We start from the raw sequence: 137,572 nt of genomic DNA, 5'->3' as shown, positions 1-137,572 counted from the left end.
CCGAGTTTGCTTCAGAGAACAGCGCGAGAGGCTGGGTCAAAAGCCGACCTAAAGCCCAGAACGACGACCGCTCCAGCTCATGCGTGGTGGGGGCTCCAGCCACCTTGGCCAGCCGCTGTGTGTGGAGTTGGGCGACCTCAGAGCACACCCGCTGGCTGGGCCCATTTGTGGCTCACGCTGGGGCTTGGGCAGCAGCGAGGCGCAGGGCACGGGCCCAGAGCCAAGAACTCAGGCACCCAGGGGCGTTCACAGTCAGAACTGAGGCACCAACATCCATTTGTGGACCTGGGCCTCTCGCCTGGCTGTGTGGGTGGGAACCAAGGTGCAGCGAGCCCAGGGGACTCGCCCAAGGGCACACCCGGTGTCTGCGGCAGAACTGGGAAGGGAACCCAGGTGTCCCGCATGCTAGGCCAGCGCCTTGATCCCACCTGCCCCGTGCGCAGCGCTGCCTGCTGCTGCTGGGCCTGGCCGTGCCATGAGCCCCTGTTGGCAGGACGAGCTGCGGTGTAAAGACAAGCCCAGCCCTGGGGTCTGGCAGGATGGGTCTGAGTCTGAACCCCCGGCAGCCAGAATCACACACTGACCGCCATGGGCCCTTTGTCATTGCTCAGTGGGGTCTGGCTCCACGTTGGCTGGGCCGGCCGTGGGTGTCCCCTCATCACCATCTCTCTGGAGCCCTCATACCTGGGCCGTTGGATGAGACACTTCCCCAGGCGGGTGGCCTAGGGGTGAGAGGGGTTTGTGTGCCTGGGCATGTGTTCCCCTGCCGGCTGGCACAGGACCTGCTCTGTGTGTGTAATTAAACCTCATGCGTGTGACCTGCCCTATTCTCACATGCACGTGCCCAGCTGCCCTATGCAGAGGGGAAAGACATGCAAAGCCCCTGGGCTTCACTGGCTGCCATCAGCCCTCTCTGCTGCTGTAGATCGGGGCAGGCGCACAAAGGCCACGATCCCAGCCCAGCTGCCATAGATGGGGATCACCAGCGCTGGGCTCATTCCCCATGGCTGCGCCATGGGCCCCTGCCAGGGATCAGCAGCGCTGGGCCCGTTCCCCATGGCCGTGCCGCGGGCCCCTGCCAGGGATCACCAGCGCTGGGCCCGTTCCCCATGGCCGTGCCGCGGGCCCCAGCCAGGGATCACCAGCGCTGGGCCCGTTCCCCATGGCCGTGCCGCGGGCCCCTGCCAGGGATCACCAGTGCTGGGCCCGTTCCCCATGGCTGTGCCGCAGGCCCCTGCCAGGGATCACCAGCGCTGGGGCCATTCCCCATGGCTGCGCCATGGGCCCCTGCCAGGGATCACCAGTGCTGGGCCCATTCCCCATGGCCGTGCTGCAGGCCCCTGCCAGGGATCACCAGCGCTGGGCCCGTTCCCCATGGCCATGCCGCAGGCCCCTGCCAGGGATCACCAGTGCTGGGCCCGTTCCCCGTGGCCGTGCCGCAGGCCTGTTACCAGGGAACACCCCAGCAGTGCTGCGATGAGCCCCGCAGAGCCCAGGCATTTTAGAAGCTTCCTCTGGTCCCAGGGGGCTGAGTTGCACTTTGGGCACCGGCAGGCTTTCAGCCGGTGTCTGTCCTGCAGGGTCCTGCTGGCCCCATTCAGACTCCTGCACGAAGCTTGTGCAGCACGTCACTGCCATGCAAGGCCGGGGGTGTATCACATCTCCATGTGCACCACGTCCCAGCGATTCCTGTGATGGCAGCATCACACCCAGGCTCACTCCCGCCGCCCCCAGGGCCTGCCGCAGCCAAGCACCTCCGGCTCACTGAACAGAAGCCGCCCGAGCGGCTCCCACTCACGGCCGGGGCAGGGCTGGGAAACCCAGGTGTCCTGTGGCCCAAGGGCACTCGAGAGGGATGGGCATGGATGTGGCACCGCATGGATCTCCTGCCATGTGTGCGTGGGGCAGGAAGGGGGCTGGATGTGAGCAGAGCCAGGGATCTGACCCCCGCCTCCCTATGCTGCAGCCTGGGAAGCTCTGCCCCAGGCATCCCGCCCCACCAGGATCCAGAGGTCCAGCTCGGACCGGGTTAAACCCTGGGGCTGGCTCTAAGCGCCCAGTACAGACTTGGTGGCTATAGCAGGACACAGCCACCAGAGGGTGCCACGTCATCACAAATATACAGCGAGTCCCAGATCCCCGCCCCCAGGGAACGGAGGGGGGGGGGCGGGGGGATGCTCTTCTCCAGGGACAAGCTATCCCAGCCCTGCGCCCCCCCCAGCTCTGCCGGTGCCCCTCAATCCTGACCCGCAGCCCCTGCTATCCCAGCCCTGCGCCCCCCCCAGCTCTGCCGGTGCCCCTCAATCCCGACCCGCAGCCCCTGCTATCCCAGCCCTGCGCCCCCCCCAGCTCTGCCGGTGCCCCTCAATCCCGACCCGCAGCCCCTGCTATCCCAACCCTGCCCCCCAGCTCTGCCAGTGCCCCTCAATCCCGACCCGCAGCCCCTGCTATCCCAGCCCTGCCCCCCAGCTCTGCCGGTGCCCCTCAATCCTTACCCGCAGCTATCCCAGCCCTGGCGCCCTGCAGGAGAGGGGCCTATCTCAGTGCACCAGGGTCTCCAAGCTTCCTGGCCAGGGGCAGCGAGTGGCCCCCCCCACAGCCTGGCCTCCCCCCACCCCCAATGGGCCAGGCTCCTGCCCCCATGCCCAGGGGCGCTGCTGCAAGGTGGATCCTGGCCCAGCAGGTGAACGCTAACACCGCCCACCCGGCAGCTTCCCCTGCCAAATCCCCCAGCTGCCAGCCCCACTGCAGCCCTGGATGTTCTGGCTCAGCAGGGAGAGACATTCCCCATCTAGAGCCACCGCCCTGCCACAGCCCATAGGGCAGGATCTCCGTGCAAAAGAGCCCAGTGGGGTGGGGGTGGAGCTGCTGCCCCCCCGCATTAGTGCTACTGGCTGCATTCACCAGGCTCACTCACCCCGCCCCCCCCCTCCCCTAGGAGGGTGAGACCTGGCAGGCACATCAGCCTACAGGCCCTGCCCCCTCCGACCTTGGCATGGGTGCAGTGCTGAGTGACTGCTGACCCGTGTGGGCATGGCTGCACGCGCCCTCTGACCCCACATGGCAGCGGTTCCTTGTGCTCAGGCAGGCGATGACACGTCTCTCTTCGTCACTCCCTGCACGTCCAGCCAGAGACTGGGTTTTTCCTTCACTTCCTGTTCTGAATGTTTGTGCCGGGTTGCTGGGCACCCTGCCCGGGCGATGGCTGCAGCTCAGTACTGGGTGACTGATCCCTGCATAGCACGGCTTTGGGAGTGTTACACACAGCTGTGCCCTGCCCCAGAGGTGGCTGCAACAGGGTGGTAGGTGGTAGCTGTGGGAGCCTTCATCAGTGGGGTGCTGTTGAGGTGGGAAGGGACCGCTATGTCTCAGCTGGCATTGTGGGTGTTTGCAACCAGCAGGGTGGGTGACGGGTGTCTGTCAGGGTTGTCAGGTGTCTGGTTTTTTTACCAAAATGCCTGGTCAAAAAGGGATCCTAGCGGCTCCAGTCAGCACCGCTGACTGGGCCTTTAAAAGGCTGGTTGGTAGCGCAGAGGGGCTAAGGCAGGCTCCCTGCCGGCTGTGGCTCTGTGCGGCTCCCCGGAAGCGGCCAGCACATCTGGTCCCTAGGCGCAAGAGTGATCAGGGAAGCTCTGTGTGCTGCCCCCGCCCCCAGCGCCAGCTCCACAGCTCCCATTGGCCGCGAAGCACCAATGGGGCCAATGGGAGCTGCGAGGGCGGTGCCTGCAGCGCACAGAGCCCCCCGGCCGTTCCACCTTAGCCCTGCTGCACCGCCAACTGGGAGCCGCCTGACGTAAGCACTGCCTGGCTGGAGCCTGCACCTCTCACCCCCTCCCACACCCTAACCCCCTGCCCCAGGTCAGAACCCCCTCCTGCACCCTAACTCCCTCCCACAGCCCTGAGCCCCCACCCACACCCAAACTCCCTCCCAAAGCTCGCACTCCCTCCCACACTCCAAACCCCTCCGTCCCAGCCTGGAGCCCTCTCCTACATCTCAATCCTCTCATCTCCAGCCCCACCCCTGATCCTGCACCCCCAGCTGCAGCCCTCAGCCCCTCCTGCACCCCAACCCCCTGCCCCAGCCTGACCCCCACTCCCACACCCTGAACTCCTCATTTCTGGCCCCACCCTGGAACCCACAACCCCAGCTGGTGCCTTTACCCCCCACCCCTGCCCCAGCCCAGTGAAAGTGAGTGAGGGTGGGGGAGAGTGAGTGATGGAAAGGGGGGGGGGCTGGTGCAAGGGGGCGGGGCCTCAGAGAAGGGGCGTGGCCTCGTGCCAGGGGGCCAGGCAAGGGGGTTTGGTTTTGTGCCATTAGAAAGTTGGCGACCCCAGCGCCTGTGCCCCTCGCGCTCAGTGTGACCAGGCGACAGTGGCATGAACTCATATTCCTGCTCTCCAGCGCTGGCCCCAAACCCGCCCTCCTCCAGCCTGACCCCGCAGCCCTGGCCCTGGCACCTGGGTGTGATGGAAGGGGGGCCTGGCGTGAGGGTGCAGGCCTGGTGCTCCGGAGACCCTCTCCCCACCCAGGTGTGTGTCCTCGGGCAAGTTGTTCAGCGTCTCTGTGCCGAGCTCGGTCCCCCAATGCCCAGTGGGGATGACAGCACGGCCCTGCTGCGTGGAGGGGGAGGGGAACCCTGATACTAGGGGGATGGGCACCAGGGCGCTGCCTGAGCTACCGACTGTGTGTTGTTAGGGCTCCGCGCCATGGCTGGATTTGGCTCATGAGCCCGCTGTGAGCTGGATGGGGGGGGCGGCTCGGTGCTGGGGGTGGACAATGGGGGAGGTGGGTGCAGTGGGCAGGAGGCTGTGCCACCAGCCTGGTGCCCTTGGGGAATAACGGGAGCTTCCTGGATCCCCTGGCCTGGGCCGGAGGGGGCGCTGGGGTGAGATCTCAGGCACAGGGGAGGTGCGCGGAGGGGAAGGGGGTGTCAGTGCAAGCAGTTAACGCCCCTAGCGCTGAGGCCAGGTGAGCTGCAGAGGAGAGCTGGGGGGGGGGGTCCCACGGCCCCAAGCAACCGCCGCACAGTGCATCAGCCACTTCTTTAGTCCGTGAACTTTGCCTCTTTGGGGGAAGCTCCAGGCCCCGAAGGCTGTGGCCAGTTTCCTTTGCAGCACCGCATGGGAGCGACGCCCCTCTGTGATTGGTCACCTCAGTACACCTGGCTTTGGCTCTGTGTCCTGATTGGAGGGATGTGATGTTTCTGATCAAGGTTCTGGTGTGAATGATCAGAGGAAGGAAATTCCCAATTTGACCTACACGAGGATCTGGGTGCGAGAACTGAGAACTCGCGTTCCATGAGGATCCAGGCCTAAGAGCTCAGAACTCGTGTTTGTCACAGAGTGTGGGGGAGACAAGGCCCTGCACCCCCAGCTTCCTGCGAGTCACCGTGACTCTCAGCCAGCCTGTAAAACAGAAGGTTTATTTAGATGACAGGAACACAGTCCAAGACAGGTCTTGCAGGGCCCATCTCAGTTAGGTCCATGGCAGGGCAGGGAGGCCAGAGCCCCATTGGGAGGCCAGAGGCCCATCTGAGCTCCCCTCCATTTCCCCAGCCAGCTCCAAACTGAAACTCCCTCCAGCCGTCTCCCCCAGCCTCACCCCGGCTCCTCCCCCAGCCTTTGTCCAGTTTCCTGGGCAGAGGTGTCACCTGGCCTCCAACCCCCTTCCTGGGTTCTCATGTTACATGCTCGGGTATGCTCCCTCAAGGAAAGTCTCCCACCCCCCAATGCAGACAGTCCCAGCAAAACTCCCCTGAAACCTTCCCAGGTCAATACGCCCCACTCAGAATTCAAAGAACACATTAAGGACATTCTCACTTGGTCACAGTGTTTCACAAGGATCCGGGCCTGAGAGCTCAGAACTTGCATTCCATGAGGATCTGGGTGCAAGAGCTCAGAACTCATGTTCTGCAAGAATTAGGCCTAAGAGCTGAGAACTTGTGTCCCACGAGGATCCAGGCGTGAGAGCTCAGAACTCGTGTCCCATGAGGATCCAGGCACGAGAGTTCAGAACCCGCGTTCCACGAGGATACAGGTGTGAAAGCTCAGAACTCGCATTCCACAAGGATCCAGGCGCGAGAGCTCAGAACTTGTGTTCCACGAGGATCCAGGTGAGAGAGCTCAGAACTCGCATTCCATGAGGAGCTAGGTGTGAGAACTCAGTACACATGTTCCACGTGAATCTGGGCTTAAGAGCTGAGAACTCGTGTTCCATGAGGATCCAGGCACGAGAGCTCAGAACTCGTGTTCCAAAATGGTCCGGGCATGAGAGCTCAGAACTCATGTTCCACAAGGATATGGGCTGGACAACTCAGAACTTGCGTTCCACAAGGATCTGGGTGCAAGAGCTCAGAACTCATGTTCCAAGAGAATCTGGGTGCGAGGGCTCAGAACTTGTGTTCCGCCAGGATCCAGGTGCGAGGATCGGGAAATTCAGTTCCACAAATGTTTCCAGGAAGTGGGACAAGGGGAGCATCACTGCGGCTGACGTGACTCTGCTGAAACATTTATTGCTCACCCACAGTCCCTCTCTGCAAGGTTCCACGTGGCCATTGTGCCCCCGGCTCTGTCCATGAAACATGGGCCATCAGCCGGGTGAGCGTAAGCTCCTCGTTCTGACCCTGCAGTCCCCTCCCGGGATGGCGCTGATCCCTGCATCCTAGACGTGCTAGTGCCGACTTTCCTGACATGCTCCTGGTGAGCAGGGGCTGCGTCTGGCATCCTCCTTTCATCTGGGAGCGAGCGCTTCCCCTCCTCCCTCCAGAACTCCCTGACACTAGAAATGGGGGATCTTCAGCAGCTCTGACGCCTTTGAAGTCAAGATGAGACGTTGCTGCCTGGCATTCACCTGCCACTTTGCCTCTTGATTGCTGTATTGCCGAGTTTCTTGCAGCTAGTGAATGATGGCAGCGAAACTTTCCTCTTGCGCCAGCGCCTGTCAAGTGGGGCACCCAGCTCCTTAGTGAAACGAGGTCAGCTCCGCCCGGGAGACGCCCTGGGGCACCGTGGCAGGGGTGGCTCAGCAAGATGCACTGGGGCAGGGCAGGTGGCCCAGCAGGGGACCCCGTGGCAAGGTGGGTGGCTCAGCAGGAGGCGCCGTCCCCTGGGTGGGAGGGACACCCAGGGCCAGAGTCTTGACAACGCTTTTCCTAAGAGGAGGGGCCTGCCCGGTAAGTGGGGTGAATCCCAACAGGGTGAGTCCATCACTGCCCCCAGCTCCCACCTTCCTGCTGCCCCAGGATCATGTACCACACGGTGCCTGGTGCTGCAGCCTCCACCCCCAGAGCATTTCCTGCGCTGCTCCGAGATAATGGAGTTCTGACCAGTGCCCCTCCCCCACATGCACAGACCGACCCCTCCAATGACCAATCCCCTCCCGGAGGCCCCCCAGGCAGTGCTGTCCCCCTTCCCCATAGCAGGCCTGAGGTGCTGCTCCCCCAGCATCACAGCCCCCTGGGACATTCCACACCAGGGAGCCTCTGGCTGCCCGCGGCTCCCGCCCCCATCCTCACCCTGGTGCCAGATTCCTGCCAAGCAGCCAGGAGCCCAGGTGCACCGTGCTCCGGGGAGGTGAACGGGCCCAGTGGAGAGGGGGCAGGCTCCAGGGGCTCCCTGCTGTCCTTGTGCTGCGCTGCCTAGGAAGGGGCCAGGGCGCCGGGTGCCTGCAACCTCTGCCCACAGAATGCTCCCAGCTTCGATGTGGGGAACTCCCACAGGTGTGTGGGGGGTGGGGGAAGCGCCTAAATCTGCCGGCAAATGCCAGGGAGGAGGGTCCTTCTGGAGACCCCTGGGGCTTTCTGCCATTGTCAAAGGCTGGAATGCAGAGAGAGTCCTGGGACTCTGGGGCCTTGTGGTGGGTGCGTGTGCATGAGTGTGAGTGTTGTGCGCTGTGCGTGTGTGTGCTGTGCGTGTGTGCGCGCACGCGTCACCCCCAGAGGCTGGTTTCACTCTCCAATGGGGCGTGCAAATCACCTGCATTTCTGCCCAGTGCCTGCTGCCCCGGACCCGCTGGGAGGGGGGAAGGAGGGGGAGAGGATCAGCAGAACCCTCCGAGCAGGTTCCCTGGGAGTGGGGGGGCCCAGCTGGGCGGCGTTGGCTGCAGGGGGACCCCGGCAGGGCACTCAAGGCTGCTCCCCAGGCCACGCCTGGCACTGGCAGTGTGAGGGGCCCCCTACGGCCTCCAGCTAACGCGCAGGGAGCAGGGGAGTTGTTTGTCTGGGCCGGGCAAGGCACTGCCACCACCTGCTGAGGATAGCGGGGTCCTGAGAGAGAGATACTCCCACACCACCCTGCCCGCCCCCCTGATCACCGTGCGCCCCCTTTCCCTCGGTGCACAGCTAGCCCCATACCACTCTGTGCCGACCCTGCCCCATAGCTCCCTGCCCCCCACACCACCCTGCCCACCCCCACCCCCCAGAGCACCGTGCGCCCCCTTCCCCTCTGTGCACAGCTAGCCCCATACCACTCTGTGCCGACCCTGCCCCATAGCTCCCTGCCCGCCCCACCCCCCCAGATCACCGTGCGCCCCCTTCCCCTCTGTGCACAGCTTGCCCCATACCACTCTAAGCCGACCCTGCCCCATAGCTCCCTGCCCCCCACATCCACCCTGCCCCCATATCACCCTATGCCTACCCTGCCCCCATATCATGCTGCCCGTGCCACCCCCCCAGATCATCGTGTGCCCCCTTCCCCTCTGTGCACAGCTTGCCCCATACCACTCTGTGCCGACCCTGCCCCATAGCTCCCTGCCCCCATATCACCCTGCCCCCCGCACCCACCCTGCCCTGGCCCTGCGGCGGTCCGGGTCTTCAGCAGCATTTTGGCAGCGGGGGGCCCTTCAGTGCTGCCGAAGACGCGGAGCAACCGAAGGGCCCCCCACTGCTGCAATGCTGCCGAAGACCCAGACCGCCGCCGGCTGAGTACAAGCACCGCAGCTCCCCCGCTCTGCCCCAGGCCCCCTGAATCCTCTGGGCGGCCCTGGGGCTGAGCTGCAGCCAAGTGAGGGTTGGGGTCAGGCATGTTCTCTGGTGCGGCCCAGCCTGGAGCAGCCAGGAATCGCTGGCCCTGGGGGAAGCAGCTACTGTGACTTTTAAATAGCACAGGGAGACTAGCATGGGGGGGGGAGGGGGGGCCTCTCCTGCTGCCCCTGCCCCCCACATCAGGTGCAATCAGTGGCCTCCTCCTCCAAATTACTGAGAAAGGCCCAGACAAAACCTGCCTGGCCCGCGGCCCCTGGGGCAGCTCCAGGCACCGGGGGGAACCTCCCTGCCGTGGGCGTAGCTCGGCCAGGGGTGGGGGGCAGGGCCTGGGGCAGCTCAGTGGGTTTGGGCAGTTGGGGAGGGGGGCTGTGCCACTCCTTTGGGGCGGAGTGAGGAGGGGGCTGGCTGTGTTGTGGGCGGGCAGCGACCAAACAGATTTATAACCCAAAGGGAATCTCAGCTGACACCAAGGGTGAGAGCGCCCCCGCCACACTGAACCCCTGCCCCACTCCCTGCAGCACAGCGCCCCCTGCTGAGCCCCCCACTCCCTGCAGCACAGCGCCCCCTGCTGAGCCCCTGCCCCACTCCCTGCAGCACAGCTCCCCCTGCTGAGCCCCCACTCCCTGCAGCACAGCGCCCCCTGCTGAGAGTCCCGCTGCCAGCAGCACAGCGCCCCCTGCTGAGCCCCCGCTCCCTGCAGCACAGCGCCCCCTGCTGAGCCCGCCCCGCTGCCAGCAGCCCAGCGCCCCCTAGCATCACGATGGGGCATTGGGGTGAGCACTGGTTGAGTGAGCTGCATACCCCCTACTGCCCCTCTACCCCACCTGGCTTGAGAGCACCGACGAGACGTTTGTCCAGCTGCAGAGTCTACGTTACACTCTCTCCCACTGGGGGGTCCTCCTGGGCGGGGGACATGCATTTTGGGGGGCTCACCTGCTTGCCAGGTGCAGGACACCATGTGCCAGGGCTGCCAGCCAAACCCTTCCTGGCTCATGAAAAGAGACGCCAGGTATCGGAACAGGAGCTAGCAAGGGACCAATGAGCTGACGGGCTGGATGGAGGCCGGGACACGGGGCTGGCATGACACAGGGGGCTCCTGGCAGAGCTGTGCCTCCTTGCATGGGGGGCTGGCAGTGCTGGACGAGGTGCTTGTGGGCTGAGCACAGTGTTAGCGCCTGCTGAGCAGCTCTGGGGCTAGCAGGGCAAAGCAAGCAGCACTCCCCTCCGCCCACCTCTCTGGCCGCCCGCTCGCGGCTTTGCTGCTCTCCCTGGTGCCTACAGAGAGGCAGGCTTGGGAGCCGGCCTGAGCCCGCTGGGGAGCAGTCACTGCTCTGAGGGTGGTTGCTCTTGTGCTTAAGGACCAGGGCTGGAAGCCAGGACTCCTGGGTTCTCTTTGCCGCCCGGAGAGGGAAAGTCATCCTATGGTTAGTGGTATTGGGGACTCAGTGTCTGGACTCCTGGGTTCTATCCCCAGCTCCGGGAGGGGAGGGGAGTGGGGACTAGGGGTTAGAGTGGGAGGCCTGGGAGGCCGGAGTCCTGGGTTCTATCCCTGGCTCTGGGATGGGAGTGGGGGCTAGTTGTTACAGTGGCGGGGGAGGGGAGTCCGGACTCCTGGGTTCTGGCTCTGGGAGGGGTGTGGGGCCTAGTGGCTAGAGCGTAGCGCTGCCTGGGGTTGGAGTGAGGACTCCTGGGTTCTAGTCCCAGCTTTGGGTGGGAGGCAGGGGGACTTGGCAGCACACTCTGCACCGGTGTCTCCTTGCTTTTCCATCACTTCCTCCCACCCCACCCTCTGCCAGCTGCACTGGGCTCCTTGCCAGTTCCCCACTGGGCCTGGAGCAGGAGCAGGCAGGTTCTTCTGGGGCGGGAGCAGGCACCGCCCTACAGGGTGAGGCTGTTTCCATGGGGACCTCATCACCCGTTGGGTTCAGAACTGGGTGGGGGCAGTGAGTGCGCGTCCCTGGTGCTGGGGGGGGGGGTTGGCCTAGCCCCTGGCTAAAGTCAGAGCTGCCCTGTCTTCGTCTCCTCCAATCCTGATGCCTCTGGCCTAGATGCGGGATTACCCCCCGCCCCATGCAGGGCAGAGAATGTGTTCTGCTCGGGGGGGGCTAGCGGTGGCTTTGGGGGCAGGGAGCCTAGGGCACGGAGAGGCTGCTGAATGGGGAGGGGCAGGCCCGTGGGTGCTCTCTGTCTGGCCACAGGATCCACCTGATCTAATCTGCAGCACTGCAGATCTACCACAGTTTCAGCAAGGCCTCACAAGGAGGCAGAAACACCAGCCACGGGGTGATTTGGGGGACGAAGATGCACGTAAGAGAGGCCATGAGTTCTAGGCCCAGCTGTATCCTCTACAACCCTTTTATGAGCCCAGGTTTCCTTGGGGCTGGCTGTTAATAAAGCAACTTCTCCAGGTGGCACCGTGACACGTGGTGTTCCAAGTTCCTTTTCTTAAGCGTGCAAGCAAGTTTTCAGTGCTTGGAGAAATGCTGCGTTGCTAGACTGCGGCTGTGGTTTCTTGGGAGAGCTTGCTCTCTGCCTTTTTCTTGACTCCATTATGGTTCTCTAGTTCAATGGTCGAGGGCTCCGCAGCTCCATTCAAAGGTCTCAGATGCAGTCACAGCAGGGGACCCACACAGGGGTATCATTATATTGGGCTGAGCTCTCCAGAACCACCACGCTCTGCTCCGAGGGCTGTTGCTTTAAGAACGGGGTGTGGCTGACAGAGAGTGTTTTTTGGAGACTGAGAGCTAGTGCGCGTGTGAGCAGAAACGGGAGGCCGGGCCTAGGTCAGCGCCATGATGGGCAGAACTGAGTTGAATAAACACGTCTTTCCTGAAAGCCAGATCGGTGACGATGGAACATCAGCACCGACAGGACTGGCTGCCTTGTTGTGTCGCTAACGAGCCCCTGGCCTGCATGTCACTGACTCAGCCCAGCTCAGCAGGGATTACAAACCGTGCCTGTCAAGGGGTGCTTGCTGGCTTCACCGTGAGCTGAGCTGGGTGGTCTCAGCTGCGGCGCCCACCTTTCAAACTCATCCTGTGGATCCTGTGGCTTTCCCTGGATGGAGCACTGTGAGGCAGAGCCTGTCTCGCCTTGCGTCTGTGCAGCGCCCAGCACAACGGGGCCCCGAACTCACGCACACCCCATAGCAAGAGCTACAAAATACAATCCCGTCGTTTGAATTTTTTTTAAATTTCATGATTTTGGGGGGCTGACTCGTGATTCCTGCACTTTCCCATCAGTCTAGAGTCTGAGGTCAACACCCATCGCGGCAGCATCTGGCACCTCCCAGGTGTTTAACAAACAAGAATAGCAACAATTGGTGTCTCAGCCTCCCGGCCTTCCCAGCCCCCGCAAGGGCGTGCTCCATAATTTGTAGTTGTTGGTTTGATGGTTTTGTGTGTGTCTGGATGTGTAAGTGGACGTGTTGTGTGGGTACTGTGTGCTGGCTGTGTGCATTGTGTGGGCTGGGCCTGGGTGAGTAGATGGGTTGTGTGGCTGTTGTCATGTTGGCTGTGTGGGTCTGTGCTGTGTGTGTGTGTTTACATAGATGTGTGGGATGTATTGTCTGAGGGTCTGTGTGTGTTTCTGTGCATGTGTGTACATGGATGTGTTGTGTATGAGGTGTGCTTTGTGCCTGTGATGAACTCATGAAGCTCACTGAGTTAAGGTTTGCGATTTGCGCTGGGTGCAGAGACACTGCCTGCTGTCCAGTGGCATGGAGTTCCAGAGTCTGGCCCAGTGCCCAGGCCAGTTCTGTCTCCTGTGCTCTCTACTGTTCTCTGGGGCTAGTGGGGCATTGGGCCATGGCTGCCGCAGGAAAGGTGCCCCCCAGAGACAGGCCAGGGCCATGGAGGGCCCTGAGCTGGGCTCTGTATTGGGGGGAGTGGGGAGCTGCGGGGCAGTCCCTGGTGATCTGAGGGCTGGGCCACAGCTCCTCCTCATCCAGGAGACACTCCAGAGCCAGGCACATGGGCTAGGGCTGTGCTGTCCCCTCTGCCCAGCCCCACCTCCCTGAGCCCTACCAGCAGCCTGGAGGACACATCCCAGGAATCCTCTGGAGCATCCTCACCAAAGAGCCACTAATGCCTCTGGCAAAGCCGCCTGTATGCAGCCGCGCTGGCCGCGTCCCCGTCCTTTCCGGCCCCTGACTGGTGACTGTGCAGGCACAGGGCTGGAGCCCGCAGCTTTGGTGGCTCCTATTGTTTACTTCCCTGGCGGAGGTCATGGGCCCAGGTTTGTGATGTCCCAGGCAACGCCATGGCAGCTGAGTGCGATGTCATGGAGGCAGGACTCTGACCTTGTCTCAGGGAATAATAATGGGGGAGGGCAGGAGAAATCTTAGAGCCGGGCCTGGCAGCCAGGACTCCTGGGTTCCTTTCCCTGCTCCGGGAGACAGTATGTTAGTGGTTAGAGCAGGGGCCTGGCAGCCAGGACTCCTGGGTGCTGGGAGTGTCAGCTCCTGGTTAGAGCAGAGGGGACGGGGCACCAGGACTCCCGGCATGTACTTTTGGGAGCTATTCCACAGTCTGATCACTCAGCAGCTCACAGACCAACCTCAGGTGGGTAAAATCTCAGAGGAGCAGCTGGGCCGGGCCAGGTCCCAGACAGGCTTGGGGTGGGAGGAGCAGGTGGGAAATAGGAATCCCAGCAAGAAGTGGAGTTGACAAACACCAGTCACCGGTGCCTGAGGGGTCACGGGCTGGGGAGAGGGGCAGGGACACACACACACCCCGAGGTAAATCACTGAGTCACCCTGCTGGGAGTGGGGGTTCAGGCCCTGGCAGACCAATGGCTCCTGCATTGCCCCATTCACAGTGCACGATGCTGTCAGGACATAAGTCCTCTGAGGGGGGCGATGGGGTCTCTCGGCCCCCCAGCCCTGGCGGGCACCACAGGGTAAATGGGGAAGGAGCCACATCTGAGTTTTTCTTTTGTTTTCTGATAGGGCAAAACCCAAACACCCGGAAATGGGGAGGAGAAACCCTGGGCAGGCGCGCTTGGCGGATACTGCCCCTTGGCATCAGGAACACAACATGCCAGCCTCACCTGTCCCTGGGCTGAGCCCAAACTCCAGAGCCAATTCCCTAACTGGTGGGACAACAGGATCCAGAGCCAAACTGGACTTAACACAAGAACTAGGGGTCATCAAATGAAATTACTGGGCAGCAGGTTTAAACCAAACAAAAGGAAGTATTTTTTCACACAATGCACAGTCAACCTGTGGAACTCCTCGCCAGAGGATATTGTGAAGCCCAAGACTATAACAGGGTTCAAAAAAGAACTAGATAAGTTCATGGAGGACAGGTCCATCAATGGCTATTAGCCAGGATGGGCAGGAACGGTATCCCTAGCCTCTGTTAGCCAGAAGCTGGGAATGGATGACAGAGGATGGATCACTTGGTGATTCCCTGTTCTGTTCATTCCCTCTGGGGCACCTGGCACTGGCCGCTACTGGAAGACGGGATCCTGGGCTAGATGGACCTTTGGTCTGACCCAGTATTGGCCATTCTCACATTCTTATGACTTCTCATAGCCCAGCTGATGAGACAGGAGCTGGCACCCTGCTCTAACCCTAGGGCACACAGACTGAGGGGCTGGTACCAGCCAGGGCAGCTCAGGAAAGGGTTAATCCAGCAGTGCCTCTGGCTGCCTCGCCCCCTTTTCATCCCATTTTTCTAAGAAAAAAACGATGTGTTTCCATAAAGACCCCAGGACCGAAAAACAAAGTGAGGTCCCTTTAAATGGCACAATAGCCCCACCTCCTGATGGGTGGGGTCTGAATCTCCTCCCACTGTGGGCAGAACCTGTAGTATAGTATAGCTCCGCCCCTTATTGGTGGAGTCTGTATATAAAGCTTACCCTAGGAGCTATATGTCACTCTATTTACTGTAGGGCCTTCAATATTATTATTGGAGCTAGGCCAGAGCTGTGGGGTGGGAAGTTTGTGCCTCTTTGGATACAGGTTTCCAGCTCGGATTCAAGGCCCGGCGTCCCTTGGGCGGCTCAGGGGGACTGGGGGCTGCCTTCCCCTCTCAGGCTGGGATCCCTTAGGCCACACAGGGACCCTCCAGTGCCAACAAGAGCCTGGGGTGTGCAGGGGAGAGGCTGGGCCCAGCCTTGCCCCACTTCCCCTCCCAGCCCCTCAGGGCTCTCCAGTTACCAACTCCGACATCCACTGATCTGCAGCAGTAGCAGGGGGAACCAGGTACCAGGCAGGCCACACTCAGTGTGAGCCTGACCCCTCAGCCCAGCAGCACTGGCTGCCCATCGGCCTCATCCTAGGTCTGAGCCCCTCTGGTTCTGGACTCCCGGGTAAAGGGGCAGCTCCCCCAGCCCTGCGTGTGGAAACGCACACACGCAAACATACAGATGCACACATGGGAGCTAGCACATGCATGCACAGAGATAGTCAAACAGCCCCTCAGAGCCAGGGTCTCTCCTCCACCTGGGACCAGCACAAAGCGCCTGTGGGAGGGACAGGAACAGAGCAGGGAGGGTGTGAAGGGGGATTGGGGTGGGAAGGACGGGGTCCTCAAATTTCCCTGATCCCGTGGAAACCCAAGGAAGCCCTGATGGCAGCTCCGATAGGGCTGCTGGGGAAGGCTGAGCTGTGCAGCTGGCTCTCAGGTTTCCCCCTCTCATCCTTACATCCATTAAAGTCCTGTTCGCCCCGTGCACAAAGGGTGAGAACAGCAAATTAGCAGAAAGCCACAGAGCACAACACAGCCTGGCCTGCATTATTAATACCCGCTGGCTAATGAGTAAGATGAGCCTGCGCCCGCTGGGGATCACATCACCATCCAAGGTCAGGAGCCAGCGCCCAGCCCCGGGACCAGGCCAGCCCCAGGGACTTGACGCGTGTCCCCGGTTTGGCTTGGAAATCTAGGGGTTTCATGGGGGAGGCCGGGCCGGGCCTGGCCTGTAAATTTGGACACTGCGGCTCCTGCTGGCCCAGAGCTCCTGGGCCTGCCCCTGTGATGTGGGGTGGGAATCACTCCGGCAGACCCAATGAGGCACCCCTGTGTGAGTGACAGCACAGCCAGGCCCCAGCCCGGTGCTCCACCCTGAACCAAGCAGAGCCGTGGGTTCGAATCCCTGCTGTGTCCCCGTAGGTCTCCCATATGCGAGGTGCATGCTCTAGCCATGGGGCCTTGGGAGAAGGGAGCACCTCCTCCTCCAGGGAGATTCCCATCAGGGCTTAGGTGCGAGCTCAGCACCAGGACTTTAGGCCATTCTGTGCCTGCGCGTGGCAGAGATGTAGGCACCCAAACGATGTTACCGGCGGCAATTAGGGAATTCAGGCACCTTCAGAGTCAGGCGCCAGCTGAGCGGGGCTTTGGGGGCTCTACATTTTGGAGCGAGGCACCTGAAGTGGCAGTGGGGGAGGGGGGCCCCTGAATCCCTGTGTGGATCCTCAGGGACCAACGCTGCCCAGGGAGAGCAGCGCTGCTTCGGCACAGCTGGGTGGCAGCAGCAATAGGCCGCAGGTGCAAGGCTGCCGTGGCCTCTCTCCAAGGCCAGCTCGGCCTCGCCACTCGCCACAGCCTGTTGGCAGAGCTGGTTATGAGCAGTGTAAACAGTGGCTGCTCCCTGTGGTTGGGCCGTGCCAGGGCTGGCATGGGTGGACTATAATCAGCTAATTACACCAGCTCCCGCCACTGCGGGCCGTGGGCTGTGCCGCCCTCGTGCCCGCTCCATAAACAAATGGCTCTGGCTTTAAACAGCAGGCGGATGGAAGGCAGACCAAGGAGAGGGAAGGTGGGCACGCTGAGGGAAGGGACTTAGGGCTAGCTGGCTACCACCTTTGAAATGCAAGAAAACCTGGCCCCCACCCGCCCCCACCCACAAGGCAAGCCCACTGCAACCCCAACCGCAGGGCAACTCCGCCAAGCCACCCGCTTCAGCCGCCACTTCCAGTATCTAGCGAGATAACAGGCCCAGAGAAGATTGATAGCATCATTCCCTTACCTTGGCCGCGTTGCTCCAAGCTGCTTTGTCTCTGTCCGTCCTCGCTGAGATTATTTCTTCCCAAACTGCCTTGACTCTATATTTTAACTATATCCTCGCATGGGAATGTTTTGGAACTTTAGCCATAAAGAAAATCCTTGCCTTTCCCAACAATTCCTTATTTTTGATAGCAACGTCGTGAATGCCAGACAGGAGCAGCTGAGGTGGCAGCTAAGGCAAAGCTCCCTTTTGACCACTTGAACGCGTGGGCAATTCCTCTTGTCAGCCCCGGGTTTGGGGGTGGGCAGACAGCTGCTGCCTTTTCAACAGTTTTGAGCTATCGCTTAAACTGCGGAGGTGGGATGGGAACACTGCAGCATCTTGGGCTGGACACAGACACTTTTACCATTAGCTAGCCCAGTGCACGGTGAGAATAATGCAAATCTTTAGACCCATGTGAAAAAACTGGCAGATTAAATTATTTTTCGGGCAATTGGCACATCCATAAAACAACCCAACCAGGCTGGTCAAATACCAGCCAGGTGGTAACTGGTAACCTAGCTGGGGTGCTTCCCAGAACACTGTGGCACTGAGGACCACGTTAGGTGGATTTCGGGGGAGGGGGTGTCCAAACACCCTTTTGGAAGGATTTGTGAGGTGGGGCACTCGGGTGGATTTGTGAGGGAGGCTCCCACATGCCAGCTTGGGTGGATTTCTGGGCGGGGGGTGCCCAGACGTCAGGTGGGGTGGATTTCTGAGCGGGGTGCCCAGGTACCGGATTGGGTGGATTTCTGAGAGGGGTACCCAGGTGCCAGATTGGGTGGATTTCTGAGGGGGGTACCCAGGTGCCAGATTGGGGTTGCCTGGTGCCCTGGCATGGTCCGTAGTCCAGGGGCACAGCCCTCCCAGCTAGCATCAACTGAGGAGCTGCGCCGAGTGCCCCAGGTTGTGCAGTGTCCGTTGTGCTCTTGGCCTCTGGCAGGAGCTCTCAGCAGCTCGTTGTGCCAGTCGTGCCAGCTGCAGCCGCTGCTGGCTCTGGCAGCCGGAAATCAAGTTCTCTTTTAGCAGATCAATAGGGACGAATGCTGGAGCTGGGCTATTTGTGTACTGGGGCGGGGGGAGGGAGGATTTACAGGTGGGGCAGGGCAGGGACCGTGCTCAAGCCTTGATGTGAGGGTGGGTTTGCTTCAGAACCCCAGGGGCACTGATGGGATTGGTGCCAGGGGCTCAGCAGGGGGTGCTCAGGAGACACGGTTTTATGACCAGCTGGTGCTCCATCCCCCTCCCCTCCCTCCAGGTGCCACAGAATCAAACACATCCCCGGACCTTGGCCGATGGGCTAAGAATCCTATGTCTGCCCCATAGCATAGCTGGGTCCTATGTCCTTGGGTATCCTGCCCTCCCTTCTGTATCTGTTCTCCGCAAACCTCCTAGCCTCAGCGGGGCAGCACGGGATGCCCAGTAGGGCTGGAGGGCACTAGGTGATTGGCAAAAGAATCTGCCCCCAAGCCAGGGGACCCCTGGCTCTGGGAGGCTGCAGAGTCTGTAGCCTCTAGCAGGCTACAGCCCAGGTAGGGGGTGACTTCTCACGCTCACTAGGGGCACATCCAGAGGCCACCCCTTGCCTGAGCCCCCCACTCCCACCTGGAGCAGCCTTGCACAAAGGCTGAGGCAGGGCCAGTAGGTCCCTGCTCTGGTGCCCCTCAGGCTGGAGTCTGCAGGAGGCCGAGCTTGGGCCCACGCTGCCGGAGGAGCTAGCCCTGTGCAGGGAGCCGGGACCCTGTCATCCCACCAGGAGCCCAGGCATGGGGCACCTATTGACTCCCTGGAGCAATGCAGGCAGCCCCTGGGAAGCCTGAACACCAGCTCCCCGTCTCCGCCCCGGCGCCTGGGGCTGAGGCTGCGGCAGCTTCCCCCTGCCGTCTGCCCGGGTCTGTAACCGAATCCACAGCTGTAACCGAACCTCCCGCTGCAGCGGGCGGGAAGGTGCCTCAAAGTCACAGGACACACTGGGGATTTCACAGGAAAGGAAGCCAGCGAAGAGCAGAAGGGCTGGCAGGGCCTGGAGGCCCCAGAGAGCCAGTCCCGCGTGTGCTACCCTGGGGCATCGCCCTGTTGATGGCAAGGAGGGATTCAGGCAAGGGCAGCGCTGTGTCTGGAAAGCGCCGCTCCCCCCCCAGCAGCGGTTGCCCCGGGGAATCGGGAGGGCAGGTCAAGTGGCCCAGGGGCTCATTGCTGAGGTTCAGTCAGACCCTCTGGTTCTCCTCCAGGCCCTCGTGCCTAGCGCCTGAGCCTCGCACCCTCTAACGCGTTCACCAGGGGAGGGGCAGGGCTGTTACCCCACGGGGCAGACAGGAGCAGGGGCCCAGCAATGCCACGTGACACGCCCCAGGTCTGCAGCCTGTGGCAGGGAGGGAATCGAACCCGGCTCACCTGAGTCCCAGGCCAGCACCCTGCCTCCTGTGCCCTGGTCTGCACCACGCAGCCATGGCAGGGCAGCTGGCTACACGCTACTGGCACGTTACCAGACACAGCTCAGGCCTAGCCACCCTGCAGCTTAGTTGCCTCCCCCCCACCGGATTGCTAGCCCTGAAGTATGTCAGGAGACATCAGGGGCCCATCACACCTGCCCAGAATACCCGGGGCGCTGTCCTGCCTAGCCTGTCTGGAGCGGGGTCAGGGCACCGCCTAGGACACCAGGCTCCGGAGCAGCTCCTGGGAGTTTCACACCCACTTTGCCTGGGGTAACTGACCAACAGGCGATGCAGGGCTCAGGGAGCAGCCTTGGGGGATGGCACGCGGCGCCCACCTGGGGGTTAGTCCCAGGCCCAAAGCCAGGACACCTGGGTTCTGTTCCTGACACTAACTCTCTGTGTGGCCTTGAGGGAGCCCCTTCTCCACTGCGTGCCCCCCATGGCCAGAGAATGGAATCCCGAAATCCGGGGGTTGGGGGAGGGGGGGCACAGCCTGTTGGCTCGTGTCCCCGGCCCTTCCCCTCAGACGCTCCCTGCCCGTCTCATGAGTCTCACCGGCCTGGCGGGGGCAGGGGGCTCAGCTTTCCTCAAACAAGGTTGAGCCAAGAGCATTGTCTTGCCCTCCGCCCCCCCAACCCTGCCCGGGGCAGGGGGAGGGGACCCTGCGTGGATGGAGGCCTCAGCAGCACAGCTGGGCAGAATCCCCTCCCCCGCCCTTTCCCTGGCTCGGGCAGGTCGGGGCGCGTTTGGGGCGGGAAGAGGCGCCGGAGAGGAGACTGTCTGGCACCAGGTGCTTTATGAATCCTTCTCCATCTGCTCCCACCCGGGGGCTCCCAGCAGCAACAGCCCAGCCTCTGCTGCAGCCCCCAGGGGCCACCGCGCCCCTCCCTTGCTGGGCGCCAGAGCTCAGGCCTTGCATGGGGAGCAGCCCCCAAAGCTGGGGAGGAGGGGACAGTCTCAGCCCCCAGCTGGCAGGCCTGGGAGGGATCCCTGTGGCATGGCGGCCCAGGACTGTCACCCACGGCAGCCATGATCACCCGCGCAAAGGACCAGACCAGCTCAGGTCCCGCTGTCAGCAGAGTAGTGACACATGCAGCGTGTGTCCGGCCTGTGCGCTGGTGAGGGCTGGAGCCTGGTGCCCGCAGCGGAGGCAATTAATCTCTCACCCCAGTCCCAGGTATTGGAAATGAGGGAGTGAGATAAGGTAGCAGGGCGGGGGGAGGCTGGGAGTCAGGACTCCTGGGTTCTACCCTGCCTCTGGGAGGGGAGTGGGGTCTATTGGGTTGTGTGGTGGGGGGACTGTCAGGATTCCAGGCCCTGGGAGGGAAGGTGTTGTTTACTGATTAGAGCAGGGGATGGGAGGCAGGACTCCTGGATTCTATTCCTTGCTCTGTCACAGATTGGCTGTGTGGCCTTGAGTGAGTCTGTGTGCCTCAGTTTCCCCTCCCCTCCCCTCTGAACTCCAGATTCAGACCTAACTCCCAGGAACTGGGCCGATTCATTAGCCTGTAAATTTCATTGAGATCCTTGACTATCTTGTGCTGAATGGCTGCAGGGACCCTCCGCCCCCTATACGGGCGGGGGGGGGGGGTGTGGATTCAGCTCACAGCTGCGCTGACTCACCGCCTGTTACTCATTCCATGGGATGCCAACAGGTCCTGCATGTAATGCGCCCGTCTACAAAGCAGCAGAGAGCTGCCGGGAACGGACCTGACCTAGGTTAACAAGGAAGGCGGCTTCTGCTGAAAGCTCAGCTCTGCTGCCATTCAAGCTGCCGAGAGACACCCAGCCCGGCCCACGTGGTCCCTTCCTGCCATGCGGCGCCTCTCCGAGCCAGGGCATCTTTAAGTGGGGGCACAAACAACCCCTGGTAGCGCTGCAGCGACTGGCCCAGCTGTGTGGGAGTGAGATGGATCCTTGCCTCACAACCCGCCCTCCGACTCCAGACAATGTTCCGACATGCTGACATGCCGGCCCCTGGCAATGGCTTTTCCTCCTCTTCCCGCTGCCTATGGCTTTGGATGGGCTAAGGTCCGATCCCACAGCCCCAGAAGTCAATGGCAAGCAGCTGCCTCCTTTGCAGTACCAGTCAGCCCAGCGGATGAGAGATCTGGCGACACAGCCAGTCTGGAGACCGGCCTAGCCCGAGCCTGCTGTCCCTCCCACGCCCACTTGACTCTAAGCACCCCCCCCACCCCCTTGTCTTTGTTGTCACATGAAGCACGTGCCTCAGTCTTTGTGGGATTGGGGCCCTAGGTGACCTGAATATGTCAGCACATTTTCCCTCTTCCCCAGTGATGTTGCATGTGGCAGGAGGAGCAGCCGCCACCGCAGTGAGTGACTTGTGCTGTTTGCTGCACAGCCCACCCAGCTCCAGCCGGGCCCAGGAGACGGCCGCCGAGGTGAGATGAGTTTGCTAGGTCTCGTGTCCCCATCACTGGTGAGGACATGCCCTGCTGCAGGGGCTCTGAGTCGGGCAAGAATGAGCTGAGGTCTGAAAAAGCTCCCACATGGCAAGAGATTGAGAAGGCTGGGATTATTCCCCCCATCAGGGAAAGAAAGAAACAGGGCTGCAGTGCAGGCAGTAATGACAAGCCGAGGGAGGGGAGCTTCCGTCCTCCCTGACTCCCAGCATAAGAAGGAGAGCACACGCGATGAAACATAAAGAACTGATCCAGGGAAAAACTTTCCTCCCAAGGTGGGATTAATCTGTGGAACTCACTGCCTCAGGGAGACTCAGAGGTCAAGAATTGAGCAAGATTCACGGAGAGACTGGCCCTTTCTGTGGATATGACTTGGAAGACGAGCTCTGTGTAGTGCGAAAGCTGGTCTCTCTCACCAACAGAAGCTGCTCCAGGGGTAGATATTACCTCCCCCACCTTGTCGCTCAGAGTTAGACTAGCTGATCCTAGCAAAACTTTGGGAAGGGATATTAAACCTCACGCTGGGCTCCTGGTGCTTAAGGTGTGGTGAGGTTCTCCGAGCGTCTCTCCTTTCTCAGGACCTGCATTTTGTTCTATTTACTCCTTAGCGCTAAGAGATGGGGATGGGGAGGAGGTTAGCACAGACGGTCCCCCCCAAACCCGCAGGGACCCAGCGATACCAGGATGGCTCCTTAGTGACCGGGTAAATGTGACTATGTGGCTGGAGACGGGTGTGTGATGGACATGTGGGACTGAATCTTGGGAGAACTGGGAGGGGCTGTGTCTCCAGGGGCTAGGGTGGGCTGAGGCTCGGGGAGTGGGGGTGTGGAATCCAGCGCCTTCTTCCAGTGCTAAGATTAAAAAAACAAACCAACCAAAGAAACCTAAATCAAATCTGGCCTGGATGTGCAAAAGAGGGTGGGGGAAGGGGGGAGAGAATGGGCAGGTGGCTGGGTGGGGGGCGGGTGGAATGACTCAGTGAGTGCTGGACCCAGGAGCTACTTTATAAAGGGGGAGGGAGGTGAGCTCACACACACACACACACACACACAGGTATATGTGCACACACAGACAGTTACACATGCACAACCATTTGCAACTCCCTTCCCTGCATGTACACACAAAACCTTAAACAGGCACAGAAAGAATCACACAGACAGCTGTCTGCATACAGGTGCACGCACACTTGTCTGATTGTACCCCGTTAATTAAGAACCACTGAGACACATACGGGTGTGCAAGCTCACACCCACTCATGTGTTTTAACACAATTACAGTCATGACCATAAACATGCAAATGCATATGCACACATACACACTCAACCGTACAAACACAACACAAGGGTGTGTATGTGTATGTTTAAACACCCAACTGTCTACACACATGGCTATGACACACATACAGAGTCCTTCCTAAACACAGGACAACATAAACACTTGTGTGTGCACACAGGCACTGACAAATCTGCACACACGGTCTCTAGCCATGCACACCAATTTACACAGACACACACCCTGCACACACACACACACACCCCTTACCTCTCCATGACCCCCGTGCGTCTCCAGCCCAGCCATGCCAGTGGCTGCGGCCCCCCCGAGGCCCAGCCCCACGCCTCCCAGGGCTGCTATTGATTTCCCAGGACAGCTGCCGCATGAAGCTCGCTCGCCTCCAATGTGCTGAGACAGACCAGAGCTGGCGGCTGCTGTTAGTATTCCAGGCACTCAGCACTGGCTTGGGTGTGGAGGGAAGGCCCGGCTATGGGGGAGGGACACCCCAGGTTACCCTTGCTCTGCGTACCCCACCCCCCCACAGTCCTCACATCCCAACCCCCAACACACACACACACACACACACTCCTCATACCCCAACTGTCCCCTGCTCCTCATACCCCAACCCCCAACACACACACCCATTCCTCATACCTCAACCCCCCACACTCCTCACACCTGAACCCCCAACACACACACACTCCTCATACCCCAACCGTCCACTGCTCCTCATACCCCAACCCCCAACACACACACCTCATACCCCAACCCTCCCCTGCTCCTCAGACCCTAACACACATCCCCCCACTCTGCGTACCCCAACCCCAACATACCCAACCCGCTCCTCGTACCACAAATCCAATACCACCCCCAACCCGCTCTGCATACCCCACCCCCCGCACTCCTCATACCCCAACACACACAGACACATACACACTCCTCATACCCCAACACACATCCCCCCACTCCACATACCTGAAGCCCCCAACCTGCTCCTTGTACCGCAACCCCAACACTACCCCCAACCCGCTCTGCATACCCCAACCCTCCCCCACTCCTCATACCCCAACCTGCTCCTGATATCCCAACTCCCAACACACACACCCTCACTCCACGTACCCCAACACCCCACACTCCTCACACCCCAACTCCCAACACACACACCCTCACTCCACGTACCCCAACACCCCACACTCCTCACACCCCAACTCCCAACACTCTCCCACTCCTTATTCCCACAACCCCCCACTCTGCATACCCCAACCCTCCCCCACTCCTCATACCCCAACCCCAACCTGCTCCTGATATCCCAACTCCCAACACACACACCCTCACTCCACGTACCCCAACACCCCACACTCCTCACACCCCAACTCCCAACACTCTCCCACTCCTTATTCCCCCAATCCCCCCCGCTCTGCATACCCCAACCCTCCCTCATTCCTCAGACCCCAACTTGCTCCTCGTACCCCAATGCCCAACACCTCCCCACTCCTCATACCACAACCCCAATACACACACCCTCGCTCTGCATACCCCAACCCCCCGCACTCCTCACACCCCAACCCCCAACACACCCACCCCCCACTCCGCCACTCCTCATACTCCCACCACCAACACACACACACATGCTCCACATACGCCAACAAACCCACACCCACAATCCACTCCTCATACCCCCAACCCACACACACACTCCACATACCCCAGCCCCAACACACTCACCCCCAACCCTCTCCCCATACCCCAACCCCCAACACGCACACACCACCCCACTCCTCAGACCCCAACTCCCCAACCTGCTCTGTGTACCCCAACCCCCCATCCCTCATACCCCAACCCACCAACTCGCTCCTCACACCGCAACCCCCAACACACAACCCCACGCCTCATACCCCAACCCGTCAACCCCCAACCTCCTCCTCATACCGCAACCCCCAACACGCACCCCCACTCCTCATACTCCAACAATGTGAGCCCCACCATCCCACGCCTGCCTCCAACTCCCCAATCTACTCTGCATACCTCAACCCCCAGCCCGCTCCTCATACCGCAAACCCCAACACACACACATACACACACACTCCTCATACTCCGACTCCCAACCCTCCCCCACTCCTCATATTCCAACCCCCAACCCCTCAACTTCACCTCATACCTCATCCTCCACCCAACACACCAACCCCCCTCATGCATCCCCCCCTCAATACACCACCCCACTGCATACGCCAGACACTCCAGTTCAGGGACTTGGGTATCTGGGGCCTCTGTCCTGCTCTAGGAGATGGATCAGGCAGGGGCAAACACAGCATGAAGCTTTTTGTATGTGCCTGAAAGGTGGGGGCAAACCGGGCAGCCTGACTGATAGTGTGTGTGTCTATCTGTCTCTCAGCAGGGGGGTGTGTGTGTGTAGCTGGATGTCCCGCAGTGTGTGTGTGGTGGTGGTGGGGGGTTGTCTTTGAATGTGTGCCTGTGTAACTGGCTGTCCCACAGTGTGTGTCTGGCTGTCCCTCGGTGTGTGTGTGTCTGGCTGTCCCGTAGCTCTTTGTCTGTCCCACAGTATGTGTGTCTGTCCCACAGTGTGTGTGGCTGTCTGTCGGGTGGTGTGTGTGTGGCTGTCCCTCTTCTCCCACAGTGTATGTGTGGTGTCTGTCTGTCCTGCTTCTCCCACAGTGTCTGTCTGTCCTGCAGCGTGTGTGTCTCTGTCCTGCTGCTCCCCGTGTGTGTGTTCCACCGTGTGTGTGTGTCTGTCCCGCTGTTCATACAGTATGTGTAACTGTCTGTCCCGCAGCGTGTGTCTCTGTCCCACTGCTCCCTCAGTGTGTGTGTCTGTGTGTCCCGCAGTGTGTGTGTGTATGTGTGGCTGTCCAGCTGCTCCCCCAGTGTGTGTGTGACTGTCTGTCCCGCAGTGTACGTGTGTGTCTGTCTATCCTGCAGTGTGTGTGTATATGTGTGGCTGTCCTGCTGCTCCCCCAGTGTGTGTGTGTGTGTGTCTGTCTGTAACCCAGTGTACGTGTGTGTCTGTCTGTCCCGCAGTGTGTGTGTGTGTGTGTGGCTGTCCCGCTGCTCCCCCAGTGTGTGTGTCTGTCTGTCCCCCAGTGTACGTGTGTGTATGTCTGTCTGTCCCCCAGTGTACGTATGTGTCTGTCTATCCCGCAGTGTGTGTGTGTGTATGTGTGGCTGTCCCGCTGCTCCCCCAGTGTGTGTGTGTCTGTCTGTCCCCCAGTGTACGTGTGTGTCTGTCTATCCCGCAGTGTGTGTGTGTGTGGCTGTCCCGCTGCTCCCCCAGTGTGTGTGTCTGTCTGTCCCCCAGTGTACGTGTGTGTCTGTCTGTCCCGCAGTGTGTGTGTGTGTGTGTATGTGTGGCTGTCCCGCTGCTCCCCCAGTGTGTGTGTGTGTGTGTCTGTCTATCCTGCAGTGTGTGTGTGTATGTGTGGCTGTCCCGCTGCTCCCCCAGTGTGTGTGTGTCTGTCTGTCCCGCAGTGGGTGTCAGTCGGCGGGCGGGGGCCATGTCTCCGCCCGCCCGGCGCGGCCCGGCGCGGCAAGGTGCGCTCGCCTCGCTCACCTGGGCCCTGCCGGGTAACGCAGCCCTGGGCGGCCCGGCCCGACCCCCGCCGCTCGCTGGCTGCTCCTTGCGCTCCGGCCGCTGCCATTGGCTCCGGAGTTGGCAGCGCAGCCAATCGCGGGCCGGGCAGGCGAGTCGCCCCGGGGGTCCCTGCCCAGGAGCCGCGCTGCCTGCTCCGGGCTCACATTGTTGGTGCTGCGGCTTCGGCTCCTCTGTGCACGGACCCTGCTGCCCATCTCCGCGCCCGGCCCGGCCCGGCCCGGGGAGCCCTTCACCGCCCCCCCGACCGCTGGGGCTGCCCGCCCCCACCACCCTGGATCGCTGGGCCGCCCGCCCCCCTCCTCTTGATCGCTGGGGCTGCCTGACCCCCCCCACCTGGATCGCTGGAGCTGCCTGACCCCCCCCAAAACTGGATCGCTGGGGCTGCCTGACTCCCCCCACACACCTGGATCGCTGGGGCTGCCTGACCCCCCCCACACACCTGGATCGCTGGGGCTGCCTGACCCCCCCCCCCACACACCTGGATCGCTGGGGCTGCCTGACCCCCCCCACACACCTGGATCGCTGGGGTTGCCTGACCCCCCCCAAAACTGGATCGCTGGGGCTGCCTGACCCCCCCACCTGGATCGCTGGGGCTGCCTGACCCCCCCCCACACCTGGATCGCTGGGGCTGCCTGACCCCCCCACACACACCTGGATCGCTGGGGCTGCCTGACCCCTCCCCCTCACCTGGATCGCTGGGGCTGCCTGACCCCCCCCCACACACCTGGATCGCTGGGGCTGCCTGACTCCCCCCCACACACACCTGGATTGCTGGGGCTGCCTGACTCCCCCCACACACACCTGGATCGCTGGGGCTGCCTGACCCCTCCCACACACACCTGGATCGCTGGGGCTGCCTGACCACCCCCACACACCTGGATCGCTGGGGCTGCCTGACCCCTCCCACACACACCTGGATCTCTGGGGCTGCCTGACCACCCCCACACACCTGGATCTCTGGGGCTGCCTGACCCCCACACACACACCTGGATCTCTGGGGCTGCCTGACCCCCACACACACACCTGGATCGCTGGGGCTGCGCCTGGAGCCCGCGGGATGATTCTGGGTGAGTGGATGCTGTGTCCGTGTGACCCCCTCCCCAGCTCTTTGATTCGGCCCAATCCGTGACTCCCCAGCCCCGGGGGTTGGACCCGCTGCGCCTGTCGGATCTTATGTGTGCTGGGGTGGGGGTGGGGGGCAGTATCGTCTCCGGGATGGCGCTAATCGGACGCGCCTGAAACTTCCCCGGGATGCGGGGGGAGAGGGGCAGCTTACACAGAGCTGGGGGGCGGGGGACAGTTGTGCGGAATTCGCCCGGACGCCCCCTCCTCTGCCCCCACTCCAAACCGCTCCTCCCCCGGACCCCTACTCTGCCGCCTACCCCATCTCCCCTGCTCCATCCCCCTCCCCTTGCCCCCTCCTCTCCATCCCCCCCCCCGCGCCTTAGACCCCCGGGGCACAATATGGAACTTTTTGTCATTTCAGACCAGTGCTGCTTCCAGCCTTGGTCTGGGGTGTGTGGCGGGGGGGAGGGGTGTGATCAGGGCTGGGGGGGGGGAGGCTGGAGGAGTGGGGAGCGTGGGGGGGCGCACAAGGGGATGGCGGGGACAGAACGATCTGATCTCCGCGGCTATTACTTAGCTCGGTCCTGCCTGTTCTCCCCTGGGCCTGACTCCGGCAGCTGGGCGAGGGCGGGGGTGGGGGGTGCCGCCGGGGGCTGCTGGTTCTGCGGGAGCGCGGGGGGGTGCTGGGCGGGATGTGCCCCTCATGGCTGAAGCTTCATCTCTGACCTAGATCCTGGCTCCATCCTCCCTGTCCCTGCACAGCCCTGCCCCCTCCGTGACCCCAGGATCGGGGTCCCCAGGCAGCCTCTGCCCAGCGACGCTGTCACCCCTGGAGGGAGGTGGGGGAGGGGTGGGAGATGCTCTGCTCCAGCCTTGTGGGTGGCTGGGCGACAGGCTCCATTGCTCCCTAGTCCTGGGGGGGGGGGGAAGCTGGGGGGACCAGGCCTGGAGCTTGGCCTGGGGGAGGCGGCGCCCCAGATGGAGTTCACAGCAGCCAGGAATGAGAAGCAAAGGAGTCTGAAGTGTGGGGCTGCTGACTCTGTCCCGTTCCCCTGCTCCCCGGTACTCCCATCCCTGCCCCCTGCCCCCGTCCCGTCCCTCTGCCCCATGATACCCCCATCCCTGCCCCCTGCCCCCGTCCCGCCCTCTGCCCTGTCCCGTCCCTCTGCCCCATCCCGTCCCTCTGCCCCGTCCCTCTGCCTCATGGTACCCCCATCGCATCCCTCTGCCCCCGTCCCTTCCCTCTGCCCTGTCCCATTCATCTGCCCCGTCCCGTCCCTTTGCCCCATGATACCCCTGTCCCGTCCCTCTGCCCCTGCCCCGTCCCTCTGGCGCCCCCCGTCCCATCCTTCTGCCCTCCATCCTCTCCCTCTGCCCCCCGGTACTCCCGTCCCATCCCTCTGCCCTGTCCCGTCCCTCTGCCCCTGCCCCGTCCCTCTGGTGCCCCCCGTCCCATCCTTCTGCCCTCCATCCTGTCCCTCTGCCCCCCGGTACTCCCGTCCCATCCCTCTGCCCCCATCCCTCTGCCCTGTCCCATCCCTCTGCCCCCGTCCCATCCCTCTGCCCTGTCCCATTCCTCTGCCCTCGTCCCATCCCTGTGCCCCCTGGCATCCCCCGTCCCGTCCCTCTGCCCCTGTCCCTTCCCTCTGCCCTGTCCCATTCCTCTGCCCTGTCCTGTTCCTCTGCCCCACCTTACCCACGTCCTGTCCCTCTGCCCCGTCCTGTCCCTCTGCCCCATGATACCCCCATCCCCGCCCCCTGCCCCCATCCCGCCCCCTGCCCCCATCCCGTCCCTCTGCCCTGTCCCATTCCTCTGCCCTGCCCCGTCCCTCTGCCCCTGCCCCGTCCCTCTGGTGCCCCCCGTCCCATCCTTCTGCCCTCCATCCTGTCCCTCTGCCCCCCGGTACTCCCGTCCCATCCCTCTGCCCCCATCCCTCTGCCCTGTCCCATCCCTCTGCCCCCGTCCCATCCCTCTGCCCCATGATACCCCTGTCCCGTCCCTCTGCCCTGTCCCATTCCTCTGCCCCGTCCCGTCCCTCTGCCCCATGATACCACTGTCCCGTCCCTCTGCCCTGTCCTATTCCTCTGCCCCACCTTACCCACGTCCCGTCCCTCTGCCCCATGGTACCCCTGTCCCGTCCCTCTGCCCCTGCCCCGTCCCTCTGCTGCCCCCCATCCCGTCCTTCTGCCCTCCATCCTGTCCCTCTGCCCCCCGGTACTCCCGTCCCATCCCTCTGCCCCCGTCCCTCTGCCCCGTCCCATTCCTCTGCCCCCGTCCTGTCCCTCCCCGTCCCGTCCCTTTGCCCCATGGTACCCCCATTGCGTCCCTCTGCCCCCATCCCTCTGCCCTCTGGCATGTCCCGTCCCTCTGCCCCCTGGCATCCACTGTCATGTCCCTCTGCCCGCGTCCCATCTCTCTGCCCCCTGGCACCTCCCATTGTGTCCCTCTGACCCTGTCTGGTCCCTCTGCCCCCCAGCACTCCCTGTCCCATCCCTCTGCCCCCCCGAACCCACCATCCCATCCCTGTGTCCCCCAGCACCCCTGTCCCTCTGCCCCCGTCCTGCCCTCTGCCCCCCGTCATCCTCCTCTCCCCATAAGCTCAGTCAGAACGGGGGCCAGAGCAGGCAGATGACAAACCAGTGTCACCCACCCACCCAGCTCTGCTGGTGCCCCCACTCCTGAACTGCAGCCCCCTGTTATCCCAGCCCTGCCCCCCCAGCTCTGCCAGTGTCCCTCAGTTCCAATCCCCAGCCCCCTGCTAGCCCAACCCTGGGCTCCCCCCATCCCCCGAGCTCAGTCCTGCTGTATCTCACATCAGTTGCGGGAGGTTTGGGAGAGGGTGGATGACAAAGCCCCCCTGACTCCTTTGCCGGGGGTTGGGTCACTGGTCTCTAGAGGTTATGGGGGCTGCAGGAAGTGGGGCATTAGGGCGTCTGTAACCTCCAACCCCGGAAGCAGGCGCTGCCCTCGCTGCTGAGTCTGTGGCCACCCCTGCCCTGGCTGTGCCACAAGCTGTTATTCGTGAGGAGTTGGGGGTGGGAGGCAATGCCCCCTGGCTCCCTAAGACTGTGGGACACCTTAGCTCAGCCCCGCTGACCTGCGGCTCTATTGGGCCCCAGCCGACATCTTCCCCTATGCTCTAATGGTGGCAGTGGGTTCCCTGCTCTGGATGGCTGAGGTGGCCATGCCGGGAGAAAGGCCCTGTGCTGGGCATGTTGGCAGCTCTGGTCTTGGCTGGAACCAGCCCAGAAAGAATGTGGTGGGGAGGGGACCAGGGCCCCCCAACATGGGGGTGGGGCAGGGCCACAGCATCTGATCCAGCTGGGATGGGTCCCTGGGCCGAGACTTCCCACAGCTCACTCTGAGAGCCCTGCAGTAGCTCTTGGGCTGGGACTGGGTCTGTGCGTGTCCGGGGCTGCCCGTGTGTCCGGGGCTGCCCGTGTGTCCGGGGCTGCCCGTGTGTCTGGGGCTGTCTGTGTCCGGGGCTGCCCGTGTGTCTGGGGCTGTCTGTGTCCGGGGCTCTGTCTGTCTGTCTGGGCTCATCTCTCGCTCGCTCCCTCTCTCCCCGCTCCTGTCACCCTCCCTCTCTTTCAGTGCTTGGTCTCATGCCTCTGACTCCCTTGTGTGTGTGACATGGACTCAGGCCAGAGCCCCAGATATTTCCCATGTAGGTGCCACTCCCAGGATCCCATCCGGCAGCAGCGCCTGGGGGGTCCTGTCATGGGGCGGCGCTCAGCGGCAGCGCCAGGAGGTCCCATCGCAGGGTGGCAGGGGGTCCTGTCATGGAGAGCGGGGGGCTCGGTGGCACTGCCTTGGGGGGTCCTGCCTCGGGGCAGCGATCGGCGGCAGCACCGGGGCATCCCGTTGTGGTGGTTGTGCTGGGGGTTCACATCGCAGGGCAGTGCTTGGCAGCAGTGCCAGGGGGTCCCGTTGCGGGGTGGCAATTGGTGGCATCACCGGGGTACCCTCCTGGGGCGGTGCTTGGCAGCAGTGCCGGGGGGTCCCGTTGCGGGGCAGCGCTTGGTGGCAGCACCTGGGGCGGGGGCACAGCAGTGGGCCTGGTGAGAGAACCAGCTTTCTGATGAAGTGAGATACTCGGGCGTCCATGTCCTGTGCCGCTCCCTCAGCGCCTTGCCAAGCGCTGGCGTTCCCGGCGTGTGCTGGCCTGTCCTGGGAGCGCTCTGCCCCCTGCCATGCCAGCCTTTCTGCTGTTGGACATGGGGGTCTCCTTCACTTCCTGTACTAAACTGCAGCGTCCCCCAAGGTGGGTGCTGACTATGGTGGGCAACCCGGTTCCAGCCCCAAGCCCATTGGCAAAGGGTCGCTAGGGAAGCCTAGAGGATCACTCCTGTGTGTGGGGGGGGGAGTGTCTCTGTCTGAGGCTGAGCATAGTAACAGAACCAGGGCTGGCGGACGAGGCGCCTGCAGGAGCTGGAAGAAGGGCCAGTGCCCTGTCCTTCAGCTGCCCTGTGCCAGGGCAGGAGACCCCCCGCCCCAGCACATGGCAGGGCCCATCCCACAACCAGTGAGGGCACTGGGCCCCGGGCGAGGAGCTGGGCATGCAGCAGGTCATGGAGTGACACCCCCACCCCCAGCTCCCACTGCTGGGCAGGCTGGGGGGTAAATGCCCCTGCTGTCCCGGGACCCCGCCTGCACCAGGGTCTCAGGGATCCCGGCCTGATTCCCAGGCCGCGCTGCCCTGGCTGCACCAAAACACCCTCCCTCCACTCCACTATCCTCAGGGTCCCATAACGGGGGGGGCAGCCCAAGGCTCGCAGGGCTGTGTTCGTCTGATCAGCATGGGGGATTGACAGCACGGGGCAGAGGGGAGCTACCGAAGGAATTACCCGCACGCAGACACCCAGCCGGGCAGAGAACGGTGACTGAGCCAGGCAGGAGGATCTGGGCAAGGCAGGGTCGGGATTGAGGGGCACTGGCAGACCTGGGGGCTATTGGGGGAGCCCAGGGCTGGGCTAGCAGGGGGCTGCGGCTCAGGATTAAGGGGCTGAGGCCGTATTAGACTGTCTAGCAAAGAGTATTGAATATGTCAGTTGGTGTGGAAAAGCTCAGTGTGAATTAGCAGTGTGTGTCTGCATGTCGGTGTGTGTGTGTGTCAGCATGTGTATGTGTGTCAGTGTATCCACAGTGTGTGTGTGTGAGTGTATGTCTGTGTGTGAGCAGGGTCCCCCCCATGGGGGGCGAGGGGGCAGCTTGGCTAGCGGGGAGGAGAACTGGTACATTGTTGGCAGGGGGGACACAGGAGGGAGTGAATTTGGGGGGATGTAGAGTATTGGGGTGAGACCCAAACAAAGCTGGGGGGGGCAGAAGGCGGGAACCCCAGCAGGTTAGAACAAGAACAAACAACTGTGCTCTTTCCTGCCTGTCTGGTGACTGGGGGCGTTGGCGGCAGGGCGGGGTGCGGAGAGCTCCCTGTGGAGTGCTGGAGCCGGGGCCGTGGCGGGGAGGACACCCCTGGGGGAGGGTGGGGACCTGCACCGAACTCTGCTCCGCCCCACTTGAGTGCCTCCCCAGGCTGCCTGCCATTGCCCATCGTGGTGCCGGCCGAGCAGGGACCGCGGGAGCCCTTGCTCAGCAGGTGTCATGGTCGCTTCAGTGCTGAATGGGCAGAGCAGGAGCGGGGAGCTACAGGGCATGTGAGCGGCAGGAGACAGGCCCTGGGCTGGTTTGGGAGGCTGACTACAGTCAGCGTCCTGGGGGCAAGTCTCTGCTCCAAGGGTGCGGCAGGGCAGGACGGGGCACTTCAGTGGTACTATGTGGTGTGGGGAGACCATGAGTGAGTAAGTGGGTGGCCTTGGCAGAGCCACTTTGGGAAGGCCCAGAACCGGCACGTTATGGGGGCTGTGGGTCGGGACTGAGGGGCACCAGCAGAGCTCTGTGCAGGAGCTGGGGGAAGGAGGGAGCCCACAGCTGGGCTAGCAGGCGGCTGCAGCTGGGGAGTGAGGGACACTGGCAGAGCTCTGTGGTGGGGAAAGGGAGAGCCCTGGGCTCTCCTGGCAGGGGGCTGCGGGCCAGGGAGCTGGAGGGAGCTGGGCCTGGTTACTTTGCCTCTGCCCACTTTCCCATCTCTGCGGTTCCACGGCGTGGTGGCTCTGGGGCGTTACATGGGCACTTGGGGTTTGCAACCTCCCGACAAACCCGTCTTGTCCCCCTGGACAGCACGAAATCTCCCTGCCGGGCAGCGCTGTGCTCCATGTATTCTGTCCGGCCCAGGGCTGCATCCCCTCACCAGGCTCTGCATGGCAGGCAAGACTGATCTAGGCTACCCTCACTGGACACTTGAGTGGATGTCACACCCTGTATTGTTTTGGTAGGGTGCTCAGTGGGTGTGACACACTGGATTGTTTTGGTAGGGTGCTCAGTGGGTGTGTCAGGCAGGATTCTTAGCGTGCAGGGTTGTGTCACACACTGCATTGTTTTGTGTGACACACATTGAACAATTCTGGTAGAGTGCTCAGTGAGTATCACACACTGGATTGTTGTGGTAGGGTGCTCAGTGTGTATCACACACTGGATTGTTGTGGCAGGGCCCTGCCTTGGTTTCATATACTGGATTGTTTTGGTGAGTGCTCAGGGGGTGTCACACACTGGATTGTTATTGTAGGGTGCTGAGTGGGTGTCACACACTGGATTGTTTGGTTAGGGTTCTCAATGGGTGTCATGCCGTGGATTGTTTTGTTACGGTTCTGAGTGGGTGTCACATACCAGATTGTTTTGGTAGGGTGCTGAGTGGGTGTCAATCACTGGATTATTACGGTAGGGTGCTGAGTGAGTGACACACACTGGATTGTTTTGGTAAGGTGCTTAGTGGGTGTCACACTCTGGATTGTTTTGGTAGGGTGCTGTGTGGGTGTCTCACACTGGATTGTTACGGTAGGGTGCTCAGTGCATATCACACATTGGGTTATCTCGGTAGGTTGCTCAGTGGGTTGCACACACTAGATTGTTAGGGTAGGGTTTTCAGTGTGTGTCACACCCTGGATTGTTTTGATAGGGTGCTCAGTTTATGTCACACCCTGGATTGTTTTGGTAGGGTACTCAGGGCATGCCACAAACTGGATAGTTTTAGTAGGGTGCTCAGTGGGCCGTGTGCACTGCAATGTTATTGTAGGGTTCCTATATATTTGGTGTGGCGTTGAAGCCGGTAAGCAGTGCTGTGGGCAGTGGGAACTGAGGGACCTTGGCTTGGTTGATGTGTCTGTTCTCTCCCCCTTCTTCCCACCGCCGACTGGAGGCCGGTCGCTCTTGGCTGTATCGCGGCACCAGCCGGCCTTTATATAAGCAGGTTGTTGTGGCTTAACGGGTTATTTTTATCCCTGAGCAGAGTCGTGCTGATGGGTTCCCTTTTCAGTTACTTCCTCCACTGTCAGCAGCCAGAAGGCCAACCCGGCTGGGCTGAGCCGAGCACACCTTGGTCCTTCGGGAGAGCTCGGTTCCCGCTGGCTGACTGCGGTGCCCTCCCGTCCTCACTTGCACTGAATCACCCGGGCCGTGCCAGGGCCACGACCTGGAGCCTGGCAGTTCGCCCTGCAGCACGGCTGTCCCTTTGCCACAATGCCTGCGGCCCGGGGCCAGGCCAGTCCTGCCACTTCCAGCAGAGATGGCACCGAACCCCAGATCCCTCCTCCCCGTGTGGCTGGGCCTGGGGAGCAGTCAGCATGGAGGCTCCCGTCCCCGGGTGCCAGCCCCCTGCGCTCAGGACCCGCCCTGCACTGCAGATCCCTAGCTTCTGTTAGTGCCCTCAATGGCTTGATGCCCCCGAATCCCTCACCGCGAGGGTGACCCAGCCTCTCTCTCGGGGCACCCCCATCTCACCACAAACAATGCCAGCGAAAGCGCTGGCAAGGAGGACCTGACAGAGGAGAAGGGAGCGTCACGTCCCTGCAGGCAGCAGCTCAGGGCCTGCGCCCCAGGGTCTAGGCTGGACTGGGCCATTCGGCCTTGCCTGCCCAGGGAGGGGGTGAATCTGAATGAATGGCCCCGGCTGGTGTCTGTGGGGCCTGAGGCAGGAGGGCCAGGAGCCACCAGCTGCCCCCGCAGCAGAGCCGCTCGCCAGGGGCCACCAGTGAGACACGCCCCACCCGGCAAGGGGGTGCCTGGCTCAGCTCTGCCCCGGCTTTGTGGGCAGCAGCTCAGCCACGGCCCATCGGGGGGCACCACGCTCCTTAGCCAGGTGACCCCGTACTGCGTGCGGCCAGCCCCTCTCCCATGGGACGAGCTGGGAGCACGTCTCTCCGGCGCAGGGGTCCTGGCATTGGGGCCCAGGAGGGCTGGGGACTGGATGGGTCAGGGCACCAGGCCCCATCACAAGGTGGTCAGCACAGCTCCATGCCAGGCCACCTGGGAAGGCTGCTTGTGATCTGGGCAGCAGAGTGCCCCCTGCAGGGGATGCGTGGTGCTGCTTGTTACCCACCTGGGGTTCCCAAGCATCTCAGCATCACTAATGCCCATGGCAGAAAGAGAGAAACTGAGTCACACGGTGGTAGGAGTCTTCCCAGGGCACGCAGTGAGCAGGGCTTGGGATAGAACCCAGGAGTCCTGGCTCCCAACCCCAGTTGTTGCTGCCTCTCACCCCACCCCCGTTCTTGCTCCCTCCGCCCCCTGGGCGTAGTGCTGCCATCTGGTGGATGCTGACTCCCCACCCCAGAGTGGGGCCTTTGTGGTGAGGGGCTGGTTTGGGTGGCAGGTGAGGCAGGGCCCTCCCTGGGCCAGGTATGTTTGTGTGTGTGTGGAAAGGGCGGGGGGGACAGGACAGGACCTGAGGGCAGCTGGAGGGGCTGATCTGGGGAGTGGAACTACTGGGGGACTGTGTGCCTTGGGGGCCACATGGCTATGCGGTGACCTGGAGGGGGTGGGATGGCTGGGGATGGGGGTTGTGCGGGCAGTGGGGGAATTGTTGGGGGAGGGAGGTGCTGAGATCTGCAGAGGGGGCTCGAGAGTGGCTGGGGGGGTGGGAGTCATTGGGGTCTTCCGGGGTGTGTGTGTTAATCCTGCTTGTTCTGGGGGGAGCCTGGCCGTGGGGCAGGGAAGTGGCTCTGCCTCCAGCAATGCCAGGACTGTATTGGGCACTAGGCCCTGCCCCAGGGCAGCTCTGCCTGACGGGTCCTGCTGATTCCTTATGGTGCCACTGCCTGGGCCATTGGCACCATTCCGGGGATCCTGGCTAGACAGAGGCCAAGCTCATGTGTGTCCCCGAGCTGCTGCCTGGCACCCGCACCACGGGGAACATGAACCTGCCACCCCCCGGCTTCCTGTGCCACCCCTCAGGCTACAGGAGCGACTCCACTGGCTGGCAGCAGTAGTGGGCAGTTATCTTCTAGTGGGTCAGAAGGGAGGTGGCATGTGGTTTGCTAGAAAGTTACGCTAGTATCTGCAGGGGCTCCAGGGGGCACTGGAGATATTGTGGCATCGGCAGGGGTGCTGGGAATTTGGGGGGCACAGGGTGGGAAGGGACATGGCTGTACTGGAGCTGGTGGGGGAAAGCGGGGTGTAGGAGGAGGCTGGGTTCTGGAGGGGCGTGATTTGCATTGTCCCAGAGCAGAATCCCTTTTCCATCCCCACAGGATGGGGTGCCCAGTGCTCACCCTGTGCTGGCGCTGCAGGACACAGTTCCAGGCAGGCTGATGGCATAGCCAGTATCAGTGCCAGCCTGGGGGTACGGAGCAGGCCCAGCTGGGCGAGGGTCACCTTCCCTCCAGGCGCTTGGCATTATCTGCTGCCTTGGCCACCCTTCTGAGACCTTCCCAATTAGCGCCTGGCTCAGATGGGTTTGGTCCCTCTGGGCCTCGCGGTGTGGCGGATCCAGGAGGGGATTAGGGACTCGAGCACCGGTCAAACCCCTGCTCTGGGATTGTGGCCCTGCTGGGATCCTGAGGAAATCAGACCGGACCCCGCCCCCCACAGCCCTCAAGAGCCCAGGCCCCCCAAGGACTCCAGCCCCCCAAGAGCCCCAGCCCCTGCCCTCCACCCCCAGCCTGGCTCAGGGCCTGAGGGAGTTGCAGGAGCTTAGCTGGGAACTTTCTCTTTTGCGGGATCTTCTGCACCGTGTTGCTTCCCCCTCCCCCCAGCGGGCAGTGCCAGATGCCCCAGTGGGTGAGTCTCTCACCGGGCCCTGGGGGCTCCGGCCCTGGCCGGGCAGGTGTCTGATCTAGGAAGTTGCCCAGCTGCCAGTGGCTGGGCCTGACTGTCGGGGTGGGGGAGACCCGTGGCCCTGTGGCAGAGACGCAGGGTGAGGGCTTGCTGGGGAAGGGCAGGGCAGGGCAGTCCCTGTCATGGCTCTGCTGCAGCGACTGCTCCGAGCCGCACTGCTGCAGGGTCGGACACCCATCCGCCAGGGCCTCATTGTCCTGGGCACTGGCCAGGGGCGATTCAAAACGTGGGAGTCCCCTGGCACCTTCCCCTGAATTCACAGGCAGGGATATCAATAGCCACCAAGGGGCAGCTGGATATCACCCCACAGTCGAGAGGAGAAACTGAGGCGCAGAGTGGGGAAGAATGCACCCAAGTTCACAGAGCCATGAATAGAACCCAGGAGTCCTGACACCCAGCCCCCATGCTCTGACCACTAGACCCCACTCCCCTCCCCAAGTGGGGACAGAACCCAGGGGTCCAAGGGCTGCTCCCTGGGGTAGCCCCGCAGCTCCTCGGGCAGAGGGGTGGTCAGACTCCAGCAGGCGACTGTGAGATGAGTTTGCCGGTTCTCAGGCCTGTCCGTTGTGAGCGAGGGGGGATGATACTGAGCCCCCCAGGATGGATAGCCAGGGGCCTGCTCCCCCACTGGCCTCCACTGCCCCCTCCCTGGTGTCTGGGCACCAAGCAGAGCCCTGGCTGCGGGTGGGGGGGTGGGGGGGATTCTCCCTCCTGCTCCAAGCAGGGACAGAGCTGAGGCTGCCACTCCTGGGACTAGCCCTGATGGGGATTTGCACTGGGAGCAGGATTCCCGGGTCCCCTTGCTGGCTTGGGGAGAGGAGCAGTAGTCAGGACTCCTGGGTTCAGTATCCCCTGGGCCTTGCCTGGGCTCCACGTGCCCTGGCAGATCGCAGGTCTCTCTGGCTGTGTGGGGCTGGGGGGCGGTGGCGCCCGAGTGGTGGCGTGGGTGGGTAACGAGGCCTTGCCGTGCCAGCGAGCCCTGCCCTGGGCAGAGCAGGCGAGGGAGGGGCGAGCATTGTGTTCCCAGGGTATCGCCGGGGCTCGGCCTGGGGAGGGGGAGCCGTCAGCACCGGCCTGGGGAAGGCATTCGCTCTGGGCCCAGCACCGGAACCAGCCTGGGGCCTGCGATCCCACCGTGGCACACGCCCCCTCACCCAGGGCCTACGAGACCCCACGGAGCCTGGCTGGGGGGTTGCCCCAATGCTGACACTCAGGTGGGGCAGGGGGGAGGTGCCAAGGAGAGGGCTTGTCAGGGGGAAGGTGGGGGGGCTCACATGGGGGGCTGGGCAGCAGGCTTCTCTGGGGGAGTCTCCGATTCTAGCAGCTCCCCCAGCCCATCCCGCTGCCCGCTCGGTGCCCACTCAGCCCCTCACGGTGACGGAGCCGCTCCTGCTCCTCTCAGCCACGCTCCCAGCCCCCGCCAGCTGCCGCGCTGGCAGCGGAGAAATGGGGCCAGTTTGTCAGGAACAATCAGGGTCTTTTCCGCCCGGCTGCTCCCAGGCTGCGCAGAGACGGGCCTAGCTGGATGGGCGAGGGGCCCCCCGGGCTCTCCGCAGCCAGCGCACAAGGGCCGGGGGGTTGGGGGAGGGTTGCACCACCGCCCACCCTGCTATGTGGAAGGGCCGGGGGTTCACGGAGCCAGGGCCAAACCTGCTGGCATGCTGGGGGGGGGGGGGGAGCGTGAGCGAGCTGGGGCATCATGCCCCGCCAGGCAGCCCTGGGCCCTGCCACACGTCAGTCAATCCAGACTGGGCGCCCTCAGACCGCAGGGGTAGGAGCCCCACTCCCAGCCCCCAGAGGCTGCGGGTTAGGGGAGGGGGCGTCGCGTGTGGGCAGCCAGCGGGCGCGTAATTAACCTGAATCCAGGCTGGGCTTGGGCCCACTTGGTGTGAACGTTTCCCTCACTAAAAATAGCTGCGGAGATGCCAGTCGGCAGGCGGGGCACCGCTCCCGCGTCCCCCCGTGCTCCCCGCCTCCCCTTGGCATCTGGGCAGGCAGCAGGGCTGGCCTCGGGCTGGCACATAAGGGACGGCAGGGCCAGGCCGGTCCTCACTCCACCCCACCCCACTGGGCACTAGTTCCCACCCTGCACTGTGTGCCACCGAGTGCCTGGGCTGGCTCGGGGGGGGGGGTGCCTGGTCCTTCCCCACACGCCCCTTGTGCCCGTCAGCCAGCCACAGGGCTGTTCTCCCAGCCCTAAATGCAGTGATGTGCCCAAGGCCAGGGCATGTGCTGGGTGGGTGCTGAGACCCCCCCCCCTCCACCTGCCTGGCTCCTAGGGGTGCAGTGGGTCAGGCCCAGAGATTGGATCGGAACCAATGCGGGAGGGGGCTGGACCCAGGGATTTCTTCTGGGCCTCTCCAGTGACTCCGCAGCCCCCCTCCCCTGGCTCTTAATTTGCATGGTGCCGTGTTGCATCCTGGGACTTCAGTTTCTGACTGGCAGTGGGGCCCTGACAGCCCCTCCCCCTGTCATGGGAGTTCTGGTTGGGGTGTGGGGGAGAGCCACAGGCACTGGCCCCTCACTCAGCACCTTTTGCCAGCCCGGGAGAGACCGGGTGGCAGGGGAGTGAAGTGGCACTGCCAGCCTTGGCGTGTGACCGGTGCACACGGCTGCACTGCCATGTGGAGGGTCTTGGAGGAGAGTGGCAAAAAGGGGAATGTGATAGTCCGGGGTTAGACCAGGGGGCTGGGAGTCAGGATGCCTGGGTTCTGCCCTTGGGAGGGAGCAGAGCAGAGTCTAGTGGTTAGAGCAGGACACCTGGGTTCTGGCCCTGGGCGGGGAGCAGGGTCTAGTGGTTAGAGCAGGGGCCTGGGAGCCAGGACGCCTGGGTTCTTTCTAAGCTCCAATGGCAGGAAGTTTATCAGACAGGAAGTGAGGTGCAAGTTTCCCCCAGGGAGGGCAGTTTCCCCTGGGCTGTGAAGGAGTTGCTGGTGCTGGCAATGCTCCCATGCAGCCGGGATGTTTTTTTCTAAGATCTGCTGTGGGTGCAGCAGGAATCCCCTGGAGGCAGCCCTGGGGCCTTTGCCAGCAGGGCCCTTGGGCTAGGAGCCTCAGGCTCCCCCACCCGGTGACCGGTGTGGCCCTGCCCCTTGGGTCCCGGCTGAGGGAGGCTCCAGCTGTTGCCCCAGGCTGTCGTGCTCTGCCCCTGGGCGTCGGGTCCCACTCCCCGTGTCCCTGGCACCTCTCTGGCCGGAGCTGTTCCAGGTGCACACCCCGGGCTGGGCCCTACGCTGGGTCGCAGCACCTCAGGGAGCCGAGAGGGCGCTGGGCCTGGGCTGCACTGGCCTGGTTGGTGGGTGGGGGCCTGGCAAAGGCAGGGTAGGGGGTTCTCCCATAGTCAGGGCAGCATCACTCAGGTTGGGGGGTCCTGCCAGCTCTGGAGCAGGGGCGGGAGAAGTTGGGGACACAGGAGCTGTACGCAGCCCCCCAGGGCACAAGGACAGGCTGAACGCAGGACCCTGACTCTGGGTGGGTCTGGGGGGTGAACGGGCCTTTCTCCCTGCTGCGGAGCCTTTCATCTCCACCTCGCTGCCCCCATAGCAGGGTCTGCGCCGACCCCCTCCATCCGCTCCAGGGTGCGTGAAGCATAGGAGACCTGGCGCCTCGGCTGCTCAGAGAGGCTGCCCCGAAAGCAGGTTCTGCTCTAGCCGGGCTGGGAGATGAGTTTCAAGCCCCCCTCTGTATTTGGGGAGGGGAACGTGGGGGGCTCAGTTGGGGAGGGGCCAGTCCCCCTGGAGCCCGTGGGAATCTGGCCTTTAAGTTCCATGAGATCAGGGACCAGAGTGTGACCCTGCTGGCAAGTGTCCCAGAGACAGCGTGCTGCGAGCACTGGGCTGGGGGCCAGGACGTCTGGGTTCCATGCCCAGCTCTGGGAGAGGAGTGGGATCTGGTGGGTTAGAATGGGAGGTGGGGGGCTGGGGGCCAGGACTCCTGGGTTCTGTTCCTGACTCGCTATTATCGTGGATAAACTCACATCCCCTCCATGCCTCAGTATCCCCAGCCATGTGATGGACCTGCCTCCTGGGGAGGGGTGTCTGGAGAGCTCCTGTGGTGGGCAGCCGCCGGTGCTGTGCAGAGTCCCCAGACTCATATCGCTCCGCCTGCCCCCTGCCGGCTGTGCCCTGGAGGGTGCGTGGGTGCCCCTGGTGGGCTCTGTCCCTGCCCCCAGACCTGGCCCTGAATGGGTCTCCTCTTTGCTGGAGCAGTCTGTGCGGGCAGGGCCCCAAATGCCCACCCCAGAGACTCTCCCAGGGGTAGGGTCAGGGGTGACTCCACCCTAAACCCCTGTTGCTTGGACCAAAAGAGCTGGGACAGCAGGGCCTGCGGGGCGGGATTGAGGAGCCCTGGCAGAGGTGTGGTGGGGAGCTCAGGGGGCTGCGGGTCGGGATTGAGGAGCGTTGGCAGAGCTGGGGGGGAGCCCTGGGGGCTGCGGGTCGGGATTGAGGAGCATTGGCAGAGCTGGGGGGAGCCCTGGGGGCTGCGGGTCAGGATTGAGGAGCATTGGCAGAGCTGGGGGGAGCCCTGGGGGCTGCGGGTCGGGATTGAGGAGCATTGGCAGAGCTGGGGGGGAGCCCTGGGGGCTGCGGATCGGGATTGAGGAGCCCTGGCAGAGGTGTGGTGGGGAGCTCAGGGGGCTGCGGGTCGGGATTGAGGAGCATTGGCAGAGCTGGGGGGAGCCCTGGGGGCTGCGGGTCGGGATTGAGGAGCATTGGCAGAGCTTGGGGGGAGCCCTGGGGGCTGCGGGTCGGGATTGAGGAGCATTGGCAGAGCTGGGGGGAGCCCTGGGGGCTGCGGGTCGGGATTGAGGAGCGTTGGCAGAGCTGGGGGGGAGCCCTGGGGGCTGCGGGTCGGGATTGAGGAGCATTGGCAGAGCTTGGGGGGAGCCCTGGGGGCTGCGGGTCGGGATTGTGGAGCATTGGCAGAGCTTGGGGGGAGCCCTGGGGGCTGCGGGTTGGGATTGAGGAGCATTGGCAGAGCTGGGGGGAGCCCTGGGGGCTGCGGGTCGGGATTGAGGAGCATTGGCAGAGCTGGGGGGAGCCCTGGGGGCTGCGGGTTGGGATTGAGGAGCATTGGCAGAGCTGGGGGGAGCCCTGGGGGCTGCGGGTCGGGATTGAGGAGCATTGGCAGAGCTGGAGGGGAGCCCTGGGGGCTGCGGGTCGGGATTGAGGAGCATTGGCAGAGCTGGAGGGGAGCCCTGGGGGCTGCGGGTCAGGATTGAGGAGCATTGGCAGAGCTTGGGGGGAGCCCTGGGGGCTGCGGGTCGGGATTGAGGAGCGTTGGCAGAGCTGTTGGGAGCCCTGGGGGCTGCGGGTCGGGATTGAGGAGCGGAGCTGAGCAGTTCCGGAGCTGTTTGCCGCTCCAGCACCTCATCCATCCTCCCCCCAGGCCCCGCGTCCCAGCAGGCGTCACACCCAGCAGCCTGGCCTGGTGCCCGCGTCCTCCTCACCCCACCCTGGGCGCACCCTGCGTTCCCCCACCAGCCGCCCCACCCAGAGACACGCAGGTCATGGGTGAGCTGGGGGGGGGGCAGGACTGAGGTGAGCTGGGGCCAGCTTCACAGGCTCCTCTGCGCAAGGCCACGCAGGTCGCCATGGTGACTATTCCCTAGGATGTCCCCTACCCTTGGAAGTAAAATTACAACCAGGGTGTGTCCAGGAGCTCCACTGCCCCCTGCTGGCAGGATTCACACCTGCCACGTGTCATAGGCCCTGTACACTCAGTAGCAATTGTGATTCATCAGTCGCCTGGTTTGTGGGAGCAGGAGAATCCTGGCTCCGACCTGCCTGTCACCGGGAAGCTCCAAGGTGCGGTGAGGGGCATAAGATACAAACGTGAGGGCCCGAATGAGCCCACATGTGTTACAGACAGTCCCATTTCCTTGCCCCCAAAGGATCCCGAAGCAGTTACTGGATAAGGCACAAACATGCTGGCAAACTGCAGCCACCTCTGGGGTGATGTAGAGCAGCTCACAACATCTCTGAACAGCTGCTTAGGACAGGACAGGGCGGAGCCCTTCGCCTCTTGAGAGAATGCAGCAAACTAAGGGGGGCTGTGGGTCGGGATTGAGGAGCGCCGGCAGAGCTGGGGGCGGGGGGGAGCTCACAGCTTGGGTAATGGGAGGCTGCAGGTTGGGATTGAGGAGCGCTGGCAGAGCTGGGGGGCGGGGAGCCCAGGGCTGGGGTAACAGGAGGCTGTGGGTCAGGACTGAGAAGTATCGGCAGAGCTGGGGGAGAAGCCCAGGCTTGGGGTAAGGAGGGTCTGCAGGTTGGGATTGAGGAGCACTGGCAGAGCTCGGGGGGGGAAGCTCACAGCTTGGGTAATGGGGGGCTGTGGGTTGGGATTGAGGAGCGCCGGCAGAGCTGGGGGGGGGGGAGAGCCCAGGGCTGGGGTAACAGGAGGCTGCAGGTTGGGATTGAGGAGCACTGGCAGAGCTCGGGGGGAGCCCAGGGCTGGGATAATGGGGGGCCGCGGTCGGGATTGAGGAGCACCAGCAGAGCTGTGTGCTGTAGCCAGGGATTTGAATACACCATCTGTGGCCACAAAATGCAATTGAAGAATGTAGCAAGGGCACAGCCCCGCCGTGGGGGGAAGGTTGTGAGGGGCCATGGGGAAAGCGGGGAGGGAGACTCTCGGGTTTCACCCCTGTCCTGTGTCCCAGGCCGCAGGGAGCCAGAGAGGGTGGAGCCCATCGCTCACCTGCTGCTTGGCCAGGGCAGAAATTCAGTGGTGCTGGGATCTCCCTGCAGCTGCAGCCTTTCCGTCCGGGACCTGGGCAGGGTGCTGGGGATGGGGTGGGGGTGGGGGGCACAGATTCCCACAAAACAGATAGTTAGAGAAACCCCAAAACCAGAGTCCTTTGGGCCCGCGAACTGCAGGGAGCCCACGGGGGGAGGGGCAGATAGGAGCTGGGTGCGAGCCCAAGCGGGCCACAGAGCTTGGAATAGAGACCCCCAGGGCAAAGCTGGCCACTGCAGGGAGCAGGGTGGGGGCTCAGCAGGGGGCGCTCTCCCCTGGCAGTCAGTGGGGCACGGGGGGCACTGTGCTGCAGGGCGCAGGGTGGGGGCTCAGCAGGGGGCACTCTCCCCTGGCAGTCAGTGGGGCACGGGGGGCGCTGTGCTGCAGGGAGCAGGGTGGGGGCTCAGCAGGGGGCGCTCTCCCCTGGCAGTCAGTGGGGCACGGGGGGCGCTGTGCTGCAGGGAGCAGGGTGGGGGCTCAGCAGGGGGCGCTCTCCCCTGGCAGTCAGTGGGGCACGGGGGGCGCTGTGCTGCAGGGAGCAGGGTGGGGGCTCAGCAGGGGGCGCTCTCTCCTGGCAGTCAGTGGGGCACGGGGGGCGCTGTGCTGCAGGGAGCAGGGTGGGGGCTCAGCAGGGGGCGCTCTCTCCTGGCAGTCAGTGGGGCACGGGGGGCGCTGTGCTGCAGGGCGCGGGGTGGGGGCTCAGCAGGGGGCGCTCTCCCCTGGCAGTCAGTGGGACACGGGGGGCACTGTGCTGCAGGGCGCAGGGTGGGGGCTCAGCAGGGGGCACTCTCCCCTGGCAGTCAGTGGGACACGGGGGGCGCTGTGCTGCAGGGAGCAGGGTGGGGGCTCAGCAGGGGGCGCTCTCCCCTGGCAGTCAGTGGGGCACGGGGGGCGCTGTGCTGCAGGGCGCGGGGTGGGGGCTCAGCAGGGGGCGCTCTCCCCTGGCAGTCAGTGGGACACGGGGGGCGCTGTGCTGCAGGGAGCAGGGTGGGGGCTCAGCAGGGGGCGCTCTCACCTGGCAGTCAGTGGGGCACGGGGGCGCTGTGCTGCAGGGCGCGGGGTGGGGGCTCAGCAGGGGGCGCTCTCTCCTGGCAGTCAGTGGGGCACGGGGGGCGCTGTGCTGCAGGGCGCGGGGTGGGGGCTCAGCAGGGGGCGCTCTCCCCTGGCAGTCAGTGGGACACGGGGGGCACTGTGCTGCCGGGCGCAGGGGGGGGGCTCAGCAGGGGGCACTCTCCCCTGGCAGTCAGTGGGACACGGGGGGCGCTGTGCTGCAGGGAGCAGGGTGGGGGCTCAGCAGGGGGCGCTCTCCCCTGGCAGTCAGTGGGGCACGGGGGGCGCTGTGCTGCAGGGCGCGGGGTGGGGGCTCAGCAGGGGGCGCTCTCCCCTGGCAGTCAGTGGGACACGGGGGGCGCTGTGCTGCAGGGCGCAGGGTGGGGGCTCAGCAGGGGGCGCTCTCCCCTGGCAGTCAGTGGGGCACGGGGGGCGCTGTGCTGCAGGGCGCGGGGTGGGGGCTCAGCAGGGGGCGCTCTCCTCTGGTGCTCTTCCCTGGCACTAGGACTCTGGCAAGGGGGCCGTACTGCACGACTGGGGCCTGGTTCAGCCCCACAGGATCCATGGTCATTCCCGGGAGGAGCTGGGACCCCCATGCTCTGGCCTGACCCCACATTTCCCCTCCCCTCCCTCCACTCTGGGAAGTCTGGTCCCAGGGGCAGCGCCACGCAGCGGCCATCTGGGGGACAGGACAGGGCACTATTGCCAGATGGGGGAGGTTCCACCATCTGGCTGGATGGGGATCGCTCCCATCCCTTGCCCCTGCAAGCTCCGTCTGCCCTGAGCAACCGGAACCCCCCATCCCCCCCCCCCCAGCCTGAGTGGAGCAGGACCAGGGAGGCCTCTGGGGCAGGGGAGGGGCAGGCTCTGCAAAAGGTCATGAACTGAACTTGCTTCCGACACATTGGCGAGGCTTCTCTGGACTATCAGGCATGGAGATGTAGAGCAGGAGCTGTGGAGAGAACCCAGGAGTCCTGGCTCCCGTCCCCCCCCCCGCTCTAACCACTAGACCCTGCTCCCTCTCAGAGCCAGGGAGAGAACCCAGGAGTCCTGGCTCCCAGCCCCCCAGCTCTGCCCCTGGCTCTGCGGTTGATCCCCTCGATCTATGTGCTGTACGGGGCTTGGGCAGCGATGGAGTCAGTGCCCCCCACCCCCGCGTGTCCATGCCAGGCTGCCCGCTGGGCCGTGGGAGCCGGCGTGCCGACAGCTGTGGGGCCAGGGAGCCGAGCTGTCATCTCCCGTCACGCCTCCCCTAAGCCGGGCTCCCCGCCCACCCCCCCCGTCCCCCCGCCGCGCGCCTGCCCCACTTTTGAGCGCCTTTAATTGGCTGCTGTTCCCAGAGCCCGTTAGCGCCCGGGGAGGAGGGGCGGCTCCGAGCGGGCGGGGGGAGAAGGGACCCCGGGTTCTGTTCCCAGCCGAGCCCTGTCCGGACCCGGCGCCGGGGGCAGCAGCAGGGACCCGGCCTGCGCAGGTGAGCGCTCGGTGCCTGGCCCGGGAGCAGGCAGATTAACGGGACAATGGGCGGCTGGAGGCTCCTGTCATGCCTGTCAGGGTTGCTCAGCTCAGCACCAGCCACGCTTGGTAGCTGGACCCAGGCTGGCCCCCCCTGGCCTCCCCCCCCCCAGCACCGCTTTGCTCGGCGCTGCTGCGGCGATGACCGGGAGAGGGGCAGGCAGGGCGGGGGCTGCGGGGGGCAGAGGTCACCCCAGGGTGCTGGCCGGGGGCAGGGCTCTAGCTTGAGCAGTCGGAGCTCCGGGCAGGAGGCAGGGGAGGTGCTGTGGGAGAGGGGTGATCAGGCCCCTCCCACTGCCAGGCTGCTGTGTGACCCCTCCCTGGTGGCTGGGGGGCTGTTTACTGTGTCTGGGCGGTGGAGGGAGGGGAGCCTGGTCTCCACAGCGCCCCCTAGGGTAACATGCTGGCACTGAGCGTGGGCGAAGGGAGCCCTGTCGCCCTCTGGTGGCAGGGCCCGTGCAGGGGGCCAGGGCCCTGGGGGAGCGTGTCTCCCGGCCGGGGGGTGTGGGGCAGCCAGTCTCAGTGTCTCGCCCCAGCTGGGGGGTCACCTGGTCGCAGGGGTTACAGTGCATTGAGGCCTAGACGTGCCTCAGTGACAGCTCCCTGGTGACCAGTGCCAGGGACCCCGGCATCCGGGGAGGGCCGAGTCCCGGCGGGTGAGTCTCGCTAGGAGAACTGATGAATGGCTCCTTCTCGATGCCCAGAGCGGGGGCAGCGCCAGCCTGGAGCCTCGTCACTGATCCAAGGGGAGTGACCCCCGGGGGTGGGGACGGGCCTGGAGAGGCTGTGTGGCTTAGTCTGAGGGGCATTAGCAGAGCTGGGGGAGGGGCAGGGCTGGGATGGCAGGGGGCTGTGGGTCAGGATTGAGGGGCACCAGCCGAGCTGGGGGCAGGGCTGGGATAGCAGGGGGCTGCAGGTCGGGATTGAGGGGCACCGGCAGAGCTTGTGTGGGGCAGGGCTGGGATGGCAGGGGGCTGCAGGTCGGGATTGAGGGGCACCAGCAGAGCTGGGGGCAGGGCTGGGATGGCAGGAGGCTGCAGGTCGGGATTGAGGGGCACCGGCAGAGCTGGGGGCAGGGCTGGGATGGCAGGGGGCTACAGGTCGGGATTGAGGGGCACCAGCAGAGCTGGGGGCAGGGCTGGGATAGCAGGGGGCTGCAGGTCGGGATTGAGGGGCATCGGCAGAGCTGGGGCCAGGGCTGGGATGGCAGGAGGCTGCAGGTTGGGATTGAGGGGCACTGGCAGAGCTTGTGTGGGGCAGGGCTGGGATGGCAGGGGGCTGCAGGTCGGGATTGAGGGGCACTGGCAGAGCTTGTGTGGGGCAGGGCTGGGATGGCAGGGGGCTGCAGGTCGGGATTGAGGGGCACCAGCAGAGCTGGGGGCAGGGCTGGGATGGCAGGGGGCTGCGGGTCGGGTTCTGCAGGCTCATCTCTGATGCAGACTGGGGGGCACAGATTGCCGCCCCTGCACTCAGGTATCTGGCGCTGTCAGGTTCATAGGCTTAACTGGTGCCCGGTGTGTGGTGCTGGCACAGCGGGTGCATGTCTCAGCGTGGCGCGGTCTGTGCCCCAGGGAGGCGGGAGATGGTTTCAGCCCCTTTTGCAAGGGGCACTGGGTGCCAGTGGTGGGAGAAGAGGCAGTGAGCAGCAACAGTGGGGTCCTTCTCAGCATCTTCCAATTGGGCCATTGCAACAGAGGGGAAACAGAGGCAGGGATGTGCCTAGCACATTGTACAGCTGGGGACGGAACCCAGGAGTCCTGACTCTCAGCCCCCCTGCTCTAGCCACTAGACCTCACTCCCCTCCCAGAGCCGGGGATAGAACCCAGGAGTCCCACCCACCACTTCACTCTCTGCCCATCCTTGGGACTTGGGGACAGCCCTGCCCATCACACCCGCGCCCACACGCAGCCTCTGGGGAGCTAACAGCCTAGAGACCCGTCCCAAGCCCCAGCCTTGCGCCCTCACCCCCGAGACCCTGTCAGAGCAGCCACCCCCCCCCCCATGGGAATTGTGGTGTCGTTTTTTATTAATGCATCGAGCAGCCTCGTTAGGGGAGCCGGTCTCATTAGCTGCCCCACCCCCAGAGGGGGACCCTTGGTGCAGGGGTCTTTGCCTGGGGGTCTGGGCAGGGCTCATGACTCCGGCTATGCCAGCCCCCTCCTGCCTTCCCGGGTAGCACCACAGCTGCCTTTGGGTCCTGTGCTACTGCAGGGCTCTGAGCTGGGCGGGGGACACTCAGGGGGCTGGTGGGGCTGAAAGCTGCTCCCCTCCCCTGCTACATCCCAGGCCCTCAGCCCCCCAGCATCACCCCCAGGTGTCCCCTGGCCCCCACCCAGGCATCTCACCAATGTGCCGCCCCCAGCAGCCGCAGAGCTGCGCTGAGCCATGGCAGCAGCACTGGTACCCAACCTGATCCTTTAGCAGCTCCCCCTGGCTAGAGCCCAACACACTGGATTGACCCAGCAGACTGTAAGGGGCCCAGCCAGTAGGGGGCTCTGTAGGGGGCGCTGTGCTGCAGGGAGCAGTGTGGAGGGTCAGCAGGGGGCGCTGTGCTGCAGGGAGTGGGGGGGGATTAGCAGGGGGCGCTGTGCTGCAGAGAGCAGGGTGGGGGCTCAGCAGGGGGCACTGTGCTGCAGGGAATGGGGGGGATCAGCAGGGGGCGCTGTGCTGCAGGGAATGGGGGGGATCAGCAGGGGGCGCTGTGCTGCAGGGAGCAGGGGGAGTCAGCAGGGGGCGCTGTGCTGCAGGGATCGGGGGGGAGTCAGCAGGGGGCGCTGTGCTGCAGGGAGCAGGGCGGGGGTGAGCAGGGGGTGCTTTGCTGCACAGACTGGGGTGGGCCATTGCAGGGATCAATGCTCCTGAGAGATACCCAAGGGCCGTGATCCCCAGTTGTGGTGTTGCCACAGAACCGGGCTCCTCCCGAGAGCAGCTGTTCCTGTGCCCAGCCACATTCGAAGTGCCCCGCCGGGGAGGGCCCCTGGTTCAGGGCAGAAGGGGCAGCGCGTCCCCCATGTCTCTGCTTCCCAGTGCTCAGCCGTTGAGGCCAGGGGTGACTTGCGTGGATCCCGACAGCACAGGGTGGGGTGGCCCTGTGTGGGGTGGGAGCTGCTCCCCCCGCCCCCAGCAAATGAAGCTCCGAATGTCACCTGCGCCTTTTGCGTTGTGTCTGCCCCGTGCATCTATGGGCGATGGGTAACCCCCTCAGGCTGGGGGCTCCGAGTCCTGGTCCCCGCCCGCTCTCATGAGGTGCCTTCAAGGGGAAGCAGGTGGTGCAGATTCCATCTCTGGCCATTGCTCCCCGGCTCTGTTCCTGCAGGGCGTTGCTGCGGATGGATCAGTGGCTGTCGTGCTCCACCCCAGAGCAGGCTGCAGGGCAGTGCAGATCCCTCCGTGGAACGTGCTTTGGGGTGGAGAAAAGTCGTTACCTTAAGGACAGGGACTAATTAGCGCTTGTCACCAGGCCCGGTGCAACCATTTAGGCGACCTAGGCGGTCGCCTAGAGCACTGGGATTTGGGGGGGCGCCATTTTCTTCAGCAGCGACCGGGGCGGCCGGATCTTCGGCCACCCCTGTCGCCGCCAGCATTTAGGTGGAGGGAACTGGGGCAGGGGAGCGCGGGGAGGGCTGCCTGCAGCAAGTAAGGGGGGGGAGGCAGCATGCAGGGGAATTCCTTGCCCCAGCTCACCCCTGCCCCGCCTCCTCCCTGAGCACACCGTGGCTGTATCACTTCTCCCAACTCCCAGGCTTGCGGCGCCTAAGCTGATTGGCGCCGCAAGCCTGGGAGGCGGGAGAAGTGAAGCAGCGACAGCGTGCTCGGGGTGCTCGTGCTCGTGCATGGAGCAGGGTGGGTGCCTTAGGGCGGAGAGCTGATGTGGGGGGGGCCTCAGGGTGGGGGCGCGGGGGTGGGGCGCAAGGTGGAAGTTTCGCCTAGGGCGTGAAACATCCTTGCACCGGCCCTGCTTGTCACTGAGGAAGGGAGGGAGTCCCTTGTGCTGTGTATGCCCTGGCTGTACATGGAGGGGGCCGGCTGTGCTCATTGGGAGCTGCTGTGCAGAGGCGGGGGAGTCAGTTCCCCTTTGTGGGCAGCAGGAGCTGAGCTGTGAATAGGAGCTGGAGGGAAGCAGCATCTCTCTGGCCTGCGAAAGCGGATCCAACCCTGCTGTGCCCGGCCCAGGGGCTGGGAGGTTCCATGCTGCTGGGGCCGAGAAGCGAGTGCTCAGGGGAGGCGTGCGGCTGGCCGTTGGGACGGCTGTGATGATCAGGGTGAGTGTAACCGGCTGGGCTTGAACCTGGGGCGCTGGGCTAGAAGCAAGGGCTCTGCTGTTGGCGCTGCGGGAGTAGCTCTGTTAGCTGGCAGCAGTGGCAATAGGTTGTTATCTTCACTTGGCCCAGCCATTGGAGGAGGAGATTTTCCAAGCATGTTGTGGGGGAACCAGCTAATGAGATTTCACAGGCTGAAAACAGCCGATGAGAGAGGCAGGCTGGGCTTGTGCTGCCCTGGGCTGGGGGGCTTGGGGGACTGGGCCCAAGAGGTCACTGAATCTCTTGGTCTGCACTGAAAGGTTACCGTGGCCAAGCCCCCAGTGAAAACTCACCCCTGGCCCGTGGGGCTTGGCCGACCTCCCGTCACTGGAGACGCAGCCGAAGAGCCGCATGGGGAGGGGGGCGCAGAGCCCCCCGGCTGCATCGGGGGGAATTGGGGAGAATGATGTTCCTTCCTTCATCTTGTCTATCCAGACCCTGAGCTCTGTGGGGTGGGGCTGTTGGGGGGAAGGGGGAACACAGCAGCCAGGTGCTAATAGCAGCAGCAGCCCCTCCAATAACAGGTGGCTCAACCCCCCCCCACGCCCCCAATTTTCAGATCCGAGGTTCTCAAAACTTAATACTTAGGTCCCTGGTCGGGCTCAGCCAGCACCAAGCCATGCCGGCTCGGCTCTAAAGCAGCAGCAAGCCACGCTGGCACGGAGCTAAGCCAGCAGCAAGCCACGCCGGCTCGGAGCTAAGCCAACAGCAAGCCACGCCGGCTCGGAGCTAAGCCAGCAGCAAGCCATGCCGGCTCAGCCCTAAAGCTGCAGCAAGCCACGCCGGCTCGGAGCTAAGCCAACAGCAAGCCACAGTGGCACAGAGCTAAAGCAGCAGCAAGCCACGGTGGCTTGGAGCTAAAGCAGCAGCAAACCACGCCGGCTTGGAGCTAAGCCAGCAGCAAGCCACGCCGGCTCGGTGCTAAAGCAGCAGCAAGCCACGCCGGCTCGGCGCTAAAGCAGCAGCGAGCCACGCCGGCTCGGCGCTATAGCAGCAGCGAGCCACGCCGGCACGGAGCTAAAGCAGCAGCAAGCCATGCCGGCTCGGCGCTAAAGCAGCAGCAAACCACGCTGGCTCGGTGCTAAAGCAGCAGCAAGTCACGCCGGCTCGGTGCTAAGCCAGCAGCAAGCCACGCCGGCTCGGCACTAAAGCAGCAGCAAGCCACGCCGGCTCAGTGCTAAAGCAGCAAGCCACGCCGGCTCGGCGCTAAAGCAGCAGCAAGCCACGCCGGCTCGGCGCTAAAGCAGCAGCAAGTCACGCCGGCTCGGCGCTAAAGCAGCAGCAAGTCACGCCGGCTCGGCGCTAAAGCAGCAGCAAACCACGCTGGCTCGGTGCTAAAGCAGCAGCAAGTCACGCCGGCTCGGTGCTAAGCCAGCAGCAAGCCACACCGGCTCGGCACTAAAGCAGCAGCAAGCCACGCCGGCTCAGTGCTAAAGCAGCAAGCCACGCCGGCTCGGCGCTAAAGCAGCAGCAAGCCACGCCGGCTCGGCGCTAAAGCAGCAGCAAGCCACGCCGGCTCGGCGCTAAAGCAGCAGCAAGTCACGCCGGCTCGGCGCTAAAGCAGCAGCAAGTCACGCCGGCTCGGCGCTAAAGCAGCAGCAAGCCACGCCGGCTCGGTGCTAAAGCAGCAAGCCACGCCGGCTCGGCGCTAAAGCAGCAGCAAGTCACGCCGGCTCGGAGCTAAAGCAGCAGCAAGCCACGCCGGCTCGGCGCTAAAGCAGCAAGCCACGCCGGCTCGGCGCTAAAGCAGCAAGCCACGCCGGCTCGGAGCTAAGCCAGCAGCAAGCCACGCCGGCTCGGCGCTAAAGCAGCAGCAAGTCACGCCGGCTCGGAGCTAAAGCAGCAGCAAGTAACGCCGGCTCGGAGCTAAAGCAACTGCCACGCCGGCTGCTTCCCAGCCCCGATTTCACAGCAATGTGTGGGATTACGAGGGCTTTGTCATTAACTGTCATCACCCAGCTCTGCTGCGTGGCCTCCTCTCTGAACACCCGCTTCTGCCCGATCCCAGACCTGGCCATCCCGTCGCAGCCTCTGGCGCTACCATGGGGCGGGGGGCTGGAGCTCCCGTTACTGGAGGGGCTGCTGCTCTTAGCACCTGGCTGCAGGATGCTTTGTGCCTCCCCCGGCTCCCCTGAGGGAGCTCGGAGCTGCCCCAGCAGCCCTGGCGCTGCAGCATCCCGCCACATCAGGAAACCGCCTTGGGCTTGGCACTCTGCCTGCCCTGCGGCCTCCCAGCGTAGGGTGGCCACTTCCCTTTGGGGTAACCTGCAGGATGTTCTCCTACCCCCCAGCACAGGGTCAGCGTGGCACGCAGGGAGCCGCGTGGCACGCAGGGAGCCGCGTGGCTTTATGACACCACGCCCTAGATGCAAATTTAGGGAGGGAGCCATTCGGTTTCCCCATTTCCCCACAGGGGAGCCAGAGAGCAGATGCAGATTAGCTGGGCAGCAGGTAGGTGCAGTGGCGCACGCCGCCTCCACTTCACCTGCAGAGGGTGCCAGGAGTGTCCGTTCCCCAGGCCGGCTAGCGGTGGTGTGGACGTGCAGCGCCCGGCGCCGGCGCCCACTCACAGACCCCAGCAGGGTTTGCTGCAGGGAGCTCGGTGCCTGGGTCTGCAGCATGTTCAGGCCGGGCAGGTCCCTCCCAGCCCCATCACGTTTCACAACCCGGCAGTCTGGCGGCCGAACCCCGGGGGACGGGGACGGGGTTTGCAGGAACAAGGGGCAAGTGCTGGGGTGGGAATTCAGATCAGCCCTGGGGCCTTTCTCCCGACTCCCCCTCCCTCCCCCCCCGGGCCTTGGGGCCCTTCTCCCGACCCCCGCAGCTGGCTCCTTTGCAGAAACCCGGCCCTCTCCCTCCTTCCTATTTTCCAGCCCGAGGTCGTGGCGCTTGGCCTGGTGGCGCCATTGCTGTAGTTGTGACAACCCCCAGCCCGGTGGGCCCAGCTCAGAGCCCGGGGGGGCTGGGTTCCTTGGCGAACACTGCAGGGCCCTAGAGAGTGGGGGTCTTGCTGCCCCAGCTGGGCTCAGAGCCCAGGCCTGCGTACCGCGAGTACCGCGACCCGGGCTGGAACCGGGCTGCTGCTCCTGGCTGCGCTGGGGAAGTGCCGGTTAGCGGCACAAGAGCCGTGCGGGGGCCTGGCAGCCGCGCCCTCCGGGGCACAGCCCCTTGGGTCTCTGCTGACCCCGGCGCCCCCGAGACGGGGGATCAGAAACCAGGACATTGTCTGGCTCCGTGACTGAACTGGGGGGGGAGGGGTCGCGCCCTGTACCAGAGCCAGGGTCAGGAGCCAGCATGGACTCGATGAGGGGGTGCTCTAGTGGGGAGGGATAGGGTGCGGAGGAGGGGAGGACTCCGGGTTAGATGGACCCATTGCTCTGCCTGGGCATGGCAGGCAGGGGAGCAGTGGGTACTCAGGGAGAAGGATCTGATCTGGTATCAGAGGGGTAGCCGTGTTAGTCTGGATCTGTAAAAGCAGCAAAGAATCCTGTGGCACCTTATAGACTAACAGACGTTTTGCAGCATGAGCTTTCGTGGGTGAACACCCACTTCTTCAGATGCAAGATCTGATCTGGGGCACTAGTGGTGGAAGGGCCAGGCTGTTGGGCCCATGGGGCTGATCGGGGCGGGGGAGGGAGGGATACCGGGCTCTTGGGCCCATGGGGCTGACCTGGGGATGGCGGGGAGGGAGAGATACCAGGCTATTGCACCCCTGGGACTGATCGGCGGGGGGGCGGGAGGCGGGAGGGATACCGGGCTATTGGGTCCCTGGGGCTGACTGGTGGGGGGAGGGGGGAGGGATACCGGGCTGTTGGGCCCATGGGGCTGATCGGGGGGGGGGGGGAAGGAGGGATACCAGGCTATTGCGTCCCTGGGGCTGATGGGGGGGGGGGAGGGAGGGATACCGGGCTGTTGGGCCCATGGGGCTGACCGTGATGGTTTGGCTCTCGCTGGCAGATCCCAGGCCTCGCCAGCGGGTGGGGGGCTCTCTGGTGATGCTAGCGCAGGGGTCGGCAGCCTTTCAGCAGTGGGGTGCTGAGTCTTCATTTATTCACTCTAGTTTAAGGTTTCACGTGCCAGTCATACATTTTAACGTTTTTAGAAGGTCTCTTTCTCTAAGTCTATAATATTTAACTAAACTATTGTTGTATGTAAAGTAAATAAGGTTTTTAAAATGTTTAAGAAGCTTCATTTAAAATTAAATTAAAATGCAGAGCCCCCCCCCGGGCCGGTGGCCAGGACCTGGGCAGTATGAGTGCCGCTGAAAATCAGCTCGCATGCCGCCTTTGGCATGCGTGCCATAGGTTGCCTACCCCTGGGCTAGGTTGCGGGAGGGGAGGGGATGCCCCCTAGGCAGAGACACCCCCCTGAGCCTGGGACCCCAGGTTGGGAGTGGGGGGAGAGTTGCAAAGGGCTTTGCAGCTTTTGGGCAGGAATTTCTGCTGCACCGCCACCAAGACAGGAGAGGGGGTCGCAGCCTGGAGCCCGTGTCTGTGCAGAGTAGGGGAGGGGATTAAAGAGCTCGGCTCCATGGGGCCTTTCTGGAGCCGAAGAGATCCGGACACACCCAGACAGGCCTCTCGCCCGGCCCTGCCCAGACGGGCGCCTCTCACCCAGCCACACCCAGACGGGTGCCACTTGCCCCGGCCCTCCCAGCCTGTGCTGCACTCAGGCGGGCACGTGTTCCCCGCCACACATGCTAACATGCAACCCCCACTCATGTTCACATGCAAGGGCAAAAATACGCTTACACACATGTGTGCACTGTCCCCCGAGTGCTGCGCAGTCCCATCCCATAATCCCCTGCTATCCCATCCCTGGGCTCCCCCACACCCAGCTCTGCCGGTGCCCCTCAGTCCCGACCCACAGCCCCCAACATGCATTCGTTTGGCTTGCTGTGACGGCCCAGCACGGTCAGGGTTAACTCCCGCTTGGTCTCTGAGTCCCTTCCCGGCTGGGCCAGGCGCCGCCGGCTGGTGGGGGCCGTGAGCAGCACACGCCCGCACCCAGGGGACTTGTTCTGTCCCTGGCCCCGTGGCCAATGCACCTGGGTGCTGCAACCAGGGAGCCGGTCCCGGCCTGGCACAGACCGGCCCAGGAGGCTCAGGCCTGGATCCTGCCTGTTCTGACCAGGCCAGAGCCCCTTGCCCTGTCCTGGGGGCTCCCTCTGCAGGCGGGTCAGGCCAGGGGGGCTGGAACAATTTGTATAGTGGGGGCTGAGAGCCACTGAACCAAACTGTAAGCCCTGTATAGGATGGAAACCACTTTGAGCCTGGGGTGAGCCCCCACCGCCCCCCAGTTCCAGCCTCTATAGGCCATAGGGTGACCAGATAACAAGTGTGAAAAATCGGGGGGGGGGGGGGGGGAATTGGCACCTGTATAAGAAAAAGCCCCAAAGATCGCGACTGTCCCTATAAAATCGGGACATCTGGTCACCCTAATGGGCCAGGCCGTCCCCCAGGCTGGTTTAGTGTGTGTGGGAGCCTGGCGCCCCCTGGTGTCCAGCTGCAGGTTGCAGCTGCTGCTCCCAGAGCCGGTGGTTTGGGAGCTGAACGTCGGATCCCTGCGGGTGATGGGGAAACTCCCCCTCCCCATTGCAGACGTGGCTCCCGCTGCGCCCCCCCCCCCATGCTGCTCCTAACGCTCTCTCCTTGTCTCTTGTCTAGGGAGCCTGAGCCGGGCGGCCCCGCTCCCCGCCATGCTGCGCGCGCCCCCCGCCATGATCCAGCCGCCGCTGGACATCAAACACTTCCTACCCGTCCCCCTGGAGGCGCAGCCAGCCGTGGGCCTGTTCCCGGGATTCAGCACGGTAAGGCCCTGGCTGCCACCATGCCCTGCCCTGCAGGCTCGGGTAGGACTCTGCCTCACTTCTCCGCTTTCCCCTCCCCCTGTCCAGGGCTGGGGAACCCCCGAAAGCAGGGGAGACGGGGATGCACCTGGGCGGAGCGGGGAGGGACAGGGATCCTGGCCCGTGGCAGGGCTGGGGGCTCTGAGAGATATAGCTGGGAGGTGTTAGAGCACAGAGCCCCGCCAAGTGGATTTACCAAGGGCTTTAGGTGCCCGTACCCCACACATCCCCTCCCCCTCCAGCATGCCCATGGTCCCCTGCCCCCCCCATCAGAGTGCCCAGGCCCCACGCGTCCCCTGCCCCAGGGGTGCCATACCTTGTACATCCCCTGCCCCCCAGGGGGTGCTGTTGTATTAGTTTAAATGGAATATAGGGGTCCAGTGAGTGCAAGGGGTGAGCAGGGCCGCCCAGAGGATTCAGGGGGCCTGGGGCAGAGCGGGGGAGCTGCGGTGCTTGTACTCAGCCGGCGGCGGTCCGGGTCTTCGGCAGCATTGCAGCAGTGGGGGGCCCTTCGGTCGCTCCGCGTCTTCGGCAGCACTGAAGGGCCCCCCGCTGCCAAAATGTTGCTGAAGACCCGGACCGCCGCAGGGCCAGGGCTCGCGGGGCCCCTGCAGGGCCCGGGGCCTGGGGCAAATTGCCCCACTTGCCCCCCCGCGGGCAGCCCTGGGCTTGAGCATGCCCCAGTCTGGGTCCAGCATCCGACAAGGTTCGGGGTTTGGTTATCAGAGCTCTCCGCTGGGCAGTGCCGTAGCAAACGCCCCGGGAGCAGCCCGGGAAGCCTGTATGAAAGCCCAGGGGAAGAAGAAAAGCCAGGGAAAGCCTTTGAGCTGTAAAGGTATTAGAGGCTTTTCTCAGACCAGCGCCCCTTGATGCCCGGCCCCAGCCCTTCAGCTCCTGAACGGACCAGCCACGGGAGTAACCGGCCTTTGGCCGGGGGACGGAGCCGCCGGCTGAGCTGGGCTGGAGCTGCCGCTGCTGTTGTCAAAGTCCCATCCCGTTTCCCTGCAGACAAAACAAAACATAACAAAACAAACGCCCACAGAGGGAAGGAGACCAGCAGCGTCTCTCTCCTCTGCAGTGTTACGTCCTGGCCCACGGGCTGATGAGCCAGGCCAAGCCCCGGCAAACGTGGGGCATTGCTCTTCTCTTCCCCTGGGCACAGGCTTGCAGCCGTGTTGCAAAATACAGTCTCTTGGCAGCCAAGCCAGACTCTGGCGAGCCAGACGGGAAACAGGGAGGCGAGGGAAGAGGAGCAGGAAGATGGGGAAGGGAAAGAGACACATGGCAGCAGGGGGCGCGGGGGGCCAGGCACAAAGTCTCGTGTCCCATGTGGTGGTTGGGATTTAGCTGGAGGTGTTGATGGCAGTGGGTCCCCCTCTGGGCATGTCCATGTGTCCCCGGACCGGGCAGACAGGCAGTGGGTCCCCCTCTGGGCGTGTCCATGTGTCCCCGGCAGGGGCGGCTCTAGGCACCAGCAAAACAAGCTGGTGCCTAGGGCGGCAAAATCTAGGGGGCGTCCTTTGCGGCCGGGGGGGGGCAGCAGGCTGGGCCGGCGGACCTGCCGCAGTCATGCCTGTGGGAGGTCCACCGGAGCCCCGGGAGCAGCGGACCTGCCGCAGGCGTGACTGCGGAGGGGGCGCTCGGCCGGCGGCTCCAGTGGACCTCCCGCAGGCATGACTGCGGACGGTTCGCTGGTCCCGCGGCTCGGCTGGACCTCCCGCAGGCATGCCTGCGGCAGCTCAACCAGAGCCGCCGGCCCCGCGAGCCGTCCGCAGCTGCGGGAGGTCCAGCCGAACCGCGCGACCAGCGGACCCTCTGCAGTCATGCCCGCGGGAGGTCCGCTGCTCCCGCGGCTCGGGGGCGCCTCCCGGGCATGACTGCTTGGGGCGGCCAAAAACGTAGAGCCGCCCCTGGTCCCCGGACCGGGCAGACAGGCAGTGGGTCCCCCTCTGGGCGTGTCCATGTGTCCCCAGACCGGGCAGACAGGCAGTGGGTCCCCCTCTGGGCGTGTCCATGAGGCCTCGGGCCGAGCAGACAGGCAGTGGTCCCCCTCTGGGCGTGTCCATGAGGCCCCGGACCGGGCAGACAGGCAGTGGGTCCCCCTCTGGGCGTGTCCATGTGTCCCCAGACCGGGCAGACAGGCAGTGGGTCCCTCTCTGGGCGTGTCCATGAGGCCCCGGGCTGGGCAGACAGGCAGTGGGTCCCCCTCTGGGCGTGTCCATGTGTCCCCGGACCGGGCAGACAGGCAGTGGGTCCCCCTCTGGGCGTGTCCATGTGTCCCCAGACCGGGCAGACAGGCAGTGGGTCCCCCTCTGGGCGTGTCCATGAGGCCCCGGGCCGAGCAGACAGGCAGTGGGTCCCCCTCTGGGCGTGTCCATGAGGCCCCGGGCTGGGCAGACAGGCAGTGGGTCCCCCTCTGGGCGTGTCCATGAGGCCCTGGACTGGGCAGACAGGCAGTGGGTCCCCCTCTGGGCGTGTCCATGAGGCCCCGGGCTGGGCAGACAGGCAGTGGGTCCCCCTCTGGGCGTGTCCATGAGGCCCTGGACTGGGCAGACAGGCAGTGGGTCCCCCTCTGGGCGTGTCCACGTGCCCCGGGCTGGGCAGACAGGCAGTGGGTCCCCCCCAGGGCGTGTCTACGTGCCCCAGCCCAGGCAGACAGGCAGTGGGTCCCCCTCTGGGCGTGTCCATGAGCCCCTGGCCCAGGCAGACAGGCAGTGGGTCCCCCTCGGGCATGTCCACGTGCCCCGGCCCAGGCAGACAGGCAGTGGGTCCCCCTCTGGGCGTGTCCACGTGCCCCGGGCTGGGCAGACAGGCAGTGGGTCCCTCTCTGGGCGTGTCCATGAGCCCCTGGCCCAGGCAGACCCGCTTGCGCTAACGAGCAGTGTGGACAGAGACTCAGGCCAGCCACCCGAGCTCAGACCCACGGGCTGGCATGGCTCAGGAGCCTGAAGTGCCGCCTGTGTTCAGCGCACACGAGAGCAGGGCTGCCTGGGCTGTGGGCTGGCTCCTGGCTCGGTGTTGCCGTGGCCTCTCTGGCCCAGGCTGGCTGGGGCGTCTGTCAGGGTCGGCAGGGTGCTGGTGGGTCCCATGGCAGCCAGGATGGCACCGCTCGCCCCTTCCCCTCCTTTCAGCCAGTCACGTCCATCCGGCTGCACCCCCAGCCCCACCCCCGGCCTCCAAAGGCTCTTCCTTTACGGAGCCCAACACTAGGGAGTGGTGGGGGGGACTCGCCAGTGCCCCCATTCACTTGTCCACCACTTAGGCCTAATTTCCGACACATCAGTGCTGGGGGGCTGGTTTCCAGCCCCACGCGGCTCCGGGTCCCGGGCGGGATCTTCACACGCCCTGGAGTTCGAGCCCGGGGCCTGGTCAGTCCAAGCCAGCGTCTCGATCGCCCTTGTTCAGCCTTTCCCATGACTGGGATGGTTGTGGGCATTCGTCCCACTGCCCTGCCCTGCCCTTGGGGGAGCCCTGTCCCCACAGCCCAGCCAGGCTTGGCCCATAGGCCTGGCCTCAGCTGGGGCCCGGCTGCACCCCCTTGGCAGAGACTCACCCAGGACCCCAGACTCCAGCTGTGGGGAAGGTGCTGCTGGCACCGCGTGCCCTGGGCTGGGCTCCAGGGGGCAGGGCCCCTCGCCCAGCCCCCCAGAGCCTTGCTGTGGCACATACCCAGTGCTGGGGTGATGGGACATTGCTGAGTCACGCTCAGCTCGTAACACCCATTAACTGGAGCCAGGCTCCGCCCCACAGAGAGCGGGCAGCCGACAGCAGGGAAAGGTCCCCACTCTGGGATAACGCTGGCCCAGAACCCTGAGGGCCTGAGAAGCCACGGCCAGGGCCCACTAGCCACCCTGGCATTTTATAGCCACAGGAGGCAGCTAGTGTCTGTCTGTCTAGCGGTCGGTGCCGGGGCAGTGGGGCTAGGACTCTGTGCCCACCATGCCTGACTGGCCTTGCCCCTCTGTCCCCAGCTTGGGGCTGGGGTTGACCCCACAGCTCTCTCTCTGCCAGCCCTGGGGTGCTCTTGCCAGCCTGGTCCAGGTCTGTGGGGCAAGGTGGTCCCAGGAGGGCGCAGTGTCAGCCATGGGACACCAAACGAGCATTCTCCTTTGGGTGGCGTGTTGGCACTTTAAGGGGGTGTAGCATTACCTCATGCCCGCTATCTGGAAACGAGCTCTTTAGAGGCATGAGGGCCCAGATGCCGTGGTGACGGGCAACTCAGGGAGAAGGGACTTCGGCAATCTGGCTTCCACTTCAAATACCCTGTTGGAAGATGGGCAAAAAATACCCAACCCCTGATTGTTAGACAACTGGAGAGCACTGGAGAGCAGGACAACTGGGTTCTATCCATGGGCATGGAGTGGGGGCTCATGGCTTAGAGCAGGGAGGCTTGGCATCAGGACTCCTGGGTCCTTTTCCTGGCTCTGGGCGGGGAGTGTGGATTAAAGTGGGGTGGGGGTGTCTGGGAGTCGGGACTCCTGGGTTCAATTTACGGCTCTGGAAGAGCAGTGGAGTCTGGTAGGTTAGAGCGGTGTGTGTGTGTGTTGGGGTGTGTGTGTGGGGGGGCTCGCTTTACCGATTAGAGGTGGGATAACTGAAGCACGTATGTTTGGCACAGTTAATCTGAAAGGTGATGTGGCTGAGTGGATAAGGCTTGTGTCTGCTGTAATAAGAGACTCAGATTCGGTTCCCAGCTGGCTTCAGCTCACCGTGTGTAACCTCGCTAGTAGCATCGCTAAAATGGGGATCTAATGCTGGTGAATATTGAGAACTGTTAAGTGTGCAGAAGAATCCCTAGGAGTCAGTAGAGGTGAGACCAGAACTGAGGCCACCTGGCTCCCAGCTTAGTGTCTGGCTCAGTGTGTGCAGAGCCCTGCTTGGCATTGGGGCAGAACATCCACTGTGGAGTATTTTACAAAACCCAGTTCCCTTGAGGGCTCCAGCCAGGACTGGAACAGAGGTGGGGGCTGCGGTTCAGGAGAGGGGGCACTGGCAGGGCTGGGGGCATTGTGCTGGATCTGTTCCTAGGGTCCCCGTGAAGTAGACGGGCCTGCCATGCTCTCCCAACTGGCTTGCAGAACTTAGCCTGCTGCCCATCACCCTCGTCTCTGGGCATCTGCCTTCCGCACCGCACAGATCAGCAGCTGCTGGGGCACCTTACTGGGTCTGTCTCTCCTTTTCGGGGGGCTGCTTGGGGTGGTCTTGGCGTGTTTGTGTTCTGGGGTCGTTTGGTTTGGGTTTGGTTTTAAAAGTTTTAAAGTCCCTTTGGACTCTGCTGGCCTTCCCGTAGCGTGCGTCCAGCCAGCACTGAAATGCAGCCGCCTCTGGGACGAGTGTGGCACAGGCAGTGTTCAACAGACGCAACGGGGGGTCCAGCATCCCTGTGGAACCCCAGCTAAGTGGGAAGGCAGAAGGGAGCCCGGGCCCTGGGCAAACACCGAGCTGAGGATCTGGCCCAGCTTCAGAGCGGGGATGAGAGGCGGCTGTGTTGGGTGGCTGAGGCTCAGGGATCGGAGGCTGCCGGACGTCTGCCCGTAGAGTTAGTGCAGAGAGCTGAGCGCTCCCGAGCCCACTGCTGACCCCATAACCGTGCAGCAGCTACTGCTCCGCTGGGCACAGGAGCCGCAGCACGGGGAGAGGCCACTGGTCTGGGACTCCTGCAGCCGGGGACGGGAACATCCTGCTGTCCCTGGCTGCCAAGCTTAGGGCAGCTCCCTGGGCAACATTTTATGTAAGGAGAACGTTTGTATGTTTGCCCCTAAATTGCATATGGGGAAAAATGGGGGGCGGCTCCTGCAGGGGACCAGATCTGGGGCAGTTCTGACTCCCTGACGGCCCCAGCAGCTCCCAGCTGAGTTGGTCCATTAGTTCAAAGCACTGGGGAGAGTTTGTGATGTAGGAGCTGGAGCTGCGACCCCCCCCCCAGCCCACCTCACTGCTGAACGTCCCTCGATAATCCCTGCTGCGCTGGGCTGATCCAGGCGGAGACCAGCAGGCCAAGGGCTCTGTGTCTCACTAGCGACGCCCCGAGGCAGCCGGTCCCCCACGCTGACCTCCCCGCTGGACAGAGCTGGCTCTCAGGAAAGACCCATTTATTAAACCCGGTTCTGCTCTCTGGGGAGCTGGCCCAGCCCGGCCTCCGCTCTCTGATCCCAGCAAACCGCTAAGGAGGGGCCCCTCCCTCTTCTGAACGAGCTGTCAGGACTCACCCATTAACCAAAACACTCAGAATACACCAGTAAAACAAACAGTGACCTCACCTCTGAACACAACCCTCCCCAAAGCACAGCCACTTCACAGGCACCGTTCCTTATGCCTGTCTCCCCGGCCCAGCCCAGCAGGCTACCACCTTCCGGAGGGGAATAGCTGCAGACAGCTGGGTGCTGGGATCGCAGAGGATCATCCTCGAGCAGGCGACAAACCACATGGCACCCCAGCTGCACACAGGTATTTGTGACCGGGCTGGGGCCGAGGCTGCCGGGCTCTGGCAGCAGGGTGCAGCTGACTGTTAAAGGCCCCATCGCCAGTGTAACGATGGGACTGGGCCCTCTGCAAGGCAGGAGCCTGGGCTCTCTGGCACTAAAAGCGCAAGCTGCTGCCACTCGAGTTAAAGGACAACACCCAGCGGCAGATTCCTAAACCTCCCCTTGCGATCTGGCCGCTGGAAAGGGACGGAAACCCGTCTGTCGTCATGTGGGGCAGACAAGCACATAACATGGCAGCGCCCCCTGAAAGGCAGCATGGCAAAGTGGGTGCAGCTGTTTTAGAGTCCTGGGTTCTCTCCCTGAAGTTACCTTGTCCAGCCCCTCAGCTGCCTTGAGGGAGGGAGCTGCCTCCGTCGCAGAGGGGGGCTCTGAGGATCGGTGGTGAGGGGTGCAGAAGACTCGAGCACAGTCTGGAGAAGGGCTGGGAGTTCGCTGCTCTTCTCCAGGCTAGGGGCTGTGCGGAGCAGTGGTGTAGCTAGGACAGGAAACCTGGGTGGGCCCCGACTTTCAGGTGGGCAGGCAATGAAGGGGTAGGAGGGATGGGGGGCTTGCCTCCCCCCAGCCCCTCTACCGCTTAGCAGGTGCCAGAAGATGAGGCTGCGCAGGGCACACTGGCTGCAGGGCTCACCCATGGGGCAGAGGAGAGCCCCACCACGGTTCGAACTCCACCCCGGCTCAGTGTCTGTCTGCCCAGCTGGCCGCTGCTCCGGTCTCCGGCCCCAGCACTAGCCCTACCCAGACCTGCCCTGACAATCTCCCCCCTTCCCCCCCAACCTGGGACAACTCCCTCCCTCCCAGTCTGTGGATTTGGGGGGCTTTTGCCCTGATTTGGGTGGGCCTGGTGCAGAGAAGGACTCTCCATCTGTAGGCATTTCACTGGGCCTGCACGACAGCCCTTGACTGATGCACAAGTGTCATGAGCGCTGTCTGACCAGCAGGGAGCCTCGACAGCCGTGTGCCATGGGAAACCGCTGAATTCGCCTTTTTACACTTTGTGAAAAAAGAGAAACATCTGAACCTTGTTTAGCGAGTCTCCATTAGCCGGCTCCCTGTATTCACCGAACTGGGGCTGACAGCCTGGCTCTGAGCAACCAGACTCGGGCCGTCAGCCCTGGGTGGCAGAGTTTGGGCCGTGGGTCCTGAGCAGCTCAGTTCAGGCTGTGGGGCTCCGGGGCGCCGGGCTCCAACTGTCAGGTGAAGGCCAAGCCCTGCCGTGTGAGGCTGACAGCAGGAGCCCCATGGCCCAGGGCTGAAGCTGTCCGGATTATCTGAATTTTTGATTATCCGATCTGGGCCCGGTCCCCTTAGATCGGACAAACGGGGTTCACGGGGTTCCATTGGTCCCTCCCGTCTTGTGGTAGGGAAAGTAAAGTTCCATGTTTCATTTTAATTGAGGAAAAACACAGATTTTTATGGTTTTTTTTAATCTGAGATTTTTTTTTTTTTTTAAATGACGGAAAACTGGGTTCCCTGCTTCTCAGCCACCCTGTGTGTGGGGGGAGGGGGGATTGCACGGCCCAGCAGCTTTAGGCAGCGAGGACCCTTCCTGTCTCTCTCACTTGTGCTGAGGCCCGGGAGCCCCTGGCTCGGTGCGGGGAACCGGCCAGCCCCACACAGGGAGGTCTGGGAGAAGCATGCGTTCATCAGGCCTCAGCCCACGGGAGGGGCCGCTGTTGCTGTAGATCAGAGGCCCATTACATTAGCGGTTATGTATAGATTAAAATAATATATGAGCTCTTGGTGTAGCAGATGCCTGGCTTCCACGAGGGCCTGATTAGATCATTATGGCACCCGGCCGGCTCCCCGCCCAGCTGTGCTAGCTACACCTGAGCTCCCCCCCCTCCAGGCACCCCAGCAGGAGCAGGCTGCACCCACACAGCAGAGGGGCCACAGAATGACTCGGCCCGTCCTCGTCTAGTGCGTTGGGGGGAGCCCAGGGCCCCCTGCCGTCTCAGGCTGCTGCATGGCAGGGGGGTCCCGGTGTGGGTCAGCGGTGTGGGGGGGTGTAGGGAGCAGGAAGCTTGGCTCTCCCCGCCTGAACCCTCCCTCTCCCCGCTGGCCAGCGGCTGGTAAGTGGGTGGAACGAGGCCCTTGGGGGCTGGCACTGCCCAGGCTGGCTGAAGCCAGAGGCAAAGTGTTTGGCGAAATGGGTTGAGCCCTGTAGGACCCCCGCCCCCGCCATAGGGACCAGTCCCGTCCCCGCAGTTACCCCACGTCCCCCCTGGAAAGGCCGGCAGGCCTCAGCCGCCATCTGGGCCAGGGCTCTCAGGCCCCCAACGTTGCAGAGGGATCGCGGCTGGTTCAGATGCGGCCGGGGCAGTTGGGGTCCAGCAGGGGCATTGCCCCCCCCCCGCCAGCGCAGCTCCGGTGGGGCGGATTGTAGCGCCCGGTCTCTGTTCAGCCCCGGCCCGGCTGGACTCTGCCCCGGGGCTGGCCCGGGCTGAGCGCTCACCGCCCTGCCCCGGGTGCCCCCGTGGGCGGAGCGCACGGCCCGGGCCCGCGGCTCCTGCCCCGGGCGGAGCGCAGCTGGCGGCGCGCCGGGGTGGGCGCCTCTTGCTCGCTCCGCCCCGGCCCGGCGGCTCCGCCCGCTGCCGGGCTGCGCCGGGGACTCGGCCGGGATCAGCGCCGCGGCGGGGCTGGGGGAGCGCGGCGTCGCCCCCGGCGGGCGGGGTAAGGGGCCGCGACGCGACGCGTTGCGGGACCGGCTCGCCGGAGGCTGCTCCTGGGGAGCGCGGCCCCGCGGGGGGGCGGCAGGTGTCCCGGACTCGGGGGGGGGAGTCCGGCTCCCGATCCCCCCCCCCCGATCTCCTTCCCCCCCCCAGCGCGTTCATCCCCCTGGGTCCCTGCCCAGCCCCGCAGGCCGGTCCCCCGCGCCCTTCTCCGGCCCCCGCTCCGCCCTCCCCGGCTCCCCGCATCCACCTGCGCCCCCTTTCCGGGGCCCGCAGCCCCCCGCTCCCCTTGTACCCCTCCCCGCAGCCCACTGCGCTCCGTCTGCCTCGCTGCAGCGCCCCCTGGCTCCCCGCAGCCCCCCCCCCCCCAGTTCCTTTCCTGATGGCTGTTTTGCTAATTTATTTCTGAGACGCAGACCGTGTTTCCCGTCTCCCCTGAGCTCGGGTCAGCCGGGGTGTCACCACCCCACACCCTCCTCGAGGTCCCTTCACGGCGACCTCCAAGCGCTAGGCAGCCCCTCCTGCGGCAGCACTGCAGACTGCCCTGAGGGGATCCCCCCACTCCCACAGCGAGGTAGGGATCCCCCCACGGCAGAGCCCTCCCAGCTCCCTTAACAGCATCCCTAGCTGTATCCGTGATCAGCCCAGCGGTTTGGTGTCTGGGGGGTGGGAAGTACCTTTAACTCTCAGGAAGCCCCAGGGGGTGCTCGCCTGTTCTGCTTTCCTCACAGCCCCCTCTGTGGGTTTTCACAGGGGCTGGGGGAGGTTTGTAAGCATGCGTTGATGCCCTTTGCTTCACGGCCCCCAGGCAGGTGGAGAATTGCCCCTGTTTTACAGCTAGGGAAACTGAGGCACGGAGGTGGACTCACCCAAGGTCACTCAGGTGATACTGGCCTGTCAGGGTGCTGAGCACACACGATCCCAGCTGTAAGGGGGTGCAACCCCTCTGGAAATCCATCCCTGGGACCCCCTGAGCATAGTGATCCCCAGACCCCTGCCCTAGCCACTGAACCCCACTCCCCTCCCAGAGCTGGGAACAGAACCCAGGAGTCCTGACTCCCGGTTCCTTCCCTAAGCACTAGACTGCACTCCCCTTCCCATAGGTAAGGCTAGAACCCAGGCATCCTGGCTCCCAGGCTTCTGCTCTGTGCAGTGACAGAAGGTCTCAGAGGTGAGTGCGTGAGGAACGTGTTGGGGGGGGGGCTCTGTGTGAAAGTGGAACCGCAGGGGGCTTGTGGGGAGCACTTGCCAAGAGGGGCCTTTCCCAGGCGGCCGTGCGAGCCCATCTGGGCGAAGAGCCCTCTGCTAGACGGGCGTCTCTGCTAAAGCTCTTGAGAGCTGGCAGCCCTGGTGGTAATTCCCCTCCCCACCCCCAGAGGGGATGGCTCCTGCCCCTCGGCCAGGGGCTGTGCGGGGAACTGCAGCAGATCCCCCCCCCCACCCCCACGAAGGAGCCATTATAAACCGGCCCAGTCCCTGCTTGCTGGCAGCGATTCCCCCGACTCTGGCTCCTGAGAACCCAAACGCTGCGTGACGGGTAATTGAGCTCCAATCGCTCCGGCCTGCTGGCTCCGCGTTGCTGTGCCTGCTTTTAGAGGTGGGGTGAACTGAAGCCGAGAGAGGGGAAGGGATTGGCCAGGAATAGAACCCAGGAGTCCGGGCTCCCAGCTCCTCCTCTCGCTGCTCCCGCGCCGTGGTCTCACACTGCCTGTTACGCAGGCTCCTGTCCAGGGAATCCCAGGCCAGACGGTCGGCCGGGGGAAGAGCTGAGGAGGCAGAGCGATGCCGAGAGGCGGCTCCGGAGCTGCAATGGAGGATGCTCTTGCGCCGAGAGGGGCTGGGGACAGGAGCAGACAGAGAAGGCAGAGTGCAGCAGGGGCGAGTCCTTGGGCCGGTTTCTTTGGAACAGGGGCAGGGCAGGAGACGACTTGGGCAGGGCCATTAGCGCATCTAATCATGGCCAGGAACATGCAAGGAGCTGCCCTGCTCCGGCCTGGGAGACGGGTCAGCGCCAGGGGAGCTATTCCTGGCTCTGGGTTTATTCCAAGCCATTATCGACTAGCCCTGGGGGTTTGCTTGCTGGCTGTCGGTAACAAGATGTAGGCACATCCCCTCCCCGGTGGCCAGCACCGTGCTCCATAGGCTGCGTGATGCCTGTGGCCCCGCTCACGGAGCCAGCCGCTGGTCTCCATTCTGCTGCCCCCATTCCCAGGGCTGGGTTTCTGCTGGGCGGGAGCGTGGGAGGGGAATCGTCACACGCTTCCAGGTCCCCTTGCCGAGCTGTGGAATCCCGAGGGCTGTTAATAATGAGATGGGCTGTTTTAATGTGCCTGTGAAATCTCACCAGAGCCCGAGGGTCTTGTGGCTGTTTGTGCCCCAGTGAAATGCAGCCACCTCTGGGGTGGAGCTCTGCAGACAGCAGCGAGGAGAGGGGGAGCCTCTGGCAGAGCAGGCAGGGGCAGGATTCAAAGTGGGCCTCCTAGGTGTGCCATGACTCTACCAGCCTGTGCCACCCTGTGGAACTGTATTTTGCTAATCCACTCAGAGGTGCCCGCACCAGGCACTGACCGAGAAAGACAGGCCCAGCCATGTCGGGGGGAACTAGCCAATGATATTACCCCTGGGGAGCTCTCAGCTTAGCCTCGCTCCCTTAAAGCAAGTGAAACCAGCCCTCCCTCCCATGCCAGCCTGTCTCCTCCCACTGCCCAGGAAGCCTTATCTGATGGCTAGAGCACAGGGCTGGGAGTCAGGACTCCTGGGGTCTATCCCCAGTTCTGGGAGGAGGGTGAGGTCTAGTGGTTAGAGCAGGGGGCTGGGAGTCAGGACTCCTGGGGTCTGTTCCTGGCTCATGCTGTGACTATGGCTCATCTGTCCCAAGGGGGTAACGGAGCCTCCTGGCGTCAGAGTGCAGGGCTCTGCTTCCCCGTTCGCAAAGTGCTGTGAGGGCCTGTCCCGGATCCCAGGATCGGTGCCACACCCCAGCTTTGGGACAGGCCCTTGGAGGGACCCCTTTAATGTGCTGGACTCCCAGAGGGTCTCACTTCCTCCAGGGCAGCCATGGGGCCTCCCGGCCTCCTGAGACTGACCCTCGGGGCTCCAGCCCACCTGGTGCAGCCGGGTCCCCTCCTCAGGGCCGGACGCCCCTCCCCCAGCCCAGCACTGGAGTCCTCAGCCCGGGGCCCCGCCAGGCTGTAGGTCAGGCGCTGTCTGCCTGCCTGTCTGCCCTCCTTGGTGAGAGCCTCGACCCCCAGCAGCCAGCTCGGATCCACACACCTTCCCTGTCCTTTGTTCTCTGCTGGGTCTGTGCCCAGCTTCCCCAGGGGTGAGGGGGTGGAATCCATCTCCCTGGGGCGCTGGGTGTCAGCGCACTGGGGTTTGGCTTCGCCATTGTCTTCACGGATTCTCCATTGATAAGGGGCTGCCTCAGCCAGTCCTTGTTAATGGCCCATCCTGGCTCAGGCAGCTGGCGACATTGGTAGCTAGGTCTCCCTGCCTGCCCTAAGAGCAAACAGTCCCTTCCCCCACCGGGTGGCCATGCGAAATACAGGGGAAACTGAGGCACGCAGAGGCTTCCAAAAACATCATAGAAAATTCCCCCTTGGGGCTCTGGGCCGGGCGGGGAAGGGGTTTGAGCCCAGCCCTAGGCTGTTTGCGGGACTTGGGCCACACTGCTGGGCTGGATGGGGGGACAGCAGCCCATCCGGTGAGGTTTGAAAGTGTTTGGCTGCTAATCGAGACGTGGCAGGAGGCTCTCCCATGGGAGCGAGTCCAGGACTGGGCTGCCATGGCTAAAGAGAGGAGCCCTAGGCCGGATTTCACCATCACGGAGGGACCAGGGTCCTCTCCTAAGGGCGGGTGGGAAGTCAGGCAGGGCTGTGGGAGCTGGCTGCCCTTGTGATACTAGCATCCAGGGGGCTGCTCCGGGCTGGGCCATTGACACATCCTGGCAATGGTAGGAACAGCCCAGCCCAGGTGGGTCTGTGCAGGACCCTGCTCAGCCTGTTCCTGGTGGTACGGTCCCTGTGATATCCCAGCTTGTGTGGGTAGGAGACGTGCTGCCCCCTAGGGACTGGGCCTGCTACTGTGCTGTGGAGCTGGAGGCCTGGGTTCTAGTCCCAGCTAGGGCTGGTAACGCCTGGGTGGGGCCTGGAGCATGCGGGACAGTTAAATCAAGGGGGGCTGAGACCCCTCGTCTGCCCAGGGGTGGGGGCTGTGACCCAGTAGCTTGGGGCAGGGGTTAGTTTCATGCTGCGGGGACGGACCAGGAAGAGCAGCTGAGCCTTCCCAGGGTGGATGGGAGCTCGGCACCCCCTGGCTGGCGGTTAGGGCAGCGGCTATGTCAGGACTCCTGGGTTCCCTTCCCGTCTCTGCCACTGGCTTGGGGTGACCTTGGACTGTGCTTGGGACTGAGAGGTGGAGGACATGGGCATGGGGGCCGGGACTGCTCCCCTTTGGCCAGGGTTCCCTCACCCTGGCCGAAGAGGATGTTGGTGTGGGAGCAGAAGGGCCAGGGCCCCCAGTGGTGCTGGGCTTGGTGCAGACGAGGGGCCGGAAGCCGTGTGGGGAGCTTGTCCCTGGGGGTGCAGCCTAGCAGGGATCCCCTCCCAGAGGCTGCAGTCGGTGTGAAAGGGCCTTGGCAGCCCCAGAGCTTGTTCCTTTCCCTGCATTGCAGGTCCGGGGCCTCCAGGCTTTGCTGCCACACATGCATCCCCCTCCCTTAGCAGCCAGCGGGCGTCCCTCCCTCAGGGCCGGATCCTCTCACCCCCGAGCGGCCCCACTGCAGGGGCTGGCTCTGCAGGCTCCCAAAGTCACCTTTCCAGGCTGCACCAGGCTGACAGTGCATCTCCCTCATCTGGTGCAGGTGACTCTGGCACAGGCCTCAGTGCTCCTGGGGTGGGGGGAGCAGAGCCGGGGCTGGAGGGGGGAGCAAATCTGGGGCTCCACAGGGCAGGGTAAGTGGGGGGAACAGATCCGGGGCTCAGCAGGACGGGGGGGAGTAGAGCCGGGGCTCTGTGGGCAGGGGGAGTGGAGCTGGGGCTCGGTGGGGTGGGGGAGGAGCTGGGGCTTGGCAGGGCAGGGGGGAGCAGGTCTAGGGTTCCATGGGGCAGGGGGGGAGCAGGTCTGGGGAGCGGAGCTGGGGCTCTGCGGGATTGGGGGGAGCGGGGCTGGGGCTCTGCGGGATTTGGGGGAGCGGAGCTGGGGCTCTGCGGGGCTGGGGGGGAGCGGGGCTGGGGCTCTGTGGGATTGGGGGGAGCGGCGCTGGGGCTCGGTAGGGTGTGGGGGAGCGGAGCCAGGGATCCATTGCAGGGAACATACAGGGCTCGTTACTGAACATTCCCCCCCCCCCATGGCTCTCTTTGTCGTCAGCCTGGGCTGTGGCCAGCTGTGGGGGGGCAGGGGCCAGCTTGGTGGGTGGGGGCGCAGGGGGCGCTTGAGTCGGCTCGACCCACAGGCTAGATGAGGTGGAAGCAGAAATCTCTGTTCCCTGCCCATCACCCCAACTAGCGCTCTGTGGTGGGGGTGCTGGGAGGGGCGATCCATGGGGAGCTGGCTGTGCTGGGGAGGATGGGCTGGGTGGGGCCTCTGACCAGATAAAGCCCCTAATCCCCTGGGAGGGAGCGTGCAGATGTTTGCTCTGGCCCTGTGCCCCCTAATCTGCTGTGGGAGCCCGGTGCCGGATTAGCTGGGTGGAAATCCGCCTGCCGTGGTTAACCCTCGGTGCTCCCGGCTCTGCCCGTCAGCAGGACCTGAGGGGGTGCGGGGGGAATGAAAGGCTAGGAAACAGGTGGCCAGGGAGCCAAGGGGGCATGTGCAAATTACCGCCCAGAGTTGTGCCCGTAGGCAGCACCCTGGGCTCAGGACAGCAGGAGCCTGCAGCGAGGCGGCCCCTGGGTCCTGGCCCAGAGAGTGCCAGGCCTGTACCCAAGCTCTGCTGGGGGGGCGTGCGGCAGCTGCCCTGCGGCTCCCCTCGCAGAGGAAGGGTGGCCTTGTGCCTAGCGCGCTCCTCTGTCCGTTTAGGAGACCTGGGGCAGTTCCCCGGTTTGCCGCACACGTCCTGTTCGAGCTTGGCCAAATCCGCCCCATTGCTCCTTTCCAGAGTCAGCCGCCCCATGGGGCCCTGCAGCAGGGTCACACAGCGGGGCAGTGGCAAGAAGGGAACCCAGGAGTCCTGACTCATCCCTGCTCTAACAACAAAGCCGCACTCCTCCCCTGCTGGGCATGGAATAGAAGCCGGGGTCCTGGCTCCTTGCCTGCTCCCTGCCCCAGTTAATAGGTCTCTGGGTCGCAGCTGCTTATCTGGTTACAAGGAACGTGGCTGTGGCTGGTGGGATGTGTCGGGGGGGATCTGGGCTGTGTGAGTGAAAGCGAGGGTCCCAGCGTGGGGTGGGGTGTGAGCGCGAGGGGGTGCCCAGCGTGGGGTGGGGGCATTGTCCTCCATACAGTACAGGGTTGGGCTCTGTCGGTTCTGTCTTATGGCCCCTGTCACCCTGGTGTCTGGATGCCTCACAGCCAAACGCTCCTGAGAGGCTGGGCTGGGCAGGGCAGGAGAGGGCTAGGCTGAGCTAGGCTGCCCCATGTCCCAGCCCCATGTCCCAGCAGGAAGCCGGGTCCCAGAGGGGCCGCCCAAGTCTCCACGGCCACAGGGGCAGTTGGTGGCAGATCAGGAAGTCGAACCCGCTGTCCCACGACCCAGGCAAGTCCTCTAACCACTGGGCCAGCCTCCCCCCAACCCCCTTTGTCTGCACCTTGCCCTGAGGCTGGATCCCTCCTCCCCCCCGGGTTCATGACCAGATCTGGCGGCTGAGTGGGAGCTCAGAGGGGTGCTGGTGACCCAGCCGGGTAGTTCCCCTCTCCCCACAGCCAGGCCAGCCCCAGCCAACCACTTGGGGCTGCAGCTGAGGCTTAAATCCCCGGCTCTGGTTGCGCAAAGACATGGGTGCTGCTGCCGCCCCTTCCTAACGCTGAGGTGCAAACCCTGGGGTGAGGCTCGACTCCAGCTCGAGAGCTGCGCCCGGCCCCCATCCTCTTGGCTGGCTCCAAAGCCTCTTCACTTCCTGTCCTAAAGTGGGCTGGGGTGCTGCTGGCGGTTGTTTGAACAGCTGCCCTGTGAAGCGAATCCAGCTCCCAGGGCCTGGGGAGGAGAGGAGCGAGGACACTCTGCCCCGAAAGCCGGGGCTGGCCCTGAGTTCCAGCCCTCACTGCACGTGAGCAGCAGAGCAGCCCCTCTCCCCCCGGGCGGCTGGGGAGAAGGGAAATTCCTCTCCCGCTAGCGAATGCTGGAACAGTTGCCGGGCTTGGCCGGGAGCACGATGGCTCAGCTGCCCTGGTGGCCTTCCAGCACTCCGCACAGGGGAGATCGCAACTGCAGGGAGCCGAATCCATCGCCTTCCCCAGCCCCTCCAGCTCCTGGGGCCACTCGGCCTCCACGGGCAGCTCGTGAGCTAAGCAGGGCACCTGGCATCCTTGCCTGCATGGGAGACCTAGGAAAACTCAGCTGCTGGGGGGGTGTGCTCAGCAGGGGGTGCTCTCCCCTCAGAGCTGAACCTGACGAGGTGCGAGGGGCGCTGTGCTGCAGGGGGCTGGGCGGGGTCAGCAGGGGGCGCTGTGCTGCAGGGAGCAGGGCGGGGGCTCAGCAGGGGGCGCTGTGCTACAGGGAGCAGGGCGGGGTCAGCAGGGGGGGGCTGTGCTGCAGGGAGCAGGGCGGGGGCTCAGCAGGGGGCGCTGTGCTGCAGGGAGCAGGGCGGGGGCTCAGCAGGGGGCGCTGTGCTGCAGGGAGCAGGGAGGGGGCTCAGCAGGGGGCGCTGTGCTGCAGGGAGCAGGGCGGGGGCTCAGCAGGGGGCGCTGTGCTGCAGGGAGCCGGGCGGGAGGTCAGCAGGGGGCGTTGTGCTGCAGGGAGCAGGGAGGGGGCTCAGCGGGGGGCGCTGTGCTGCATGCAGCAGGGCGTCGGCTCAGCAGGGGGCGCTGTGCTGCAGGGAGCAGGGCGGGGTCAGCAGGGGGCGCTGTGCTGCAGGGAGCAGGGCGGGGGCTCAGCAGGGGGTGCTGTGCTGAAGGGGTCCTGACAGGAGCTCAGCAGGGGGCGCTGTGCTGCAGGGAGTGGGGCAGGTGCTCAGCAGGGGGCGCTGTGCTGCAGGGAGCAGGGCGGGGTCAGCAGGGGGCGCTGTGCTGCAGGGCGCGGGGCGGGGGCTCAGCAGGGGGTGCTGTGCTGAAGGGGTCCTGACAGGAGCTCAGCAGGGGGCGCTGTGCTGCAGGGAGCAGGGCGGGGGCTCAGCAGGGGGCGCTGTGCTGCAGGGAGCAGGGAGGGGGCTCAGCGGGGGGCGCTGTGCTGCAGGGAGCAGGGCGGGGGCTCAGCAGGGGGCGCTGTGCTGCAGGGAGCAGGGCGGGGTCAGCAGGGGGCGCTGTGCTGCAGGGAGCAGGGCGGGGTCAGCAGGGGGGCGCTGTGCTGCAGGGAGCAGGGGGGCTCAGCAGGGGGTGCTGTGCTGCAGGGAGCAGGGAAGGGGCTCAGCAGGGGGCGCTGTGCTGCAGGGAGCAGGGGGGCTCAGCAGGGGGCGCTGTGCTGCAGGGAGCAGGGCGGGGGCTCAGCAGGGGGCGCTGTGCTGCAGGGAGCAGGGCGGGGTCAGCAGGGGGCGCTGTGCTGCAGGGAGCAGGGCGGGGGCTCAGCGGGGGGCGCTGTGCTGCAGGGAGCAGGGCGGGGGCTCAGCAGGGGGCGCTGTGCTGCAGGGAGCAGGGCGGGCTCAGCAGGGGGCGCTGTGCTGCAGGGAGCAGGGCGGGGTCAGCAGGGGGCGCTGTGCTGCAGGGAGCAGGGCGGGGGCTCAGCAGGGGGCGCTGTGCTGCAGGGAGCAGGGCGGGGGCTCAGCGGGGGGCGCTGTGCTGCAGGGAGCAGGGCGGGGTCAGCAGGGGGCGCTCTCCCCTCACAGTCTGGGCGGAACCAGTGTCCCAGTATGGGGCTTGGGGCTGCTATTTGTCAAATGAGTTGTCCAAGTGAGGCACCAGCCACCTCTGGCCATTGCATATCCCCTGTGTTCCCAAACGAGCTGGGCGGGCACCTCCCATCTCCCGCTGTGTTTTCAGTTAGATACGTCATTACCCTTCATGTCCTGCCCTAAGATGCTGTGTGCTGTTCACACTGGCTGCCCCCCCACCCCGAGACAGATGCATTTCAGCATGGGGTTAAGGGGTGTTGACATAGCTAGTGCTGTGGAAGGCCCATTAAAATCAATGGGGGGGGGGTATGTAGAGGGACCCCCTCCTTCCCCAGGGAGTGGATCAGGGAGAATCAGGCACAGGAGGGGGGTAAGCAGGCAGTTGAGCTGTAACCTGAGCCAGGAGCGGGGTTGGGAGAAGTGACACCTTCTAGCCCTGAGACTGGACAAAGGGGAGGAGGAGCTGGGGGGATGGGGGAGAGAGCAGCTGGAGGAGTTTTTGGTTTCAGTTTGGTGCTGGGTGGTGGAACACAGGGAACCCCAAGGCTGGGGTCTAAGCTCCCTGCCCCCCAGAAGGACTTGACTGCGGGGTCCTGGTTATACCTACAAGCTCTGTTTTAGGCTGTGTTCCTATTGTCCAATAAACCTTCCGTTTTATTGGCTGGCTGAGAGTCACGGTGAATCCCAGGAAGAGGGGTGCAGGGCCCTGACTCCCCCACACTGGTCACAACTGGTGGCAGTGGTGGGATCTACTGCACCCCGTGGATGGCGCTTCCTGCAGTAAGTGACTGGGGAGCAGTAAAACGAAGGGGGATTGACAGGGAGCAGGTGTGCTGAAGAGTCAGAGAGAGACGGTTTCAGGGAGTCATTAACCCCTGGGAGTGTGTGACAAGAGAGAAGGACTTTTGCAATAACTGGGGTTCCCCTGGGGACTGCAGCGAGCGGTCCCAGGGGTGGAGGAGTCTGCAGCTCGACCCTGGCAAAGAAGTGGTGACCTCAAGAAGGGCTGGCACACTAGGGGTTCTTCCTAGAAACTGTGGGAAGCGGAGAGCACAGGCAGGAAGATGTATGCTAAATGCCTTAAGAGTGACCTGGTGGAGCTGTGCAGGCAGAGGGGGCTGCGCATTGGGAGGTCCACCAAAGAACAGCTGATTACCCAGCTGGAGGAGAAGGATCGCTTGGATGAACCGATCCCTGTCCCTGAGGGAAGCCGCCCGGCGGACGCAGTGTGGGCCCCGGGGCCTGACCTGGCTGGGAGGGGTCAGACTGCTGCTGAGGACATCCCGAGACCCTTCCTACCTATGTCTAGGGGAGGGGTGGAGGGAAGCCCAGCGAATACCGAGGGCACCCTGACCCCGGCGACCAGCAGGGGATTGTCCCGGCGGAGCTCCCCATCCCTGGAGCTGAGGCGGCTGGAATGTGAGAGGGAGATGAGGCTGAAAGAGCTCGAGTTGAGGCAGCAGGAACTGAAGCAGGAGCAGGAAGAACGGGAAAAGCAGCATCAGCATGAGCTGGAGGAGAAGGAGAAACAGCATCAGCATGAAGAGAGACAGAGACAGCATAAACTGGAGCTGGCCAGGCTGAGGAGCAGTGGGCCCCCGGCTGCAGTGAGTGAGGGGAGACCCAAGACTGCAAGGAGCTTTGATAAGTGCTTCCTGGCCCAGCGTAAAGATGGGGAGGACATGGATAGCTTCCTGACGGCCTTTGAGAACGTCTGCGAGCTGCACAGGGTTGACCCTGCGGACAGGCTCCAGTTTCTCACCCCCTTACTGGACTCCAAAGCCGTGGAGGTGTACAGCTGAATGAAGGGGCGGAGGCAGGGGACTACGAACTGTTCAAAAAGGCCCTGCTCCGCGAGTTTGGGCTGACTCCTGAGATGTACCGGAAGAGGTTCTGGAGTCAGCATAAAACCTCTGAGGTAACGTACCTACAACTGGTCAACCGGATGCAGGGATATGCCCGCAAGTGGACAGCTGGGGGCCCAAGCTAAAGAGGACCTGCTTGACCTAATCGTACTGGAGCAACTGTATGAACAGTGCCCATCCGACCTGAGGCTATGGTTGGTGGACAAAAAGCCAGAGAACTCGCAGCACTCAGGGCAGCTGGCCGACGAGTTTGTGGATAGCAGGGAGGAGTAGGGGATAGCAGGGAGGAGTCCCAAAAGAACAGACCCACCCTGATGCAGAGAGTGAGTCACCATGGGACCTCCCAGCGGGGAAATATGGAGAACCCCCTCCAAAGGGGAACACTTGGTGTCAGGACCATCCGACCCACTCGAGGGGACCAATGGGACATGAGCTGCTATCTCTGTGGCCAGAGAGGCCACATACGGCCCCAGTGCCCCAGGCTCAGGGACAGACTGAGCAGACCCAAACCACGCAGGGTTAACTGGGTAGAGAGCCTGCCGGATGAGGGGCAGACGGCCCAGGCAAGGGAGGCTGACAGTTTACCACCTGCTCAGGAGGGAGGAGTGCCCCAGGCCAGCTCCTCTGGAGGGATGGATGCTCCAGACTCAGGGTTCTCGGTTTACAGGGTGGGCTGTCCCTCCAGAGCGAGTGCCTTGTTCCCCTGGAGGTGGATGGGAGGAAGGTCAATGGATACTGGGACACGGGCTCTGAGGTGATGCTGACCCAGATCGGGTGGTGCCCAACACCGACCTGACCCTGACGGGGGTGGGCGGGACCCCATTCAAGGTGCCCGTGGTGAGGGTACACCTGAAATGGGGGGACAAGGAGGGCCCCAAGGAAGTGGGGGTGCACCACCATTTGCCCACTGAGGTGTTGATAGGGGGGGTACCTAGAGGACTGTCCAAGCAACCCCCAGACCGCCCTGGTCGTGACCCGTAGCCAGAGCCAGCGAGGGGCACTATGCCCTGACCTCGGGAAGGCGCTGGACGCTACCATGGTGGGGTGGCAGTGCCCAGGGACAAGACCTGGCCAGCGAGAGGGAGCAGGCCCCCGTCCCTTCCCCAGCCGCTGAGTTCCAGGCCGAGTTGCAGAAAGATCCCTCCTTGCAGAAGCTAAGGGACCTGGCTGACCTCAGTGTGATACAGACTATGGGGAGAGGCTGCCAGGAGAGATTCCTGTGGGAGAAGGGATTTCTGTACCGAGAATGGGCTCCCCCCGGGGAAGTGGAGTCATGGGGGAGCAGGAGGCAGCTGGTGGTCCCCCAGAAGTTTCACCGCAAGCTACTGTACCTGGCCCATGACATCCCTCTCGCAGGGCACCAGGGAATCCGGTGCACCAGGCAGAGGCTGCTACAGAACTTTTACTGGCCTGGGGTCTTTACTACGGTCCAACAGTACTGCCGATCCTGTGACCCCTCTCAGAGGGTGGGGAAGGCCCGGGACAAGGGGAAGGCGGCTTTGAGGCCTTTGCCCATCATAGAGGAGCCTTTTCAGAAGGTGGCTATGGACATAGTGAGGCCACTCAGCAAGACAACCCGATCGGGGAAGAAATACATTCTGGTGGTGGTAGATTTCGCCACCCGCTACCCCGAAGCAGTGCCCTTAGCTTCCATTGAAGCGGACACTGTGGCAGATGTGCTGCTGACCATTTTCAGCTGAGGGGGGTTCCCCAAGGAAGTCCTGAAAGACCAAGGGTCCAACTTCATGTTGGCCCTGCTCCGGTGATTGTGGGAGAAATATGGGGTTCGGCACAGCTGGGCCTCAGCATATCACCCCCAGTCCAATGGGTTGGTGGAGAGGTTCAATGGGACGCTAAAGATGATGCTGAAAACCTTTATGAACCAGCACCCACAGGATTGGGACAAGTACTTACCTCACCTGCTGTTCACGTACAGGGAAGTGCCTCAGGAGTCTACCAGATTTTTGCCTTTCAAACTGTTATATGACAGGAGGGTAAGGGGGCCCCTAGACCTGATGAGAGACGAATGGGAGGGGAAGGCTACTCCCGATGGAGAATCGGTGGTGAAGTATGTCCTGATCTTCCGAGAGAAACTTGCTGAACTCATGGGCTTGGCCAGGGAGAATCTATCCAGAGCCCAGAGGAAGCAGAAGGTCTGGTATGACTGCACGGCACGGGCCCGCACCTACGCCACCGGGGATCAGGTGATGGTTCTCATCCCCGTGAGGAAAAACAAACTACAGGCCGCCTGGGAAGGCCCTTTTAACATGGTCAAGCAACTAAATGAGGTAAACTACGTGGTGGAGCTGTCTAACCGGGCGCACCACTGCCGGGTGTACCATGTCAGTACAATGAAGCCATATTATGACAGGGGGAATGTGGTGTTGGCCGTGTGTGGACATTGGGAGGAGCAGGGAGATGACCCTTTAGTAGATCTATTCCCTGGGACAAGAGCTGGCTCCCCCCCAGGAAACAATTCCCCTCTCTAATCAGCTGACCCTGGCCCAGCACACTGAGATCAGAGGGGTGCTGCATCTCTACCGACAGCTGTTTTCCAACCAGCCTGGACGCACTAATCTGACTGTCCACCGGGTGCAGACAGGATTGTACCCCCCTATAAGATGCTCTCCCTTCCAAGTCACAGGGAAAACGGCTCACGATCTGAAAAGAGAGCTCAATGACATGCTGGCTTTGGGGTAATCCAGCCATCTTCCAGCCCTTGGGCCTCGCCGGTGGTGCTGGTCCCCAAGAAGGACGGGTCGATCCGGTTCTGGGTGGCCTATCAGAAGCTTAATGCCATCACCGTATCTGATGCCTACCCCATGCCCAGGCCTGACGAGCTCCTAGACAAGCTGGGAGGTGCTCGGTACCTCACCACCATGGATCTTACAAAGGGCTACCGGCTAGTGCCGCTGGACGCAGATGCCAGGCTGAAATCGGCTTTTATCACCCCGCTGGGGCTCTATGGGTTCCTCACCCTGCCTTTCGGCCTCAAGGGAGCGCCGGCCACCTTCCAGCGCCTGGTGGATCAGCTGCTGAGGGGGATGGAGAGTTTTGCCGTGGCGTATATTGATGACATCTGTATCTTTAGCCAGACCTGGGAGGACCAACAAGTGCTGGACCGACTCCAGGAGACTGGGCTGACCATAAAGGCTGAGAAATGCAAGGTGGGGATGGCTGAAGTATCTTACCTGGGCCATCGGGTGGGGAGCGGCTGCCTAAAGCCGGAACCAGCCAAAGTGGAGGTGATCAGAGACTGGCCCGCTCCCCAAACCAAAAAGCAGGTCCAGGCCTTTATTGGGATGACGGGGTACTATCGAAGGTTCGTGTCCCACTTTAGCGCCATAGCCGCCCCCATCACTGAGCTGTGCAAGAAGGGGAAGCCAGACAAGGTGGTCTGGACCGAGCAGTGCCAGCAGGCTCTCCGGGCGCTGAAGGAGGCTCTGGTCAGTGGCCCAGTTCTGGCAAACCCAGACTTTGACAAGCCCTTTATGGTATTCACCGACGCCTCAGACACGGGACTGGGGGCGGTGTTAATGCAGGAGGATGAAAAGGGGGAAAGACAGCCCATCGTGTACCTGAGCAAGAAGTTGCTACCCTGGGAGCAGAACTACGTGGCCATCGAGAAGGAATGCCTGGCCATGGTGTGGGCCCTCAAAAAACTACAACCCTATCTATTTGGGTGACACTTCACCATGTACACCAACCACTCTCCCCTGACCTGGCTGCACCAGATGAAAGGAGCCAACGCCAAGCTCCTGAGGTGGAGCCTGATCCTGCAGGATTATGACATGGACGTGGTCCATGTGAAGGGAAGTGCCAACATGATAGCGGATGCGTTGGCCCGGAGAGGGGGCCCTGAACTTCCCCAGGTCATTGGTCAGTGACCCCACTCAGTTCAGTCTCCAAGGGGGTGGGAGATGACCTGGGAATGTTGCAGGGGAGTTACTTTGGGGATGGGGGACTTCTCTTGAAGGAAGATCCCTGAGCTGTAACCTGAGCCAGGCAGGGGGTTGGGAGACTGGACAAAGGAGAGGAGGGGCTGGGGGGAAGGGGGAGAGAGTAGCTGGAGGAGTTTTTAGTTTCAGGTGCTGGGTAGTGAAACGCAGGGAACCCCAAGGCTGGGGTCTAAGCTCCCTGCCCCCCAGAAGGACTTGACTAAGGGGTCCTGGTACCTACCAGCTCTGTTTTAGGCTGCGTTCCTATTGTCCTTCCCTTTTACTGGCTGGCTGCGAGTCGCGGTGATCCCAGGAAGAGGGGTGCAGGGCCCTGACTGCCCCACTCCGTGACAGGGTGGCAGTGCTGGGCTCTGGGGGGGTTGGCAGAGCCAGTCTTTGGCGGGGTGGTTGGGCCAGGCTCTGTAGGGGTGGTAGCACCCAGCTTTGCCAGGGAACAGTAGCGCCGGGCTCTGGGGGGGTGGTAGCACCCGGCTCTGCCAGGGGGGTCATAGTGCTGGGCTCTGCTGGGGGGTGGTAGCACCCAGCTCTGGAGGGGTGGTAGTGCTGGGCTCGTGTGTGTGGGAGTGGTAGCTCCGGGCTCTGGGGGGGTGTGGTAGGGCTGGGCTCTGCCGGGGGGTGGTAGCACCCAGCTCTGGATGGGTGGTAGCGTCGGGCTCTGGGAGGGTCGTAGTGCTGGGCTCTGGAGGGGTGGTAGTACCTGGCTCGGGGCAGGGGGGTTAGCTCCGGGCTCTGGGGGGGTGGTAGGGTTGAGCTCTGCCGGGGGGTCATAGTGCTGGGCTCTGGGAGGGTCGTAGTGCCGGGCTCTGGAGGGGTGGTAGCACCTGGCTCGTGTATGTGGGGGTGGTAGCTCCGGGCTCTGGTGGGGGGGGATAGGGCCGGGCTCTGCGGCGGTGGTAGAATCGGGCTCTGGGAGGGTCGTAGTGCCGGGCTCTGGAGGGGTGGTAGCACCTGGCTCGGGGGCGGGGGTTAGATCCAGGCTCTGGGGGGGTGGTTGGGCTGAGCTCTGCGGGGGTGGTAGGGCCGGGCTCTGGGGGGGTCGTAGGGCCGGGCTCTGGGGGGGGGGTAGGGCTGGGCTCTGGGGGGGTCATAGGGCCGGGCTCTGGGGGGGTGGTAGGGCTGGGCTCTGGGAGGGTCGTAGGGCTGGGCTCTGCCGGGGGGTCGTAGTGCCGGGCTCTGTGGCCCTGGTGCCGTCGCAGTTCCAGGCGGTTGACAATTATTGTTGTAAAATCGGGGCCAAACGCCTGGCCAGGCTGGGCCCTGCGCCAGCGCCCCAAGGGCCGTGCTGTCTGGCTCCCTGATGGGTCGAGCGCTGTGCTGGCCAATCACAGTGCTTGGCCAGCCAGCCAGCCCTGCTCGGCTTTGTCACCACCCAATCAGAGCGCTGCGGTCGCTAATCATTCGGGGTAAAAACTGGAATAAACAAAACACAGCCAATGGGAAAGTGGGGTGTTCGGAGCGCGGCGATGTGTGGGGCTGAAGCAATGGGTCTCAGGGTGCTCCCAAGACCGGGGCATTGTCTTAGGAGGGAGTGAGGCCTAATAGTCAAAGCAGGGGGCTGGGAGTCAGGATTGCTGGGAGGGGAGTGGGGTCTAGTGGTCAGAGCAGAGGATGAGTGGGGTCAGGACGCCTGGGTTCTATTCCAGGTTGTATCTCTGACCGACTGTGCGACCCATCCCCGATCTGGGGCAGCCGATATCATGGCACCCAACAGAGTGTGGTGGCAGGAGAGTGACCTGCAAGCAGGGCCCAGACCCCTGGGTGGCAGCACATCCTGGGGTGGCAGTGGGGGACTAGGGAAGTGATGGGCCCTGGTGGGGATGGGGTACGAGGGCAGGTGATGGGCCCTGGGGTGGGGGATGGGGGAGTAGGGCAGGTGATGGGGGACGGGCACAGGTGATGGGCCCTGCGGTGGGGGATGGGGGATGGGCACAGGTGATGGGCCCTGGGGTGGAGAATGGGGGGCAAGTGATGGGGGACGAGGGCAGTTGATGGGCCCTGGGGTGGGTGATGGGGGACGAGGGCAGGTGAGAAGCCCTGGGGCGGGTGTGGGAGGATGAGGGCGGGTGAGGGGCCCCGGGGTGGGGCTGGGGGCGCTAAAGCGGGTGATGAGGGATTAAGGAAGTGATGGGGGACTAGGGCAGTGATGGGCCCCGGGGTGGGGGGTGGTACACCAGGCAGTGCCTGCCTGGGATGCTGGAGCGAGGGGAGTGGCCCGCAGGAGCTGTGGGGACACCCTGCAAGTCCGGCCTCGGATCAAACACAGCCTCGAGCTGGATCCAGCTCCTCCAGGGCCAGGGTGGCTGCATGTTCCCTGCCCTGCGACCCTGCTTCCCAGAGGGGACTGAGCCGACTGGAGGCCGAGCTCCCTTCCTGGACTTCAGCATCAGGAGCTGCAGGCTTCCCCTGGGGCCGGGGTGAGATAGCGCGATCCCTGCAGGGGCCTGGACCTCTGCAGCTGACCCCCCGGTTCTGGCCCATCCCCGTTCCCAGCACCCGTGGCTGGCGCCTGCCCCCGCCCCCGCTCCCTGCGAGCGCAGGATGTGTTTGCAGCTGGAATTTTAATCTGAGCCAGTTACTGCAGCAAATGGAAAATGGTGGGGCTGGGGGAAGCGCAGGTGGCAGGGCTGGTGGCACCGGGGATCAGCAGGGGCAGAGCTGGGCCGCTGGGGAGGGCAGGGTGCCAGGCTGGAGGTGCTGGGGAGAGCAGGGTGCCAGTGTGTGTATCTGGGGGGAAGAGGGAGCCCCCAGTGTTTGTATCGGAGGCAGGAGAGCCATGGCTGGGGGGAGGGGGAGCTGCTAGCATGTGCATCGGGGGAGCAGCTGGGGGGGCTGTGGTTGGGGGGAGGGGGAGCTGCCAGCTCCCCCAGGAGCGAGGGAGGGGCCCAAGGTGCTGGTTGGAGCTGGATCACAGGGGGGCTGTTTGGATCCAGGGGGCTGGGCTAGCCCATTACTGAGACTCTGTGTGTCCCTGTGGCCCCAGATCCCAGCTCGCGTCACACTTGGGACCCATCGCGCCAGCTAATCTGCCTCCCCATCATCCGTTCATTTGGGGAGAGCGTCCACATGGCAGCCAACACCCTGGCGTTGTGCCGTGCGCTGGCCATGGCGGATTCGCTGGCTGGGGCGCCAGCATTGCCAGGAAGGCACGGGGCAGCGGCCAGCACGGAGCCCTGGGGAGCTGCCATGGCTCAGATACGGCTGGAGAGATGGAAATGCTGGTTTTTGGGGGGCTGTGAGGTGTAGTGGGCAGAGCAGGGACTGGGGGACTGGGTTCTCAGCCACACTTTAGGGGCTGTGAGGTGTAGTGGGTGGAGCCGGGGGGGGTGTAGTGGGTGGAGTCGGGGCTTGGGGGGCTGGGCTCTCAGCCCGGCTTTGGAGGCTGTGGGGTGTAGTGGGCAGAGCAGGGGCTGGGTTGGGGATGGCGTGGCAGAGCCAGGGCCAGGCCCTCCCCTCCTCTCCCTGGGGTCACACTCCCCGTCAGAGCTTGACTCCTCCCTTTTGCTTTCCAGGGGGTGTCCTGGGCTCTGGGGGGAGGGGCTTGCTGCTCCACTACCACCCTGCCCATGGACACTGGCAGAGCTGGGGGGTGGGGCTGGGGGAGCTGGGGGTGGAGCTCCCCCTACGAATGGTCAGCAGGAACCGGAGGCTGGCCAGCCTGGGCCACACCATGGCATCGGAAATGCCAACCTGGGCCCCAGTTGGGGATGTTGCTTGTTGGAGCGAGACCCACCCGTGGGGGTTTAGTCCAGCCTCCCCAGGAGCAGTTCCCCCAGTCCCTGCAGGAGGAGCCCCCCTCCCCCAGGGTGGGGCAGGCAGAGCCCCCCAGGTTGTGCCTGGGACTCTGTGGGTGCCCAGCTCCCCATGGCTCCTCACGGCATCACTCTCCCCACAGATGGATCCGGTGCAGAAGGCGGTGATTAACCACACCTTCGGGGCGCCCCCCGGCAAGGCCCGGCGCCCCGTCATCTCCTGCAACGTCTGCCAGATCCGCTTCAACTCGGAGGTGAGTCCCCCGCTGCACTGGCTCCCGGCAAAGGCCCCCGCACTGTGAGCCCCCCCCCAGCCGGGCGGCTGGACCCAGAACCTGTCGCAGATCCACGGGCTGGGGGCTGTGGCCCCAGCTTTGGACCAGTCTCTGGGACGCCCCCTTCAGTGACCCAGACCCCTGGGGTGTCACTCGTCCCCCAGGGCAAGCCGCACGGCTCGCTGCCAGCACCCCAGGGATGCGCAGCCACACAGGCAGGGTTCTTGGCTCGCTGGACCGGGGTCCTTGGCTAGCAGAGTCCATCCTGGGCAGCCCGAGCCCCTCTGTCGCTCAGCCTGGCCTCAGTGCATAGGCACCAACTCTGGGCCTGGAGCACCCACGGGGAAAAATTGGTGGGTGCTCTGCACCCACCGGCAGCCAAGCTCCCGGCCCCGCCCCTCGTGCCCGCTTCTCCTCCCAGGCTGTGGGAGGGAGGGGGAGGAGGCGGGGCCAGGGCGGGGATTTGGGGAAGGGGTCCAATAGGAGCAGGGAGGGGGTGGAGTTGGGGCGGGGACTTTGGAGAAGGGGTTGGAATGGGTGTGGGGCAGGGGTGGAGCTGGGGCGGGGGGGGCGCAAGCACCCACCGGCACCAGGAGAAGTTGGTGCCTGTGCCCCAGTGGGCTTCCCCCGAGCCCCCCGCTCCTCCAGCAGCCAGCGCTGCGGCCTAGCCTGGGCTCCCAAGCGGGAGGGGCTCACCCCCCTGCACAGAGGCGGCGTCCGTATCTCTCTGGGGCCTTGGTTGCTAGGTGGCCATGTCGTGGCGATTGGGTTTGCCCTGAGGTGGGATCAAGGCCCAGACAGCTCGGCGGTACCCACCTGCGTCTTAGCCTGCCCCGAGAGCACACAGGCCTCCCCCAACTAGGGAGCAGTGCTGCACGCAGGGGAAACTGAGGCAAAGCTCGGCTTCTTAAAAATACTTGGCTCTGCTTGGACCCCGGGGACGTGACCCGAGGTGGGGGATGGCAGAGCTGGTCTGGGCCCCACAGGAGGGGCTGACCAGGCCAAGCTGCTCCAGGCCAGGGACGGGACAACTTCCCTAGGCAGCGCTGGCTGTACAGACCAGGCTGGCTCCTCGATCACCAGCAGACATGGGAGCTGCTGAGAGCTCGTCTGTGTGTTCCCTGGTGGGTGGGTTGGGGTCACACCCTTTTCCCTCCCCCCACAGCCTGACCCCTGTCTGACACTGACCCTCCCCCTGGGGCTCAGTCTAAATCAGGGGTGGGCAAACTACGGCCCGAGGGCCGGATCTGGCCCGTCAGGGCTTTGGATCCGGCCCACGGGATTGCCACCCCTGTGGCGCCGCGGGCCCTGCACCGCTCCTGGAAGCGGCTGGCACCATGTCCCTGCGGCCCTGGGAGTTTCGGGGGAGGTACCCACAGGCGAGGGCAGCGCGCAGAGCCCTCTGCCCCCCCTCCCCCAGGGGCCACAGGGACGTGGTGCCAGCTGCTTCCAGGGGCGGCACGGGGCCAGGGCAGGCAGGGAGCCTGCCTTAGCCCCGCTGCCACCCCGGGGCCGCTCCAGGTAAGTGGCACCGGGCTGGAGCCCTCACCCTGCACCCCTCCTGCACCCCAACCCCCTGCTCTGAGCCCCCTGCCACACCCCACACCCCTCCTGCACCCCAACCCCCTGCCACACCTCTCCTGCACCCCAACCCCCTGCTCTGAGCCCCCTGCCACACCCCCTCCTGCACCCCAACCCCCTGTCCTGAGCCCCCTGCCACACCCCACACCCCTCCTGCACCCCAACCCCCTGCCACACCCCTCCTGCACCCCAACCCCCTGCCCTGAGCCCCCTGCTGCACCCCCTCCTGCACCCCAACCCCCTGCCACACCCCTCCTGCACCCCAACCCCCTGCTCTGAGCCCCCTGCCGCACCCCCTCCTGCACCCCAACCCCCTGCCCTGCGCCCCCTGCCACACCCCACACCCCTCCTGCACCCCAACCCCCTGTCCTGAGCCCCCTGCCACACCCCTCACCCCTCCGGCACCCCAACCCCCGGCCCTGCGCCCCCTGCCACACCCCTCCTGCACCCCAACCCCCTGCTCTGAGCCCCCTGCCGCACCCCCTCCTGCACCCCAACCCCCTGCCCTGAGCCCCGTGCTGCACCCTGCACCCCTCCTGTATGCCACCCCCCTGCCCTGAGTCCCCTGCCACACCCCACCTGCACCCCACCCCCCTGCCCTGAGCCCCCTGCCCTGCCCAGGAGCATCGTGGGAACGTGCGGAAAGTGCTGTCCGGCAGGCAGTTTGTGCAGGTAGGGAGGGTGGTGTGGGGGGTGTGCATGCAGGGAGCAGTCAGGGCGCGGCCCACGGATCAGCACTGACCGGGAGGGGAGAGCCCCTGACCGAGCCCTGCCCCACTGCCCCCAGCACAATGCCCCCCAGCACCGGGATCAGCACTGACAGGGAGGGGAGCACCCCTCACCGAGCCCCCCTCCCTCCGGCACAGCGCCCCCTAGCGCCAGGGTCAGCACTGACCGGGGGGAGAGCGCGCCTTGCTGAGACCCCCACCCCTCCGAGCACCCCTGGGCTCTGTTCTGTGGCCCACCCCTGCCCCGGCTCGGCTCCCCGCTACATCAGGCCCTGGGGCCTGGGTCTCGGGGGTGGGGTTCTTTGCTGCTCTCCGGTTCGGGTTGGGCTGGAGCGGGTTGGCGGTGGGGTCCAGCTAGAGTGAGACCCGCCCGAGGCTGGGCCCCTTGGGCAGAGCACAGGGAGGGGGTGCCAGGGGCTAGCAGTGCCCCCTGCAGGCTGGGCACCGCTTATCGGCATTGCCGCGGCCAGCTGTGCCGAGCTACTTCAGCAGGAGAGATTCCCCCGCCCCCGCCGCATCGGCCTGCGTCAGTGCAGCTGTTATTCCTATCGGCTCCGGCAACCTGGCCAGGATCTGCTCCCAGCCCCCGGCCAGCCGGCGGCTCCAGAGGAGGTGGGAGGGGGAGCTGCTCCCCCCAGGATGCACTTGGAGCCCGTGGGCGCAGCGTGGGGCCAGCGGGTATCTGCCAGAGCGAAGGGTGCCGGTCCCAGTGGGGGATGGGGGCGGCTGCTGCTACATGGCACAAGTCACTGGATGTTTAAACCCTCGCTAATGGCGGAAACCCGTCCCGAAAATGGGTGGCATCTCCCCATGGGCACCAACACCCCACAGCCAGCCCCACGGCCTGCCAGCAGCACCAGGGCACCGGCAGAGCTGGGGGGAGCTCAGGGCTGGCATAGTGGGGGCTGCGGATCAGAATTGAGGGGCACTGGGGGGGCGGGGGGCAGGGCTGGGCTAGCAGGGGCTGCGGGTAAGGATTGAGGGGCACTGGGGGGGCCGGGGGCACGGCTGGGCTAGCAGGGGGCTGCGGATCAGAATTGAGGGGCACTGGGGGGGCGGGGGGCAGGGCTGGGCTAGCAGGGGCTGCGGGTCAGGATTGAGGGGCACTGGGGGGGCGGGGGGCAGGGCTGGGCTAGCAGGGGGCTGCGGATCAGAATTGAGGGGCACTGGGGGGGCGGGGGGCAGGGCTGGGCTAGCAGGGGCTGCGGGTCGGGATTGAGGGGCACTGGGGGGGCGGGGGGCAGGGCTGGGCTAGCAGGGGGCTGTGGATCAGAATTGAGGGGCACTGGGGGGGCGGGGGGCAGGGCTGGGCTAGCAGGGGCTGCGGGTCGGGATTGAGGGGCACTGGCAGAGCCCCAGGGCTCGTCCCTCTCCCAGTAGCACCCCGGGGCTGTGGACCCGCAGCGCTGGAGGCGGGGGGCGGGGGGGCTGGCGGGGGGGCTGTTGGCCCGTGGCTGGGGCTTAGCTCGGCTGCGGTTTGTTGTTGTCTCCCAGCTGCGGTTGCAGCCACATCTCAAGCTGTGACCCCAGGTGCAGCCCAGGCGCCGGGTCCTGGGATAAACAAACAAGGCTGAGTGCGGCCAGCAGCAGCCTCGCCGGGGCGCCTACAGCCGGGTGTCCCCCCCAGACCCCTCCGGGCAGTGTACAGCCCAGTGCTCCCCCCCAGCACCCCCTCCGGGCAGTGTACAGCCAGTGCCCCCCCCAGCACCCCCTCCGGACAGTGTACAGCCCAGTGCTCCCCCCAGCACCCCCCCCCGGGCAGTGTACAGCCCAGCGCTCCCCCCAGCACCCCCCCCGGGCAGTGTACAGCCCAGTGCTCCCCCCAGCACCCCCCCCGGGCAGTGTACAGCCAGTGCCCCCCCCAGCACCCCCTCCGAGCAGTGTACAGCCCAGTGCTCCCCCCCCAGCACCCCTCCGGGAAGTGTACAGCCCAGTGCTCCCCCCCAACACCCCCCCGGGCAGTGTACAGCCCAGTGCTCCCCCCCCAGCACCCCCCCGGGCAGTGTACAGCCCAGTGCTCCCCCCCCAGCACCCCCTCCGGGCAGTGTACAGCCCAGTGCGCCCCCCAGTACCCCCCCGGGAAGGGTACAGCCCAGTGCGCCCCCCAGCACCCCCCCGGGCAGTGTACAGCCCAGTGCTCCCCCCAGCACCCCCCCCCGGGCTGTGTTCAGCCCAGTGCTCCCCCCCAGCACCCCCCCCGGGCAGTGTACAGCCCAGTGCTCCCCCCAGCACCCCCCCCGGGCAGTGTACAGCCCAGTGCTCCCCCCCGCACCCCCCCGGGATGTGTACAGCCCTGTGCTCCCCCCAGCACCCCCCCCGGGCAGTGTACAGCCCAGTGCTCCCCCCCAGCACCCCCTCCGGGCAGTGTACAGCCCAGTGCTCCCCCCAGTACCCCCCCCGGGCAGTGTACAGCCCAGTGCTCCCCCCCAGCACCCCCTCCGGGCAGTGTACAGCCAGTGCTCCCCCCAGCACCCCCCCGGGCAGTGTACAGCCCAGTGCTCCCCCCCAGCACCTCCTCCGGGCAGTGTACAGCCCAGTGCTCCCCCCCAGCACCCCCCCGGGCAGTGTACAGCCAGTGCTCCCCCCCCCAGCACCCCCCCGGGAAGTGTACAGCCAGTGCTCCCCCCAGCACCCCCCCGGGAAGTGTACAGCCCAGTGCTCCCCCCAGCACCCCCCCCGGGCAGTGTACAGCCCAGTGCTCCCCCCCCAGCACCCCCTCCCGGGCAGTGTACAGCCAGTGCTCCCCCCCCAGCACCCCCCCCGGGCAGGGTCCAGCCCAGTGCTCCCCCCCCCGCACCCCCTCCGGGCAGTGTACAGCCCAGTGCTCCCCCCCAGCACCCCCTCCGGGCAGTGTACAGCCCAGTGCTCCCCCCCCAGCACCCCCCCGGGCAGTGTACAGCCAGTGCTCCCCCCCCCAGCACCCCCTCCGGGCAGTGTACAGCCCAGTGCTCCCCCCCCAGCACCCCCTCCGGGCAGTGTACAGCCCAGTGCTCCCCCCCAGCACCCCCTCGGGGCAGTGTACAGCCCAGTGCTCCCCCCCCAGCACCCCCTCGGGGCAGTGTACAGCCCAGTGCTCCCCCCCCGGGCAGTGTACAGCCCAGTGCTCCCCCCCCAGCCCCCCGTGCGGGCTGTTTACAGCCCTGGGCTCCCCCCCACCACCCCCTCGGGGGTGTTTACAGCCGTGTGCTCCCCCCAGCACCCCCTCCGGGCAGTGTACAGCCAGTGCTCCCCCCCCAGCACCCCCTCGGGGCAGTGTACAGCCAGTGCTCCCCCCAGCACCCCTCCGAGCAGTGTACAGCCCAGTGCTCCCCCCCCAGCACCCCCTCGGGGCAGTGTACAGCCAGTGCTCCCCCCCAGCACCCCCTCCGAGCAGTGTACAGCCCAGGGCTCCCCCCCGCACCCCCCCCGGGCAGTGTACAGCCCAGTGCTCCCCCCCCAGCACCCCCTCGGGGCCGTGTACAGCCAGTGCTTCCCCCTGCTCGCCCTCGGGGCAGTGTACAGCCCAGTGCTCACCCCCACGGGCAGTGTACAGCCCAGTGGTCCCCCCCCCAGCACCCCCTCCGGGCAGTGTACAGCCCAGTGCTCCCCCCCCGGGCAGTGTACAGCCCAGTGCTCCCCCCCCAGCCCCCCCTCGGGGCAGTGTACAGCCCAGTGCTCCCCCCCGGGCAGTGTACAGGCCAGTTGTCCCCTCCCCAGCACCCCCTCCGGGCAGTGTACAGCCCAGTGCTCCCCCCCCAGTACCCTCCCGGGCAGTGTACAGCCCAGTGCTCCCCCCCCAGCACCCCCTCGGGGCAGTTTAGAGGCGTGTGCTCCCCCCCGAGCACCCCCTCCGGGCAGTGTACAGCCAGTGCTCCCCCCCCCAGCACCCCCTCGGGCAGTGTACAGCCCAGTGCCCCCCCCCCAGCACCCCCCCGGGGCAGTGTACAGCCCAGTGCTCCCCCCAGCACCCCCTCGGGGCTGGGTACTGCCTGTGCTCCCCCCCGCAGCACCCCCTCGGGCTGTGTACTGCCCAGTGCTCCCCCCCAGCACCCCCCCGGGCAGTGTACAGCCCAGTGCTCCCCCCCAGCACCCCCTCCGGGCAGTGTACAGCCCATTGCGCCCCCCCCAGCACCCCCTCCGAGCAGTGTACAGCCCAGTGCTCCCCCCCGCACCCCCCCCGGGCAGTGTACAGCCCAGTGCTCCCCCCCCAGCACCCCCGCCGGGCAGTGGACACCCCAGTGGTCCCCCCCCCAGCACCCCCCGGGCAGTGTACAGCCCAGTGCTCCCCCCCAGAACCCCCCCAGGCAGTGTACAGCCCAGTGCTCCCCCCAGCACCCCCCCCGGGCAGTGTACAGCCCAGTGCTCCCCCCAGCACCCCCTCCGGGCAGTGTACAGCCCAGTGCTCCCCACCAGCACCCCCCCGGGCAGTGTACAGCCCAGTGCTCCCCCCCCCGCACCCCCTCCGGGCAGTGTACAGCCCAGTGCTCCCCGCCCAGCACCCCCTCGGGGCAGCGTACAGCCCAACACTCCTGTCCATGGTGCCCTCCCAGGAGCCGCACAGCCCCAGCTCTCTGCCCCATGCCCAGCACAGCCCCAGCTCTGCCCCTGGGTGGCCCCTGCCGGCTCTGGTAGCCCGTGTGGCTGGGGAGGGCCGTGTCTCTCCAGCCGGGCAGGATGGGGTTCAGGAGATCTCCCGGGGCACCCTGGGAGCAATGGCCCCAGAACAACGAGACTCGTTAGGAGCAGAAGAGAATCCATATTGGGCGTAGCTGCAGCAAGAGCCTCTGCCATGTGGGGTTGCTGTGGAGGCAGCACAGCCACCCCAGGGAGTTAGCAGCACCCCAGTCCTTCCTTCTCCTGGCTCCTACCCCCCTGCTCTAACCAGTGACCCCTCAGCTTCCCAGAGCAGGGCATGGAACCCAGGCGTCCTGGCTCCCAGCCCTTTCTAACCACTAGATCCCGCCGCTCTCCCCTCTGGCCCAGTTGCTGACTGCTCCAGGCCCCCAGTGGGGAGCTGCACGGGGGCAGGGGCCCTTCGGCTGCAATGTGCTGGGCCCTCCCCTCCCCAGGCTGTCAGAGCTCCCAGCTGGGATCCTTCATGGCAGGGTCTTGCCAGCAGTTACTGGAAGATGCGCTGTACCCCTCCCTCGCAGCCGGCGCTGAGCTGGCTGGAGCTCAGGAGGGGGGGCGGCCAGCTTGGGGTGGGTGTTGTAGGCAGCACTAGGGGGCTGCTGGGGGGGAGGGAGGGTCAGGAAGCTATGGGGAGAAGGTCAGCGGTTGATGGGGGGGCGCACTGTGGGGGAAGTGTCAGGTCGGGGGTTGGTGTGGGGGGGCCGTGCAGTGTGGGGAGGGTCGGGGGTTGATGGGGGGGCCGTGCAGTGGGGAGAAGGTCAGCGGTTGATGGGGGGGCGCACTGTGGGGGAAGTGTCAGGTCGGGGGTTGGTGTGGGGGGGCCGTGCAGTGTGGGGAGGGTCGGGGGTTGATGGGGGGGCCGTGCAGTGGGGAGAAGGTCAGCGGTTGATGGGGGGGCGCACTGTGGGGGAAGTGTCAGGTCGGGGGTTGGTGTGGGGGGGCCGTGCAGTGTGGGGAGGGTCGGGGGTTGATGGGGGGGGCCGTGCAGTGGGGAGAAGGTCAGCGGTTGATGGGGGGGCGCACTGTGGGGGAAATGTCAGGTCGGGGGTTGGTGTGGGGGGGCACACTGTAGGGGAGGGTCAGGGGTTGATGGGGGAGCATGTTGTAGGGGGAGGGTTAGGGATTGGTATAGGTGGGCCACATTGTGGGGGGAGGGTCAGGGATTTATGGGGGGGCTGCACTGTGGGGGGAGGGTCGGGTTTATGGGGGGGCTGCACTGTGGGGGGAGAGTTGGGGGTTGGTGGGGGGGGCCTGCACTGTGGGGGGGAGTGTCAAGGTTTGGTGTAGAGGGGGCGCACTGTGGGGGGTGGGGAGGGTCAGGGGGGTGAACAGTGGGGGGAGGGGGAGTTGGTGTTGGAGGGCCTGCACTGTGGGGGGAGGGTTGGGGGTTGGTGTGGGGGGGAGAGTTTCGGGGATTGGTGTGGGGGGGGGCGCACTGTGGGGGAGGGTCTGGGATTGGTGTGGGGGGTTTGCACTGTGGGGGAAGTGTCAGGTTGGGGGTTGATGTGGGGGCGCCGTGTAGTGGGGGGAGGGTAGGGGGTTGGTGTGGGGGGGGTGCTCGGGGAGGGGAGGGGTTGGTGGGGGGGCCGCACTGTGCAGGGAGGGTCGGGGGTTGGTGGGGGGGGTGCATTGTGGGGGAGGGTCATGGGTTGATGGGGGTGCATTGTAGGGGGAGGGTTGGGGGTTTCTAGGGGGGCATGTTGTGGGGGAGGGTCAGGGGTTGGTGTAGGTGGGCCACACTGTGGGGAGAGGGTCAGGGGTTTGTGGGGGGGCTGCACTGTTGGGGGAGGGTCGGGGTTGGTGTTGGGGGGCCACACTATCGGGGGAGGGTCAGGGGGATGAACTGTGGGGGGAAGTGGAGTTGGTGCGGGAGGGCTGCACTGTGGGGGGAGGGTCAGGGGTTGGTGTGTGGGGGCCGCACTGTGGGGAGAGGGTCAGGGTTGGTGTGGGGGGGGCACACTGTGAGGGGAGGGGAGGGGTTGGTGCGGGGGGGTCTGCACTGTGGGGGAAGTGTCAGGTCGGGGGTTGATGTGGGGGGTCTGCACTGTGGGGGAAGTGTCAGGTCGGGGGTTGATGTGGGGGGTCTGCGCTGCGGGGGAAGTGTCAGGTTGGGGGTTGATTTTGGGGGGGCCATGCAGTGGAGGGAGGGTCGGGGGTTGATGTGGGGGGTCTGCGCTGTGGGGGAAGTGTCAGGTCGGGGGTTGATGTGGGGGGCTGGGCTATGGGGGAAGTGTCAGGTCGGGGGTTGATGTGGGGGGCTGCGCTGTGGGGGAAGTGTCAGGTCGGGGGTTGATGTGGGGGTCTGCACTGTGGGGGAAGTGTCAGGTCGGGGGTTGATGTGGGGGGTCTGCACTGTGGGGGAAGTGTCAGGTCGGGGGTTGATGTGGGGGGCTGGGCTGTGGGGGAAGTGTCAGGTCGGGGGTTGATGTGGGGGGCTGCGCTGTGGGGGAAGTGTCAGGTCGGGGGTTGATGTGGGGGGCTGCGCTGGGGGCTTGGGGAGATTGGAGGGCAGGGAGGCTTGGGGGGCAGGGCAGGGGAGGATGGGGGCAGGGTGGGGGCCGTTCTGTCGGGGTTTCCCAGGGCGCCCTGACCCCCCCTCTCCCCGCAGAGCCAGGCCGAGGCGCACTACAAGGGGAACCGACACGCCCGGCGCATCAAGGGCATGGAGGCGGCCAAGACGCGGCAGAAGGAGTCGGGGCCCCGCGAGGGCGACAAGCCGGGGCCCGTGGGCAGCCCCATGTCCAGCGTCAGCGAGAGCGACTCGGACAAGCCAGGTGCTCCCCGCCCCCACGGGCCCTTCCCACTTGCCCCCGGGCCCTCGGCACCCACGTGCCCCCAGCCGCCAATCACACACAGCGCTACCCCCCCCTCAGCACCTCCCCACCCCCTTGGTCTGGTGCTTGCGCCTGAGGGGGTACTGGGGCACCCCTGGAGTTGGGGGCTGGCGGATCCTGCCCCAGGCAGTGGTAGTGCCAGAAGAGGGACCCATTCTTGGCACAGGGCAGGGGGCAGACCCAGCAGTGCCCTGCGCGGCAGCTGCCAGCCTGCGGTGACGGGCTGAATTGCGGCTGGTTCTGGGGTGGGACGTCAGCTGCTCAGTGATGCCCAGCAATGCTACCCTGGGACCGAGGGGCAATTCCATCCCATCCCCGACCCCACACAGGGCAGCCCCGGCCCACACTCCAGCTCTGGGGCAGCTCCCTCTGCAACGGGAACTCGAGCTGGCCCGTCAGCCGAGCCGGGCGGCTAATTAAATAGCATCGAATTAAAAATTGATTGTGGTTGCAAGAGGCGGGTAATGGAGCCGTGTGACGCCCGGAAGCCGGGTGGCTCTGCGGAGTCTGGCGCTGCGGTGCTGCCGGACAATTAACTTGTGCCCCCCCCCCACACACACACACCCCTGCCCATCCCCACACCACCGCCAAGGCTGAGATCATGGCTTCCACCTGCAGCTGGCGCCATGTACGTGGGGGCGGCGGGGAGGGGACGGACTGGATCCAGATCCTGTTCTCCCCTCGGCATCCCATCCTTAGAGCCAACAGCGAACTAGGCTGCAGCAGAGGGGCGTGGGCATCAGGTTTGGCAGAGCTGGGGGAGAAGGAAGCCCAGGGCTGGGATGGCAGGGGGCTGTGGGGCACTGGGTTGGGGGACAGGGAGCTGTGGGGCACTGGCAGAGGTGGGGGGCAGAAAGGCCAGGCCAGGACTGGGATGGCAGAGGGCTGGGGGGCACTGGCAGAGCTGAGGGGCAGGAAACTTGGGACTGGGATGGCAGGGGGCTGTGGGGCACTGGCAGAACTGGGGGCAGGAAGGCCAGGGCTGGGATGGCAGGGGGCTGTGGGGCACTGGGTTGGGGGACAGGGGACGATGGGGCACTGGCAGAGCTGGGGGGCAGGAAGACCAGGCCAGGGCTGGGATGGCAGGGGGCTGTGGGGCACTGGCAGAGCTGGGGGGCAGGAAGACCAGGCCAGGGCTGGGATAGCAGGGGGCTGTGGGGCACTGGCAGAACTGGGGGCAGGAAGGCCACGACTGGGATGGCAGGGGGCTATGGGGCACTGGGTTGGGGGACAGGGGACGATGGGGCACTGGCAGAGCTGGGGGGCAGGAAGGCCAGGCCAGGGCAGGAAGGCCAGGCCGGGGCTGGGGGGCACTGGCAGAGGTGGGGGCAGGAAGGCCACGACTGGGATGGCAGGGGGCTGTGGGGCAGGTGCTCTCATGCCTATCCTGGTTTGGGGCCATCCTGGATGGAGGGGAGGGCGCCCCCTGCGGAGTCACTCTCCTCCCTCCCGGCAGCACCCCAGTGTTAGCTGATCTCCCCCCAAACCTCTGCCCGCCCCCCAACAACCCGGCGTGGGAGCCCGGACGGGCCCCAGCCCCAGCTCCATCCTGCCCTGGCTCCATGCACAGGGAGGCTGGGGGGAGGGGGGCCGCCCCCTGCTGCTAGTGCCCAGTTATGGGACCCCAGCCGGCCCCTGGGTGCCTCCAGCTGGCTCCAAGCGCCCCCCCACCCCCACCCCACTGCCGTGTGAGCTGGGAACCCGATCAGCGCGGTTACCGGAGCCGCGCTGCCCTGCGTGCCCCTGGCCTGGAAACTTTCCTCACGAGTGGAACTGGGGCGGGGGGGGGACGTTTAATGGGGCCCCATGAATTATAGAGCAGCACTCGCACTCTGGGCCTTGTGCTCGGGGGGGGGAGGGCAGCTAGTGTGGGGGGAGGAGGCTGGGTGGGGGGAAAGGAGGCTGGGCCAGCGCGGGGGGGGGAGGGAGGCTAGGTGGGGGAGGAGCCTGTGATGTGGCAGCCAGGGCCCCCTGAGCCGGGAAAGTCCGTCTGGAGGGGCCCTGGGCTCTGCCACGGGCGGGGCAGGTTCGTTCTCGGAGCCGATTGTTGGCATTGCCCAGCCGTGCTCAGTGATAGATCCCTCCCCCTGCGGCGTGGGGCAGGGGCAGGGCTGGCACGGGAGCCCACCGCAAAACACTACAGCGGCTGCAGGGAGCAGGGGGGCTCAGTCGGGGGCGCTCTCCCCTCGGGCAGGGCTGACCCCAGAGTGGCACTAGGGGGCGCTGTGCTTCAGGGAGTGGGGGAGGGTTCAGTAGGGGGCGCTCTCCCCTCGAGCAGGGCTGACCCCAGAGTGGCACTAGGGGGCGCTGTGTTGCAGGGAACGTGGGGGAGGGTTCAGTAGGGGGCGCTCTCCCCTCGGGCAGGGCTGACCCCAGTGTGGCGCTAGGGGGCGCTGTGTTGCAGGGAGCGTGGGGGAGGGCTCAGTAGGGGGCGCTCTCCCCTCGAGCAGGGCTGACCTTAGAGTGGCGCTAGGGGGCGCTGTACTGCAGGTAGTAGGGGAGGGCTCAGTAGGGGGCGCTCTCCCCTCGAGCAGGGCAGACCCCAGAGTGGCACTAGGGGGCGCTGTGCTGCAGGGAGCATGGGGGAGGGTTCAGTAGGGGGCGCTCTCCCCTCGGGCAGGGCTGACCCCAGAGTGGCACTAGGGGGCACTGTGCTGCAGGGAGTAGGGGAGGGTTCAGTAGGGGGCGCTCTCCCCTTGGGCAGGGCTGACCCCAGAGTGGCACTAGGGGGCGCTGTGTTGCAGGGAGCGTGAGGGAAGGGGCTCAGTAGGGGGCGCTCTCCCCTCAGGCAGGGCTGACCTCAGAGTGGCACTAGGGGGCGCTGTGCTGCAGGGAGCATGGGGGAGGGTTCAGTAGGGGGCGCTCTCCCCTCGGGCAGGGCTGACCCCAGAGTGGCACTAGGGGGCACTGTGCTGCAGGGAGCATGGGGGAGGGTTCAGTAGGGGGCGCTCTCCCCTCAGGCAGGGCTGACCCCAGAGTGGCACTAGGGGGCGCTGTGTTGCAGGGAGCGTGAGGGAAGGGGCTCAGTAGGGGGCGCTCTCCCCTCAGGCAGGGCTGACCTCAGAGTGGCACTAGGGGGCGCAGGGAGCGTGGGGGAGGGGCTCAGTCGGGCGCGCTCTCCCCTTGGGCAGGGCTGACCCCGGAGTGGCACTAGGGGGCGCTGTGTTGCAGGGAGCATGAGGGAAGGGGCTCAGTAGGGGGCGCTCTCCCCTCAGGCAGGGCTGACCTCAGAGTGGCACTAGGGGGCGCTGTGCAGCCTGGCACCCCAGAACCTGTCCTGCCCCCATCCCCAGCTGGCCCCTCGTGGGCAGTCAGCGGGGAAGGGCCCTGGGCTCCTGTCGGGCCTCGTGGGATCTGCTCCTCCATGGGGCTCACTCAAGTTCACCCCGTGCCCCCGGCTCAGCTGGCGTGACCTGGTGGCCCAGCCGGACTGGTTTGGATAGAGGGGGTGATGCCCCTAAGGCCCAACCCCCAGCCCCCAGCCTGGGGCTCCACCACACACAGCTGTGCCGAGGCCCCTGAATCCCAGCCCTGGTGCCCCTCCACAGGCCGCCCCTTTGCCAGCCCCACCAGCCCATCTCCTGCCGCCTCTGCTCCTCCCCACGCTGCCCCGGGGGGTGAGCAGCAAGTGCTAATGGTGCCACTGACTCACCCGCACTGCAACAGCAGGGCATGCACTGGGCCAGGGCCGGGATCGCGCCCTCCGTGGGCACCATGGGGGGCAGCCTCCCCCTGCTAGCTGGCTCTGCAGCACCTAGGGGGCACGGGGGCCTGTGGGGTGCTCAGGGATAGGCGGGACGCAGGGGGGCAGAGGTTGCAGCCAGTCCTTTCCCTGCCCCAGGGCTACTGAGCCTGTTCTGTGCCCGGGGAACCCGGGGTCCTCACCCCTCGTCCAGGCATCCCAACTGGCTGCTCCCTCCTGCCGTGGGGCACAGACCCCGAGGATCCAGCTGTGTCTGCAGCCCTGCCTGGCTCCCCACCCCACCCCACCCCAGCTCTGAACCTTCTCTCCTCTCCTGCAGCCGAGCAGCAGAACGGGCTGGGGGGGACCGTGCCCTCGGCGCCCGCCTCACCCTTCAAGCCGCCCTACCTGGCATCTCCGGTCCCAGCCGTGCCACCCAACCAGGCCTCCTTTGCCGAAGCGAGCCAGGAGCCCAGGGGCACGCTGGCCGTGGGGGACGTGGCGTCAGTGCCCGCTGGCACCTCCGTGCCCAGCAGCAATGGCAGCGTGGGGCCAGGGGCGACCTCCAAGTCAGACGAGGAGAAGGCCAAGAAGCTGCTGTACTGCGCCCTCTGCAAGGTGGCCGTGAACTCCCTGTCGCAGCTGGAGGCCCACAACAAAGGTACAGGGCCGGGGGCCGGGCAGCCCTGCTGTGGAACCGGGGCTCCACCATGGGCTGTGCCAGCAAGGGCCATGTGGCGCCTCCTCCTGGGCCGTCTCGTGCCTGCGGGCGCTGCTCTGCCGGGTCCTGCCAGGCCCAACAATGCTGCCTGAATTCTAGAGACTAAACTAACCGTGTCCTTGCCCAGGGCTGGGCCCCCACACGGTGCCGCGTGGGAAAGTTCAGGTCCTTTTCGAAACAGCTCCAAGGTTCTACAATCAGGGATGTCAGTAGGGTGGGCAGGGCAGCACCAGGCCAGCGGGTGGGCAGGGCAGCACCAGGCCAGCGGCCGGGCAGGGCAGCACCAGGCCAGCGGGTGGGCAGAGCAGCACCAGGCCAGCGGGTGGGCAGAGCAGCACCAGGCCAGCGGGTGGGCAGGGCAGCACCAGGCCAGCGGGTGGGCAGAGCAGCACCAGGCCAGCGGGTGGGCAGGGCAGCACCAGGCCAGCGGGTGGGCAGAGCAGCACCAGGCCAGCGGGTGGGCAGGGCAGCACCAGGCCAGCGGCCGGGCAGGGGCAGCACCAGGCCAGCGGCCGGGCAGGGGCAGCACCAGGCCAGCGGGCGGCCGGGCAGGGGCAGCACTGGGGCACATGCCCTAGGGCAGAGCTCTATGAAATTATGTGGCTCCCCACAGAGCTCTGGCAGTACCTCCAATCCCATCCTGCAGCTCCCTGTTAGCCCAGCCCTGGGCTCCCCCCAACCGCAAGCGCTGCCGGTGCCCCTCAATCCCATCCTGCAGCCCCCTGCTCTCCCAGCTCTGGGCTCTGCCCCCCAGCTCTGCCGGTGCCCCTCCATCCCGACCCACAGCCCCCTGCTCTCCCAGCCCTGGGCTCTGCCCCCCAGCTCTGCCGGTGCCCCTCCATCCCGACCCACAGCCCCCTGCTCTCCCAGCCCTGGGCTCTGCCCCCCCAGCTCTGCCAGTGCCCCTCCATCCCGACCCACAGCCCCCTGCTCTCCCAGCCCTGGGCTCTGCCCCCCTAGCTCTGCCGGTGCCCCTCCATCCCAACCCCCCAGCATTCTCCCTGAATCCTGCAACCCCAGCCCTTCTTTACCAGTCTGGAATTTCCCAGCGTGCCCAGCTGCTGGGGCTCAGGCCAGGGAGCCTCTAAATTTCCAGAAGCAGCCGGGGCTGGGCCTCCGGAGCCTGCCAGAGACGGGCCCGGGCCCTGGCCTGAGCTCCCGGCGCCCTCCCCGGGGACCCGCATTTCCTGCCCCGCGCCGGCAGCCAGCCCTGGAAAAACAGAGCAAGGGCCACACTGAGTCCAGGCGGCCCCACCCTGCCCGGCTGCAACGCGCTTCCCAGGCCTGCTGCCGTCCAGCCACCCCCCATGGCTCCTCCTGCCACCCCCCGGCTCATCCAGCCCCCCAGAGCTCATCCAGCCACCCCCCATGGCTCCTCCTGCCACCCCCCGGCTCGTCCAGCCACACTCCACTCATCCAGCCACCCCCCATGGCTCCTCCTGCCACCCCCCGGCTCATCCAGCCCCCCAGAGCTCATCCAGCCACCCCCCATGGCTCCTCCTGCCACCCCCCGGCTCGTCCAGCCCCCCCCCCCCGCTCGTCCAGCCACACTCCACTCATCCAGCCACCCCCCATGGCTCCTCCTGCCACCCCCCATCTCATCCAGCCCCCGCCATGCATCCAGCCCCCACCAGCTCGTCCAGCCCCACCAGCTCATCCAGCCACACTCCACTCATCCAGCTACCACCCGGCTCGTCTAGCCGCTCCCCAGCTTGTCCAGCCATCCCCCCCCCGTGCGTCCAGCCCCCCCCCAGCTCATCCAGCCACACTCCACTCATCCAGCTACCACCCAGTTCGTTCAGCCCCCCAGCTCATCCATACACCCTCTGCTTGTCTAGCCATCCCCCTGGCTCCTCTGTCCACCCCCCGCCCACCTCCTCCAGCCATTCCTCAGCTCATCTAGCCCCACCTCAGCTCATCCTCCCATCCCCCCGGCTCCTCCAGCCACTTCCCAGTTGTGCAGCTAGCCCCCCACATCAGCTCATACAGCCACCCCCCACCCCACAGCCGTACCCTGTGGGCACACCCACTAGTGAGGGGCTCTGTGGGTTGGGATTGAGAGACATTGCCTGAGCTGGGTGAGGGAGGCCAGGGCTAGGGTAGCAGGAGGCACGGCTGTGTGTGTGGGGAGCCAGGGCTGGGACGGCAGAGTGGGGGGAGCTGCGGATTGGGGCAAGCAAGCTGGGCAGGGGATGTTTGTGACCAGCTTCCCGCCCCTCAGTGAGTGCCCAGGGAATTCCCCACCTGCCCCCTGCCGGTGGCCCTGTCTGTGCTGGGCATGTGAGGGGCGGCAGCCAGGCCCCTGCGGGGAGCATCTGTGCTGTGCCAAGCAGCCCCAGCCCCAGGGATCTGCCCCGGCCTGGCCCACTGGCTGCGACCGAGCTGAGCACGGGGCCAGGTGGGGAGGCTTCTGCCCTCTGATTGGTCCAGCAAAGAGCCAGCAAACTCAGTCCATCCAAAGTGAAACTAATCAGGGCTCCAGCCTCTCCAGCAGGGGGCGCTGTGGGGAGCGGGGTGGGAGCGCTGGCCATAGGGCTGGGTTGCTCCCACCACTGCTCTCCCTCACTGCCCCCCCTCCCCGCCCAGGTACCAAGCACAAAACCATCCTGGAGGCGCGCAGCGGGCTGGGGCCCATCAAGGCGTACCCACGGCTGGGCCCCACGGCCAGCGGGGAGCCAGGCAGCCAGGACCCCAATGCTCAGGAGCGCACCTTCCACTGTGAGATCTGCAACGTCAAGGTCAACTCGGAGATCCAGCTCAAACAGGTGGGGCACTGCTGGGGACCCCCATGTCCTCCCAGCCTCCCCACCCCACCATCACTCCTCCCCCTTAGCCCCTGCCCCCAGGGCATGTGGGGTGGGGGCAGGCCAGTCTCCCACGTCGGGAAGGAGGTGGCTCCTGGGTCTGATCCCAGCTGGGGGTGCTGGGAGACACTGAGTCTCAGCTCTGAACCCGGGCTGAAGTCGGGACTCCTGGGTTCCATGCCCAGCTCTGGGAGGGGAGCAGGGTCTAGACTCTAGCAGCTCAAGGCAGGGCTCTGACTCTCTCCTTCCCCCCCCCCAGCACATTTCCAGCCGGAGACACCGGGATGGGGTAGCCGGGAAGCCCAACCCCCTGCTGAGCCGGCACAAGAAGCAGCGCAGCTCAGCCGAGCTGGGGGTGAGCTGAGAGGCGGGGGGCAGGGAGTGGGGGGGTGAGCTGAGAGGCGGGGGGCAGGGAGTGCGGGGGGTGAGCTGAGAGGCGGGGGGCAGGGAGTGCGGGGGGTGTGCTGAGAGGCGGGGGGCAGGGAGTGGGGGGGTGAGCTGAGAGGCGGGAGGCAGGGCGTGGGGGGGTGAGCTGAGAGGCGGGGGGCAGGGCGTGGGGGGGTGAGCTGAGAGGCGGGGGGCAGGGCGGGGGGGGGTGAGCTGAGAGGCGGGGGGCAGGGAGTGGGGGGGGTGAGCTGAGAGGCGGGGGGCAGGGCGTGGGGGGGGTGATCTGAGAGGCGGGGGGCAGGGCTTGGGGGGGTGAGCTGAGAGGCGGGGGGCAGGGAGTGGGGGGGTGAGCTGAGAGGCGGGGGGCAGGGAGTGCGGGGGGTGAGCTGAGAGGCGGGGGGCAGGGAGTGGGGGGGGTGAGCTGAGAGGCGGGGGGCAGGGAGTGGGGGGGTGAGCTGAGAGGCGGGGGGCAGGGAGTGGGGGGGTGAGCTGAGAGGCGGGGGGCAGGGAGTGGGGGGGGTGAGCTGAGAGGCGGGGGGCAGGGAGTGGGGGGGTGAGCTGAGAGGCGGGGGGCAGGGAGTGGGGGGGTGAGCTGAAAGGCGGGGGGTGGGGGGAAGCAGGGGGGTGAGCTGAGAGGCAGGGGGTGGGGATGCTCCCTTCACCTTGCTGGGCCCAGCCGCATAGAGAATTGGGGCTGGGTGCTGGGGCTTCCTAGGAGTGCAGGGGCCGAGGGGGCAGGAGCAGGACAGCGACGGGGGGTAGTTGGAGAGAGGTTGGAGGGACGGGCGGACGGACGGACGGGTATTCGGGAAGCCACGGGCACGGATGGGTGCCACAGACCAGTGGCTCTCAAACTTTTGTACTGGGACCCCCTCACACAGCAGGCCTGAGTGCGACCCCCCCCCCCCGCGTAAATTAAAAACACTTTTTTATACATTTTACACCATTATAAATGCTGGAGGCAAAGCAGGGTTTGGGGTGGAGGTTGACGGCTCGCGACCCCCCATGTAATAACCTTGTGACCCCTTGAGCATCCCGCCCCGCAGTTTGAGAACCCGCCATAGACGGATGGATGCAGGGGGCAGGCAGCTGGAGGGTGGCTGACAAATATGGCCCCCGGTGCCCTCTGCACACCCTGGCCTTTCCTGGCCGGCCCCCATGGTTGGGCCCCCACCCCCCCAGTGCTGTGTCTGTGGGTGCCCCCCAGCCCGGTGCTGTGTCTGTGGGTGCCCCTCCCCCCACGCCCGGCACTCTCTGTGGGCACCCCACCCCCACACACCCGGCTCTCTCTCTCTCTGGGCGCCCCCTGAGCCCGCCTCTCTCTCTCTTGCAGAGCCCCCTGGCCTTCCCCAAGGACCTGCCCAAGTCGCTGGCGGCCGGACTCCTGCCCAGCCCCTTGGCCATGGCAGCAGCGATGGCAGCCGCGGCCTCCGCCCCCCTGACGCTGCGCCCAACGCCCCCACTCCTGCAGGGGCCCCCCCTGACGCACCCGCTGCTGCGTCCGGCCCCGGGGCCCATCAGAACTGCTCACGGGCCCATCCTCTTCTCGCCGTACTGACGCCCGCTGCTGTGCCCCTCGACGCCCACCTCCGCTGGACCCGCCCGGCACCCACCCGAGCTCCCGGGGGCTGGGCGGGGGCTGGGCGTGGCTTGGGGCCTTTCGTTTGTGGCTTTTTAACTGGAATTCGGATCCTTTTTCCCCAGAAGAAAAGGGACAAGCCCATCCCCCGTCCGCCCCCCGAGCTCCGTCCCCCCAGGCCCAGCCAACTCTGCACAAGTGCTGGGCCCCCCGGGGAAGCGGCCGAGGGGACCCCCACAGCCCCCTTCATTGCTCTTTTCTCCCTGGTACCAAGCGTGGGGGGGATCTGAATCTTGGGAGAAGGACGGGGGAAGGGAGAAGCCCCCCTGTCGGACTCCATGGAGTGTCAGGTTGGGGGGGCGACCCCAGATCGGGGGGAGGGTCCCCCGGTACCTCAGGGAACTGATCGCAAGCAATCTCTTTTGTATCTCTCTCTCCATGGGGCGGCGCCCCCGTCCCTCCCAGAACTGGGGGGCTCCCTCCAGCCCCCCAGCAGGATCCATGCGGGGGCAGGGAGCCCGCCAGCCACACAAGCCATGTCCACTTGCACTGAGAGGCGCGAAGCTGGGAGCCCGGCCCGCCAGGAGAACGGACACCATTGCAATAACGTTGGGGCCTGGGCCGCCCCGTGTACATAGCACCCCCCACCCTCCCCCATGCTTCCTCCCGCTGCCACCACGGCCCCCGGCCAGCAGCCTGCGGCCCACACTGTGCCCCCCTCGCCCGCCCCTCTCCCCTTCGGGCAGGAGCTCTGTGTCTAGAGGTAGCGCCCTCCCCCCCCCGTCCCTCGGGAGCCACTGGCTGGGCCTGGCCTGAGCCCCCTGCCGTGGGGCCAGGAGGCTGAGGGGAAGCCCCAAATGTGGGTGACTTTATCAGCTGTGCTGAGAATGAGGGGGGTGTCCCAGCTGGCGGGAGGGGGGCTGGGGATGGCCGCCCTGTAGGGCAGGACTGGATGAGGGTCCACAGGGCAGCCAGGGCACTTGCTCGGATGCTGCAGGGACGGAGCCCCGGCCAGGCCCTGGGGGTCTGATCCAAGTGGGGCAGGGGAACCCAGCCTGGGCCGCGTGGGTACCCAGCTGTCACCTCCCTGGGGCTGCAGCCCACGTTAGGCCCTGCCCCCCCCACCACGGCCTGTGGGGCTCAGCCCAGGCAGTGGGCACCAGCTGAATCACCCTTTGCCCTGCCATGGGGCCCCTGCTACCCCAACAGGGAGTGGGGGTGGGGTTCCCTGTGCCAGGGAGCAGGTGGTGCCCCAAGTTCCAGCCAGGACCCCTCCCCGCATGTGTAGGGGGTCAGCTGGGCAGACCCTAGCTCAAATACATGGGATGGAGAGGCTGGGGTTAGGGGGTGCAGGGGATAGGGGGTGCCCCTTGGGGGCCAGAGAAAGGTGTGGGGTGCAGGGGGCCACGGGAGGAGATGGGGGTGCATCGAGTGGTCAGTGGCACATCAGGGGAAGGGATGTGTGGGGTGCCCATCGCAGAGGTGGGGAGGGGATGGGAAGGAAGGGCTAGAGTGCCCAGGGGAGGGGTGGGCGGGTGCCCAGGGGAGCTCCAAGTGCTGCTGGAAAACGGCTGCCCCAGACGCAGACTTGCGAAGGGCTGTTGTGATGCTGTTGCCATGGCGGCCGCCCCCCCCAGCACGTCCCCACCCTCCGTGGGGCCACCCGAAGCCGCTCAGTGAGCCAGCAGCCTGGCCCCAGGCCCCTCAGCCTTAGCCAGAGAGGCCAGGTCATTTCCTGGAGATTAACCAGCCCTCTTCCCGTCCCCGCTAGGGCCCCCAGCCGTTAAATCCCAGACACTCGTTAAATGCCCGGGGCTGGCAGTGCCAGGCTGGGGGGGACTAATACCCAAACAGCCCCTCATCCTTACCTCAGCAACCCTGGGACCACTGGCCCCCATGGCTGCCCCTTTGTATGGTGCCTGGTGCTCCATTGACTGGGTGTCCCCCAGCAAAGGGCTCGTGTGACAGGCCAGCACCTCCCCCCCCCCAGGTGTCAGTCACTGCCCCCAAAGCCCTGGCTGCCGGAGGAGAATTGCCCTCCACCCCCAGCAGTGCGGGCCCCATGACACACGACACCTCGGCAGGCCCCTGGCCTGGCCACTTGCCCAAATGCAGCCTCTGATTGGCTGGAGAGGTTCAGCTCCCATGGCTCCCTTGACCCTGTGGGGCAGCAGGGGACACTGATCTCAACTGTGGGGCCAGGGGCGTCCGCTCCTGCCCCAAGCCCGGGGTGGGGGCTCGAGCCAGCTTCCACCACCCAGGGGTTTGGCTGGGGGCTGGTCTAGCTCTTGGGCCACCCCCTCATGGTCAGGGACAAGGGGTCCTGCCCCTCTAGCTCCTTAGCTGTGGGGCAGGCACTTGATGGGGCTGGATGCTGCCTCCCCCCTCCCCCCCCCGCCGCCACCCTTCAGCCCACGGGTTGGAGGGGGGGGGAAATGCCTCAGAGCTCAGCGCCCTGGGACAATTGGGGGCGGGGGGCTGGGGTTAGGCTCCAGGCTAGACACCTGCTCCTGCCCAGGGCTCCTGAGCCCCCCATGCTGCCCATACCCCTGCTGGCTCAGAGCTCAGCATCAGACCCCCCCAGCTCGCGCCTGCAATTCCCAACTCCGCCAGCAAAACTGTGATAAAGCAAAAGCAATAGACAAGGGGGGGGCCTCTGCTGGGGGGGGGGGTCCGGGTCACATGCTCCCTGCATTACCTCAGCCAAGCACTGTCCTACGCGGGGCACTCGGGTGAGATCCTGCACGCCCCCCACTGCCCTCCCAGGCTTTGCCTCCACCCCAGACGTCTCTCCCTGTCCGTCCTGTGCTGGATTCTCGCCGTGACACTGATGTGTTTCCGCTCGAGCCCCCCGCACCCTGACAACAATAAAGTTCAAGGTTTGACTCCACAATACCCAGGTTCACTGTGTGTGTCTGTCGCTGCGCCGCCCTCGGCCCTATAGCACCCACCCCCCACTCAGCTCCCTGGCACTGCACAGGCTGCGCCCACCCAGGGCTAGAACCCAGGAGACCCCCAGCCCCAGTACAGGAGGTGAAAGAGAATCCCTGCTAGCTGGGGGCAGTGCATGGGTTATGACTCAGAGTAGAGCACATCTGATTTCAGCCAGCAGAGGGCAGTGGTGCCCACCACACCTGGGCACATGCCCACCAGCCAGCTCATTGCCCGGCTAATGCCTGGCTGGCTGACATGCTTGTGGAGTAGTGTCTGAGGGGAAGCATCATGCATGAGGCTCTCAAACTTGCAGACGGGGCTCAGTGTAGCCAGGTTCCCAGGTCCCTCCCTTTTCCCCCTCCGGATGGCACCCCAGGGCAGCAAAGGGCTCATGGCACTCAGAGTGGGGCAGGCTACCAGCACTGAAATGCAGCCACCTCTGGGCTGCAGCAAGGCAGCTGTTAGGCGGAACACCGCAGCACTGGCTCAGCGAGGCTGCTCATGGGGATTCCCAGCCCAAGGAGCCAAGGGACGAAGCAGCCTTGATCACAGGGAGTTTCTTTTCCCAGCAAAGGCAACAGGAGCCACAAGACAAATCTGGCCCAGGCCCCACGGCCCCCAGCGAGGAGCCTGCACTGCACCGGGCAGAGGGGCTGAGCAGGGCCAGGACGCTGGGGTCCGGTCTGGGCCTTGAGCCTGGTTCAGCACTTGCTGGCTCCGCGGGGCAATGCCCGATTCCCCCAAGGCAGGGAGCGGAGTCATCAGCCCGTAGCATCCCCACAAGCACAGCAGCGGTAGGTAAAGTGGGAGCGTTAATCTTGGTTAAGGGGGGAAACTGAGGCGTAGAGCAGGACTGAGACTGGCCCAAGGGTAAGTGACAGAGCTGGGGCTAGTCCCCAGGAATCCTGACTCCCAGCCCCTCTCCTCCAACCGCCTACTTGCTTTTACCCCCGAGGCTCCATGTCCCTCCCAGAGCTGGGGCTAGAACCCAGGAGTCCTGACCCCCAGCCTCCCCTGCTCTAACCACTAGCTCCCACTCCCTTCCCACCAGCAGGGTTGTGAGTGGCTGGTGCCCTGGTCTGAATGGTGCTTGCTGGTTGGCTCTGGGCTCTGCCTCGTGTACACGGATCCCTGCCGCCCTGTCCATGACGTGGTCAGTCCCTGCATCCATCGAGCACCAGACATGCGGGCCCGGCCTGTGGGGGAAGGAATGCGACTCCAGCCCTGGCAGGATCATCACCTGGCCCTAGAGGGTGCTGAGGCCACAGTGCGTTGTGCCTAGGGGCAGGGGTGCAGCTGGGCAGGTGCCTAGGGCATTTGGTCACAACCCCCTAGGGAGGCTGCAGGGAGACACCAGCCCCTGGCACCCTCCTAGCTCCACTGGCTGGTTGGGGGGCACACGGTGGGGCCCAGGAGATACAAGCCGGAGGCCCAGCAGGGGAGGAGCTGACAGAGACTGGGGCCCTGAGTCCCGGGGAGAGCCTGGCAGTGTCCTGTTGGGGCTCCTCTGCACCCAGAGGCACGATGGGAATGGGGCACCCAGGGGAAGGGTGGCCCTGGTGCCAGCCCTGGGCTCATGCCATGTCCCACCCTGGGCATGCTCTGCTGCTCTCATCCATTTTTTCCTCAGTTTCCATGGGGGGGAGCGAGACTCACCCTAATGCGGGGGGCATGACCCTGGCACTCATGGGACGGACGACTCAGCAGCCCCGGATGGCAGCGGAGCCCTGGGGGGGGTGGTGGAGGCTGGGACTGACACTGAGACCCTCCCCCCCACACCCAAGGAGTCTAGCTGGCAGGTGAGGGAGACCACAAAGACAGGGCGGGGATTGATCCCGCCAGGCTGTCGCCATAGTAACCAGATGCCCCACACTGGAGTGACCCCAACTCTGGGTCCCACAGCCTATGGCACATGGGAGAGTGACTGCTCAGCCCCACCCCCATCCATAGGCCCCCTCCACCTTCCCCATCCATGGACCCCCTAGCCCCCCCCACCTCCCCCGTCCATGGACCTCCAGCCCCCCCACCTCCCCCATCCACAGGCCCCCAGCCCTCTCCACCTTCCCCATCCCTGGTCCCCCAGCCCCCCACCTCCCCCATCCACAGGCCCCCAGCAACCCCCTCCACCTTCCCCATCCCTGGTCCCTCAGCGCTCCCACCCACCCCCATCCATGGACCCCCAGTCCCCTCCACCTTCCCCATCCCTGGTTCCCCAGTCCCCCACCTCCCACATCCCTGGTCCCCCAGCCCGTCTGTCTCCCCCATCCATGGACCCCCCCAGTCTCCTCCACCTTCCCCATCCCTGGTCCTCTAGCCCCCGCCCCGCCTCCCCCATCCTGGAATGGGTTCCCTAGGGAGGTGGTGGAATCTCCTTCCTTAGAGGTTTTTAAGGCCTGGCTTGACAAAGCCCTGGCTGGGATGATTTAGTTGGAGGTTGGTCCTGCTTTGAGCAGGGGGTTGGACTAGATACCTCCTGAGGTCCCGTCCAACCCTGATAGTCTATGATTCTATGATCCATGGACCCCCCAGTCCCCTCCACCTTCCCCATCCATGAGCCCCCAGCCTCGCCTAGCTCGTGGGTTCAAAGTGTCTCCACACCCGAGGGGTGGGGCAGAGACAGGATTTGCTACAGTGACAAACTCTGAGATTCTTGAGCCAGGTTCTGCAGCTCCTGGTACATGGGGCCCTGATGAAAGTGCCCCCAGACCCAAATCCTTGCTGGGGGGGCGGGCAAACAGCCTCCACCAAGGTCTCTCCTCCCAGGACCCCCCTCCCCACACACACACGTCTGCCCCAGTCAGGTGCTCACTCCTTTGCCCTGATTCCAGGGGCCACGCAAAGACGTGGGCACTGGGTGGCTGCTGCCCTAAAAGCCAGGCCCTGCATTCATGCACCCTCCAGCAGGTGGTGCTGCTGCCCCATACAACAGCGACGTTGACAGCAGTGCCTGGGATGGCGCCAATACCCCAAGCAGCAGGAGCAGTGTCACCCCAGTGATCACACTAGGGAGGGAGGAGCCTGGAAGGGTGGTTAGAGCAGTGGGCAGAGACCGGACTCCTGGGTTCTTCCCCAGTGGTTAGGGCAGGAAGTGGAGTTTACTGGGTTAGAGTATGGCAGGAGTGGGGGGGAGGAGGGGGGGGTCTGGTAGCTCGGACTCCTGGGTTCTGCATTGATAGCCCCAGAGTGGGGACAGGACCCTGGGGAACCGCCATCCCACACAGGCCAAGAACCAGGCTGTGGTGGCACCAGCGCCTGCCGGGAAAAAGGTGCCCCCTCCCTCCGGCTCTCAGGGCTTGTGAGACTCCTCCCCCAACCCCAGGTCAGAACCAGAACTGTCCCCTGTCCCGCTACCACAGTGTTACAGACAATACCCCCAGCCCCGCCCCAGCCCCCTTCCCCCCCAGTACACACAGATGCCCCCTGCCCCTCCCCACCTTCATAGCCAGGCCCCTCGAGGGCTCCCCCCGCCACATGGTCCTTGGGGATGGGCCCAGGGGCTGAGTCCTCTCCCGCCAGTCATGGGAGAACATGGTTGGGTGCCCTCGGTGCCCCACCCAGGTCTGAGTGGGGGCAGCCTCCCAGCCCAGCCCCAGAGGGAGTGAAGGGGCCTGGACACATGTGCCACAGCCTGGACTCAGCAATGGGCCATGAGTGCCACCTAGTGACACTGGGCTGCCCTGGGTCCTGCGGGCACAACAGCCCCATTGCTGCCCTCATGCCCTGCCCTGCCCTGCTGGGATCCACCGGGGGCCCCACCCCCTGCTCAGCCAGGCCGGGCCTCTCGGCAGTGGGTGATTAGTGCCAGGAGGGGCCCCAGGCTCATCGGGAGCTGGGCTGAGGCCCTCACACTCAACTCACACCAAGTGGGCATCAGGTGGGAGCTGCTGTTGTTGGTCCTCCCTGTGGGGAGAGACCTGGCCTGCTCCTGCCCCCGCCCCCAACTCCAGTGTCTGAGCCCACATCCCCCCAGCCCCTGTCCCCTGTGATCAGAGGCCCACAGCTCCAGCCGGCTGTGTGGGTCTCTCAGGGCATATGGAGCTCACAAGCCCTTCCCTGTGTCTCCAAGCCACAGTGGGGCCATGCACCAGCCCCTCTTCCTCCCCCTCCCCCCATAGCTGGATCAGGGCCCGTCAGCCTGCCTGCCCTGGCTCATTTGCTTTGTAAATGGTGTGTACTGGCACCTGGTGGAGACATGGAATATATAGGCCCCATCAATCACTCATTTCAGCTGCATGCCCGGGCAGCCTACCCAACCTGGGACCGGCTGAGCACTTGGCTCCCATGCCAGGGCCAGCATTCACACAGATGAATTCCATCCCACTGTCTAGGGTGGGGAGTAGGGGCTAGTGGTTTGAACAGAGGCACTAGGAACCAGACACCTGGATTCTGTTCTGGGAAGTGAGTGGGTCAGTGTTTTCCCCAGGAATCGAAATTGGGGGTCAGGGCCGATGAGGAGTGAAACCGTGAGGGTGAAGGTGGGCTGTATAGCACCATAGTAAAACCTGAAAAATGTTTCATGACTATTTTATTAGATTCAACTCATTTTAAAATCCTCACACAAATTAAAGTTGGCTACTCAAGCCTTCTATGAAGCACTGCATCTACATCCTTCTAGATTTCTTGTAATAATTTTGCACAACTCTGTTAATGAACTTCTTGAATGCAATGCATTCATCTTTGGTGGCTTCTTGTGTGTCCGGTACTTCCATTCCTTCAATTGATATGCTCATTAGTTCATTCACATGATCAGGCAGAAGGTGACTTATTTCAGAACACAAAATTCTATTCAATGATGAAAAAGAATGCTCAGCTGTAGCTGTTGTGACTGGGAGTAGCAAGAGATGAATTCCTACTTCTTTCATCCCAGGAAACATAGCCCAGAGATCAGGTCGAGCCACTAGTGATGATAAAAAAGAAGTTGAAGTCAAATCTTCATTCATTCGTCGTACGATATTCCACTCTGTGTTCAAATTCTCTATTCTGTCCTGAGCACATGGCAGCCCCATTGCTGGTAGTTCCTCACTCCACTCAACTGTCGGTGTTTTATAGGACTGAGATCTGTAAAAGCTACATAGAGGTTGAGTAGAATCTAGAAGTCGCTGTTGTAGATTTTTAAGAATCAAGTCTGTGTACTTTTTCAGTTCTCTTAACAAACACTTCTTGTCCTCTTCACTTAAGGATTCAATATAAATGACTTCATTAGTCAACTTCTGGACTGAAGTCTTTGCTTCTTCCAGTACTTTTTCAATGGATAGCTCTCTGATCGATCCAAATGTAGCTTCTATTGTTGGATGAAGATCTACTACTGTTGTAGCAGATGCCCAGATGGAATTGTTTAATGACCCAAGTGGTTTCAACGGTAGACTTACAAGAGAGAGAATGGCGATAGTCTTCTCTCAACATAGTCGCAAAAGTAATCCACCAGCCTCACTACTTAGATCCATCCCATCTTGGTAGATACTTTCCAGAGCCAGTAATAATGCCTGGAGTAATTTTAAGACAAGAGCCAAGGATCGCTCATGAGAAAGCCAGAGGGTTTTCCCAGGTTGGACTAATTTGAACTTCAGTCCCAGTGTATCTTCTATATTTTCCAAGATATTCAGTCTTTTTTGGACTCTTTCTGAAAAAAGAATATAATGAAGACATTAAATTTATAGCTTTTTAAATGTCTTTTGAAGAGTCTGCAGCTCGTACTAGCACTAGTTGGAGTAGATGGCCTCTGCAGTGTGTATAGGAGAGATTAGGGTTACACTTTTCTCTGAGCAAAGCTTGTACTCCACAGTGTCTTCCAGAGAATTTTACAGCTCCATCAAATGCACAAGCAGCCATCTGTTTGGGGTCCAATCGACAAGCATTTAATTCTTCTAAGATGTGGGTTGTCACAGCTGCAGCCGATGTATCTTCTATAACTTGAACATCTAGAAATGCATCTACTGGCCTACCACTGACATCAAGGTAACGTACACAATGATTTGATACTTGATGCCCATTTGCATCAGTGCATTCATCAGCCATGTATGCAAATTTGTTGAATGTGGTGAGAGTTCTTCACTTTTTCAACTGTTGAGTCTTTCACCGTAGCACCACATGCTTCTAGCCAGTCAGTTGAGTTTCTTGCAGAAAGATAGTGAGCATTTGCTGGTCTTGTCCGGAACCAGTGTTCAACTTCAGGATGAACAAGTGACAATGCACTTAACACTGGCCTGCAGTTTGTAGTGTGTGGTATCTCTTGCTTAAATAGAAAGTAGGATGCCACCGCCACGTTTCTTCACATGAACTGTGTTGTGTCTCCAGCATTCTTAACAGACTCATTGACACTCAGCACTGTTGTCCTTGGTCAGTGGAGGTTCAGAGGTGCTTTCACATGAGTTCAGCTCCCAGGTATGGGGGCAAGAAGGCACCTTGCTCGTTCCTCCAGCTGCTGACTGTTCGCTCTGGCCACTGTTGTTCGTTGTGCCACCGTTCACTCCATCGCTCTGTTGCCAATGGCCCTGCACCGTCACCTTCTGCCGCCACCTGCCACTGTGACCTCTGCGAGTTGGTCTCTTGAGGTTCCACCCAGCTCTCAGTGATTTCAGCTGAGCTCTCAGTGGGGGAACCTCGCTTCTGGTGCAGGCTGGGCCATCTCTTCCACGGAAACACTGTCCCACACCAGGTCTAAGCACTTAGACCTGATTATCAGTGATTTCAGCTGCAGTGGTCACTTAACAAAACAAAAGACTATCTATGGCAGAGGTGGGCAAACTTTTTGGCCCAAGGGCCACATATGGGTATGGAAGTTGTATGGTGGGCATGAATGCTCACAAAATTTGGGGATTGGGGTGCAGGTGGGGGGTGAGAGCTCTGGGTTGCAGGATGGTGGGAGGGAGCAAGGGATTTGGAGGTCAGGATGGGGGTGGGGCACAGGAGGGGGTCAGAGGTGCAGGCTCTGGGTGGCACTTACCTCAAGCAGCTCCTAGAAGCAGCGGCATGTCCCCTCTCCAGCTCCTATGCAGAGGCGCAGCCAGGTGGCTCTGCACACTGCCCTGTCTGCAGGCACCACCACTGCACCTCCCATTGGCCCCATTTGCTGGCCAATGGGAGCTGTGGAAGCAGTGCTTGTGGCAGCCTGCGGATCCCCCTGGCTGTCCCTACGCGTAGGCGCCAGAGGGGGGATGTGCCGCTGCTTCCGGGAGCTGTGTGAAGCAAGCCCTCAACCCCACTCCCCGGCAGGAGCTCGAGAACCAGATTAAAACATCTGAAGGGCCGGATGTGGCCCCTGGGCCATAGTTTGCCCACCCCGATCTATGGAGCCTAATCAGCTCTGTCTTTAAACAGTGGAGGGGGCAGGTCAAATAGTATTTGTGACTCAGGCAGACCATCAAGCAAAACACCTGCCCCCACCCTCTCTCTTGATGCCCTAAATCAGCACAGGCTACGTACAGCTCCACTGCCCTTTACTCATACAATAAACATAACAACATTTCATTACCCCTCCTGCATCCAAGTGATTTGTAACCCAACCCCAGCCAAAATCTATCACTTGGGCCACACAGCTCTGTGTGCTGGATCCCTAGGTAGATTAGGTGTGAATGTAAATACAATCTGGTCCTGAAGCCTTTCCCCCCACAGCCCCCAGCTCATCGCTAGCTGTCAGGGAGAGCTCAGTTAGACTTTGCATACAAATCATCATTTGAAATTATTAGGTTGGCCAACATCACCGAAGTGAATGCACTGACATCGTCATAAAAAACAGCAGCTGTATAAGGAAGCTAGTCTATGTTCATACTTTTCAAATCTATTCTACTTTTTTCAGATACATGTATTTTATCATACACTGTATATGCTTTTAAAGTGTGTAGTAATGTTTCAATTTCAATTCAAATTTCCAAACAGTCACTACATTGGCAACACTGCATGTAACTAGTTCACAAAACTGGGGAGGGGGGAAATTCGGGGGGGGGGATAGGGAAATCCCTGGAACCCACAAACCCGGCATCAGTATCCCCCCAGCCCCTATCCCCTGTGGTCAGAGCCCCGCAGCTCCAGCCGGCTGTGTGGGTCTCTCAGGGCACATGGAGCCCAAAGGTCCTTCTCTGTGTCTTCAAGCTACAGTGGGGCCATGCACCAGCCCCTCTCCTCCCCCTTCCCCCATGGCTGGGTCAGGGCCTGTCAGCCAGCCTGCCCCTGCTCATTTGCTTTGTAAATGACGTGTACTATAGACCCCATCAATCACTCAGTTCAGTTGCATGCCTGGGCAGCCTGCCCACCCTGGGACCAGCTGAGTGCTGGGCTCCCATGCCAGGGCCAGCATTCACACAGATGAATTACATCCCACTGGCTTGGGGGGGGAGTAGGCAGGGCCGGCGCTTCCATTAGGCGACCCTAGGCAGTCGCCTAGGGTGCCAGGATTCGGGGGGTGGCATTTTGTGTGCTCCCCACGGGGCGCACAGGAGCTTCCGGTTCCGTTCCGGTCGTGTTGCCGAAGAAGGACCTTCTGCCGACGTGCCGGGGAAAACAGTGGCAGGCAATTGAGCAGCTCAATGACTGCCGCTGTCGCCTGCGGCATTTCGGCGGAGGGTCCTTCTTCGGCGGCGCGATGGGAGTGGAACCGGAAGCTCCCGCGCGCCCTGTGGGGAACGCACAAAATGCAGCCCCGCAAATTCTGCCTAGGGCGCCAGAAACCCTGGCACCGCTCCTGGGAGTAGGGGCTAGTGGTTTGAACAGGGGAGCTAGGAACCAGGACACCTGGGTTCTGTTCTGGGAAGTGAGTGGGTCTAATGGTTAGAGAAGTGGGGGCCTTGGAAGCCAGAATTCCTGGGTTCTGGTCTCAGCCGTATGGCCGTCCCCATTCTGTGCTTCAGTTTCCCAATTGGTACAACGGAGCTAATGATGCTTATTACCCACCTCCCAGGCCTGGTTCTATTCTAGCCTCCCTGGCTCTGATGTCAGTCTGGAATACCTCCATGGAGCCCTGGCCCCTCTGAGGCAGACTCAGGTCCTGCCTCTGGAACCCCCCCACCCCCTCCACCAGGAGAGCTATTAACCCTTTGTGGGTTTGATTTGTGTCAATGCAAAGGAACAAAAAGCCACAAGCAGCTCACGGGGCTCACAAGCAGTTCGGGGCTATTTAGAAAAACTGGATGAGCACAAGTCCATGGGGCCGGATGCGCTGCATCCGAGGGTGCTAAAGGAGTTGGCGGATGTGATTGCAGAGCCATTGGCCATTATCTTTGAAAACTCATGGTGATCGGGGGAGGTCCCGGATGACTGGAAAACAGCTAATGTAGTGCCCATCTTTAAAAAAGGGAAGAAGGAGGATCCGGGGAACTACAGGCCAGTCAGCCTCCAGTCCCTGGAAAAATCATGGAGCAGGTCCTCAAGGAATCAATTCCAAAGCACTTAGAGGAGAGGAAAGTGATCAGGAACAGTCAGCATGGATTCACCAAGGGCAAGTCATGCCTGACTAACCTAATTGCCTTCTATAAGGAGATAACTGGCTCTGTGGATGAGGGGAAAGCAGTGGATGTGTTATTAACTTTAGCAAAGCTTTTGATACGGTCTCCCACAGTATTCTTGCCAGCCAGTTAAAGAAGTATGGGCTGGATGATTGGACTATAAGGTGGATAGAAAGCTGGCTAGATCGTCGGGCTCAAAAGGTAGTGATCAACGGCTCCATGTCTAGTTGGCAGCCAGTATCAAGCGGAGTGCCCCAAGGGTCGGTCCTGGGGCCGGTTTTGTTCAATATCTTCATTAATGATCTGGAGGATGGCATGGACTGCACCCTCAGCAAGTTTGCAGATGACACTAAACTTGGAGGAGTGGGGTAGGGATAGGATACAGAGGGACCTAGATAAATTAGAGGACTGGGCCAAAAGAAACCTGATGAGGTTCAACATGGACAAGTGCAGAGTCCTGCATTTAGGATAGAAGAATCCCATTCACTGTTACAGACTAGGGACCGAACAGTTAGGCAGCAGTTCCGCAGAAAAGGGGTTACAGTGGATGAGAAGCTGGATATCAGTCAACAGTGTGCCCTTGTTGCCAAGAAGTCTAACGGCATTTTGGGCTGTATAAGTAGGGGCCGTGCTAGCAGATCGAGGGATGTGATCATTCCTCTCTATTCGACATTGGTGAGGCCTCATCTGGAGTATTGTGTCCAGTTTTGGGCCCCACACTACAAGAAGGATGTGGATAAATTGGAGAGAGTCCAGCGGAGGGCAACAAAAATGATTAGGGGGCTGGAGCACATGACTTATGAGGAGAGGCTGAGGGAACTGGGATTGTTTAGCCTGCAGAAGAGAAGAATGAGGGGGGATTTGATAGCTGCTTTCAACTACCTGAAAGGGGGTTCCAAAGAGGATGGATCTAGCCTGTTCTCAGTGGTAGCAGATGACAGAACAAGGAGTAATGGTCTCAAGTTACAGTGGGAGAGGTTTAGGTTGGATATTAGGACAAACGTTTTCACTAGGAGGGAGGTGAAGCACTGGAATGGGTTACCTAGAGAGGTGGTGGAATTTCCTTCCTTAGAGGTTTTTAAGGTCAGGCTTGACAAAGCCCTGGCTGGGATAATCTAGTTGGGAATTGGTCCTGCTTTGAGCAGGGGGCGGACTAGATACCTCCTGAGGTCCCTTCCAACCCTGAGATTCTATGATTCTATGACCCTGGGGAGCTGCAGGAGTCTGGTGCGCTCCTGGCCCACCTTCCCCAGCACAGGCCCCTGCTGAAGTGCCGTGGGAGGCAGAGCCAGAGCCAGGGACGTATCTGTGGATATTTATTTGTTTTTCCTAAAGTTAATTCAATATTTCAGGAAAAATTGTCAGTGCGGCCCCAGCAAGAGTTGGGGGTCGCACTCTGCGGCTACCCCTGCACTAGTCGATGCTGCCAGGCCTGGATGTTTTTCCCACGCGGCTCTCCTTTCCTGCCTGCATTGAACACTAGCAATGACTCAGACCCTGCTCGGGCAGGGGCTCTGAGGCAGGCCCTGTGATGAAGGCCCGTGGCACGCCCCACCCTTCGGTGACTTTATCACAGAGATCTTTTCTCCCACTGTGCACTGGGCGTTTGAGTTAAATCACAGCCGACCCCACACAGCCCCCGAACGGAGCAGAAGGGCTGAGGCTGAGTGAAACCCGCCCACCCTGGCTCCTGCTGCCCCAGGGCCAGAACCCCGTCCGTTCGCCAGCCGCCTGTGAAGGAGTAGGAAGCACAGACTGTCTGTGCGGGGGAGGGGAGAGCCAGAGGTTTAGGTGAAGATGCAGGAATTCAACTGTGAGCTGAGCTTGGCCTGGGGGAGGGGAGATGACACCTCTGGCCAGGGGAGACAAAGGAAAGGAGCTGAGGAAAGAGGAGGGGCCGGAGGGAATGGGCAGACGAGGGCTGGCTGGAGAACAGAGGGGAGGCAGGGAGACCGAGCTCTGATCCCCAAGGGGGGCTGTGGGGCCCCCCAAGATGGACCTATCCGGGGGATCCGGTTATCTGTGCCTGCAAGACCTGTGTTGGACTGTGTTCCTGTCGTCTAAATAAACCTTCTGCTTTACTGGCTGGCTGAGAGTCCTGATGAATCTGCAGGGAGTCCGGGGGTGCAGGACCTGACTCCCCCACACTCCGTGACAACTGGTGGCAGCGGTGGGATCGGCGGCACCCCGTGGACGGCGCTTCCTGCAGTAAGTGACTGGGGAGCAGTAAAACGAAGGGGCGAGTCACCCCTGGGCGAGTGTGGCCAGAGAGCAGGACTTTGCAGTAACAGGGTCCCCCGGGGGATCACAGCGAGCGATCCCAGGGGCGGAGGAGTCTGCAGCTCGACCCTGGCAGAGAGGTGGTGAGCTCAAGGACTGGCACACTAGGGGTCCCCCTGGAACCCGTGGGGAGCGGCGAGCACCCCAGCCTGCGAGTGGCCAGCAGGAAGATGTATTCCCAGAAGCGCAAGTGTGAGCTGGTGGAGCTGTGCAAGCAGAGGGGGCTGCACTGTGGGAAGCTCACCAAGGCCCAGCTGATTGCCCGGCTGGAGGAGAGAGATCGCAGGAATGAACCGGTCCCTGTCTCTGAGGGAAGCAGCCGGGCAGATGCAGCGCAGGCACCAGTGTCTGTCCCCGCTGGGAGTGGTCAGCCGGCCGCTGAGGGCGTCCCGAGACCCCCCACCCCTAGGCCTAGGGGGAGGAGGAGCCCAGCTACGGAGGGCACCGTGACCCCCCCGGCCAGCAGGGGATCGTCCCGGCGACGCTCGGCCTCCGTGGAGCGCAGGCGGCTGGACTTGGAGAGAGAGATCAAACTGAAGGAGATGGAGATGGAGGACCGGCAGAAGCAACGGGAATACGATGAGAGGGAGAAGGAGAAGCAACGGGAATACGATGACAGGGAGAAGCAGCGCAGTCATGAGCTGGCCATGGCCCAGCTGAACAACAGGGAGGCCCCGGCTGCGGTGAGTGAGGGGGGGCCCAAGCCTACAAAGAGCTTCGGTAAGAGCTTCCTGGCCCCGCGTAAGGAGGGGGAGGACATAGACACCTTCCTGACGGCCTTTGAGAATGCCTGCGAGCTGCACCAGGTGGACCCTGCAGACAGGATCCGGTGCCTCACCCCCTTACTGGACTCCACCGCCGTGGAGGTGTACAGCCGAATGAGAGGGGAGGAGGCGCGGGACTACAACCTGTTCAAAGAGGCCCTGCTCCGCGAGTTTGGGCTGACCCCGGAGATGTACCGGAAGAGGTTCCGGGGTCAACGTAAGACCCGGGAGGGCACATACCTGCAACTGGTCAACCGGGCGCAGGGGTACGCCCGCAAGTGGACGGCTGGGGCCCAAACTAGAGAGGACCTGCTTGACCTAGTTGTACTGGAGCACCTGTATGAGCAGTGCCCATCTGACCTGAAGCAGTGGCTGATGGACCGGAAGCCGGAGAACCCGCAGCATGCCGGCCGGCTGGCCGACCAATACATGGACAGTCGGGCGGGGGATGGCAGGGAGGCGTCTCGAAGGAGCAGGTCTGCCTCAACGCAGAGAGAGAGTCACCATGGGACCTCCCAGAAGGAGCCGAGGGAGGGCCCCCACCAAAGGGAAGCATCTGGCGTCAGGTCCAGCCGTCCCACTCGAGGGGACCCACGAGACATGGGCTGCTATCAATGTGGCCAACCGGGCCACGTACGGGGCCAGTGCCCCAAGCTCCGGGACAAACTGAGCAGACCAACCCCACACCGGGTCAACTTGGTAGAGACCCAGCCGGATGAGGGGCAGCGTTCGCACGAAAGGGGGGTGGGCCGCGTACCCCCTGCGAAGGAGGGAGGGGGGCCCCGGGTTGACCCCTCCGAGGGGCTGGATGCTCCCAGCCCTGAGTTTGGGGTTTACAGGGTGGGCACGGGACTACCCCTCCGGAGCGAGTGCCTTGTTCCCCTGGAGGTAGACGGGAAGGAGGTCACTGGGTACTGGGATACGGGCGCAGAGGTGACGCTGGCCCGGCCGCAGGTGGTGGGCCCAGATCGGATGGTGCCCAACACCTACCTGAACCTGAGGGGTGTGATCGGGACCCCATTCAAGGTGCCTGTAGCGAGGGTGCACCTAAAGTGGGGGGACAAGGAGGGCCTCAAGGACGTGGGGGTGCACCCACATTTGCCCACGGAGGTGTTAATGGGGGGGGACCTCGAGGACTGGCCAAGTAACACCCAGGGTACCCTGTCCGTGAACCGTAGTCAGGGTCGACGCAGGGCTCTGCACCCTGACCCCGGGGAAAGTACTTGGGCCGAGACACCGGACCCTGACCCGGTAGGGAGGGAACGCCCAGGGACGGGGCTCAGAGAGGCTGTGGCCCCATACCCAGCCGGTGAGAGAGAGCAGATCCCCGCCCCTGCCCCAGCGGCTGAGTACCAGGCCGCGGTGCGGGAAGACCCCTCCTTGCGGAGGATAAGGGACCTGGCCAACCTCGGGGGGGGACAGACCATGGGACGAGGTGGCCGGAAAAGGTTCCTGTGGGAGAAGGGGCTCCTGTACCGAGAATGGGCTCCCCCAGGGAAGATGGAGTCAGGAGGGATCAGGAGGCAGCTGGTGGCACCCCAGGAGTATCGCCGCCAGCTGCTGTGCCAGGCCCATGACATGTCCCCCTCAGGGCACCAGGGAGCCTGGCGTACCCAGCAGAGGCTGCTGCAGAACTATTACTGGCCTGGGGTCTTTGCCCATGTCCGGCAGCACTGCCGCTCCTGTGACGTCTGCCAGAGGGGGAGGAAGGCCCGGGACAGGGGGGAGATGGCTGTAAGGCCCGGGCCCCGCCCCGAGGAGCCTGTCCGGAGGGGGGCCAGGGTCAGGAGGGGGGCTCTGAACCGAGAGAGCCTGAATCACAGCCCCCCAGACTGGAACATGGGGGGAAGGCCCCAGCCCCGTGTGCACCCCAGGGGTACTGGGGTGGGGAGAGGGCGCGGGCGGCATAAGGTTGTAGGTGGGTCCGAACTTCCCCGGGTCACTGGCTGGAGTGACCCCGCTCAGTTCAGTCTCGGAGGGGGGAGAGGTGTGAAGGAGTAGGAAGCACAGACTGTCTGTGCGGGGGAGGGGAGAGCCAGAGGTTTAGGTGAAGATGCAGGAATTCAACTGTGAGCTGAGCTTGGCCTGGGGGAGGGGAGATGACACCTCTGGCCAGGGGAGACAAAGGAAAGGAGCTGAGGAAAGAGGAGGGGCCGGAGGGAATGGGCAGACGAGGGCTGGCTGGAGAACAGAGGGGAGGCAGGGAGACCGAGCTCTGATCCCCAAGGGGGGCTGTGGGGCCCCCCAAGATGGACCTATCCGGGGGATCCGGTTATCTGTGCCTGCAAGACCTGTGTTGGACTGTGTTCCTGTCGTCTAAATAAACCTTCTGCTTTACTGGCTGGCTGAGAGTCCTGATGAATCTGCAGGGAGTCCGGGGGTGCAGGACCTGACTCCCCCACACTCCGTGACACCGCCCCAGACAGTCGTGGGAAAACAAGGAGCTGGATTTATTGGGTGAAAAGCCCAAGCAAATAAAAAAGCCACAACCGGGGCCTCTGTCCCATAAAGAGGCAATAAAGCCAGCTCACCCTCTGCAGAACGGGAAGTACCTGGTCCCAGCCCCACCTGCCAGGGGCCGGGCAGGGCTCAGAGCTGGGAAGTGCCCCGGGTTCCAATTAAACCTAGAACCGAGCTGGGCACGGCAAGCCCACGGGGTGGTTTTTCCAGTTCTGCCAGAACCTGTCCCCTCCCCCAGAACCCCGCACCCCTCCCCGCTGGCTGAGATTGGTGCGAACAGCCGCCACAGCACCGTGCCTGCCATGGGGTCGTCTCAGCCCCGCGCTGGGGGGCAGAGAGAGGAGGGCCCAGCGCTGGGACCAGACGTGCTTTCCTAGGCGGCACCTGCGGGGGGCACCCATGCTGCCATCGGCGGCAAATGCCCCAGCTGGTTGGTGAGTGCTGCTTATTGTAGGCTGTCCTGTGGCCCATCGCTGTAGCATCTGGGCACCGCTGCTCGCTGTCAGCCAGGCCTGGTGTGAGGTCACTGGACAGGGGTCATGCAGGAAGCATGTGACACAGACAGAAATAGAGCCCAGGTCCCCTGATTTCCGGCCCTAACCACAGGAGTGTTCTTCCTGTGGGCTTGCGAGCTCGGCTCGGGGGTGTGAAGCACTGGCCACAGCCTGAGATTCAGCTGACGGTCGAGGCCGGAGGGGAAATGAGGCTGACAGCCCCAGGTGAGGAGCGGCTCACCCCTAGCCGGCTGCGGAGACACCACTCGGAGGGCTGGGCTAACATGGAGCTCTGACTGGGGGGGGCCCCGGGCGGCCCTGGCTGTCACACGCCGGACGATCGGATTCATTAGCCGAGACGTTACCCGTAGAAATGTGAGAAGAGTCCCTGATCTCCGTGGGCAGCGTGTCCTGCCCGGGGAGCGGCTGGTCCCTGGTTCCTGCGCTAACAGTTTGATGGTATCAAAACCAATCGCTTCTACTAGCGCCAACGTGCTGGTTCCGATCTGGGACGGACCCACGGCGGGATTCCCAGCTCGGCCCGTCACTAGGGCCATCGCCAGAGAGCCTTGGCAGCCCACCCACTCCTGGCATCTCTGCATGCCAGGTCCCGGGACCTGCCCTGGTGCCCTGGTGGCACGGAACTGGCCTGAGCCCCACCCCATCCCTTGCTGCTGAGTGGCCATCAGATGGGAACCGCTCTCAGGGACCAGAGGCTGCCTCCCGCCTCTTATCTCAGCCTGCGGCTGGGCAAGTCTCCTCCACCCTAGTTAGGCATGGGGCCACGTGGGCTGGGGGCATCGCAGGGCAGAAGCAGTGTGAGGTGGGGTAGGGGCAGCTCGGGGCACAGCCTGGGGGCAGATGGGGCATAGGGAGGGGCTAGGGGCTGCTCTTATTGGCCAGGCCTTTGCGTGGTCACCCCAAGGGCGTTGCCACCACTGCCAGCAATCTCAGCTTGTCCTTTTCCAGGCTGTAGCTTGGGGGAGTCAAGGCTGTTTGGGGGAAGGGAGTGAAAACACTTATTACACTGAGCAGCCGTGGGGTGGGGCTGGGGCAGGGGCTCGGAGCAGGATGTTGGCAAGGCTGGTGCTGCGCTCGGCCCGGTGCCACGTGGGAGGCCTGAGGGGGGCTCGGAGCCGCACTTGGGAGGGGCGTGTGCTGTGCTTGGCCCCACAGGGGGCTCTGGGGGGCTCGGAGCTGGATTTGGGCGGGGACTGTGCTGCGTTCGGCCCAGTGCTGGGGGGGCGGGGGGGCTCAGAGCTGGACTCGAGCAGGGACCGTGCTGCACTCGGCCCAGAGCCGGGGCGGGGGGGGGGCGGGGAAGCTCGGAGCTGGACTCGAGTGGGGCCCATGCTGTGCTCGGCCCGGAGCCGGGGGGGCAGGGTGGGGGGGCGCGGCTCGGAGCTGGACTCGAGCAGGGCCCGTGCTGCGCTCGGCCCGGAGCCGGAGGGCGGGGTGGGGGGGGCGCGGCTCGGGGCTGGACTCGAGCAGTGCCTGTGATGCGCTCGACCTGGAGCCGGGGGGGTGGGGTGGGGGGGCAGCTCGGAGCTGGAGTCAAGCAGGGACCGTGCTGCACTCGGCCCAGAGCCGGGGCGGCGGGGGCGGGGAAGCTCGGGGCTGGACTCGAGCGGGGCTTGTGCTGTGCTCGGCCTGGAGCCGGAGGGCAGGGTGGGGGGGCGCAGCTCGGAGCTGGACTCGAGTGGGGCCCGTGATGCGCTCGGCCCGGAGCCACGTGGCGCACGCCATGGAATGTGTTTGGATTAGGCTGGACAGACACACTTAGTAGAGCTGGGTTTGTTTATGTTGCTCCGTTTCCCCCTCACGCCAACTCAAAGGCAAATAAACGAGTGCCGCCTCCCCAGGGTCTGAGACCCCCCGCAGCGCACGAGCCCCTCCTGGCACTCTGGGCCAACCCGCCAGGCCCACGCCGGCTCCCTCTGCAAAGGGCACAGTCCGGAGACCAACCAGCCTCCTGCCCATGCGGGGGAGTCGGCAAAGGGCTGGTGCCCCCAGAGAAGGGGCGCCCCCATGGAAAACAAAGCCAGTGTAGCCTCAGGCCGGGCCCCCCAACGGATCCAGCGCTGACTCCGCTGGGCCCTGCGGATGCTCCCCTAGGCCCAGCTGCTCCTCACAGAGGAGGCCCCCGACTCCCTGGGAGCCTCACGTCCCTGCCTGGGGACAGCCTGGAGAAAAGCCTTACAGATCTCCCCAGCCAAGCAGACTCTTGTGTGCTCCAAAGCCCACGTGAAGGGATACCCCGGTGACACAACCCTCCCAGATCGGGTCTCTAGTGGGGACCAAGCCAGCCCCATAGGACAGCATGCTCCCTGATAAGCTAGCAGAGTAACGCCAGCAGCTAGCAGCAGTAGTAGGCGCTTACCCTTCACATGGGCCAGCCCCAGAGAGACGCACTACAGAAGGCCAGAATAGAGCAACAGGAACAGCATAAATCAAGGTCTCAGCCACATGGGCGTTTAGAGCTTGTGCCCAAGATGCAGCCACTGAGCATTTACCAGCAACAGGACAGAATGCCAGCCCCAGAAGGCAGGGCGTGCTGACTGGTGCTGAACATGGCAAGGCCCCTGGGCGGGCACTGAGTGTGGCAGGGCTCCCCAGCTGGCGCTGACAGCAGCAGGGCCCCAGGGCAGGCACTGAATATGGCAGGCCCCTGGGTGGGCACTGAGTGTGGCAGGGCTCCCCGGGCAGGCGCTGAACGTGGCAGGCCTCCCCCGGGTGGGCGCTGAAGGCAGCAGGGCTCCCTACGGAGTTAGGAAGTCTGCAGGCTCCCATGCATTTAATATTAGAAGCAGGCAATGGCCTGTGAAGAGGGGTGGGCCAGCCCGCAAAGCCCTGGCTGCAGCCCTGCCCCAGCAGCGTTGCAGGCAGTGGCAGCGGATTAGCCACTGGGCCAACAGGGCCCGTGCCCAGGGGTCCCGGCCGATTGAGGGCCCTGGATAAATTGGGTCTGGCACACGAGGGTTTATGGTTATATCCGAGTCTCTGGCATAAACGTGCATGTCCACAGCATCCACATGGAGCCCTTTTGCGAACCGTGCTACTTTGGTCTCAATGAGCCCCAGTGGCAGGCAGTTCCGCAGCTTAACGTGTTGTGTAAATCTGTGCTTTATTGGCGTTAATTCATCTGGGAGCCCAAGAGTTTTCGCTGGTTAAAAACAGTCCTAAAGAGAACTCAGCGGGCCTGTGGCAAACCGCAGGCGGAGAGCAGCGGGGGAGGTTCTCGGAGCGTGTGGCCAGCCGGATTTCCGTGCTGCCTGCAGCGCCCCATGCAGCCGACGGATGGGGGCAGCGGTCTGGGTGCTCTCAGCTACGGCAAACCCAGCTTGAGCCATGCCCGGGGCAGAGTGTGGGCTAGCACCCCGGTGCATGCTGGGAAATCACCAGTCACCCCGGCGCCAAACCCTGCAGAGAAGGGCCCCTTCCTGCTGCAACGTCCCTTTTGACCACGGGCCGCTGTGCTGTGTGGATGAGCTCCGAGCGCCACCTCCCTCGAGGCTCTGCAAGCCATGGCCTGTGGGGCAATAAAATGGAGTGGGGGCAGGATGGGGGTGCTCAGTTCCACAAGGGAAGGGGAAGTGGGGGGGGGAGGGTGCTCAGTTCCACAAGGTAAGAGGAAGTGGAGGGCGGGGTGGAGGGTGCTCAGTTCCACAAGGGAAGGGGAAGTAGGGGGGCAGGGGGTGCTCAGCTCCACAAGGGAAGGGGAAGTGGGGGGCGGGGTGGAAGGGTGCTTAGCTCCCTGTCAGGGATCCCTCCCATTCCTCGGGGGAGTCCCAGGGGCACCAGCGCTTCGCCCTCTGACTGGTTCTTACAGCTCTCGTCGAATCTTCCTGTGAGTGCTGGCAGCCTAATGGTTCGACCATAGCTCTGGGCACCATTCCCCTGCTGCTGAGTGGGTTATTTCACTGGCACCTCTCCCACACTTTGAGCTCTGGCATGAGTGGCAGAGTGCCTGCTGTGTCTCGCCCACGGGAGCCAGCCGGGTAGCTGGGACGGAAGAGACTCGCCTAGGGTCGGTCAGTGGGGAAAAGAACCCAGGAGTTCTGACCGTCTCTTGCTAAGAGACGAGAACCCTGGTGTCCTAGGTGCCAATCTTCGCTTCTAACCATCCAACAGCTCCCCCACCCCCCGGAACTTGTACACACACCAGTCGGGCTCGCAGGCTGCGCTGCCCCCACCTGGCGCTAACCACCACCGTGTGTGACTGGTGGCTGCTGGCGGCAGGGCACTGTGGTGTCTGGCACCCATGTGTCTGGGGCTCCTTGGCAGGGGGTGGGAGAAACGGGGTCTCCCTTCCCCAGAGGGGAAGCCCGGCTCTGAGCACTGGGGCTGCTGGTGCCTACGCGTGTGTGTGTGTGTGATAGAATCATAGAATATCGGGGCTGGAAGGGACCTCAGGAGCCCCTTGCCAGTTGCAGAAGCTCCAGGGGGAGCCTGGCCCATCCGCTCTCGGGCCGCGGCAGCTCCTGAGCCCTGGCCTAAGTGGGCACAAGAGGTGCTGACAGCAATCGGGGGGCAGCTGGCACCCCCTGGCCACCCCATGAGTTCCATGCCAGGGCTTCAAATAACTCCCCCCCCGCTGCCCCATGGCTGGGGAGGGGGCCAGTAAGGAGCTCCGCAGGAGGGGAGCCCTGCCCCCCAGCAGACAGACCCCCTCCCACTCCGGGGCAGAGCCCTGAGCAGTCGCCTGCAGGCGCTGCAGTGGGCCAGTCTAACGTGGGGGTTGGCACTCGGCTAAGGGCTGGCGTGGGGAGGGAGGGGTGGGGCTTTGGCTCGTTGCCAGGCCCTTGCGTGCCTGCTGGGGCAGGCCAGGCCTTAGGGTAACCCCGAGTGGGGACCCTGCCAGCGCAGGCCCGCAGCCAGGAGCCAGGGAGAGCCACAGGGTGTCTGCGGGCAGCTGCCTCAGCGCTGACCCCCCTTCGTAGCCAGCCCAGCCCTGCCCTGCCCCCTGCCACGGCCCCTGGCAAGCACCAGCCCTCCCCCTGAGCCCCCCGGCGCCCCCTTCTGGCAGGGAACATGCAGCCCCCGACCCAACACCGTGTGCTCGCCCTGGTGTTCTTGGGAGCCCTGTATGTTCAGCTGTGATTGACGCCTCCACCCCCAACCTCAGCGACTGCGTTAAATCTCCTCTCTCCAAACAGCCCCGCCGCTCACGCCTGCACCCAGGAAGGAGGAAGTTGCCTCACAGGCTTTGGCAACTCGGGGCTTTTCTCTCTTGCTGCCAGGGCGTGAAGCCCATAAATAGGCAGCCAGCGAGGCTGTGCCGGCAGATCGCTCCAAGCACAGCTGGGCACATCTGCCCCTCGGCTCGGTAAGTCGCTCTGGGTTTTGACCCTCCCGGAGGGTCTGCGCCTAGCCATGGGGAGCTGGGCTCGCCGCAGTGCAGCCCCTGTGGCTCCGGGTTGTCCAGCAGGGGGCGGTGTGCAGCCACTATTGGCGCTGATCAGATCTGTGAGGGGCTGGCTCAGGGACCGCCCTGCTGGGGGAACTCTCACACCCAGAGCCGGCACTGTGCCCGGGGGCGAGGGAGGGTGGCGCAGGCAGGGCAGGCGCAGGGTTTGATGGCAGGCTAGGGGGTGGCTGGGAAGCAGGGTCCGTGTGAGGGAGAGGGGCTGGCCGGTCTCCTGGGCCTTTCGCTTGATTGACAGAGTCCTCGGCTCCTTGCGGCTCATTGGGCTTGGGGCAGTGCTCAGTTGCCTTTCGCACGCGGCTCTGGGCTCCGTGGGGCTGTTCCTACGGAGCTGGGAGCCTTGTTCCCAGTCCCTGCTGCTCACTGAATCCTTCTTGGGGCCACGCCCCCGCCACAGAGCCAGGGCTCTGCCCTCTGGACTCGAGCCCGTGGGCCCCGGTGGGGCGAATGGGCCGGGTCTCGGTGGCTGCAGAGCTAGCGAGCGAGATCTGGAGTAGCTTGCACTAGAGCTGGGGTCTCCTGCCCTGCGCCAGCCCTGAGCCCTCCGCGTCAGCTGGGAGACAGAGTCCCCGCCGGGCCAGGCAGCATGTCCCCTCCCCAGAGGGTCACAGACCCTGCCCCCTTCCCCGTGTCTCTTCAGACTGAGCTCTGGGGGCAGGCTGCGTCTGTGCAGCGCCTGGCGCGATGAGCTCGGTGGGGGTCACGTAATGATGCCCTCTGGGGAAAGGGGAGCAGATTCCTGTGCATTCGCTGGGGCGTGTGAGCAGGACGCTTGGCTCCAGGCTGATGGGCCTCGTTATGCCGCTCCCCCAGGTACCCCGACGCCCTGGCGTGCCCAGGGCTGGGGAAGGGGCTGGCTCAGTCCTAACTCACAAGGGAGCCAGGTGGGGCCTCACCTGCTCTGCAGACATCTGAGACATCGGTTTCCGTGGAAACGCCCCAGTTAGGCCCAGGACGGAAAGAATGGGGCCGCGTTTGATCTCCCTTCCTGCGCTCGCTGGTGCATCATTCCAGGGTCCTGCCCGGGCCTGCCTGGGATCCAGCATCTGCTCCCTGCTCTCCCCTCCCGGGGCAGCGTGGGGGCCGGGGCCGCGGCTGGAGGGGAAATGGTGCATCACAACAGGAGCCTCTGTCACAGACTCACGGGACTTGTGCTCTCTCGGCTCCATACGGTCCCGGGGGGGGGGGACCCCCTTCAGTGCGACAGCCCTTCTAGGGCGTCCACTCTCTCCCAGGGGATAAGCCCCTCCGCCTCCTGGAACTGCAGCTCTCTGGGCCCCCTCAGGGAGTCCACTCGCTCTGGACCCCCGGGGCCTCCGCTCCCAGAGGGAATAATGCCCCCTGGTCTCTGGAGCGGAGCGACTCTCAGCCAGCGTAACACAGGAGGGTTTAGTCAGCGTCTGAACGCAGCACAGGAAACGCTCAGGCCTGGCCTCCCTCAGCACAGCACATCTGGGTCTGTCCCACATCCAGGTGGGCTCTGGCTGCTCTCTCCTCCCAGCCCAGAGACCCCCTCCTTCCGGCTGGGGCGCCAACAGCTCCTCCCCTGTCCTTTGTCTTCTGGCCCAGGTAAACGGGTGGCTGGGGCCCTCTCTCCTCCGTCCTTTGTTCCCCTCTGGCTGGAACTGACTGGTCAGGTCACTGGGGTCCTCTCTCCTCAGCGCATTGTCCTTCCACTGGCCAGAACTGGTGATCCTCTTAGGCACCAGGTCGCCAGTTATTAGGGTTCCCCATCTCCAGGCCGTTGTCTGGGGGTCCCGGCTGCTAGGCGAGGTCACACCTGATCCTCTCCAACAACAACCCTCTCCCACCACCTTGTTGAACATGCAGCATACAGGGAAACTGAGGCGCGCACACGCTATTCATGTAAAACACTACAAAAATCCCCAACTTCGTCACAGCCTCCCCGGCCAGCCGCTGAACAGGCATGGAGTGAGAGAGACTCCCTCCCCCCAGAGCTCACAATCTGAACAGGCACAAGGGGAAGGGGAAACTGAGGCACGGAGCAGGGAAGTGACGTGTCCATGGGCACCCAGCAGGCCAGTGGCAGAGCTGGGAACGGAGCTGGTCCCGAGTCCCAGCCCCCATGGCCTCCCACTAGGACGTGCTCCCTCTGTAACTATACAGCCATGTCAGGGCGGTGGGGCCCTGAGGAGGGGTCTGGGTCCCAGCCGTGGGGGAGGCCAGTCCAGCCCACGGCAGCCAGGAGAGACCCCTGTGTTTCTAGTGGCCTGATGCCTATGAGTCAGGATGGGCTCCCAGCCCCAGATGGTTTAATAGGAGGATCTGTGCCCCACTTCTCTGCCCTCCCTGCCCCCCACTCCATCCTGCCTCTCCCCACCCCCACCCCAGCTCTGCCTCCCCTCCCCCTGCTCTCCCAGCCCTCTCTGCTTACAGCTGCCTTTGGGCTGGAGCTGAGCCGAGCAGCTCACCCTCCCCAGACCCAAGGCTGCCGGGCTCAACCAGCTGGGGTGCAGGGGCAGGAGCCCTCCGGCTGCCCTAACTCATGCCTTGGCCTGGGTTTTGCTGTGGCTGGCAAACGGAGCAAAGGGGTGTCCTGCCCTCCTGCCTCTTCCCAGCCGGCTCAGCCCAGGTGGTGCCCCCAGCCCTGGTGACCCGGCCCGTCTGTGCCTCCCCAGGGCACTTTGAATGTGTGGCTGATTCTGGCTCCGCTGGAGCAATGCAGGGTGGAGCTCCTGGGGCAGGGGGCTGTGCTTTGCCTGACCCCCTTTTCTTTTACTTCAGTTCCTAGCGGCCAAGGATCTAGGCCAGGACCGAGCTCCAGGACCCGACCCCCTCCCCGAGACCCAGCCCTCCCCCTCCCCGAGACGATGGCGAACGTCACCATGGATAACTTCTCGTGCTACGAGGCGTCCATCGTGGGGTACCGCTACGTGGCCGTGACCTGGGGCGTGGTGGTCACCGTGGTGGGCACGTTGGGCAACGTGCTGACCCTCCTGGCCTTCGCAGCCGACGCCAAGGTGCAGACCCGCTTCAACCTGCTCATCGTCAACCTGACGCTGGCCGACCTGCTGTACTGCGCCGTGCTTCAGCCCTTCTCCGTGGACTCCTACCTGCACCTGCACTGGCGGGCCGGCCCCAGCTTCTGCCGCGTCTTCGGCATGCTGCTCTTCGTCTCCAACTCGGTCTCCATCCTGACGCTCTGCCTCATCGCCGTCAGCCGCTACATGCTCATCGCCAACCCGGCCCTCTTCAACCGGGTCTTCTCCCGCCTGGGCGTGGGGCTTGTGGCCCTGGGCACCTGGGTCCTCGGCTTCGCCAGCTTTGCCCCACTCTGGCCTGTCTTCGTGCTGGTTCCCAAGGTCTGCACCTGCAGCTTCCACCGCATCCGGGGCCGGCCCTACACCACTATCCTGATGGCCTTCTACTTTGTGGTGGGCCTCAGCTGCGTGGGCATCTTCTACTTCCTCATCCACCGCAAGGTGAAGGGGGCGTCCCACACCATGGACCGCTACAAGCTGAAGAAGGCCAGCGTGAAGGGGGCTTACGTCGCTGGGGCCAGCTCGGCCACGCCGGGCCAGTTTGTGGAGCTGGACAGTGGCGTGGACACGGGCGTCTCCCAGCCCTCCAGCATCTCGGAGCAGGGCCACACCTCCAAGACGCTGGTCACGGAAAATGGCTCAGCCCCAGCCCCAGCCCCCACCCCAGCCCCTGTCCCCGCCCCCACCCCCGCCCCCACGGCTCAGGCCCCGGCGGTGCCCAAAAGCCTGCCCTCCCAGCCCAAGGACAGCAACAAGGAGTTCCGGAAGGTCACCCGCATGTGCTTCGTGGTCTTCCTCTTCTTCGTCCTCAGCTACATCCCCTTCCTCCTCCTCAACATCTTTGACGCCAAGAACCGGGCGCCCACGGCGCTGCACATGGTGGCCGCCAACCTGACCTGGCTGAACAGCTGCATCAACCCGGTGCTGTACGCCGCCATGAACCGCCAGTTCCGCGAGGCCTACACGCGTGTGCTCTCCACCATCTCGCGCCGCCTCCGGTGCCTCTGAGGGCTGGGGCGGCAGGGGGCAGAGCTGCCCCAGATCAGGGAGCTGCCGTGGTGCTGCCCCGCTCTTAGGGGGACCCCATATCCTGTCTTGCCCCAGGGGAGGACGTTGGACCCAAGCACAGACTCATGCCAGATGTGGCTTTGCCCTGCCCCGGTGCCTCCTGCTGGTGGCAAGAGGAACTGCCCTGTCTCTGGGGGGGTGGCAGGGGCAGGTTGGTGCTGAGCCCTGCCCCACGTGGGCCGCCAGCGCTGCCTTCGCAGAGTGGCAGCGTGGACTGTCCCTTTACCCACCGTCTTTGGCCTAGTGAGGTGGCGGAGGCCAGCTGGGCCCTGCCGTCCCAGCTCTATTTATTGTTTGTTCCTGATTCACACTCTGTCATTTTTCTAGCACTGCCACAATAAACGGATCCCTGTGTATCTAGTATCGGCTGCATGGCCTGTTCCCAGCCAGCGGACGAGCCCCCCGTCGGCCGTGGGGTGGGGGGACCTGGGGCTGTGGCCGACCATAGGTCTGGGCTGTGTGCAGATCCAAACACCAAGGGCGGGGGGGGGGGATATTAGTGGGGTCCTGGCTTGTTCTAGGTCCAACCCACCCCAAAGCCATACCCCCCACCCCACCCCCCATCTGTCCTCAGCCTTGGGCCTCCAACTGGTTATGTGCTGCCTAAAGCTCTCTCGTGAGCCCAGCCTGGGGGATGGGCGATCGGGGTTCAGCATCACCATGTGGCCGATCTGGCAAAGGGATCTGGGGTGCAGCCCAAGCTGGGGGGGGGGCAGGGAGCCCCGAGAGATGGTAAAGGGGGGGCTCACAGCTGCGTATTCAGAGCTCTCTGGGACTCTGGCTCCCCAGGCCAGGCTACGACCAGGATCCATGCAGGGCAAGGGGACCAATACCCGGGAGAGCCCCAGCCTGGCACTGCGCAGCCCCCAGAGCCGGGCATCAGTGCAGGCGCTGGTGCTCTGGCTGGGAGGGGCGCGAGGAGCCGGTGCCAGGATCCTGGTGGGAGACCCCTGGCCAGCCCCGCACCTAGAGGGGGGAGCCCAGTCCTCGGCTTGCAGGGCCGCCCCTGCTCAGGGCCCCCAGGGAGGGGGGGGGCGGTTTGTAGGGCTGCCCTACAGTCCAACAGGCCTTGCTCTGTGCCCTGCCCCGGCGCAGGGGCCTCAACTCAGGCTGGCTGAGCCCAACGGGCCTTTCTGACCCCAAACTCTCTGAAGGGCTGGGGGGCCGGGGGGGCCAACACAGTGCCTCGCTGTGGGGGATGGGCCCCGGGGCAGAGAGCCAGGGCGAGCCTTGTCTTTGTGTGGGACTGTCAGCTCTAGACAGAAAGTAAATACGGAAGGGACGGGCCCCATGGCAGGGCTGGGCACCCAGGGGTGGGGGTTGGGGCTGCGTGGGGGCGGCTGGGCTTAGATCCTGTTCCACGGCTGCCTCTTTATCCGCAAAGAGGGCTCCTGCCCTGCTGGCTAGTGGGGAGAGGCCCCTGCCGCACTCACTGTGGGATAAGGGTGGCCCTGGCCCCTAGGTCCACCAGAGCAGAGCTGGGCCCCATGGTCGAGCACCCCCACTGCGCCAGCCGGCCCCGAGTCTGGGGGAGACGCCCACAGAGCTCAGCCGGGGGGCAGGGGCAGAGCCTGCCCCGCCCCTGCTCCCAGCAGAGCAGCTGGTCCTGGCCCTCGGCTGGCACACAGGGCTGCCCCCCACCCCCGGGTTACCCCTGCCCCATCACCTGCATTACAAGGGGATGAGGGGCCCGGCTGACAGAGACCCAGCCAGGCTGGTGCAAGGGGCAGCAGGGCAGGTGGCGGCCCTGGGGAACAACGCCTGGCACAGGGATGGGGTGGGTGGGTTGTGAGGTGGCCTAGGGAGCACAGAGTCCATCTGGGCACAAACAGGCTGAAGCCAAAGGGACGGCACCTGGTTCTGAGCCAGCGCAAAGCTCAGCCCAGCCGGGGCCGGTTCCATGCTGGGATCCCCATCGCCTCCCCCTCCTCACTGCCTCTCCGGACCCCCCCTGACCCCTCCAGCCCCCACCCTGGCCCTTTGCTAGCCCCACCTCCTTCCTCTCTAGCGCAGCTCAGGGGTCATCACCGGCTGGGGGCTCACTCTGGGCCCGTGCAGCCAGCAAACAGGGGCTGAGCCTGCTCTCTCCACTGCCTGCTGATGCCTGGGCCCCTGGCAAGAGCTGGCAGTGCCCGCCCAGCCACCCCAGGGCACTGGCCACAGACCCGTTTCCTTCCCACCAGCCAGACACACCCGTGCATCATTCTGCCACTGCAGGGAACTGCGCCCCAGGCCTGGATCCTCCACCAGAGTCCCCCAGACCTGTAACCTGCCCCCTACCAGAGCCCACCTCCAGGCTGGAACCCCCAGTCAGAGCCCCCCCCCAACCCCCCAGGCCTGAGCCCTGCCCCCAAACAGGTCTGGAACCACCTCCACAACCAGAGATGGCAGCTGCTGTGAGTCAGGTTCAGGGTGTGGGTGTGTGTGTGTGAGACACGGTGTGCATGAGGGGGGAGGGGTGTTGAAGCAGCCACAATGCCCCCTGGAGCTCCCCTCTGTGGGGCAGGGGACCTGTTGCTGGGTCTCCCCTGGTGCCTGGGGAGTGGGATTCACACACACATCCTGGCAGAGCATCCCCAGCTCAGCCCACCCCCCACATCTGCACCCATCCCTATGAGCTTCCAGTCATCTCCAGCCTCCCCTGTGTGTGGCCCCAGCGTCCCCGTCCCATGCTGCCTGGTTGGCCTGGACTTGCCTGAAGAGATTGCACAAGGCTTCGAGTTGCATCCGCCCCTTTGTTCTCTGCTGACGGAGTGGGAAGGGGGTACCCAGGGTTGCATATTGCACAGAGCCGGGGGTGGGTGGGGGAATGAGATTCTTGCATTCCAAGTTTACTAACAGGCTGTGACGAAGTCGGGGGTTTTCTTGGTCTTTTCAATGGTTTGCATGCCGAGGGGGTGGGACTCAGTTTCCCTGGGTGTTACTAGTTTAATGAGGTGATGGGCGAGGGAGTTTGTTATTACAGAGGCCCTGCGAGGGACCACGGCCGATGGGGACCCCAGCGACTGGTGACCAGGTGACCAGGAGTCACAGCTGGTTCTGGCCAGTGGGAGGACAATGGGCTGAGGAGAGAGGACCCGGTGACCTGACCAGCCGGTTCCAAAGGACGGAAGAGAGGAGAGGAGGCCCAGGCGACCTTGTTTACCAGGACAGAAGACAATGGTCAGAGGCGGGGCTTGGGGGCAGGTGATATCGGATGCCCAGCTGGAAAGCATGGGGTCTTGGGACTGGAGAGAGACAGCAGGCAGAGCCTACCTGGATGTGGGCCAGACCTAGATGTGCTGAGGGAGGCCAGGCCTGAGGCCCTGAGAGTTTCCTAGGCTGCGTTCAGATGCTCATTAAACCCTCCTGTGTTACGCTGGCTGAGAGTCGCTCCGCTCTAGAGACCAGGGGGCATTATTCCCTCTGGGAACGGAGGTCCCGGGAGTCCAGAGCGAGTGGCCTCCCTGAGGGGGCCCACGGTGAGAGACAGGCGTGCGAAGGCTCAGAGAGGTGCAGTTCCAGGAGGTGGGGGGGCTTAGCCCCTGAGAGAGAGAGTGGACCCCCGAGAAGGGTTGTCGCACTGAAGGGGGTTCCCCCCAGGGATCGCACGGGGCCAAGAGTGGGCACGACCTGGGAGTCCGTGACAAAGTGGTAGCAGAGAATGGCTTGTGGATGCACCATGTAGACAGTTGGCTGCGAGCCCAGGTGCTTTTCACTGAGTGGCTGCCAGCAATAAAACGAGGGAATTGAAGGAACCAGCGTGGAAATGGCCTATAACCAGCTCCGTAAGAGGGACCTGACACGTCTGCAGGGCTGAGTGCGGGGAGGCTCACTAACGAGCAGCTGATGGTTCAGCTTGTGGAGAATGACCAGTCTGAGGAACAGGCTCCAGACCCCAGCGGGGTTCCCGGGATGCCCAGGGAGCCGTGGGGGCAGTTCATGTAGCAGCCGAGAGTCTATTAGACCCAACTCCCCAGTCAGCGGAGGGGTGGGGAGCAGTCAGGTTTCTCCCTGGAGGAGCTGCAGAGACCGGAGCTGGTGGAGCAGGGGCTGGCGGACCGTGCAGAACAGAGAAAGCATGAGCTGGAGTTGGCAGAGAGGGGGGCCAAGAGGGCCTGCCGGGGGGTAAGTGGGGAAGGGTCCCGAGATGCCAGTTCTGTGCGGAATCTAAACACCAAACTGCTGCCCCAGTTTAAGAAGGGGGAGGATGTTGATGCCTGTCTCACCGCCTGTGATCTGAACCAGACTGACCCCGCAGACGGGCTGCGCTGTCTGACCTCCCTGCCGGGTCCCAAGGCCATAGAGGCGTTCAGCCAAATGGCTGGACTACGACCCGTTCAAACAGGCTTTGCGGCTGAAGTTTGAACTGACCCCCGAGGCGAACAGGAAACGATTCCGGGGTGTACGCAAGACCTCAGGGGTCACTTACAAGGAGGTCGCCAACCTGCTGGGGGATATCTCCGCAAGTGGGGGAAGGGCACAGGGGAAACTACTGCAGAGGACGTGCATAACCTGGTGGGGTTGGAGCAGCTGTACGACATCAGCCGTCCAGACCTTAAGATGTGGTTAGTGGACCGGAAGCCTAAAGATCTGCGCAGTGGCGGATGAGTTTGTGAACAGCAGATCGGGGTGGGGAGGAGGGAGACCCACATCAACTCAGAAGGGGAGTCATCCAGAGACCTCTCAAAGGTGGGATTCCAGGAAGCCCAACTCAGGGGTGCCCGTGAAGACCAGGGCGGGCCGACCCCCCTCGTGGGACCAGAAATGTAATTACTGTGGCCAAAAGGGACACAAGGTGGCGCAATGCCTGAAGAAGAAGGAAATGGCGGCCAAGCAGAACCTACGGAGTGTCAACTGGTGGGAGCCCACCCCGAGGGGGCACCGCCGGTCCAGGGGGGTGCAGTTGACCCGGCTGTGCCAGGCGGAGGGGACCACCAGGCCAGGCCAGCAGGGGAAGGCGGGGATCCAGGTCCAGAGCGCCCGTACTCAATCCGCCGGGTGAGCGTGGGACAGCGGGGGACAGTTGCCACATCATCCCCATTGAGGTGGGGGGAAGGAGCATCCAGGGGTTCTGGGACACGGGGACAGAGGTGATGCTGGCGCGGCCTGAGGTGGTGGGCCCAGACCAGCCAGTGCCCAATGCCTACATGACACTGAGGGGAGTGTTCGGGGCCCCCATCAAGGTGCCTGTAGCGAGGATACACCTGAAATGGGGGGCTAAGAAGGGACCCAAAGAGGTTGGGGTGCACGATCACCTGCCTACCAAGGTGCTATTGGGTCATGACTTGGAGGACTGGCCGGATGGCACTCAGAGCGCCCTGGTCCTTACCTGGAATCAGAGCCAGAGAGGGACACGGGACCTCCCGAAGGCGGGGAAATGAAGCACTGAGGGTGGGGCTTGACAGGGCTGGGGTGGAGCCTCTGTCCTAAGGTGGAGAAACTGAGACACCACCAGCCAGGGCTGTACCCTCAAACCAAGCAGCTGAA

General features: G+C 64.1%; 2 protein-coding genes across 10 annotated transcripts; both read left to right on the top strand.

Moving 5' to 3' along the window:
- Positions 1 to 27,668: 27,668 nt before the first annotated feature.
- On the top strand, positions 27,669 to 106,602 carry ZNF385A (zinc finger protein 385A). Of its 8 annotated transcripts, none has more exons than XM_044995679.1 (8): positions 27,669 to 27,774; positions 57,208 to 57,350; positions 85,181 to 85,291; positions 94,841 to 95,006; positions 99,089 to 99,409; positions 102,056 to 102,234; positions 102,533 to 102,628; positions 103,994 to 106,602. In XM_044995679.1, exons 1-8 carry the CDS (start codon positions 27,765 to 27,767, stop codon positions 104,216 to 104,218), a joined length of 1,251 nt encoding a protein of 416 aa, XP_044851614.1. In that variant the 5' UTR covers positions 27,669 to 27,764; the 3' UTR covers positions 104,219 to 106,602. The 8 variants fall into 8 exon arrangements, with proteins under 8 accessions (XP_044851614.1, XP_044851613.1, XP_044851615.1 ...); XM_044995678.1 differs by having other exon boundaries at positions 57,208 to 57,392; XM_044995680.1 differs by lacking the exon at positions 27,669 to 27,774 and adding an exon at positions 51,450 to 51,502 and having other exon boundaries at positions 57,208 to 57,392.
- Positions 106,603 to 126,370: 19,768 nt separating this feature from the next.
- On the top strand, positions 126,371 to 132,440 carry GPR84 (G protein-coupled receptor 84). Of its 2 annotated transcripts, XM_044995300.1 has the most exons (3): positions 126,371 to 126,455; positions 127,765 to 127,934; positions 130,779 to 132,440. In XM_044995300.1, the coding sequence occupies exon 3, from the start codon at positions 130,865 to 130,867 to the stop codon at positions 132,041 to 132,043; it is 1,179 nt and encodes a 392-aa protein (XP_044851235.1). In that variant the 5' UTR covers positions 126,371 to 126,455; positions 127,765 to 127,934; positions 130,779 to 130,864; the 3' UTR covers positions 132,044 to 132,440. The 2 variants fall into 2 exon arrangements, with proteins under 2 accessions (XP_044851235.1, XP_044851233.1); XM_044995298.1 differs by lacking the exons at positions 126,371 to 126,455; positions 127,765 to 127,934 and adding an exon at positions 128,741 to 128,846.
- The last annotated feature ends 5,132 nt before the right edge of the window (positions 132,441 to 137,572 follow it).

Source organism: Mauremys mutica, chromosome 20 (genome assembly GCF_020497125.1).
Source record: "Mauremys mutica isolate MM-2020 ecotype Southern chromosome 20, ASM2049712v1, whole genome shotgun sequence".
Taxonomy (NCBI): Eukaryota; Metazoa; Chordata; order Testudines; family Geoemydidae; genus Mauremys; species Mauremys mutica.
This window is presented reverse-complemented; position numbering and strand designations above follow the sequence as displayed.

Bases quoted from the DNA above. Each gene is read 5' to 3' on its own strand.
- ZNF385A (XM_044995678.1), top strand. The intron at 57,393-85,180 runs GTAGGACTCTGC...CTCTCCCCACAG, and splicing joins GCCCTGCCCTGCAGGCTCGG to ATGGATCCGGTGCAGAAGGC. The intron at 102,235-102,532 runs GTGGGGCACTGC...CCCCCCCCCCAG, and splicing joins CGGAGATCCAGCTCAAACAG to CACATTTCCAGCCGGAGACA.
- GPR84 (XM_044995298.1), top strand. From the start codon at position 128,741: ATGATGCCCTCTGGGGAAAGGGGAGCAGATTCCTGTGCATTCGCTGGG. The intron at 128,847-130,778 runs GTACCCCGACGC...CTTTTACTTCAG, and splicing joins TCGTTATGCCGCTCCCCCAG to TTCCTAGCGGCCAAGGATCT.